The sequence below is a fragment of the Corvus moneduloides genome, chromosome 6 (assembly GCF_009650955.1).
Source record: "Corvus moneduloides isolate bCorMon1 chromosome 6, bCorMon1.pri, whole genome shotgun sequence".
NCBI classification, from domain to species: Eukaryota; Metazoa; Chordata; class Aves; order Passeriformes; family Corvidae; genus Corvus; species Corvus moneduloides.
In genome coordinates, this window is record NC_045481.1 from 13428614 (window position 1) to 13572792 (window position 144179).

General features: G+C 38.4%; 3 long non-coding RNA genes across 3 annotated transcripts; all 3 read right to left on the bottom strand.

Annotated features, from left to right (window-relative positions):
• Nucleotides 1-27890: 27890 nt before the first annotated feature.
• Nucleotides 27891-75701, bottom strand: LOC116446084. Its single transcript, XR_004241038.1, has 3 exons — nt 75413-75701; nt 51228-51422; nt 27891-34355 (listed from the first exon to the last, which is right to left on the bottom strand). It is a non-coding gene; the product is annotated as an uncharacterized LOC116446084 (long non-coding RNA).
• A 21560-nt stretch (nt 75702-97261) lies between these two features.
• LOC116446016 lies at nt 97262-102874 on the bottom strand. Its single transcript, XR_004240988.1, has 2 exons — nt 102688-102874; nt 97262-100751 (listed from the first exon to the last, which is right to left on the bottom strand). It is a non-coding gene; the product is annotated as an uncharacterized LOC116446016 (long non-coding RNA).
• Nucleotides 102875-110625: 7751 nt separating this feature from the next.
• LOC116446015 lies at nt 110626-129326 on the bottom strand. Its single transcript, XR_004240987.1, has 3 exons — nt 129177-129326; nt 120978-121064; nt 110626-110687 (listed from the first exon to the last, which is right to left on the bottom strand). It is a non-coding gene; the product is annotated as an uncharacterized LOC116446015 (long non-coding RNA).
• Between the last annotated feature and the right edge of the window lie 14853 nt (nt 129327-144179).

The following is a 144179-nucleotide window of genomic DNA, read 5'->3' on the forward strand; positions in this document are numbered from 1 at the left end:
CATTCTATTGTTTAAAAATAGAAGACTTTTTTTTCTCCAAGGAGAAAGCAAGCTTATTCCTTCATCTGTGATTTATGATCAGGGATGTGTTGCTGTAATAACACTCTGTTGACACCACAAATGGGCTTGCTGGTAATATGAAGTGTAACTGCAGGTAAGCCAAGTTTAAGTCAATGAGAACTGTGCTGGGAATGTGTAAAGTAGTAAAAAAATTTAAGCCTTCAGAAAAGAATCAGACTCTAGATTTTTCATTGTGAACATTCAAAGACATCTTTTGACTGCACCTCAATCCCCATATGTAAAATGGAGATGATAACAGCGCCTTGGCTCACAAGGTTTCTGTAATGATCAGCTCGTTCAGTTTGTACAGAACAGAGGATCAGAACCGCCAGTGCCCCGAAGCTCCAATCTTTTACATCAGACAGTGACCTGGCCTCGGGCAGAACATCATTCATGCCAAGAATCCTTCTTAATTGGTGGCCATGTAACAGTGACATGTTGAACTAGTTGTGCTGCGATGCAATGTATCGTGAGACATGTACATTCTCAGATAAGAAAATGTGTTGCAATGAAGCAGATTCTTGTTTTTATATCAATAATTACATTTTGATTGTGATTTCATTCTGTGAACATAGTTTTGAATGAGCAATTCCTGTGTTCACAAAGCTCATAAAAAGCATGTACAGTGTTATAGGAAGCCAGAGGAGCTACCTGATTTGAATTCATAAGTTCCTTTTATTCCTTTTTTTCCCATAGTTTTTAATAGGTAAACACTGAGAACGGATGATTTGCAATCATCAGCTGTGCAAGGGTTGCTCTATATGCATGGCATAGTTTTCCCGTGAAAAGCTTTGTCTGGAATGCAAAAATTTATTTCTGAAAAATTATACATATAAAATTTCCAGTATATATCCAAAGAAGGATTGCAAGAGTGCCTCTGCCAGGTTGGCCCCAGAAGTCCCAAATCTGCAATGCTTGTTTGGACGAATTTGTTTTATTTTTGTCAAACTTCTTTCTCCCCTATCCAACTTGTACAAACTCTTTGCATATTTTTTTAATACACATGAATAAAATATATTCCTGCAGACTGAAATAGTACACAAGCTTACCAGATCAAATGTTTTCCTTCTCCAGGTGAAATGTGGAAATGAGAGATAGCGTTGTCATTACACTGTATTATTTGTTTGTTTGAACAAATATGGCCAGAGCAATCATTTTCATCGATTTTCTAAGAATAACAGTTTGCTTTTTTTTTTAACAGAAATCAATAAATGCAAAATTTTCTGTAAAGCCTTCAGTTAAAAATATTCCTCCCTCAACCTCATGTATATTAAAGTGAACAGAATATGCTGACTAGCATAATGCAATAAAAGTGATTACTGGGAGGCAGTGGAGGTGATTAAATATCACACAGTAGTCAGAGTTACCTGGAAAAATTATGCATCCAACACTCAAGAGAGGGAAAAAACCACCACTTCACAACAAACAAGTTCCTTAGAAGTTTGCAATTCCCAGCCAGCCACCCCGCTCTATTCATGGCTCTATGGATGGGGTTCTAATGGATGCATGACAGCAGGCATTGTCTTACACAATGTGAAAAACTTCATCATTAGGAAGGAGGCAGGTGAATGTCCATTGTAACACATACTTTGACTGGGAAGTTTTAGATTCTCCTGAGAAAACAACATAGGCAAAGAATCTGCCTGTTTACAATTGACATGGTTAAATATTGAGGAGCTCGTTCAACTGGTTGCTGAGCAAACTGGAGAATTTACTTTTGGCGCTGGGGAGACTAATTCCTCACTTGATGACTGGCTGACTTAGCCATACGTTTCTAAGTCCGAAATACAGTAATGATTTAAAGCAGGGAAAAACCATCAATTAGTCATTTTTAAACTCCCTCGAGGTATTGAAAGTATGGAAACTATTATTTGCAGTGGGGAGAAGTAACTTAGAGCAGAATATGTTGATGATGGCATGAAACTTTAACAAATACAAGATTCTTTGGTCTTCCAACTAAATTTATTGTCAATATGGGTGAAATCTGAGGAGGGAATATGAGTAATGAACCACAGATCAGAAAAATCCCTATAGATACTCTTCTATTCATTAGAATACACATTCTCTGTTGAAAATGTACATATTGGAGCTGATTCTTTTTACTGGACCTCTTCTTCATATCCTCCGTCTCCCTGTAGTACCAGACTGCAGCTCTTTGTCTCATTGCAGACTCCCAATTTTAATGCAGTACCAGCTTGCCAATCTAGCTTTTTTTCAAAACTCTCTGAATCTTAATTTATTCCAGATCTCCCTTTAAATGAGAAGCATGAGAAGAGTAACTTAAACAATGGGTCTGGTCCCAGGAGTTCTTGAACACCTCCAAATCCATGATAGCGTCAGTGAAAAGTGTAAGGTCTCATCTCGCCTTTTCCGACTTCTGATTATTCCTAAAAATATTATGCTGACTTTGGACCAGCGATCTTAGGTCTTCTCAATTTCTTTGCCATAAATACACTCTATTTTATTGAAGCTTTCTGCGTTTTAACTGTCTCACATCCATATGAATTGACTAATTTGATCAAGATTTGCATAAGTAACACTTCTCTACATAGATTGCTGCTTCCTGGAGCCCTGAACAAAGTTACAGATCAGAGCTGATCCCTTAAAAATGTAGGTTCCTAACTCTTCATGCACAAAAGCATATGCTTAAATTAAGCCACAGTGCCCAACTAGGAAGAGCTCTGCCCTGCTGCTCAGCCCTGCAGACCCGTGTCCACTCAAGCATGGCTGAGTAATCCCTTGCCTCCTCATATTCAGCTTTATTTTAGATCCAGAGACACATATTTAAATTCTCTGGAAGGACAAGCACAGCTATAGACCAGTATTCTAGACATTCCTCTGAGCAAGAAAAGTTGTGCAGTGCTCCAACAACTTTTTGCACATTCTACTGGGTACTTTTTCAATCTGTAGTTCAAAAATTACCCTAAAAGGAGAATTCCCAAGTCAGAGGTTTGCTTGCAGCATCTAGTGGGAACAAATGTTGGAGAAAGATTGAATTAGACCATGTTTTGCTTGAAAGATTAAGACAAATTGCAAAATCATCCAAGATTAGTAAAAGTCAGTCTATTGGTGTCTACTCACTGAATTACATAGATTTGGGGTTACAATGGGTGAAAAGAGTCATATCTGACTTGTCTTAAAAACAATTTAACATGTTAAACAAAAACATGATCCCAAAGCACCTGTGCTCACAAAAGGTTTCCAAGTGCTTTATGTGCTAAAGGTCAAAGAATATTCTGAAACCCCAGTGTATAATGGGAGAAATTTCAGATAGGAGTATCATGTCACAGGTGCTCCTTACATAGTCGAACTCAAAGGTTTTTAGAAAATATTGCATAGTTTCTTGGGGTTTTTAATCTCTGCAACAAAGATATAGTTTCTAAGCCTTGCTATTATTACTATTATTATTAGTTGAGCCTACAGAGGGAACCTAATGACTAGAAGGAAATCTGAGACAACAAAGTTTAGGCCTATATTTTTCTTGTAACTTTTATTAATATTCTCTATAGTATTCTCTTTCATATGAAAAGAAAAATCACCTGAAACTTCTTTATAAATGTAAGTCTGGCCTTCATTTTTAAAACAATGCCATGCTGAGGCCATGTTCAAAGACAGTGAGACAATGGCAGCAGCGAAGCTTTGATTGTGTTTCTCATTTGTCTTAATAGGATGATAACTTTAAAGAGCAGAGCCTACTTCTTTTTACATTTAACTCAATGGTAAATTTTTCAATGGGACATGGCCTAAGCCTAGTGAACTGAAGGTGCCTATTGTGTTCAAATAATTGTTATGAAATGGTAAAATAATTTATATTGTTCCCTTGTCTTTTTCTACTGGATTCAAAGGTTTTGCTTTTATTTGTTGTAGCTGTGATCTATCAGAAACACAGTGTGAGAAGAATGTTTCTCTCTGTAGAGCTGGGCCACTTTGAAGGGAAGGAAGGAAGCTGAGCTGAGAAGGTGAAGTGATGAGCCTGAGGCATTTCACCAGTATGAACAGGCTGCATTACAACCATCTGCTTGATATGATCAAACCAGAGCATGGCCATATTCTGCCTTAGGTGACCACAAGCATAACCAGTTCTTCGGGGCTGCTTTTCAGGCCTGACAGTAGCAGTTCAGTAAGTCTGGGTCATGGGTGACACTAGTGATCCTTGGGTGATCTTAGGGCTTCACTTGAAAATAATAATGTCAGAACCACACTTTTTTAACTTCAAGCCTGGGTGCCAGGTGGAAAAAAAAAACCCACCAGGTACAGACAGAACATTTTTCTGAGGTAAATATGGATAGATGCAGCTAAATAAAAACATCTTTTGATGGTTTTTAAACTTTAGTCATTGTTTTTGGAGTGAGACAGCACAAACAGAAAATGCAAATCACTGCATTATTGGGAGAAATCACACTATAAAGACAGAATTCCAGATGTCTCACTCTAGAAGATGAAGAACATAATGCTGATAATTTCCATATCAGAAGGATACAGCTACACTTTACTTTTACCCTTCTCTTCAAATATTTTTTTTCACTTTCCAAGGCTAAATTGAGATCTGAGGTGTTTACTCTTTTAATAATTACTTCAGAACACTATGTCTTTTCATTATAATACCAGGCAAAGCCCTAAAGTTCATACCCACCTTACTACAAATCACCTCATTGACAACAGAGTTTGTAACTTTTCTCCTCAAAAGTTCTATTCCAAATCCCAATTTGCTTGCATGACACTTCTAGTAGACCAAGAAACAAGACCAGATGTGGAAGCTCTGAACATTTATCTGCATTTATGCACATTCAGAACTGCTGGACATGGACTGTTCTTGACCCAGAAGCCCAATAGCTATGTTAATCCTGCACTGTGCTAACCAAACCTAGGTTCCTGAGATTCAAGATAGGAGTATTAAAATGAGGGGAAGTGAATGGTTACGAAGAGCAGGAGAAAGACAAATATTGTTTGAGCATGTGAGTAAAAGGTCATGTTGGAATGCTGATGTAATGAAGCAGCAAGGCTGCTTATATTGAAAGGTAGAGATAAAAACCACAGCTACAACCCAGCTTTGTTATGAATGTGATAAGAGGGTGAGCAACAAGGTTAAATGGAAACAAAGATCAAAAATTACCCCAAATCCCTCATACTGCCAAAAGCTGTATCTGCTTGGCAAAACATCTATATGTTGTGTGTCCCGGTCAGCTAAAATGTCAAGAGAATAGTCTTAGATTCATGTATGCAGAATTTCTCTCCAAGGTGTGATCTTAGCACTGACCTTTGGAACAGATCTGGAGTCATACCATAATCTAAAGAAAAAAAGATACTGCTGAGTGGATAGAACTGAAATCTGCAATCTAGGCACCTCTCATCGGAAGTTCAGACAGGTCTGGAAAAGTGGCAGAAGGCTGTGAAGTCTATCCAAATGTCTTCTGAATTACCCACAAAATGTATGTACCAAATTTTCCCTGCCAAAAAAAACCCCAAATAAACAAATAAAACAGACAAACAAACAAACAAACAAAAAACCAAACAAAAACAAAACCCCCCCCCAAAAAAAAAAAAAAAAACACAACAAAAAAACCAAAACCCAAAAAACAAAACACCTGGCAGACAAGTAATTTCCTAATTTGGGCTGTTTTGAAGCTTCTGTAATGTCTGGGGGTTTTTTTAAATCATCATTTATTCCTTTTCACATCAATCCTTTGGGTTCTATTCAAGAACGCAGAAGATCAAATGCTTCATATTTGTCTAAATGAGGTAATGGTGTGCCAGATAGCCACAGAAATAGGGCAACTGTTGTCTTTCTGTGCTATGATATGGCTGACCCAGAATGCAAGACGAAAAGTGCTGTTAAATGACCGATCAGAATCTCTTCAAAAAAACTGCTTGGAAGCAGCTTGTCTACTAACACAGGAATAGCAAAAGAAATGTTAAAAATTATCTCATGGATTAAGCGTGATCCGAAATCTTCAAAAGGAAAGATTCCTGTGAGTCTGAATGGATTTTGAGCTTGGTTTAAAATCAATTACTCATTAATATAGGCGAGAATGTCAGAAAGTAAAGCACCTTGTATGAATAGGCACACACTGAAATGAATTAAAACTAGAGCAGGACGTATGATGAAGTATGATTGATACTGAATTCAAAAAATTTACTTTTGATAGAGAGTGGGATTTTGAGAAAAGTTCACACAGTATAATTGTATATGTTCAATGGAGGAAGAGAATGATATCTTATTAGATACAATATAAGTTGTGGGAAAAAAAGCCACACATAATTTTCAAAGAAAATTATTATTAAGAAAACTGTCAAAATGACTTTATGGTAACACCACCTAAGGGGCAGCTGTCACTGCCGGACCAGCAGTAACCCACTTCCTTTGTGTATGCCACTGTAGTAATACAATGGTTTCTACAGAAATGCACTTGCCATGGGAATTAATATCTAGTCATTTACTATAGAATTTCCCTCTTAAGTTAAAGAGCAGTGACATAACATTTTTGTGATACTTATTCCCACATTCCCTGAAAAGTACCTCAGCAAACTTTTGCATACCTGTTTAGACATTGCCTTTCATAAGTTTGTGTGTCAAACTGGGCATCACATGAGGCAATCAACATATCATCAATTATATTTATTAAAGGTTTAGTGGTCTGGGTTTTTTTTTTTTAATCTATACTTCACATAATTGTACGTGTGAGGTTTTGGTATAAAAAGGAAGTCTGAAAGCTTGCAATCTGCTCCAACTTGCATAATAATTCCAGCACAGTGTCTTTAGTCTATGATGTCTTGCCCAGTCTTCACATTTATGGCTTGTTGGACTAGCAAACTCATGCCCCATGCTTGTGTACAGCAAGACTCATTCACCTTGCTAGATGCCAGAGGTGTGCATGATATGTTGTTATTCAAAATGTCACTCACTGTTGTAAACTCCTGTTTGTGTATTTCACAGAGCTGGACAGGTAGAAGTGCTTTTGTTGAAAAATTTTTTTACAATTCTTCCCTTGTATATATGTTTCCTCAATATGATCCTGTTGCTTTCCAAAGAGCCACCTTTTTTTGCAGTAGGGTGAACTCCAAGATACATTTCTATCCATGCTAGCAAGCTACAAAGCCAGGCCTATTGCCTGAACACAAAAAAACTTCCATTCAAATTTCATGCAATCATAAAATACTGAAATTCGGATTAACCCTTGGCATGATGAGTCTTGAGAAGAATTCCAATGACTTGAAGCTTCTCACTGGAGTGTATTTCATGAAAACCCTAAAGGATTCAATGTATCAAAAACCTGTTGGGCAGAGTGATAACAGATAAGGTAAATTACCTCTCTGACTCACTTGAGTCATGAACCACTTTCTCTGTAGTGATTATTTGTAGTAATGATATGCAACATATTGGCTTGCTGTTGTCACATATTAATTTTTATTATTAAAGATGAAAAGAATATGTGTGCTATATAGATGCAGAAACATTACAATTGGTGACTGTTGCATATAGCTTGGAAGGTTTAAGTTGAAATGAAAGGAGGAAAAGCTGGATGAGTTCAGCAAGTCACTGTCAAATCCCACACCTTTAGTTTCAGCAGTATAAATACAAGAAATCACTCTTTACAGAGGAAAGATACTGGGAAAACAACAGTGTTACCTCTCTAAATACCTCATTATGTGGTCAGTAGTAAATAAACATTCATAACCTCCTGGTATGCAGGGCACAAAAATGATATGAAGATTATGATAGTCTCCATTTGAACATGTTTGTTTCTATTTGGATTTACTCAAAAACTTATCGTGAATTATAGGCAAGAGCAGTCCAATGTTTATCAGAAAAAGTTCAATCATTATGTGGCACTTAAAATAAGGACTATTTGTTACAGTGTCAGTCCTACTCATGATACCAGATCAGAATGCAGATTAGCTCTTTTCTGGATGTGGTTACCTTGTATGTTTTTATAATTGCCTTCTTGCTGAATACAGATTGTTGACTATTTGTGTCATCTAGTTTCTACTTTTTAACACCCGACATTAGACTTCTCAATTCCTAGGGATCATTAGTAAGGAAATTCTCCAGCACCTGAATTACTTGAGGCTGATAACTCACAGAAACTGTTGAAATATTTTATGAACACATGAGGAGTGTATATAAGCACGTTAGGGTTTTAGTTTAAACATGGTAGTAACATTTGATTAAACGTCAATATTATGAAACCTTCTGTGGTCTACAAATAGTTTTTCAAAGTAGTTGTATTTTAAACTGAATTTACCTACACATAGACCTCCGCTCCAAGCAAAAGAAATCTAACTGGAGCTGGTAAACTGAATGCTTGTCAAGGCAAAATCTCTGTGCTAAGTAGAAAGAAGAGGAAGGAAAGAAGTTTCTGAAAGATATCCCAAGTTCAGCCTGGGCAGTTTTATGTCACTGGGCATCCCACAGAGAGAAACTGTCACATACATAGGGCAATAAATTTACATGTCTGGTTAGAAATAGCCCTAGGAAGCTGTTTGGGATAGCAGTAGTTAACAAACAAATGCAAATACCACAGATTAGAGGAACCAAGTTGCTAATAGCAGAATGTGAAAGAAAGATTATCCTTAAATACAAAATAAGCTAAAGGTGAAATTCAGATGGCACTACTAATGAAAAAGAGCAAAATGAGAATATGAGAGAATTGTTTTCACTTGGTCATGAAAATCTGGACTTTGGAGTAAAACTCTAAGATTCCCTGTAACTTCACAGACTGTTCATTTAATTTACAGAGAAGTTTTCCCAAAATTATGTTGGGTGAGTACAAGGAAATTCTAAACCCAGCTAATCATGTGAAAGAGAAAAAGAGCTGTAACAGTGACTTTCAACACTCATTTTGAAAAAGGCCAACAAAGTTATACATCTGCAGGACTTTCTGCATAACATGCAAGGCTTTAAGCTTGCCTTGTGGGCAAACACTTTGTGTTGTCTGTGCCACCAATAAGAGCCAAAATATGAGATGAAAAATTTTTCTTAGAAGCCAACACAAATGTCACTCAAAGGATATCCAACACAGCCTTTGCTTTTTGAACCCAAAGTTAATAGATGAAGAAGGAGCACAGGATCAGAACACACTATGATTTTCATTCATACTGCTTGCACTGCAGTTCCTGAAAATATGAATACAGAATCATAGCATATGAATCCCTGACTCAGCTTTTTTGCTACCTTTGGCCAGTGGCATCACAGAGCAGTGCATGGAGTCAGACTGGTATGGGAAAACACAGCAAGGGCATGTGTATGTTATCTCAGCCTCCTCAACAAACTGTGGTTGTTAAGCAGTCCTTCCCCAGTTAAATTAGTCTCTTTTGAAGACTTATGTCTGGTTTTCAAATATAGATGTAATAAAAAAACCCCAGTAGACAGATTTCCAGTTGGCCTGCTAAGGGCCTGAGCTGGGAGAAAAAAATGGGGAAGGCACTGAGACCTGTAGTATGCAGGGAAAGAATGGAATCAGGCCAGAGTATGATGCCATATGTCATTGATTATCACACTGATTAAAAGCAAATTTCTTGTCTCACCCCCCTCAACAAGCCACTAACCACAGCTATTTCATAGGGTCTGTCTTTGCCCTGCTATTTCATCCACACAAAGACAACTGCTGTGGTTCAGACAGTTTACATTTTGTGTGTTTGAAGAGAAAGGGAGAAAATGTCCCACTGTTCCTTATGAGATGCTGCTGGTGCACAGATAGTGCTCCTGATTTTAACTATCAGGATGCAAAAGCTTCGTTGCCTCACTTGGCGAGTGTCTCTGCTCTGTGTTGATGGAATGCTGTAGGATCGAAGGGCTTTCACCACTGGGGTACAATGCAGCGCCTGACGGGTAAGAGTTCCGCACATGCCACAGGCGTGCAGCTAAACACGTCAGCTCTCTGCAAGAAAGATCACAGCCGTGGTGCTCTGTAAGCTTCGGAGGACTTACTGTAGACACAAAGCAAAGCTTGAAGCAAAAAATCCAAAAGCAAGTAGAATAACATAAACAATTGCTCTTAAATCCTGTGGTAGGCATCATTTTGGCATATTTTCAATGTTTATTACACACTTAAAAAATATGTTACTGCCACAGAACTGTGTTATCATGAAGTTACATATCAACAGAAATTGTGAATAATAGCTGTGCATTTGTGGGGGCTTTTGGAATTTGAAACTGACTCTCACTATTTGTTTATATGCCTTCTGAGGCATTTTAATGCCTTTGAAAATCTGGTCCTGGTCTTAAAATCCATTTAGTGTCTAGTCAAGGGCATAGACTCTAAAACTGAAAATTAGTGATCATAATGAGTTTCTGCTTTTGTCACAGACTACAGCTCAGTGATTCAGGCAGAGTGCTGTGGTGTTTGAACGGCAAAGTGTGTAAGCAAGGGACCCAGAGCATTCCCTCCCAGCATTTCAGGAAGTGAAAGTATAGGATTTTCATAACTGCAGCATGCAGCAAATAACAGTGGGGAAGAGAAAGTGGACAGTTCTCAGACACCAAACATTACACCATACCCCCAGCACACAGCAGACCAAGCCAGCTCCTGCTCAGCTTTCTAGAAGATAAAACAACACAGATCCTGAGAGGAGGAAAGCCATGTCTGGTTTCTCATGTACCCCTTATTCAGTATGTCCATGCCTGGTTTGAGGATCAGTAGTATCATACAAGAGGTAACCAATGTCAAGGAATGTTAAATCAGTCTCAGATTATACGTCAAGTGATTGAAACTGAATATTTGTATTCCATGTTACAAGTAAAAAATATTTGCTTCTGGAGCAGTGGGCAAGATATGCCCTAATTAAACATTAAATTCAGTTTGGGCGGTTAACAGTAAAAGAATTGTAAAATTGTAGAAGTCCAGAAAATAGAGTTAGGAATATAGAAGGATTTGCATACAAAGATTGCAAGAGCTAGGATGATTTAATGGTGAAAAAGAAACACTAGAAGGCATTTAATTAAAGCATTTAAGATTACGAAGGGTAGAGTCAAAAACTAGCCAGTCCATCTTTTTAACAGTGTCTCAGAACACCAGAACAACAGCAGGGTCACTTGAAGTTAATGACAGGTAAATGTAAAACAAAAGAGAGAGAATAATACTTCACACAGCATGTAATCAGCCTGTGGGATTTCTGTCATGGAGGGTCACTGAGTCAAACACTTCAGCTGAATTTTAAAAAGGGGAAGGTAATTTTATGACCAAGATGATAATTTTATGAACAATGGTATTTATGTTTGCTGAAATAGGGAACATTAAAATTCACGTGGTCAGGCATAAAATCATTACCAGGAAGGAATTCACTGTGCCTCCCTCACTATCCACTCTTGACTTGTCTCTCATGACACTGCTGTTAAAGGATATTTTCTGATGCAATCACTATTGTTTGAGACTTAAGTTAAATGCCATCCCTAGAGAGGGAGATTATCCACTCTAGTGCAGAGACTCAAAAACTGGACTTCTGAGTGCATTATCAACCAAGTATTTTGCTGTTACAATTCTCTGTAGCTTTGAGGATACCATGGACCAGATGTAGCTCAGGTTCACATCAGTTGAGAAGGTCTACCGGTGAAATCTGTGTGGTGTAAAGAAAATTCCATGTAGAGTCACTGTAGCAGATGGACTACTTTGAAAACTAAATACTTCAATTGAGCTAGAGGTGATTGCACATTGCTCACTTAGAGTGCAAGAAACAGTAATTTCCTCTGGTACAAGAAATAAAGAGTTATGAATCATGTGATGATAGTCTGAATACACCACCATAATGCATACTTCTATGAACAATAATTTGCAATTGATCTTTCTGTCTGTTGTCTTATGATCACATCAAGCTTCTTAAAATGTACTTTTCACTGCTTAGTGCAACAAAACTATTTGAGAGTTGAGATGATTGACAAAGTGGGGATAGTTCGTTTTAGTCACCTAAATTTGATTTATCAAAGCAATTTTAAAAATAAACTTTCTTCACTGTATCTTCCATCCATGAAAGGCCTCATATTTGTGTATTTTTGAGACAGTCCTGTGAATAATTTCAAAACAGCGTTTTCAGTGTGAACTCTTTATTGCCGAAAAGCTATTCCTCAGAAATACAGAAGGGCATCCTAATGGTTTATTTAAAGTTTATAGGTGAACTACTTAGACTGAAGGCTGCTAATGTTTAGATGTAGTTTTGAGGAAACTTGTACAAAATCTAATGACAATTATGTTCAGGAACATAACTGCAAGCTGGTCTGTAATGTTACTTACAGATATGATAGGAAATAATTGGTTCCACAGTACGAACCTTCCAATATGTTTCATTAGCAGCTTTATTATAGAAACAAAATTAATTCCCATAAATAAACGTCCATTAATTTTGAATTAATGTTGCAAATATATAGCAATTATGGAAAGGAAGGTGAAGGGGAAACCTTATTAAAATAGCATGAAACATAAATAATAAAAAAAAATTAATATCTTTAAATTCTCAGCTTCACAACATGGATCTTGATCCCAAGATAATAGCATTATTAATTTAACGTTTAATTGATAATAAATAAAATAATGGTGATTATTAACATGCATCTAAAAATCTGTTTCCCTACACCAAGAGTTTAGATTGTGCCTATAATCCTTGTAATGAAAAAAAAGTTATAAAAATAAAATAGTAATTAATCCAGAACATAAGTCAATAACTGTGGATTGCAGAGCTTTGCTTGTTCTTTCAGTACTTTCAGCCCATAGAATATGTTTATGAACAAGGTTGCAAATTCGGGTTACCACTGAGCAATGTGATTACAAGCCAGGGCTGCTGCAGTCAATGGCTTTTCAGTGTGATTTGAATCACAGAGCAACTTGTCCCCAGCAGAATTTAAAATCCTAATCATAGTACTGACACTGGAAACCTGTGTCTAACAGTTACACCACTCCCCCAATCAGGAAAAAGAAATGTAGTATGTAATTATATTTCCAACAAACAGAGCTCAAAAATGAGCTACAGATTGAGACTTCTTCATAATGTATTGTCAGTAAAGCAATAAGAGCAAACGCATTTGAGAAAATCACAGTTTAATCCCAAACAATTCACAAAAACAAAACTCATTCAGTGAGCAATTTGTTAAGATACATTCAGTTCTGTTTTATGCTTACATGAAGCTTTTAATATACATGATAACCTATCATTTTTACTGTTCCCTTTTTTTTTAAAGAAAGTTAATTTTCTTTATTTCCACTAGAACTGTTGTTACAGCTTCAGCCATATTCTGCATTTTACCATGAACAGATGCTACCTGTGGGGAAAAAAAGTTTCCATTTTAAGGTAAACATCATTGCCCACCCACAGATTGTGATGTTTGCTTAGGAAAGTTCCTTTTTTAAATGGAATGACCTTGCAATGATGACTGAAAATGTATAAAATAAGTTTTTCATCTCTGAGGGCCTGATTCTATTAAAGTAAGTGCAAGTGATTCTATTGACCTCTGTGAACTTTGGAAATTGTCCTAAATTGAGAAGGGTTTAATGTGTGTGAGTGTGAATAGATGAAACATAAGCTGTGATACAATTGGGGTGGAGAAAGTACCTTTTGATGATCAGAGAAGTTCACTGAACAGCAGTAAGAGTTCTAGAATGAGTTAGACAAACATCTCCCAAGAATGACATAGGTGTGACTTACTCTGCTTTGAGAGTGATGTTAATGCCCCAGCATGATCTAGGAACCAAAAGACTTCAAAGGACCATTAAAGTACAAGCCGAAGTATTTCAAAGAATTGCTTTTAAAATACTGAAACTATTATTCAAATAATATAGTGAATTAATTTTAAAGAGTCTAGTGTAAACATTTTATTAACTGGTATACATAGAACACCATTTTATAAATATAAATACATTTTAAAACAAACTAGTGACATTTACAAACTTGGCAGCATTTCTTAACCTGCTAGGAAAGATTATTTGGAGGCAGTGTGTTAGAACTAAATTTTGCCCAGGTCTCAGTTGTTGCATTTAAAGGCAGCACAGATCTCCTCACCCCTGCAGGTAAGAATCTCAAAATGAACACAGGTTCAAAGCAAGGCGAATGTCAATCTGAAGCAAAGCCTTCTTATCGTTATCTAATTATGGCAAGTGGATGCACTTCATTTGTCATCCTGTCTTTGGGCAGATTGGGTCTAACCTTTAGCCTGAGTTTTACATCGTGTGGTTACCTAAACCAGTCTGCTCTTGGTCTGCGGTCAGTTCTAGCTGTGGAGGTGAAAAATTAATTCTTCCTGTAGTCTCTTGTCCATGACCATTTCCTTTAATTCATCTTGTTTTGACATTTCTTTATGGCCTTAGCATAAAAGTTGAAGTTATACATCATCTAAAGAACTACTGAAGATCTACAGCAGTCTCTTCTCACATTCCCTCAATAATTCTCTACATACCTTTCCTGATTTTTAAGGTTAATAGCAGACTTTTCCTGACTTATACACACCTGAAGTAACAGCCTTTTGGTCTGTGACTGGGGTCCCAGAAGGATCCTAAATGATGTCTTGCATCCCATCCAGTTTTATTTCTATGATTGAATAAAGCATATTACAGATAAAATTAATCTGATACATGAAATTAAAATGCAGGAAATTGTGAAATCCAGACTTCTGTTCTACTCATTAGATCTGCCTTCTGGTGAAATTTCTGAAAATCAGAGAGCAGGCACTGAGGTTTGAAGTCGGTAGGAATCAGGCCCCAATCATGTTAGCTGCTGGAAAAATGCCAGGCTGCAGCCTGCTTTTGAATGTGTGTTAGTCTAGTATCATTCAATTTGAAAGATACTGACCATGACAAAGGGATTTAGGACCGAGTCCTGCCAACACTCCTTCTGGTGTTCAGTGGCAGGTGCTCCCACAGACTCAGTGTGATTGTCATTCTGCCATTAGTCCAAGCATAAATGTTTGAAGGCTCAGACCATTAGATAGTAGAGTAAATAGGTGCTGTGGATTCCCTGAACCATTCTGATAAATATGTCCCTGACTTACCTATCTAGCACCAGTAGAGACATCATCAGCTATGAACTTGTGTTTAGCACCATTAAAAAAAATTTATTATTTTCTTGCTGAAAGGCAAATGAAGTAAATATAAATATCACCCAGTTTCTTTCAATACCTTTGTCTTTATCTGAACATTTATCATAAAACTTTAAGATACCTCTGTAGGGACTCATCAACTCTCTCCCTTCATAGTTCATATACTACTAACACTTTACTTATCTGCCTTTAAATAAAAAACTTCTGTCTCAGGTAAGGTGAGGTTGTTTTTGTATTTGTTTTTCTTGACTCTGCATTTCTATAGTGCATTTTTAAATAAAAGTGCTAAGTATCATTCTCTCAAATAGCCTCCTTTCAGAAAGTGTATTGAATGTTAATGTCTCTTAAATTCAAGACAGACTTTGAAATTTTAATTCTTCTATTCTTTATCCCATAAATTATTTTAACTGGTGTTCTATTGAGTACTATTTCTCTCTTGAAGAGATCAACACTTCCTTTACAAGCAATAGTTCTTCCAAAATTGCCAATACCTATCTGGTAAGAAGTTCACCAGAAGCAAGCCAAATAATTTGGATGTGACATGCTAGAGCTGTGTAAGGAGAACCTGTTGCGGCCCACACTTCTGTCTATTGTCCTGTAGCAATGGAGTTCCCTGTCTCTCTTAATCCTTGTTAAGATCTGTCACTTAATCCTTGGTATAATGTAAAATAAAAATTGTTTAAAAAAAATCAGTAAAACATTAATTTACTTCTGTGTTAGATTGTTTTGTGGCATATATATAATACATAAATAAAAAATAAAAAATCATAAATAATCTTAAAAAATCAAGGAGAGTCTTCCCATAAAAAACCCAGGAGCCTAAAATCATAAATAATCTTAAAAAATCAAGGAGAGTCTTCCCATAAAAAACCCAGGAGCCTAAGGAAGAACTGTCAGTTCTGCTGATTATTCAGCACAGCCCCAAAGCAGCTAATCACAGTATCAAGCCACACTGATGCATGATGTTCACTCACTGAGGTGAATATGATGGCTATATAGAATAGTAGGTTCCTCTGTTGGATCTGCATTCCTGTGGGGATATTAACATTTGGAATTGCACTGAAAGTCATTCTGTAGCTCTCAAGGGCATATGTCTGAACGTGTATGGAAGATCTCATCCTTGCATTTTTCCAATGATAAATGAGCACAGTGTAATGAAAATCATAATATTTTTTATTGGGAGCCACTATACTGGCAAAATTTTATTCTGCAAGCTCTTCCCATGAGGTGGCATGCATTCCACCCTCATTTGAATGTGGTCAGATTGTTATGAGAGGTTAAAACTCTCTCTTTTAATGGAAATGTTTTTTACTGTGTTTACTTTAATTAAGAGCCAAAGCTGAATGGCTCCTTGACAATGCCTTGAACTCTCTCTTTTTTTGGTACTGAAGATGATAGTTAAAGTTATCTGCTCTGCACTTTAGATGAATAGATGAAAGAAAAAGATAGTGTGCTAACTGCTGACATCACTTATGACTTCTGCTCCAGGTTTCGTTAACCTTTGTGTGCCAGCAGTCCAGAGAACACACTGGTAGGAAATTGAATCTCAGACAGCTTTTTTTCCATTCCTTTTCTTTTTCTTTTGCTCTAAATAACAAAATTAATAATTCACATTATTATTAATGCAGTCAGTGGAAACGTATTTTGACTTTATGCAAAAAAATTATGGCTGAGAATTGTAGTGGTGTTCATTCATTCCAGTAAGAATATTAAACCTAATGCATGGCTGTATTTTGTCACTTTTTAAAAAATGGCATGTTATAGCTCATTCCCCAAAGAGTTCTACTGAGTCAATGAAGTTACTCATAAATATTACACATCACTAAGTACAGAAAAAATTAGCCAATAAAATAAAGGTATCAATTAAGGTGCAAAAAAGAAAGACAAGAAACAGATCCTTAGGAGGGTATCTGTGAAATATTTGCCTTTTTTCTTCACCAAGATTCTACATAGGAACATGCTGACCTTTGCACCCAACCCCACAAAGGACCAGATTTTCACAAACTTAAAGAATCAGCTGAGTATGAATTCCAAGTACCTTGAATGAGTGATCAAAATGATGGAGAATCAAGACATCAGTAAATAAACAAGAAACACACATTAAGTCAGTACTAAATCCAAGTGCTATATCATTGTCACTATTCATGTACTGCTAAATGCAATGTATTCAACTGTCCTCAGAAAAATATTGGTTACTAGGATGCTCAGAGCTGGAAAGATATTTGACTATTCATCTTGCCTCTTTATCATAAATATTTTCAAGTAGACTTTACAGCAACATCTCTGAAACCAAAATGGTACAAGATGCCAAAGATGCACAGGAGAATCTGTGAATCTTGTAATTAGAATTGGGCAGAGCAGGTAGTATCTACAGACCCATATCTACTTATCTATAACTCTTGTGATAAGTATCATATAAAATATTTTGAGCATTGACTGGAAGTATATGGACATTGAAGAAAGTAACTCTTGTCGGTAAGAAGTAGACTTATTATGCATAGGTTGTGCATTTAAGTACATTAAATAATAATGATATTATTTAATATTACCTGGCTGAACTTCCAATTTTTGATCCCAAGATCAGACCTGAAACAACTTGAGAGCACCTGAGTGCTGCTACAGCAGGCCAGATCATAAGAAATGTTATGGGCCAACATTCATGTCTCAGGAAAGTCATCATAAATAAAGCTGGTTTCTTGTTTGTGTGGTCCTCAGAATAAGCAGCAATGGCAAAGGAAATCTCCTGTTTTTCATAGGAGACCCATAGACCAGAAAGACTGGTAGAACAGGGTAGAGATACCAGCTGAGAGTTTCTTTGGTTTTTAATCAGTGAACAGAGGACACCTATTTCCAAATCAGTGCCTTTCACAGGCGCTAATTACAGTAAAATAATGTGGAGCAATTCTTTCTATTGAAATTGTATCATTCAATATATCAGAGGAATACATTCTCTTTTCAGGATTTTAGTTTATATCCTGGCAGCAGAGCAAATGTGATTTCTTTGACTGATGGCTTGTTGCATTTGTGTGCATATTTAATCAACAATAGACTCAACATATAAACAGTCTATGTCTCTATGGAGTCACTGTCAGCCATACTCTGCTGTCAACTAAGCCAGGGTAATTCAGGAATAAATGCCACTGAAATCAGTGGAGTTTCTCTAGATTTACAGTGGGGTACCAAGGAGCAAAATCTGTTCCCCTTTCTTCAGCTGCTGAAATACAACCACAGTGTACACCAATAATGACCCCAAATTAAAATCCCTGATCTTTAAGTACATTTGAATTTTCTACATCTGCATTTTGACTTTAAATAATTTAAAAAGAGGAAAGAACTAAATTATAATGCAAGTTAAAGCTTCAGAATTATTCTAATAATCTAATTAATTGGAGGGCTGAGGGAGGTTATGATTTGTGTTTTCGTGGCACAGGCCCCAGTGGCTCTATCTTCTCTTTTGGTGGAAACAGATCCTGATGATTCCCTGCTTCCCCTCAAAGACAAAAAAGGTCCAGGAGCTGAAAAGTCCACTCCCTTCATCCTTGCAAGGAAGACTACCAGAGTGAGGATGGCAACTAACAGTCACAGATGGGATGTAGCAGTGACTTCACTTCCCCTCCACCTAGGAGGTACTATTTTTCTCCACAAAAAAGATGAAGGCTGGCCCTGAAATGGAACTTGGGCCCTTTATTTATTTATTTCAAAAGTAAACTTGAGCTGGGTTTTGTAGCATTTTCCTATGAAACTCAAAGTGCACTGAGCATTTCATAGTTCTGCAGCTGTACATGCTTTCTTAGCTCCAGTGAGGGCTGATTCAATAAATGACTTTTATTCATTCCCAAGATTCACACTTCGCTATTCAATAAGGGCTTTAATGAAATGTTTTCATTGTAACAAATAAAAAAAAAATGTAATGGGCACTGAGATATAAAATCCCATTTTCCATAATAAGGTCATTCAAATAAATCTAGCATGAAAGAAAGCAAGTACTCTGTGAAGTCCCAACAGGAACCTAAGTGGAGAGTTTGAATTTACAGAACTGGTCTACATTTCAGACTGAAGTGCAAGGTCTTTCCTCACCCCACCCAAGCAGAGAATGTTAGGAACTGTTTACTGCAGTTACAGATTTGCCAGATCTTTTTTCTGGGTCTGGGTACAGCAAGAGTTTCAGCTATTAATGTATCATCTGGACACAAAAATGTGCTTTAATGTATGAACTGAGCAACTTAAGAAGTTGCAAAATTAACCTTCTACAGGGAAGTCTGAACTTCTTTGAAATACTGGCTCAGCCATGACACAATCTCTCTGGTAACCAGCCCTCCCTGCCCTTTTCTGACCATATAACACCCTCTCCTTGAGAGCAGAAATGTATAGGTTTACACAAATATGTGATAAATCATGTGGCAATGCTTAGTTTTAGGACAGCAGTTCACATATATTCTTAACAAGTCTGTGGTATAGACCTCATTGGTACTGTTTTAAAAAGTTTTTGATATAGACAGACAGTGAGAAGACTGCACCAGAAAGTATTTCTGAGTGTTCTGTATTCTTTATCAGAATATGAACACAAGAAACTGTGCACAGGACTCAGATGTGACACCCTACATTTGGATAAGGATGGAAAAAAGAACCCTGTTCTGACATGAGGGGAGAGGGTCCACAACTAATTTTCCTATGACTACCCCAGCTGTGATTCATTTACATCTTTCTGGATCCAGGTTAGAACTTCATACATGCAAGCTATGGGCCCTTTTGTGAAAAGGTTTCCTACACTCCCCTTATGCCTTATCAGAGTTTAAACAGCATCTGTCACTTAATCTTTGTTAGTGTCTTAAGTATGCCCTTGATTTAAACTTTCTTGAATGGAAAATCTGTTCATGTCATACCTTTCCAAGGACTGGATGAATTTATTGAGTTTCCCTAATACTTTCTTCCTATGTATCTTTAGCTTTCTAAGCTGGCATTCCAAAATACTGCAGTGAATGCTGCAGGGATTGTGAGCTCTACATTCTGACTCCCTTCTGAATCTAGATATTAACTCTTAACACTAGAGCTCTGTGAATAGATGCCTAGAGTATTGCTGTAGGGTACAGAATTATACCATGCTGATATGCCTTTAATGTGCTTATAGTGGGTAACAACCACAAGCTATATGTCAAAAACATCTTTACTAATGAATTCAAAGCAAGTCTGCCGTGTGCTGCTGTCCAGCTACTTCATTTTTCAGAAGTGAAGGAGAGATCAAATATCTCATCATATCCTAACCTTCTAGTCCTTGTCCTGACTGGCTGCACATTTGTACTGGCTACACGAGTAGGAATTGACAACTTAAAGAAAAGTGAAATAGGTAAACCAGAATTCTCAGTCCTACTGTTTTTGTGTTGCACTGGCATTGTAGTGCTCATCTTTTCTGGTGAAGGTATCGGTCCTTGTTCCAGACAGTTGTTCCAACTGATTAAGACACCTTCATCTTTCCCAGATCAGCTCATCATAACCACTGGAAAAGTACAATTCAATTCCTGCTTTGTGAGTAGTCTATGTTGCAGTTATTTCATCATCAGTTATGTATTGAATGCCCATAAACTGCAGGTTATGTTGCTATGATTGTATCCCAAGAGCAGACAAATCTCTGTCGATCATACACAGAGCAGTGTTACTCCACCCACACATGCAGGAGAAGGGGTCACACTAAAGTGCAGGGACCATCCACTTACTGTGCTAAAAATCTTACTGTTTTATTAAATGCTGCTTAGATAGATATTTTCCTACAGCAAATTCCATCTCTTTTTGTCCCCTCCATTTTATTAATTTATTGATTCTTTATTAGAGGATACTAGCCAAAAGATTAGTCAGCACAGTCCATATTTCTCATATCTCCACGGTGATGTTGGCAAGGCAAATGGAGAAAAATTGATAAAAGTTTTGTAAAGATGTCAGCTGGAAAAAGGTGGCATTGCTTAGGAAGATATGTTATGCTCAGCTCACCTCCCTGTTCAGAGAAAGAGAATTTCTCAGAATTTCTCAGAAGTACACCAAGGGCCATTTCTCAGGTAGGTGAAACATTTCTTAATGTTAAGGTCTATTTTCCTTATGTGTAATGAATGCTATTAAATTCTTCTTCCTTCAGTATAACATAATCATCCTTCAATATTCTAGCAGGAAATCTCATTGACAAGTTCCCTGAAATTCTCTAATGCCTTTTTTAACAGATTTTTTATTTGCAGCAAGAGAAACCCAGCACACTGAGCCACTCTGGCTTTCACTCAGATAGGCCTTTGCCAGCATCATTCCTAGTGCACAGTGTGTGCCAGTTCTCTTCTACTCCCTGGCTGATATACTTTCTTGCCTGAATAGGCTTATCACCTGCAAAATATAATACCTCTGCCTTCTCTCCCTTCTTTATTAGCCCTAGTAAATAATAACATCTCTGTACCCCTGGTGACTTAATTTTTAGGGTATATTTCTCTGTATCAGTAAAGTTTGCACTGACATTTCTTCTCCATATGTCCAGGTAGGTTGTTTTAGTTTAGGTTGGGGGGGAGTGGGGGTGTGTGTAGTTTGCCTTTTTTTTTTTGTGACTAAGAAGAACAAAATACACAGATTATGTCAGAATTGGCCATGCTGTCAACAGTGTGGTCTCCTCATCTCCACCAGTTTATCCTCCTTTCACTGCCTTCCAGGAAAAGTTAGTCTGATTACTCCTCCCCTCAAAATGTTTTAATTGATTGCCAAGAACTCTGTGCATGGTTTCATCAAGGCTGGTTATTCCCTGGACTAACCAAAAATATTGCCAGCACTCATACTCTCTGACTCACCTCTGGATCCCAGCCATTGTGATGGTTCTGGATTGTGATTAAGTTTGGCATAGTCCCAAATAATTATATGGGTTCCCTGTAGCTTGCGCTAGTATATGCAAAAATCCCAGAAGATACTACTTCTGTAGCTCTGAAAGGACTTGAAAGCAGAGAAGAAACATAAATCAAAAGGATATGGTCGGAGACTAAGGAGTCCCAACTTCCACTGATCTAGGGGATTAAAAAGAGGAGGGTCTTGGAGTATCTCTGAAAGGAGGCAGATTACTACTGGAAACTGTTGTTCACTGACACCCAAAACCTTTTTATGAGTGCCAACAGTCTGCACAGGACTAGAGGTCCTGTTGCAAAGGCCTAAATTCCATCTAAACACCTGCTGCTCCTTCTACAGCCTCTTGTTTCCTTGTGACTCACTCAAAAGCATTCATCTCTCTTCACTCCCCAGCACAGGGGATGCAATACATGCCATACACATGCAATACAGCCAAATATTTACATGCCATCCTGTTTGCTCTTCAGATTTGAAAATTGTCCATCGTTTCCTCTACCCATGTACCCATTATTCTGAGATCAATGTGTGACCTCAGATTTTAAGGTCAAAAGGAGCTTTTAGATCATCCTGTCTGACCCCGTTTACAATTCAGAAATTATAACTTCATTCTATTGTCCCTGTATGTGAAAGCATAATGCACATTCTTATGTAATTTCTATGCATAACAAGCAGTACTGTGTAATTTAATAAATAGCAATAAAGCATATCAAAATGGCAGCTCTGTATAAAAGAAGGCTGAATTCACCTTGCAATATTATTGGCCAACTGAGAATTTCAGGCATTTGCTGGAAAGTTTAATGCAAGCTTTGAAATTTGGAAAGCATGCTTCTTTGTTAAGAAATTCTCCATTTCTCATCATGAGCTTCTCAGAAACCATTAACATTTTTTATTTAAAGTAATAAGCTCAGAAGAAGGGGATATAGCCATGAGATAATAGCCTTTGTGAAATCACTAGGTGTGCTGAGGTGAATCCATGGGTACTCAACATAATGACAGGATCATCAGCTAATGCCTACTTTTATAGAGTTTTAATATTCTAATCACTTTTCCAAGAAATAATCTTTATATTTAAAGGTATAAGGACAGTCTTAGAGCCAAAAATGTTAAAATAATATTATGTTACCCTGTGAGTCTTGTAGACAATTAGTTTTAATAGAATGTAATACACCAATCTGATTCACTAAGACAGTGAGGTTTTCAGCTAAAAGAATTACAGAGGCTATGCCTGCTCATTATATTTCAGCTCTAAGCCAATTCAGCTTCTCTTCCTCAGAGTCCTCAGGCTCCTCTGCTTGGTGTCTTGATTAAGATGGCAAGGGAGACCAATGGTCCCTTGTGCATGGTGTTATGATTAAGCCCCTCCTGTGGCTGAGTTTCCAGCATGACTGTGGAAGTCAGGACACACATATTTGACTCCAGACTCTCACTTACATTTCATGTAATCCCTATTTCTACTCATTTAAAAAGCAGAGATAAAGCCATACCTGAATGCCAGAAGTCTTAAGGAAGTGATGACTGTGCAAGTTTGAGACCCCTAACAATAAAAATATCTGTACAAAGTGATGTTCTTAGATAGCCTGAAAGGAAAAATTGTTACTATTAAAATACTAATTTCTTCAAGCACTGCTAGCTTCTTGGCTGCTAAGGAGGAGTTAGAAAAATCTCACTGTGGAAAGAAAAAAACAGTTGGGGAATCCCAATATATAATGACATACTTCAGACATTACTGTGTTAGAGCAAATCCCCACATTGTCAACCATTTACTCTTTGCAGGTGTGAGTTCACTGTTTCTTACAAGTAATGATAAATTCATAAGATTACTAGTGAGGTTCCAACCATCTAATAAGTATCTAATAAATATGATTGTTAAAAAGAGCAAGATATTTCAGAATAAGAAAGCAAACCTCTCATCATTTTGCAGATTACAAGTTCATATATATTTTCAAAAAAGAAAGATCTTTGCATCTGGGATAAGACTGTTTATGACAGCACAAGGGAATGTGACCAAATAAGAGAGGTTTATTAACTGTATTCTACAACAAACCTACTGTCATTTTACTCATGTGCTTTCAGATTCGATTAAGTAGCAGCCATGGGGTTATTTTCTGATTATTTCTGACTGAAAATTCAAATATTTTAAGTATAATAATGAGGATTTTACTACTCTGCTTGTGAAGCTACTGAGATCCAAGTCTCCCTGTATTAGAGTAAGCAAGAAACATAACGTTACTCAAGTTACATTTTCCACTTGAATTGGCAATGTGATTGTGCATTCCTAAGCCACAAGAATAAAATCTTTGGAAACCAAAAGCAACCAACAGTACATACTGGGATGTCAATGAGCCATAAAGGCTATATATAGATTTATATAGCAGATAAATATTATGCTGTCGTTAGAGAGCAAGCAAGGGTTTAATATTTGGATCCTCTGTCAGATTTCTGCAGAACATTACTCTCCAACAGAGAGTATAAAAACCTCTTCCGTAGGACAGCAAATCAAGAGATAGCATTCAACAACCAGGCAGCCAAATCAGCCACATGTTTCAATGTTAACCTCAGATGGGATCCAGTGAGAAGTTTATGATGTAAAGGGACCAAAAAAATTATCTTGACCCCTTCTGTCAGTTCCTGGTAAACATAGCAGACAGCAATATCATCAGTTCATGTCACAGCTGGTATGGCAAGTTCACATTAGGTGCTCAGGAAAAGTCATCTCAATAGCTTCAGTATTTCTGCGCTGTGTTCAGCTACAGTTCATGGTGGCTTCCTATTATAGAATTAGTGACTGTCTTAAACAATAAATCCTTCTTTGGGGTTTTTTTATTTTTCCTTTCATGGAAATTTTCTGTGGGATTTCCCATTGTTCCTTATGGTTAAATTAGGCAGATATGAAGAGACTATTTCTGTTTTCCATAACCCAAGAGGGGTTAAGAAAGTTCATCACTGTAAGGGGCCAACCACTTATTCTATCTATTTTCCTTCTATGAAAGTGAGCTCAAATCAGACTTCCTCTTTAAGTTTTTTTTCCTTCCTGTTACCTAAATCAGTCTGTCTGACATGCACAGAAGATCTAAACAAATGTCCTGTTTCATCAGGCCTTTTTCTCCTGCAAATATCAAGAGTTCTTTTGCTACAATATGTTGGCCAAAACTGTATTACTGAGCTTTTTTCATCAAACAATATTTCTGTACAACCTCTGATTCCAGACAGCATATAGGCATCCTAGTAGTCATCCATTTGTATTTAATTTTCTCCCATAGTGATTATGATGGTGTTATCACAGGCTTTAAATTTGCTAGTGGCTAAATTTTGTAGGCAACCTTGTCTCTTCTGTCAAATCTATCTGCCTCCTAATGCTCTCTCTCAAGAAATGTTAAGTTTGTGACTATTGCATAATGCCTTAGTCATGTTTTATTTTGAGCTGAAGTCTCTAAGCTGGTTTTCATTGAATATGGAAGCCTTGCAGAAGGTCTGCCTCTGTCCTAGACATGTGTTCTCATCTTCCAGCAGTGGAGTCATAATCCTTTCTTACTCTTCAGCATCCTCATGAACTTTTACATAACTTCAACAGGGAAGCATGAAGAGACCTTGTACTTAGAGCATTTCTACCAAATAGCCCCTGTCTAAAGATTTTGCAAGAGTTTTGAAGAGTATAGATTGGCGTGGGGATACTCAATAATTTTGTTTTTCATGAAGGTTAAGGTGGATGTAAGGACACATACTGTCACTGAGACAGTAGGAGTGTAAAAGTCTGCAACCTGGCTATGGGCTGTGTTCCAGTAGTGAAGAAAGACAACTATGCTGGTCTGGAGGCCAGGGACTCTATCCTTTTCCAACCCCACTTAACTACTAATGTAAAGAATGAAATGGATCCTATCCAACACATATAGTCTTGGCTAGTCTATCACACAGAAATCTATTGATGAAGTACACAATGCAAAAATTATTCTAGAATTAAATTGAAGGACCTACACATAAGGCTCTTGCCACTATGTGTTGAAATCTTATCTCTTATCGATGTTGCCCACAACTGAAGTTAAGGTAATGGCATTTCCCAAACCAGTAGCAAACCACAGACTAGTAGCTGGACAAAGCATGTTTCATGATTTGGTAAGCAAGACTAGTGGTGTCACCTGGGCCTCTCACATAGTCAAAGCTCAATACCTCATAATCTGAAATTGGTTAAAAATATAGAGGGAGATGAAGAGAAGGAAAGCTTTCCATTTTAGTTTTATAATTTTCTGTTTTCCTCAACCTTTTCACTCTCTTGTGAGTAAGATTCTTCAGCTTTAAGCGCTGAGCTTATTGCTTTAAAGAGTCAAAAACCAAATAAAATGAAAATGTAAATTATTTTCATTTTGTTTTCAGGTTCTTCTGTTTTTTTGTGATACATACATTTCAGGGAGACAAAATCATCATTTGATTTCCATATATTCACACACCAAAATTTTATGTTTTTTAAATCTGCTTTTAACGTTATATCAGAAACTCTATCTGTAATTTAGATGCAGATTCTCTCATTGACTACTCAGCAGTTCTATCAGCCCATACAGTATATCCTCGGTGGATATATCCTTAACAACACCTCAGGAAGAACTTCCTGGAAAATTATTTTCCCAGTATTAGAAAATTTTAGTTTGTCATCACAGAATCAAACTAGGATATGTTCTAATAAAGACCCTTAAAAATATGAGGCTTTATTTTCTTAGTTTAAAAAAAAACAAAAACCTGAATCTTTCAAAAATATGTCTTTAATATTCAGTTCTCCTCCACTAAAAAGTAGTTTGAGAAAACTAGGGAGACTCCACAATATCAAACACCAGACATTTTTCTATAGGAATATAGACATGATCATTTCTAAAATGCACTTCTCATTTCTTAGGGTGACATGGGTTTAAAACTTTGAGTAGGCAGGAGAGGATTAGGGCATTTTTTTCTCCCCTTAATCTTGTTTCTTCCAAAGATCAGGGTTTTGCTCAGGAATGTACTCTTCTCTTGAGGATACATAAACAAAAGGCAAATAGCCCCTGAGTGTGTGACTCTTGCATGGTGAGGTCAGCACTAGTTGAGACCTCTTATTGATCTGTTGAATCAGATTGGAGAATGTGAAATTCTTAAGTGTGATCCAGCACCCATCCATGCCCTCCAAAATCTTTGTCTTCACTGAGCAGGAAAGATAAGCAAATATTTATGTAAATATTTATTAAGGTTCTTTTGCTAGCATACACTGAACAAAGTTTATTTTCAGTTATTGTATTTGTTATCAGAATTTCTTGATTAAGCCATTATTTTTACTACATCCTGTAAAAGCAGTTCAGCACTCACATAGTTTATATAGAACTACTCGCCTCCAAAACAGACAAATTTGATTGCCTATATAAACACCTCCTTTCCATCTCACTATGTTACTGGTTAGAATTGTACAATTGTTATTGTACATTATTATTACAATTATAACAATGGTCATTTTCAAAGAATTATTATTAATTATATATAACCACAGTCATTTTGCTTAGATATTGGTGCAATCTTAAACTTCTGGTTTTGGAACTATTTTAAAAGTTCTGGAATTTTTCAGAGAATTAGGCTGAGAACCTGATGAGGTTAGGCCATGAGAACCTGATGAGGTTCAACAATTCCAAGTGCAAGGTGCAGCGTCTCTACCAGTGCAATCCCAGACAAGAGTACAGAAGAACTCATTGAGGTCAGCCCTGCAGAGAAGGACATGGGAGTGTTGGTAGATAAAAACCTGGACATGACCAGGCAATGTGCATTTGCAGCCTACCGTGTCCTGGGCTGCATTAAAAGAAGAGCAACCAGCAGGGTGAGGGAGGGGATTTTGCCCCTCTACTCTGCTCTGGTGAGATCCCAATTGGAGTGCTGCTTCCAGCTCTGGGGGCCACAACATAAGAAGGACATGGACCTGTTGGAGTCCAGAGGAGGACCACAAAGATGATCAGAGGGATGGAGCACCTCTCCTATGAAGACAGGTTGAGAGAATTGGGGTTGTTCAGCCTGGAGAAGAGAAGCCTCCAAGACCTTATTGTGGCCATTCAGTATGTGTAGGAGTGTATAAAAAACAGGGAGAGAGATTTTACAAGGATATTTAAAGATAGGACAAGGGGGAATGATTTTAAGCTAAAAGAGCAGAGATTTAGGTGCTAGGAAGAAATTCTTTACTCAAACAGTGTTGAGGCAGTGGAACAGGTTGCCCAGAGAAGTTGAGGGTGCCCCATCCCTGAAAGCGTTCAACGAATGGCTGGATAGAGCCCTGGGCAACCTGATCTAGTGGATGGCATCCACCCACGGCAGGAGTGTTGTAACTTCATGATCTTTAAGGTCCCTTTCAATCCAAGCCATTCTCTGATTCTATGAATAAGATATGCCTTCAGGAATCCCAGAGTCCTGAGAACAGTGAGAAAGTTTGGGAAGAGGGAAAGAAGACCTACTCTCAGTGAAAAAGGATCAGGTTAGGAAACATTTAAACAAGTTGGACATACACAAGTCTGTGGGATTTACTAGAATACAGCCACAAGAACAGAGGGTGTTGGCAGATGTCATTGTGAGGCTACTCTCTCATATATCTGAAAGGTCAAGGTGATGAGGAAATGTTCCTGAAAATGGGAAGCAATCAAATGGCATTCCTTGGAATTTTCAAGTTTCCAAGGAAGGATGAGGAGTCTCCATTCTTGGAGATACTCTAAATTTGACTGGACACAGCCCTGGGAAACTTTTTCTGGTTGACCCTGCTCTGAATGGTGATTGGATTAGATAATCTCCAGTAGTTCTTTCTAGCCTCAACTCTGGTGTGATTGTGTGATATCCTGTGGAAGTTTTAGTGCTAGAAAAGTCTGATAGGAATTTTAAATAAAAGCATTGTGAATCTTGTCATATTTCCCACTTCAGATGGAAAAAGGAAAGAAAAATTTAAAAAAAAAAAAAAAAAAGGAAAAGAGAAAAAGACCATACCATCACCACCCTCTTGGGTGCCTCTCAATTAAAAACTGATATTTGTTTGAAGTAATTCTTTCAGAAATCCCAGTGTGCCTGAGACTATTATAAAAGCTTTTGTTTACATGCATTAAATTACAACAGTTTTCCAAGAAATCTGTTTTCATTCAGTTATTTACTCTCAAAAACAGGTTTCTTGAGACCAGGGAGAAGGCTTCTTGCAACCATATGGAATCTTCTGACCAATACAGCTTCTCCTTAGAAGTTCCCATCTATCTATATTTTGCAATCAAATCAAATGCAAATCAGTCTGACTCCATAACACTTTCCAAGGCAATAAAAGTTTATAATGCATTTGGAGGCCATCACACAGGAGAAATGAACACTTTCCCACTACGCTCCCCGTTCTGTCTCATCTCCCAAGGAAATCTGAAAAAATCTTCTAATACTATATATTTGCACTTGAACTAAAATAGTATTGGTGGTTACATGACAGTGGAAAAGAGAGAGTCCTGGAGCTGGAGCTTACTCCAGATATTTAGTGGTTATAAGTATGATACAAGCCTGTAAATTAAGAGTGTATAACTCATAAACCCAGCATCCCCCTCTCTTTTATTTATTTATTTTTTTAATTGAAGCCAAATTCCACTTTCAACCAGCAGAAATTCCTCGCCCCCAGTACTCCATTGTTGGGAATGTCTGGAAAGTCCAGATGTTGGAGGCAGTAATTCAGGGGCTGAAGGAGTGCCTGAAATACCCACTGCCCTCTGGAGGACAAGAGAGAGGCTGAGCTGCTGGAACCTTCCACCAGTGCAAGCTGTAATGCATTGTATGCTTCTGTTGTGGTTTTGCCTAGAATAAATGGGGATTGAAACTGGAAACTACTTAATGGTGCAAAAAATTAACATAGCCCCAAAAGACTTGGAAATTTAAATCTGAGTTTGTACTCACTGATCTTCTGTGGTGTGTCATGTTAATTCATGTCCTATTTTTATGTCTTATTATGAGAAATGTTGCTTATTATAGAAGGGAAAAATCTGTCAGATATGATTAATGCCTTCATGTCTAGGAAAGTAGCCTTGTAGCCACACAGGCTTAGGGTTTAAAAGAAACAAAGTTTTAGGGAGAAGTAATTTTTTTCTTTTAAAAAACCTGATGCAGGTGGAAAAAGAACACACTTTTCAGGCACAGTTTTTCAGTTTTTAAATTCCAAGGTATTGAAATTTGTACAGATGAAGTAGGGCATAATTGATGGATATCTTTAGTCACGTACTTAATAAACTGGAGAGCCAAATTAAAACTTAATCTATTAAAAAAATTCCCATGCTATGAAAAAAGTGGAAAAATAATGAATGATGAGACAAGATCTAAGTGGATGAACAACCATAAAATGTCATAACTCTTGAGATTTACAGAAACATTTTCAGGTAAAACACAGCATTTCTGTTTTATATTTATAACTCCAACATCAGAACAAAAAAATGCTTCCATATTTTACTTTTCAGTGTAGCTACACAAAGTTAAATAAGAGACAAAACCGTCTTATCACCATTGTAAGACAAAAATTCCAGTGGTGGTACACGCAAACTTCAGAGATAAATTTACTGCAAACAGCAGTGAATATGACTGGTCCTTTTTTAATTGTAGATGGAACACAAAGAGCCAGCACAAATGGCAGGAAACAAATAGGATTTTTTTTTTTTTTTAATTGAAGAATTTTAATAATTGCAATGAATTAAGACACAAGTCATTCTTGAAAAAACCTCAAAAGCCCTTGAAAAATGACAGATTAAATAGCCTGACAAACAAGATCTAGTAAGAGGCATAAAGTCCTCTATTCCATCCAACATTTTAAGTCATCCATAATGATCCTAACACAAAATATTAATAAAGTGTAATTTGTTCTGGAAGGGTCTAATATTTAAAACAGAACATTTGTAATAAAACTTTCCAAGATCCATTCTCATCAATAATGCTTTCTTTTCCTCAGAAAAGAACGGAGGGCCATGAAAGCATTAGATTCTGCATCTCCAGGAGGAAGCCTCCCTGAAAGCTTTTTTAACTTATTGTGCAAATAGACGATCCACATCTATTTGATGGAAAAAGATATACAGCTACCACGAACAGCAGTACTTCCTCTCTTTGTCACTCCCTTCCTCCCTCAAGATCTGCATGGCTTCTCTGGCTCCCTCGAAAACACAGAGCTCTACTGAGATCTTATGGACTACTCCAATACACACACACTGCTCTCTATAACATCCTCTGGCCTTTCTGAACCCTCATCCACTTTGTCCTTACTGGCTTCCCTCAGCCCTCAACACCTCCCTGTACACACTTGTTGAATATTTTGTGTCATTATCACAAAATTCAATTTTGCTCTTTGGGGAACTGGAAGTTAATGTTGCCTCCAGAACTGAAAAGCCTTGAGTGGGTCCTGGCACTACATGAGGAATTGTATCATTCAGTGAGGAATGCGATCTGAAGAGCCCTATTCAGCCTACAAATCATTTACTCAAAAGACTACAATAGACACCAGGCAGAAGATAGTATGAATACAGGGAAAAAAAAAAAGGCAGCCTCAATCCTGCAAACACTTATATGTGTACTTAATGTAATGTGGATGAATATTGATTTCAATGAGAGTGCTTATATGCATAAAGCAAGGCATATGCATGCTTATAGGATCAAGGCCAAGATTGTTAAGTACTGCAAGCTGAGCTTTAATGACTGATAAAGCAACTTAGGAATACACCAAAATATGTCAAGGAAATATTCAAGATGCCTGGCTGGTTTCAATACTTATAAAATTGTATCTCTGCTCTGACTCTGAAATAAGAAAAATAATTTGTTAGTAAATTAATGACAATCACATAAAATTAGAATGTAGTATAATGTATGAACGAAAGGAGTACAGATATGTGGCTGAATAATTCTGCCTCCTGCTAGAATGCATCCATTTCTGTGGCAGCTATTGAAAAATGTACAAAAACATAACAGTTTATGTCAAAGAGGTGAATGATCCTCCCATTTGCAACAGCCAGGGAAAATTAAAGTTGAAAGGGAATTGCTCACAACAGAATTCATCCTGCAAATATACAGACTGGGAGTTGCAAAGCCAATGGGTGATCATTTCAGACTCCACTGTACAGCTGGGTTTTAGTCTAGGTGGGCATACTGGCCACAAATTCTCTCATGCTCTCTGTCATAGTACATTCTGAAACACTGACCTAACATTTTATCAAAATTAATTTTTTCTTCAGCCTTCTATGAAAAAGAATGGATGTGAAACACTTTGTGGAAATGCACACTCTGGTTTCTGTTTAAACGCTCTCAGGGAAACTTTAATTGCATAACCAAAATGACAGTTTGGGACAGTGACTGGTAACTTAATGCTGGAGACTTTGAAAACCTACGCCTTAATTCCCCACTCAGTAACAGCATAACTAATTTAGCAGTAATGAACATGGAAAACAGACTCTCAGCTCAGCCTGAATGCCGAACAGATACTGTTTTCAATTATGGCGACCGCTCTGGTCTGCAAGGATCTTGAGTGCGAACACACTGCTTGTGAGCAGTGCAGTCTTGGCAGTGGAGAATACTCCAACTTTCCAGACAATACAAGTCACACACCTAAAACATTTTTAGGATTATACTGCATATTTTAGAAAGACAAGCTGAGGGGAATTCTAGAAGTAGCTCACAGAAAGGAGACAAGAGTCTTCCAGGGAAGGAGGCTTGGCTGAGCACTCAACTAATGTGCAGAGAGCCTTGTGGTGAAGAGGCTGTGATGTCTCTAGCCCTGAAATTAAGTGGTGCAGCCCTGCCAGATTTGTGGTGTCCACACTGGATACAGTTCAGAACTGTCATGAATCTTCTCTGAATGTTAGATGATGGATAAGTGTCTCTTCAGATCTGGTCAGCTCTGCTAATATGACTAGCTCATGACTGTGGTGAAAAATTCACCTTCAGAAATTCCTCAAGAATCTGTATGAGACTAGGATTCCTGCTTTCTGTATGCTTTGTTCTAGGATGATCAAAATAACAATAAAAAAATATAGTGACAAATTTCTAACTCTCCACCTACAGTGCTTCATTGGCTTAGGAAATAACATGTCATCTACTGCACAGCCTGCTTATTCCTGCCTAGCTAGGGGACTATGGTGGCAGAGCACTGGAACATGCTGTCCAGGAAGGTCGTGGAGTCTCCCTCTCTGGAGATATCCAAAACCCACCTGGAAACATTCCTGTGTAACTTGCTCCAGGTGATCCTGCCTTGGCAGAGAGGTTGAACTGGATGATCTCCAGAGGTCCCTTCCAACCCTAACAATGCTGTGATTCTCTGACTGCTGTAGAGGCATAGACTTGCATTATTTTAAACTCAAAGTAAGTTCTACCCTGGTGTGTAAAGACTTTGGGAGTTGTTAACACTCTGACTTACCTTTTTCCCCCTCTCCCTTCCATGTGGCTGCTTCAGGACCATTCTAGTTTTCCTTCTATGGTTTAACTGCAATAGAGTCAGTGACTGCTGTTTATCAGTTTGCAACACACAGAGTATCAGTGTAAGAAAGGCTATAGAGAAAAAAATTAGGGGCAGAAAAGGTAATGATTTTTTTAGTATGTAAAGAGGCTATTTAAAAAAAAAAACCCCTTTGTTTGTACTGGCCAGTGTAGAATTGTGCTACTTTTCTTCTGAAGTTACACTTTAACATAGCATTCCTTGACCAGCCCTACAGTTTTTATTGTGTCTAGATTCTTCAAGAAAAAATAAAACAATATAGGAACAGCTCAGTGAAACTACCCCAGAGAGAACAGAAAAAAACCCAAACAAAACCCAAGCTTGTGAACTTTGAGGATGGAGCTTCAAAATATATACGTGTACTTTAAAACCAGATCTTTAGCTGATGAAAACCATCATGCCTCCACTGAAGCAAATGAAATTACGCCAAAACACACCAGGAGAGTATTTGACACTCAGTTGTGTGCACAAATTCCCTGGTCTGTGGCTGCTTTAAGAACAGTTGAACTGGCAGTTTGTTCAGGCAGGTTTTCGACTTGTCCGTGGAACTGCAAGGATTTTCTCACTTCTCATCGGTGTGGATCTGCAGCCAACATCTTTAAAAATATATCCCGATCTCATTCAGCTCAAAGCTGTGTAATGAAATAAGGCAAGCCCTGAGATGAATTAGAGGCAAAGGGCCCCTTTGCACACTTGAACTCTATGTGCAGCTTTCGTTGACATCAGTGTGAGCTGTGTCTGCAAATCAGTGGCTGCCTTTTGTTATGGAGTAACAAATCTTTAGCACACAGCCTATTTCTGACAGAGTCAAAGTCTTCCTTTTAAAAAGCACATTCTTTCCTTAGATTCATGCAAAGACATCAACCAGCATTGCCAGATGACATACTCAGAAAATCAGGATGCTATCCTGGACCTGCAGTGCGAAGACCAACTGGCAAGGACTGTGCAAATCTGGAAAAAAAAAAAAAAACCCTCTTACTACTTATATGAAATATCAGGAAAAATACTTCCAAAAATTCCAAAATAAGAACATCCTAATTTTAATCATGCTAACTAAAGCCTAAAGCTAACTAACTGACAGCAACACTAATGACAGCAGAAATGTGTCTGAGGTGTAGGAAAAGAGTATGCAGGGTCATAATTCAAATTTCTCAACACATTCAGTTAAGGCCATATTTTGCAGGAACTCATTTAAGCAATGTTAAAAGGATAGGTTTTTTCAAGCACTCTAAGCATCCAAAAAACTTCTGTTCTGACTTAGTGCGTAATCAGATTTTCCAAATGTTTCTATTTCCCAATTCTGAGAATTTTTGCAGGCCTGAGTCTCAGTCTGAACATTTCTGAAATGTTGACCATATCATGTAACTTACTCAGTTGAGAAAGGTACATAGTCCTGCTTTGGCATCCAGTAAATAAACTCCAGTCACAGAGCATACCCTACTCACACATAAAGAGAATCCCTTTTGTTCTCTGAACTTTTAGTCATGAAATGGTTAAAAATATTGAAGGGCCAGAACTATCAGCACTGAGAGAGAGAGAGAGAGTGAGAGAGAATGGAAGGAGGAGTGTGGTACAGCACTTTGCAAGCTCAGTAGTTCTTCAGATGTGGTCTGGCATGTAGTTCATAAAGTCAAGCAAATCTCATTTCAGTCATACAGGCACATATGCATCAGCAGACATAGATACATAGATGCAAAGCCTCTGGAGAGTGAAATAAAGCAGTGCCATGTACATCTTTAGTAAATCAGCAGTAACAAAGATTTGAAGTTATAAAAAATTCATTGCTTTGTACTGTTTCAGCACAAAAAACAAGCTGAAAGTTTCAGGTATGTGACAGCTAGGATAGGTTTTCTCTAAGAGGACACTGATGATGATATCATTTGAACTTTCTACTTCACTTTGAGTTTCTCATGATTATATATATTTTTAAATGGAATTTATAGGAACATGATAACAGAAAATACTTTCATCCAAAAAACATTGCTTCATCAGAGCAAAGTAATTTCATTGAAACAAAGGAATTTTAATTTTTTTTGGCTAGAAGTTTTTTGAGGTCTTTCTTTTTAATTCTGATTAGGAAAAAAAAAAAGAGAAAAGCAGATGGAGGGGTAGAAAACCAGAAGAAAGATGGATGTCTACATTCATGCAGGAAAAAGTTTTTTGGCAGAATTTTGGGCAACTGGATGAGATGAAGAAGTAAATTCCAGAATGTTGAAATACAAGAAGGAAATTGATTTTTTTCTTCCTAGGTCTGCTTCACTTTTTTATTATTAGAGTGCAGAATTTCTGGTTCTTCTGTGTTGTTTCTTTCAAATATTCTGTGGAATGAGGGATTTCATGCACTATGCCAGACTCAGCAATGCCCATGCAACCAGACATAGCACAAATGTTAGATTAGCCATAACAGCTAATTAGAACAACTTACAGCAGGGACAGTATTGTAGAATCATCAAATGGTTTGGGCTGGAAGGCGCCTTAAAGATTATCTATTTCCTACTCCCCTTACATGGGCAGGGACACCCCCCCACTAGACCAGCTTGCTCAAAGCCCCATCCAACTGGCCTTGATTTTTATCAGTGTGTGACAGGAAAAAAGCGTTTTTCAAGATTTGGGATGGGATAATAGGATATGAGGTAATGATTAGGGATTTTTTTTCTAAGCAACATGAAGATATCCCAACTCAACATTGAGGGATTTAGTGAAGATTATGAGGTGAACAGGTAAATCTCTGGAGATTGACAAAACCTTATGACTTACCAATATAGGCCATAGATCTCATTTCCTTTGTTTTTCATCAAACAAATAATGAAAGAGGAATTTTTTTAATGCAATGGAAAGCAAGATGCAGGTAGATCCCTCTCCAAACTGAAGCTGTTACAAAAGATTGTAAACAGAGTGAAAATGTGTGTGACTTTCTCAGTCTGCATGAAGCAGCATCTGATTTTTCACACAATGTCATGCCAACTTAGAGTAATAAGAAACTATTGTTTCTACAGAAAATGGAAAATGGCATCTAAGAATAAGATAAATGCATCTTTGGCTGGAATGTCCACATTCACACAGGCAAGTGTACAGTGTTGCACAGGCCTTCTGTAGTCTGCTTTTTCCACCTCCTTGAAGAAAAGCAGTTATGTTGTGCTACCTAAAGTAAATGTAGAAACCCAAAGCTTGTGCACTTTTAGCATAGATGGGCCCAAGAGAAGCCTATTTAATAAGTTAGATGTGATGAACCATAGCCATTTTTCCTACCTACTCCTCTTTCCATCTATGCTGGTTATCTGTCTTCTCTACATCTCGGTTTCCATGAGTATGTTGTGGATATTGTCCTAGTCTTAAGGTAAGAATATTATTCCTAGCAATGAGAAAGAACACAGAGAACATTCAGCAAAAATGATAGGTTGTGAACACAGCATACTCTTAGCCTGGGGAGGTGATTACCGCAAGGTCACTGTGGCCCAGTGGTTCTGGTTTTTTTGAACGGAATTCAAAAAAAGCTGGGCATTTTTGGAGTATAAAAATACACTGGTAAATATTATTGCATGTGTGTGTCCATATGTATTTTAAATACATACATGCATAGATACATATGCTTATATATACATAAAAGAAATATGTGAAAAGCGAGGCATGATTCAGAATTGAAACCAATCTCTATTGAGAGTAAGGAAGGCATGTCATTGTGATTGATTATTCCTCAGCTGCCCTGTTCCATTTTCTCCCCTAAGGCAGCCTGCACTGATGGTTGAAAGAGATCATTTCCCTTGTGTTCAAGTTCCTGAAGGCTGTCAGCAAAAGGTAACTTCTCAGACTTCAATGCAAGAACCTACCATGCTACAGACCTTCTGCTTTAGCTGTCATTCCTTGTGAAGGGGAAGAACATACAGACCTGCAGCTTATGATAGCCAAAACCCTAGAGACTTCTGGACCAGGCCAGATCATGGAAAGAATCATAGATGGATAGAGTGGCTTGGTTTGGAAGGGACCTTAAAGATCATCTAGTCCCACCATGGGCAGGCATGTTACCATCAAATATCACGTCTGGTTTGTCAGAGCCTGGATTCCTTCATGATGTTGCAATACACACCAGTGATGACGGTTGATGATATCACAGCCTTAGAAATCAGTTTAGGAATCTTGCTAAGCCATGCCATTCTTTGTAGCTCATGATTCACACTTCCACTGCACGCTTCACAGGGCTGAGTTTCTGTAGCACAGATGAACTTCAGGCTCTCTGTATGCCATCTTCCCGTGCAGCCTGTGACTCTGACACAGCTGAATCTCAGACACTACAAATTTCTTTCTGGCTAATTCAGTATCTTGATGTCAATGCCTGGGCAGGTGGGTAGAGATAGGCAGACAGTGCAGGGAGAGGAGAAGGCATGGCTGGACCAATGAAAGGTGCTAACAAGAACCTTGCATTCCTAGAGATGACCCATCTCCTGGACTTCAGTCTAAGCTTGTGTCCAAGCAATGTTGAGATAACATTTGAAATACGCATAGTTTTCATGCTAAAATCTTTACTTATTGTAGCTAATAAGAATTTTAAATTTAGTGTCATGTCTAATTTTTCTATTTGATGAATTACCCTCTTTATTACCAAATTGAAGTCCCCCATAAACTAGCTGCAAATTATCTATTGATACTTTCTTTTTCTTCTGTTTCTTTTCCTCCACAATACAATTCTCTGCTGTATAACAATTGTATTTGCCTGAGACTATGGGAAGAGTTAGGTAAATCAATTTTAAACAAACCATATATTGTATGCTTATATAGTTTCATTTCCAATAAATAACCTGGATTAGCTAGTCAACTTTACACGCAATCTTAATTTCAGTCTCATATGCATAACGGAAGCAAGGAAAATGGGACAGACTTGAGAAGGGAAGAAAGATTATATGGCTACAAGCACAGTGCGATGTAAATTCATTTACAAGGGCATCTGCATCTGTATGTCCAGTCAAGTGGCACAGTGAATTGCGAGGGGATTATTGATTTCAAAATGACTTAACTGCAGTCATGCAGTACTGAGAATACCTTATTGCTTCCCTTAGCTTCATGTACCAATTTGATCATATTTTGTGTATGTCTCAGCAGTCACACATGTAAGTCTGAAAATAAAACAGCAACAAACTCACAAAAATAAAAAAATTAAAAAAAAAAATAGCAAAAACAGGGTCTCACCACATAAGAGATCAGGTTTGCTCTTTATTTTCAAACACCCCAAATCCTATACTTATCTATTTGAATACCCGTCTTGAAACAATTAAAATGCAACTTACAGCAATGCTGAGCAGAAGCCCTCTGAAAATCAGGTCCCATCAAACTGGAGTCATCCAAAGAAATTTATGTCACTTTTAAGGTTTGAATTTATAACTTCCAAAGTCAACATGGATAAAACTTTCTGAATATGTGCACAACATGGAGCTAAGAGAACTTTGATACGGCACATTGCAAGCTTTTAAAACTTCCACGTGCATGCAGGCCTGATAACTTTTAAAAACTGTTTTTCAAGGAAAGGAGCAAGAAATAAGAATCATCTCCCCTAACATATGGATTAAAACTTTTACACTGTCAGTAATTAAAATACCATGACAAATTAAGAGCTGATAAAAGGCCACAGCTAAAGATTTATGTTCTTTTATTTTAAAGCTTCTTTAAGCTTTACCAAATGTACTGTGCTCCATGTACTTCATCTCTAACATCTGAATCCAGTTAGCAGTGATTTTCAACTAACAGGGTGTTCCTTTGCATCAAAATGTGTAGCAGGATCTCTGTGTTACGCATGTCATCTTATGACAGTCAGTTAGCTCTCTTGCTGAAGTGCATTAGGAAACTGTTTTAAAGAGCTTGCACCTTTTGTCAGAGTGGTTAAAAAAAAAAAAACAACATTGTTTAACAGCCCTGTATGTCTTACCGTTATACTCTCCACCTTTTGCAAAGGTCAGGGAAGTGTCATTTTGTGACTGTACTAATTTATTCAGAAGCACAGCTTAACTCTTCCTGTGACTTGTTAAAATCATGACAACACCATATCGGGTGGGGGGGAGGCAGGATTCAAAGTGTAGACAACACAAGTTTAGTGAGTAGCTTTTTACTTGTGTCTTACATCAATCACTCCTGACATTTCCAAGGAGAAATCCTATCTGGACCCTAAAAATCTATTTCCTTTTCTCATGACAGCTGTGATTAAGGCAGGGCAGCTTGTACCATGCAGCTCTTTAATGATGAAGGCAGTCCTTCATGTCAACTTTCTTCTTAAAGTTGCACTTACCAAAAATATTCCAGGGCAAAGTATTTCCCCTTCTATTTGTTCTGTGCACACTTCCAATAAAAAATGAGGTTTGTTTGGGTGGTTTACAAAACTATCCCTAGAGGTCCACTGCAGCCAGTAAGAAAACAAGCTTCAGGTTTTCAAAATGTAAAGCTGGTTGCTTCTCAGCACAGCACCTGGTGTTTCTAAGGAACAGAAGAGGAATCATAGTGCCAACTTGTCATTTGGAGTCACCCTCGCATTGCTTTGTATAAAGTGAATGGGACGTTAGAGTGGTTCAGTGCCTTGTGTTATATTAATGTTCTGCTCAGGGCAGTGTAGACTCAGATCTCATTAAATATGGTTGTTTGAAATGACTTAGACACTGAATGGCATTGGGTCTGTATTATCAGCACTTACAGTAGGTCCAGAGGCTCATTGTCTGAGTTGTATCAATGCACAGTTTCACTACCTTTCTTCGCTTATCTGAGAAATACCCACACTAGTTAAAATTAGAAATGCTCTGACAGTGAATTACCTGCTGCTCACTCCTACCCATAGATGATGGCAAAAATAAAAAAGGTCTGCTTTTTATTGAGTTAATAATTACCAAACTTTTGGGGAAAGAAAATGATCTGTCTTTATATTTCTGATATGCTGCAACACAGTCCTCCTTGTCACACGATTAAGCATTCAATAACTAGAGTTCAGGAGGCAAGAACAAGTATTGTGCTACACTAGAAGTCAGAAAAACTCCCTCCTTTTTCTCTCCACTCTCACTAGGTTACTAAAGTTTATATCAGAGCCATCCACTGGTTACTGAACATTTTCCAGCACTTCTGCTTCGGAAGTTTTTTGTACTCTTTATGAAGGGCAGTGTAATTCTGTTGGGCCTCAGATGGGTTTTCAATGTCAACCTGAGGTCAAGTGTGTGAATCTCAAGACAAGATCAGGACACATCTGGAGGACTGTGCATTACTGTCCTACCCTATTAAAAAGCAGCAGCAACAACAACTGCTTAGGAGTTCCTGGGGCTGAGCCTGACAGCGAAAACAGATGGATCACACTTCGGATTTAATTTTCAGATGTGATTCCCCCATGCAGATGAACGGTTGGCAGAATTTATGATCTTTAAACAGGTTAATTTTGAAAAGTCAAATTCTGTTCTATGATGTACGAGACATCATAAGAAGCTGTGATAGCCTCTTGTGTGTGACATGTTATACAATGGAACTGTGTGGTGCAGTATCTCCACTGGAAAAAACTCATGGAGCCTCATTGTCTGTGTCAGTTTGGGTAGCTGCTGACCTGGCTGCTCACCTTTCACCCATGGTTTGCCTTCTTCTACCCACTACAGCAAGCAGTAAACCAAAACTCATCAACATTATAGCACCTTCATAGGTAACTGCTAACTCTGACCCATTTTAGGCAAAGACAATTGAAAATAGGAAGTAGGAAAATAACTACACAGAGATGATCAGGTTCTAAGTGTGTAGTTTACATACTTGCCTCCTTAGATGTGGCTCAGAAAAGTTATGTGTTGCTCATGGAAGAAAGCCAGTGCCTTTTAAACATTATTCATGACAAAATTCAGCCTGCCAGTCAACCACATGCCGCAGATGAATATAAGCCTAGGGCTTGCAAAGGTTTTTGTTGGGGTTTTTTGTTTAGATTGGTGGGGTTTTTTCTTTTTCTTTTTTTGTGCTAGAACTTTATGCATGCTCTCAATATAAATATGTAATAGAGAGGCTGCTTGCTTAAATACCCTCACGCCCCACACTCACACACAAACTGCTCCATGCATCATTATCATGCCATAGGGGTACACAGAAAAAGAGAATGAATCTCTATCTATTTGCCTGAAGAAAATGGGTTTATTTCATAAAAGCCATCAGTATATCCTGATGACTTTTCTGCACTGTATTTCAAATTAGGTACCAGAATGTTTTCTGAAGTTTCTTATGGTTCTTGATAAGAATCTTTTAAAATCATGCTTTATTCACTTAAACAGCCTTTCCTGAAAGCTGTGCAAATAGCAAGTATCAGACCAAATTCCAGGTTGAATGGTACACCTTTGGATTTTACAGTGATCCATAAGCTCCCTTTTTTTTGTGTAATCCTGACAAGGTCCCAGAAGCTAATGTGTGTGCTTTCCACTTTGGCAATATAGATTCATCTGTCATGCACACCTGTGCAATGACTGTTGGAGAGATGAAAGCACAGATGAGATGTAAGCAGAGTCTGGATCTACAAAGTCTTTCCTCTTCTGCTTCAGCTTTGCAATAATTCAGCTCTCCATGACTCCATCCTGTTTTTACAGTGGCCCATGTGGAAACAGTAACTATTGAAACACTCAGGTCCAATTCTGCAGTTGTCTACCTTTCAAGTAAGTCAAGGGAAGCCAAAATGCAAAAATAAACAAAAAGTATCCAAGAAACAAGTTTTTGCATCATACTAAAGAAAAGGATTATAATTTTGTTAACAACAAGGTCTATCAGTTGTCACTTAAAAAAAATAACATTTGTCAAAGAATTACCATCTGGGATAGAGAGTTTTTAACAGTAATCAGTGTGTGAGGAGTCTGTAAGATCTTAACTCCCTTAAGTTTATCTAAGCACTATCACACTTTTCTTGGATTTAAAGCTAAACAAGTCTATTCTAAGTAAGTATTACCCATTATTCTTCATTTCCTGTTGTACCTGGTATTTCTTCAATTAGCCACATATGTCAAAGCCTGACTTAATGATAGCTAATCTTCAAGCACTATCTGTTAATTTTCTTTGTCTGTTTCTGGATCAAGACAGAGAGCAGGGAACTACCCATTAGCTAATATATCCTTCAAGCTCAAAAGCAGAAGAACAAAATAGAATGGAGAAGTAGACTCAAATGATGTTTCCTCACTTCTGCAGGAAATAGAAATCTCTTCTAATAACTTAGTGTCATGTAGTCATCTGCTCCAGCCTGCATGAATTAGAAAGAAACAAGCATAATTATAAAGCAGGAAAACAATAGTTGTTTATTCCACTAAAGTCAGAAAGTTGAAACTTTCAGAGTACTTTTTCTTTTTTCATTTTCCCATAGCTTTTCTATAGGACAAAGAGAATTCACATTTTGGAGAAAAAAAATTGAGGGTAAGAACATGGGACTTTTTGTTATGAAAAGGAAAGGACCTCGTCCATATTTTTCAAGACTCCTGGCATGAAGTTCACATGAACAAATATAAACAAGAGAACCAAGGTAGTCACATAACTCCTCAAACTACCACAGGGATTTTTCCCCAACTAAGTATTACAAGAAACGAGTAAAATTTAACAGAGCACAATCATTCCCACACATCTCTTGCCAGCCATTGATATCAACCCTGAACAGCTAAAGTCAAAGGCCCAAAGGCTTACATAACCAAATTAATCCATCTCTTGTCATCATAGGAATCTGTTCTCTGATATCTGAAAGTACAGTGAAATACAAACATATATTGTGGATTAAACATATATATTTCACATAAACTGCAATATTTATGAAAACACTTATTTGTCTGAATACTTGCAGTAGTTGTTGCAGTTTGGAGAAAAAGGAAATTAAGGGTCCACAATATAGTCATTAAAATTTAAAATGTTAAAAACATCCTCTAATTTTTTCTTTCCTTCTGATAACATTTATTCTTATCAACAATATCTCACCAAGAATGCACTTGGCATATGGCAACAAGACAGGATAAACATGCTCTGCCCCTACCACCAATACAGTTTTACATTCATAAGTGTCCTAGCTCCCACCAGAACAAAATTAATATTTTTACAGTGGCCAGGCTGAGCCCATCGGGTCTCTTGAGCTTGGGATTTCTGGTCTGCCATGTGCCGCGCTGAGTGGGCATGGCCAAGACCCAAATGTTGTTCGATACCATCTTAGGTCATTGCCAGGGATTGGGAGAAAGGGATTCTTTTTTTCTGGCTTCTGTGAAGAAAGGCGTTCCTATTCCTGAGGGGAAAATGTGGCTGCAGTCAGGTTAGGCTTTGAAATGAACATTTTTGTACACTTTCGTTATTAATATAGTTGCTATTAGTGTTTGTTTTCTTATCTCATTGCTGTTTCCAGTAAACTGTTCTTAATTCAACCTGCAATTTTAATCTTTTTGTGCCTTCAGTTCTCAAGTCCATCCCCAGAGTGGGAAGGGGAAGGTGGGGGGTGGTCAGGGGAAGCGAGTGGTGTCTGGTTTAAGAGAGTCTTGGGGGTGAAGGGAGGGGGGGCACTAAATTTGAGGAATGCCATTCCTAAAACCACAACAATAATCCACACATAGACAAGATTTTCTGAAAATAACTAGCAGTTCCAGGTACCCAGCCTGTGACACTTAAAAATAATATGATTTTCAAAGTGCAGATGCTTAAAGTCTTAAGTTGCCTCCTTCCTTGAACCCTGGCCACCTCAGAACTGAACTGCTCCTAACTTATTATCTACATTTAAAATGGTGTTCAAAATCAGTTTCATCCAAATGAATAAAGAAAGCACACTATTTGCAAGGCAATTTGTATATCATGGCTAGAACATTTAACGGTTAGTTTTAAAATGACAGGCACGAGATATTTCTGACCTACAAGAAATGGTCTTAGAACCCCCAATACCAGAAATATGACGGAGAGTTAGAAATCCACACAACTGCATTTAATATAGGTTTACAAATATTGCTGAAAAAATATACCCGCACAGTATTTCCAATATGTTTAATTCTCTTGAAGGGCTGAAGCCAGTAAGTATCTTCAGCTAAATTTCTCAGCCAGTAAATGATAACTCAAAGTGAGAATTAATAAATACACTTCAAATCAGTCTTTTTTTCTATGAGCCCACTCAACAATATTTCTTCCAACTAATTCCCATAAATAACATCATGACTTGCACTAATTAGTTAAATTTTCTCTTCCCCCCGCCGCCAATCCTGCTTTGTGTTGAAGTAGTTGCTATATTGTAAAGTAATTGCTTCAGGGGTTAATCCCTGGCTTCCTTTCTGTCTCAGAGGCAAGAATATACAAATATGTCCACTCTTTAGAATGTTATCACAGTGCCCTCTCTTGTCAAAAGTAAATCAAGAGGGACTAACAAGAGATAAAGGGTGTGGGATTTGGTTTTTTGGTGAGGGACGAGAGGGGAGGGAGATGTTTTGTTTCAGTTGGCTGTTTTCTGAGTGTTTTTTACACACCAGATTCAAATGTAACTTTCTCTCTGAAGACTCACTAAGCAGAGACACTTTAATGAATTGCTCAAATGTGTTGCTAAGCTGCATACGAAGAACAGACATTCAGGAAACTGACACCAGTATCACATATGTTTCATAGCATCACATTTTATCCTTAACCCTGAAATTCAATTATTTACTTTAAACTGGAACAATAATTGCAAGATTAATCCAAGCCTATGATACAAATTAACTTAATTTGTCTACAGTTGTTTAGGAAATTATAAACTTTTGAGTGTATAAACAGTTGCAAATGCCGGGAATAATTCAAAGGCTTGTGAAGGGGAAATTTCCATTACAGTTATGTCAGACAAATTTAACAGGAAATAAATATAACTAAAAACGCCCATTTTCTTTTAGCACATAAAACCAGCAGAGTTTTCAACAAAAAAAGAAAACTGTTTTTTATTTATGAATTCTGCAAGTTAAACTTGCCACAATGGTGATGTGTAAAATGAGAAGGAAGATAGATAACATGGAGTGACACACCTGAAGGAAACAGCTCCCTTTATGGAGAAATGAGGATTTAAGGTATAGTCTTTTCCCCAGGTTTCTGTTGGAATACAGAGAGGTGGACATGATTGAAATTTGCATTTAAATGGAAATGGTTAAAGGTAAAGGCACAATGTTTAGAAAAATGAGAGTATCCATTTTTCTAAGAGGGAGGCATACTGTTATTGTATACCATTAAGGTGTCACAGAGCCTAAAAATGTTTAGAAATATTAGACACTGCTGCAGAACAAAGAACAGCAAAATGCCATTTGGAAATGACTATACACTGTGAATGAATCTGACCGAATACTACATCATATACAATTGTCTTTAATGTTTTCTGCTGCCATTACCTAATGTGAGTCCTGTTCACTAAACAGTAGAAGATGTATTAGATAGCTTTCTGATACTTTTCAACTGCAATATAATCCAGAATCCATTCATCATTCTATCCTGGTGATTTCTGCAGGTCTTTCTCCATAGGATACCACCAGACCCTAAAATGTTTGCCTGGCACACTTTCTGAGAACACACTGTGAATTTTAACTGTGTCACATGAAAACCCTGATGTGTTTCTGTAATACCAAAGATGAGACACACATTTTGCTGAAGATAATGAAATATAGAATGCAACAAGTCATGGAACTGTTGAGTGGAAATTGCCTTAGTGAATATTTGTGTGTGAATTTGAGACAGACACAAGAAAATATTTTCAAGAGGAAAAGTAGAAGACAGAAAATTCTTCTCAGTCTTCCTTTCCCAAATGAGAAGGCAGAAAATAATGGTGCATATGTGTGGACTCTTATTGATACACACAGGCACAAATATACAAGTATTCTTGAGAGGATAAATGTGTGTGAATGCATGTAGACAATAAGAGACTCACTAAATCATTCTATTTTAAAAGGTTTGGATCTTTTCACATGTAACTTTTTTAAGCAAGTGAAAATGATGAGATTTGAGAAAATTTTGGTGTTTGACATTTTTTCACGATTATAATTTTTCTCCAGCCTTTTTCTCTCACCTCCTCTCACCTTCTCTAGCCTCTTTCTCTCACTAGTTTTCAGTGATGTTAACCCTCTACTTTAAAATAGCGTTGTTGCAGCTAAAATCAGAAGGTACTGAAATCTCAGTCAGCAGGATCATTTTCAGAGCATTTCTTATCTGGGAGAAAACAGAAAAGACCAGAGTTGTCTGCAGTAAAGCTCCAAGTAGAAACTAGTTTTAGCAATTGCAGCCCAGCTCAGATCCACATTTACCCCAAATCTACTATCGGATTTTTAGAGTCTTTCTTAGCCTTTCTGAAACCATAAAGGTGAGCTCCAACTCACCTATCTTCTTTCTGTACTGACATGAAGAGCTTTCCTGTTTTCCTGACTTACGTCATCCTGATGTAAGGATACATACAGCTCGACAGAGGAGGTAGAAGCCTTCTCTGGTCTTTTCCCACAGATCCAGGTGTCCAAGAGCTAAAAGGTATTTATCTCAAGACTTTGTCATCCAGTTCTCAGAAAACTGGATACAAATATACACCATGGACACCAAACAAAGTTAGACCAGCACCTTTGTGATTAAGTTTTGGTCCTTGCACAACTGGTTTAGTTAAGGCTGACCCCTAGAATGAATCTAAACTAAACCAGTTGTGCAAGGACCAAAACTGTTAATCACAAAGGTGCTGGTCTGACTTTGTTTGGTGTCCATGAGTCATTCTAGGGGTCTATGGACCTGCAGACTCCTAAACTAGGTCATTATTGCTAAGGAAAAAAAAAGGTAGAATAAAGGACATCTTCAAATGAGCTCAAACAGATAGGCCCCCCAAAAGAGTCCACATTTTTATTTAAATGTCATGTATACCCTGCATGAAAAGCCACATAGTTCAAATATATACATCTCCACTATTAAAGATTCTTTTTTTCTTACACCTGTGAATGTTTCCACTTCCCAAGACTTCAACTGTCTGCACTGTCAGGGACCAAAAATAAAATTGTAATTGAAATACAGATAAGATAGAAACCTTTAATTTACCTTCTCCCTGAGCAACAGGACCTTTCCAGCTGCATCTGATATACTTTTCTTTTTAATGCCTGGGCTGGTGCAAAATTATCTTTAGATAAAATATTTTAGGGATTTAGGGATTTTGTGTGCCTCAGGACAAAGGACAGTGTTTGTGAGAAGATCACTGCCCTCTTTTTAAGGCAAAATTCCACCCTTATTGAAATTTCAGTGTAACAGAAAAGTATGCCACTTCATTACCATACTATCTGTCGTAGACTGTAGTCACTTTTACTACAGGAGTGCTTGAACATCAACAGCTGAGTGTCAAAAAGGACTGGTAGTAGAAAATGACATGTGTATTTTCCCAATAAATCCATTGGGCATTTTTTTTTAACTTTTTGATTTTCTCATATAAGTGGATGTTTCTAGCACACTACAGAACTATATGCAAAACTTATTCCAGGAAAATAGGATTATGCTATAACTTGTCTGTCTGATAACATTGGGTCCTTCAGTACACGTTTGTGAATCGATAAAGAGCAAAACCAGAAAGTGATGGGGAGAGAGAACAATGGTATGACCCCCATTCAGGACTGAAAATAAAACATTTCTACTAAAGCATTGAGTAGGTTTGACATAAACTCCTGGAAGCATATATTTTTAATGAAAATATATGTCTGCAAAGCTTTTCAGCTAAACAAAAATACAGACCACAGTAAAATACTGTAAATATGATAAAACCAACCTTGAGGGAATTTATGCTGATTTATGGCACCTGATGATGCCAATAATTGAAATCTGCATAATTTAATCTATTTCCCAGGTAACATTTTCAGGAATTACTCTTAAGAAGTAGTTCTGTGCTCTTACTTTATTACTTGTTTTATAAAATACACCTCTGCTGCAGGTAGGCCAGATCTTTCCTACATGTTCTACTTTCTGGTTAATAACATCAGGGACAATTCAAAGTACGTTGCTATGACAAACACCAGTTCGCAGTCTTGAAGGGCAGAGGCCGAGTGATTTAGTAACTGTCTCAGTTCACTTCCCACATGTGTGCAATGCTGTATCTGATCAAAACCCCCCTGCAAAGTAGTGGGAAGAACAATACTGAAACATCTAAGCTGAACTTACTCGATCTTTTCAGGTCTCAAAGCCTATATCTGATTTATTGCATCTTCCCATTAGATATCAGAGGAGCATCCCTTCTTCCCACCCCCACCCCAATTCCTCTTTATTTCAGATAATAGAAATAAGAATGTTTTCATTATAAAATCTTTCAGGAAAGGACAATTATTGGTTCCTTTAACTGTGTAGCACCTATCATTGTAAAGGTTCCTTCTCTGGTCAGGCAATGCACCAAATCCATGAAAATCAAGACATGTAACAAGTGCATGACTTCACTACTCAGGAAAGAAAGACAGGAAATTTCACCCAGCATCTCAGCTGGATGGCTGATGCTCCAGACTGCCTAACACCACAACTGCAATCCATAGAAGAAACGAGAACACTCAGAATAGTATAATTTCCCTGTTTATAGCTACACTCTTATTCCTGAAAATGCGGTCTCATACTTTCACTTCCTCATGATGTTTGGCACTGAGTACTGCAATGTTAGTACCTGGATAACAAACATCCCAGCTGTTTTAACTGCCTAAAGTCCTTCCACAGAAAATCAGATTTCCTCCATTATTCACTATAGCAACTGTGACAAGGCACTCAAAAGTAAGCAAAAGGTTTTTGTCGTAGTCTTCAGCAGATATCCCAGACACTATTTCAGACAGACTGAATAAGCACTTCTGCTCACCCTTCATTCATCCATTCCTCTTTTGGCCATAAAACTGAGGATTAGGATGGAAAGATATGACTGGAGAAGTCATGCCAAAGCTGTGAAGGAAGGAAATTTCCCTTTTCTTCTGAGAAAACCACACAATAAATTATTGCCTTCTTCAAACACATGTAAACTACACAGTTGCATGCCTTACTATTTAACCTGGATGTGTTGATTTTACAAATATTTATGCATCAACCCCCCCCCCCCCTTATTTTTCTTTAAATATCAAATGTTAATCATGAATGATATTCTGCACTGGATCTATACTGCTTTGAAATTGGGGTGTTTTGACTCCAGGCCTCCACACTTTAAAGTATCATTTTACTTTTTCCCTGAACCAGTCTTTGTTTCCTATTTATGTGCTAATGTGTTCCCTGAACAGTCAAAAATGAGTCCTTGCTGATTATTTGCACTCACTGAAAACTTAGCCTGTTAATAGCTGTAAAAAGAAGGAAAAGATAAAAAGGGAGAGAAAGAGCAAGCAACAATAATAGATAAATAGATAAAGTTGGGGGAAAAGTTTATGCAGAGAAAAGAAAGAAAAAAAGAAAAAACCCAAATGACAGATTATTCTTCCTCCTGCTGTTTCAGTGATAGCTATTAATGTGTTTTAAAGTCTTCCAGATTGGCCTTAAGAAATCAGTTATCCTGGTCCTTGTTTCAGTAGAAAGACTCATGGGAGCTATTAGCAGTAATCTAAGTTAATAAACTGTAAACTAACTTTTTTTTTTCAACAGGAGGAAAAAAACCCTACAACCTTTGACAAAATAATTGCACCAGTTATAAAGCAGCCAAATGCTGGTTAACAGTCACATCAAGCCACTGGGGTGGAAAGAAGATATCCATAACCAGGCTTCTCCCAATGAAACTGTTTGTTTTCTCTTATTTAAAGTGTTCTTTAAAAAAAAAAAATAAAATACTTTCTTTGCAAGCCGTAAAATGTTTGAATAATGTCTGATGGTGCTTATCCACTGGCTAAAGTCTCCAGTTAAAATAAAGAGAGGATTTAGGGCTTGATTCACAAAACACTTATCTGCAACTTATAGAACCCTTTCAGTTAGAGAAACAGGGCATTAGCATGCAAAAAGTAACAAGCACTCTGAATCACACTATTTCCTATCCACAGAATAAAACTCATCATGTGCAACTCTTTTGATATCAGCTACGGTCTCTTGCCTACATATGAGAGGGAAACAATATATCTCCAAACGACACAGCTCCCCATTGTCAAATATAACATTTTCTTTCCTTCCAGACAGCAGAAATATTGACACAAACATCAGAGATTGCAATGGTAACAACTAGATTTGAAGGTACTGCTGGGTCTTCTGATGATCCAAAGAACAAGAAATGGGAAAATTGCACCTTGCAAGCGAACTTGGCCTCTGTGTCTGAGAGGATCATGGAATTAAATTTGTCTTACCTAGATAATTCCAGCAAGATTAATTTTGGGAATTTTTTTGGTCATATAAAAGAAAATATTTGAGAGTAAAATCAAATTTTGGCAAAACTTTTGGCTTCAGTAAACCATTTTTTGGTTTTCTGAGTGGTATACCTGGGTACTCCTAATCTTTTGAACTTCAAAAGAGAGCTGAGATAGAGGTGTCTTCAGAAAAGGCTCAGCTCCTCTCCCTCCATGCCAGCTTTAAAAGAGGAAACACTCTCATTTTGTGGTTTTGGGAAACTCTGGATGGAGTTTGCTCATTTGGATATCTTGCATAGAGACAGGAGGAGAGAAATCATATAGACATGAATGGAGTTCAATCTTCCAGCACACGTAACACCACTTAATGCTGGTCCAGCAGCACATAAAAACCAAAAAGCTTTCAAATATCTCATCTGGAAATTCCCCTGGCACTAATGCTAGGAGGGAATGAAAGTGAAAAGGTGTTACAAGGAAAAAGTGTCTTTTCATCACCAGGGATATATTATTCCTGGCATGACCTAAAAGATTAATTTAGCCTAAAGCAGTTCAAGGAATCCTAAAGACCAAAACCTTTTTTGCTTTCCCAGTTACTTACCTTTTTTTGTACATCCATATGTAGGCTGTACAGCCAGACTGATCTTGCCTTGCATGCTGCATATTTAACCTCTGTTTGCTGGACAGTGGCTGGTCAGTGTTCGGCCAGTGCTCAACCAAGGGGTTTAAGCAGTTTTCTCAGAAAGAGATGAAGATGGGAAATATTTTTAGCTGGGCTGCACCCATTCTGGTATTCCTGCAATATACAAGAGCAATGAGGTTACAAACTGTTGTGCATTGTTCAATTGATTTACTCTGTATTTCTGGGATCTACTTACAACCTGGATTTCAGAGCACTGCTGCCCTAAAAGAGTTATAAAAGTAACACATAAAAATAAGTGCAGGCCCTGTGGTTCATTAAAAACTATGGAAGACTAATGTACTTCTTTTCCCTAAAAAACCCATGCTTGACCACAGTACACGGAAATAAATGTATTAGAAGGATGGAGGAAATGTTATTCCTTCTTTGTTCAAACACTATCTGTACTGAGCCATGTTTAACAAATTCTTTTGCAGCCTTGGTGAAACACTGCTTAAGGGCATGATATGGCAAAGGAAAATGGTCCTTATTCACTTAATTTTGGCCTTTGACCAACTATTTTTTTATTAGACAGCTACAATAACAAATGCTTTGCACCAAGGTTCTGAGCATAGAAAGTATGTATTTATGGCCTAAATCAGGTAACAGGGCTATAGACACTTAATAGTCAAACACTTCTGCTTACCGGCCCACTGAGACAATCCAAGCAGAACACCCTTGTCAGGGAAATTTAATATCCAGAGCAAATAAAATAAACTGGCCTACTCATACCAGGGGTAAAATTTTAAATCCACCCCTAGTCGTCGGTAAGACTCTTAATGACTGTGATGGAGTCATTATTTCACTCCAGACACACATGATATGAAGGACCTGTGGTGACTTCCATGAGTTTAGAGGAAACCGGATGCATCTGCTAAACCAGGGCCCTCCAATTCCCCGAAGGTGCCTTGCATTCAGCTTGGCTCAATAGAAAACACATCAAAAGCAATGGGGTCTTTCAATTGGCTGCTTCTGTCATTGGATTAGGACTACAATGAGAAGGCAGATTGTCATTCTTCCTTACTAAAGTATTGAAAACCTGTCCTTTAATAAGACTAGTTTAATACACTCTGACTACTGGTAAAACTCTGGTTATACATATTTCCATCTGGCACATACCTTGTGGAAGCACAGCTCAGATTATGTATCACTCTTCCTGGGGGCTTAATGCTTTGCACTTCTTGTTGACTCGGGCCATTAATGTTAAATTATCTACAAGGGCCCGTTTGTTTTTAAAACTCCCCAGTCTGCAAGCGAGCATGAGGATTTTAAAGTCCGGTTTGAGAAGTCCGAAGTTTTCTATGGGGATTATTGAATTTTTACATCACAGCCAATCCGAGGGGTTCTAAAGGCTTCAAACAACTGACACCATATGTCTGGGTACAATGGAATCTACAGAATTATCAGCAACAGCAAAAATGTCTCATTACACACCGAGAGCGACAAACACATAACAAGTATATTGAGTAGCACGTATAGTTGCAGAGAAATTAATCGACTCAGATGCATACAAAGGGATTTCTAAAGTGCTAAAAGCATATTTCAGTGAAGAAATGCACTATGCCAGGCTGTGATTTGCAATATAATAAATAATCCTCCTAAAATTCACTTAACTTTCACTCTGCCTAACGTGAGGCTTCACAGATTGTAGAGAATATGCTTTGTGTGACACAATGTGAGAAAAAAAATAAAATAGTTTTTCAGGTCAGTAAAATATCTTCCCAGAATCCTGGTAAATACTGCAGAATGTATTGTATTTGTATTTATTCTGTTTACGTATTTGTTTGTTTGTCACATGCCAGCAGAATTCTACCAAACATTCACCTCAGATACTTAGCAATGTCTACAAAATTATAGCTGTGTTTTCGGGTGGGGAATGCAAAGTGACGATTCACATTTAGAAATCTGGTTTCATGAGAAAAAAAAAAGAAAACAGGATAGGAAAGCACTGGCATTATTTATTCACTTATTATCATACAATCTGGACTAAGTCATAGGAAGAGAAATTTTTATGAGCAACTTAAAAATAGTGAGATATGAATGAAAATAATAATAAATGGTAATTAGCAGTGTTTTTCACTGTAATATCACCTTTTATCCACAATTATGCAGCATCTTAAAGAAACAGGTTATGAATTCTGAACCCTTGAATATTTTATTCACACAAGTGAATGAACAGTTCATCCATAAAAAATGTGGGCGTTCTTTGAGTAAGTGCTCCCTAACATGAAATATAGGGTTCTCATTTGGCATAAGAGATGAGCCCTCCAGTATTTCTGTGTGGGGTACATACTGCTAAACCTTACAGAGAAGATGAGCAATAAAAAGGATAAACACCTTGCAGATCTGGTTACATATTTTTTTAAAATGCGAAGGGTATAAATTTGAACTGATAGTGAAATGATATCAGATGTTTCTTGAAAGCATGTTAATTTTTACAAATGGTTCAGCTTTTCTGAAAGTTCATCATATTTATTTGTATTTGATTTTCATCATATTTCATTTCACCAGAGGTAAACTTCTTTTAACAATCTAATACTACTTTCCAGAAAGTTCGGAGCTAGTAGTGGCTGAGGCAAGAATATCACTTGCCTATTGAATAACAATGAACAGTAAGCTGTTCATTGTCTTTAATGTATCTTGTGGATTTTAATCATGGCACAAGTCAAAGTTTCTGCTTCCAGACAGAGCATTTCTTCCTGTAACACCAGGCAAACCTCTGTGTTTCTCACTATCACCTTCTATGAGGTGTTATATGAGAAGAGTAATAGAGGTGAGCCTTGCAAAAGTCATCTGTAAATTACCATACAGTTTGTTTTAAAAATTTTTATACTGAATAATTATTAAAATGTATTAGCTAGAATTAGAATTAATTAAATTAAATTTTCATTGTATCACAAGTGGTAACATTAGTGCTACCACTGATAGGAAATATCAGTTGGGGTCTAAACTGGTCTTACTCATTCACAAAGGGGAAGAAGATAAAAGAAAAGTATTCGTTTTTCTTTTTGCTGCTTTGTCTATCAAAGTCTTAATTTAAGACTTAAAGGCAAGAAGAATAAAAGTGAAGAATACATAAAAGTTGAACCAAGACCCAGAATTTAAAGACCTCATGCCTTTCAGAAATAAAGTTATATTTCCAACTTTACTGACTTTTCATGGCACAGAGTATGAAGAACACTGTACAAAAATGGCTGTTCCCAAAAGATTCTCAAACACAGCTTGCAGCATGGTGAATTTGGGGGAGGTGGAATACCAAGGCTACAGGCTTTTACTCCTAACTGAACCAACAAATCTTTTAAAGTGAATTTCCTAAAGATTTCAGCATTATTTTCTTTCCCATTACCCATTACCCCTCCTCTACTGAGAGTGTAAATTTCATTCTTGAAGGAAAATTTTCTTATGCCTAATTGCAGTTTGCAAACCTACTACAAAATAACCTTGAACAAAACATCAGTTCACTCTCAACGAAAAACCGCAGTAGAGAGAAAGTGTCACTAGCACCTTATTTTGCTCTATCAGTGGGAGATGACTTGGGCTGTGCACAGCAATAAAAGTATTCCTCTGAACTTTTGTGAGACCAAAGGGTTAGTAGCCATGTAACTCACATGGCAAGTTATAGGTGACAACAAAAGGTTCAGTTTTGGCCCTTGACAGTGAAGTAAATGAGTACTCTTGTATCAGAAGAGATGAGTTTCTCTTTGGGCTGGGGACATTTTCTATTCGAATTACCTTTAGGATGTGGCTGGGTTGGCTGCTAAGGGAACCCATTGTGCCAGCAGGCAGTAGAAGGAAGCTCTGAATGGGCTCCAGGCTCAACACACAACATTTCAGACTCAACGCAAAAGATTTCTTTTGTAATGCCAATGGAACAGCTTTAGATGACAGGGTCTCTGAGTCTCAGGCTGGATGCTTTGCCTACAGAGCAGAAAGTCCAGATCACTTATCCTCTGCAAGGTGCACATCAAAGGCTCCAGCTTTTGACTATGCTGCCACACAGGTCAGAGAGACTCTTATGCTTCCTTGTGGTACTGTGAGTGCAGCCTGGCATGCCAGGGATGGATGTTTATGTCTTTATGGGCCCAGCCATCCTCCTCTTCTGTTATTGCCCCTCTGCAGATGCTGGCTTTTCCCTCAGCTCACTACTGGAGCAGAGAGAAGGAGTTTAAGCATCTTCCCACTACAGAATGAAGAAAGAAATCCACCAAAAAACATGTAAAAAGCACAAATCTAAAATGAAATCATATTGGAGAAGAAAACTAAACACTATGAGTAGAATTTTAACATCTTGAAAGAGGATGATGATTTTTCATGCAAAACAGGAATGTACAAGATTTTCTGTTCTCTCGTTAGACCTTGATTCTACAAGAGAGGGTCAGAAGGTGAGACACACACTCACAGAGAGGGGAATTTCCCTTACAGTGGCCACAATGAATGTGTTTGCTGAAGGAAATATAAACAGAGAACAAACACCTGCATTTTTTATATTTAAAGGAAAGCAAAGCATAAAAACAATTCCTTGGGTTCTAACATTTTGGAAACAAAAATTGTTCGGTTCTAATTCAGTTTCTTCAAAAAAGGACTTTTGTTACCAAGGTTACTTTTTGGACCAAAATTAGATATCTGATTTACAGAAACATTTTTAACTATACTGAAAGTGCTGGCGACTTTATACATTTATTTTGAATTTTAAACTATGCTGTCTAAACAGCAGTGTCCGAAAAGTAGATTGCCCTTTTTGCCCAGGCATTTGTGTTTGTCATGGCTGCTAGGATGATTGGTTGTGCTACTGTAATTTAGAAAGCTATCCAAAGAAACGGGAGAGCCATCAACTTTGGTTTATCAAGCTTACTAGAGTAAACTTACTTAGAATGTTGGGGGCTATTCTGAGAAACTGTACATGTAATTCAGACTCTTTCCAACTATGTAGATGCCTCATTGCTATAAAGATATCATATTAAAGGATCACAGACTTTTAATACACTCTTGCCAAATTATTATTTGACTTCTTTTTCATGGCTCTCTGTGGGTACTTAGTATTCAAGTCAAAGTAGTCAATTAGCATGATCATGCTAATTCTATGATACCTGAAGAGTTTCCTAAGTTCTAAAAAAACTTTCAGTGGTGGTGAGTTTTTTAATAATAGATTTTTGAATTATAAATAATCTATTATTTCAACTAAGATTTGCATGAAGACAGAATAAACTTAACTTTCTGGATTTTTCTCTGGAGTTTTCAGAGACCAAGTAAACTCTTGGAAGGACACAGTCTTCCATAAAAAAAGATTTGTAAACCACATGGTAAACTTCTCAAGGTTTGATTTGTCTCCTTTTTCATGCTGCATAATGGAATTGTTTCTGATATGACATGTTGCAGGTGGAAAATGGTTTCATGCCTGCTCTTCCCACTAGTAATTGATTCCAATGGATTTCTGAATATGGAACTGAATAAAGACTGCAAATTACCCATTAGATTGCCATTGTGAGACATTTCTTTGCATATGGCACTTCATTTGACTTAGTTTACATTTTCCTTATAACTGTTTCCATTTTCAGTTTATTGTGGAGTACTGTAGTTTTCGCTGTAATCCTAAAGTCCATTTTTTATCTAACTTTTCTTCTTGTACATTTTCATTTTTCCTAGAAGTCTTAAAGAACCACCTGCCCTATTTTAAAAACTAATATTCAATGTTCACAGTACTTGAGTATCGCTCTTTAACACTTGGCTCAGCATTCTTCCCCCTTGTGCCACAAGTGAGATGGATCAAAAAACAGCCCATGGTGGATCTGAACGAACGGGATCAGAGATAGTACCCAATTTGATTATCTCACTTACACATTACCATCCCCAGATCTGTGTTTGCTAATTTTTTACTTCCCCTCTGGGAGGTTGGACAGAAATGATGGTGGTCATCCCCTGGCATTTTGTTTAGGCACTGGGTCTTCTTTCTGGAACCATTTTCAGTCTCTACATAGTCTATACGCAGAAGCCAAACAGATGAGCAGCCATGAACTTGCTAGTTGTGTTTAACTCCTCTTTGTTAACCGGAGGATTCAAGATGTACTGCTTTTTTCAGTCCAGGTGTTACCAAAATTTACAGCCAGCCCATAAAGACTGCAGCCAGCAAGTAGTAGGTTTCTGCTTGAGAGTTCAGAAGTTCAGTTTCAGACATTCACCCATACACCCCCACACACCCAATCATCTGTTGCTTGTTTGCATTCAAATTTTAAATTATTTTTTTCACCTACATGCCATTTTCTGACTTGTGTTAGCTGACGTGCTTTTGCTGACTTTCTCTGCATGCAATAGTTAAGAAAAGTGGGACCTAAAGCCATGTGTCTTAGTCTGACCTTGTGTGGTCCAGAGCATTCTCCCCACCTGCTTTTGTCCGATAAAATGGAGGATTATATAATAAAGACCTTAGGAAAGGAACATCCCCCATTCAGGCACCACATAGCTCAAGGTGGGGCTGCCCCAGCCACTTCAGACCTGCCTCTGGTCCTCAGCCTTGTTAGCTCCCCCTAACAAGGGAAGAATTGAGCCACCATGTTTCAACACCTGATGAGTAAAACAAATAAAATTTATTCTGTGGTAAAATATGCTTGAAGGACCTGTGCTAAACAGGGCCTAAACTACACTTCAGTGACTATCACTTGAGGATGTATTTACAAACACTAATATTGCATTTACTAACTGAAGAATCAAGTAAAGAGATAAGACAAAAAAGGGGGAAAAAACCCTACACATGTTTACTTTCCTGATCATAGTTAAGGAGTGACACCCGGGGTACAAAACAAAACCCCAGAGAGCCACCTTTATCTGCAGAGATAACTTTATGTAGGTCTGTGGTCAAAGCCCACGGGGGCTTTACTCTAAAGCTCACTAAGAAAACACATTCATGTTTTTGATGTCTAACATTCTTACCACATAATATTTCTGGGGGTTTATTTTTTTTCCTGTAATAATGTTCACAGTCTTCACTGATATTTCATTGGTCAAAAATGAAAAGAAGGGAGCAAAAATGAAATAAAACACCATGGAGAGAGGGAAACTTAAATGGAATGGGACTTAAAAATTCAGGACAGCTATGTTTGATGTTATCATTAAAAAAAAAAATAAAAAGAGGGAGGAGGGAGAGATGGATGACAAAGTGAAAAGAAAAAAATGCAGCAACTCTTTTATGTGAAGATTACATTTAAAAATAACCAACTAACAGTCTGCACTTTTCAAAAGACTGACGTCCTGAAACGCATTTAGATTGATGCAGCCTGAGCCTGAAGTTCTCTTGCTGAGTAAACAGTCAAGTGTTCTTAATAGGAATTGCAGTTTCTCGACATCTGTTGGGGAAAAGGGAATGGTGAAACAACAATTTAGACCGAGATTGGTTTTGTTAAATGCATTTAAATTCCAAGATTAGTGGTGTTCTTTCTTTTTCAATTAGCATTTACTTGCAGAAAGGTTACAGATGAAGGGGCTGAGAAAGAGTTCTTTGGGGGAGGGGGGTTAGCTCCCAGGGCAGTACAGAACACACTAAAACGTGTAACACAGACTAGCACAGGACTTTAACATAAACTTACAACTTATGCAAATGCAAGTGCCTTTGAAAAGCTCTGTGAAGGAGTAAAAAAATTAAAAGAACAATAACCGTGACTTCACTTTGCTGAGCCCCTAAGCTGGAATTCATATATGAAAAAATATTATTATTGCCTTTCAAAGGAATTTTCCAGCCCATTCATTTTGCAATTCCCCATGCTGATTAGACTGTGAGGGGAATGTGACTTCCTAGGGGTCACAGAAAGGTAAAAAGAAAAGAGGGTATAAGAAATGCCCTACCTTCTTTCTGCTTTTCAAAAATCAAGCTTACTTTATGACTTTTGTCAAGAAAAGGAAGATTCTTTTAACCCAGTGAAACAGTTGTTGCCATTTTAGGGAAACGGCAATAATAAAAAAACCTGGAATGTTCTGAATTATCTTGCCCTGTTTTGCTCTGGAGCCTATGTCATGTCTTGAGTCATCATTCCAGAGTGAGACTGCTGTAACTGCTTTGATTTCAGTGTAAAGATGAAGTGACGAAGAAAACTCCAAAATATGTATCACGCACAGGATTTTTACCCCCAGTATTATATAACCTTTTACAGGATATGGATTTCAATTAATTCTGTCCATTAGATAGAATTCTGTCCTGTAGAACTTGTGACTGTGCTATGCTGCTTTGGCTTTCTAAGATGCTTGTCACTGTTCTTTTAAACATTTGGGATCATGTTGCGTTTGTTTTCTTCATTTGGAGCATTTGGGTTATTCTTCTTTTTCCTTTCAAATCCTTACACTTTATTCCTTTGCCACTGACAAAGCACTCAGAGCTGAACAAGAATTGTTCAGTCCCTGCTTGAATACCTGAGAAATGTACAGATATGCAAAGCAAGGTAAAACTCAACCCATTTGGAAAACTAAAGAAAAGGAAGGACTGTATAGATGCATCTTCTTTTTCTATCTCTGCAAATTCAAACAATGTTTTAAATACTTCTTCAAAAACATCCATAAATCAACAGCAAGTCCTCTTGTCTTTGCTGTTTAAATGCAAGAAGGATCGTAAGGGGCAATGCTCATGTTGGCACCAATGCAATGTGTTTGGTGTTCTCTCTGCTGGTAATGCAGTGTCATCCTACAGGAGTTCTGCTTCAGTCTGTCTCTGGACACTTAAAACCAGCTGAGATTGATTGCAATATTTATTGATCTCATTTATATTGTCTTGGAGATTTCAACCTAATGCTAATCTGATGAAGTGCAGATGAAGTAGTCTGTGGTGGTTAGCACTGTGTACTTCACTGCACAGAGCCGTTAGAGGACTGGTGTGAACAGAAAGTACGAACAAACAAGTGCACAGTTGGTCCTGTGGAATGTTTCATTCTCCAACCACAAGTAGATGTGATCACAAAAGACTTTACAGGAAACTGGGCTTTGGACTCGTGCTCTTTCAAAGGCAGAGTCTCCCACCCCTTCCTTTCTCCTTCTCAGAAACCTTCACTTTTTTCTGTGTGTATCTCACAGAGAGTAGCAGTCATGTCCTCTGCACTCTGCTTAACACCATGATTTCCAGCAGACCTCCCCATCATATGTAAATGCCACTCAGCCTGCCACCTCATTTCGCTGCCACCTCATTTCAGTATTACAGCTATGCCCACGGTGTGATAGCCTGGTCACCTACTGCAAAGCCAGGACTGTTCAGTGGGCGACAGGAAATGTTTCAGTGTTGGCAGGTCATGCTGGTGCCATGGCAGGTTACACCATCTGAGGACCAGGCACACAGAGCTGTGGCTTGTTTTGGAAGAAACAAGTAGCTTTAACTACAGCTTTTCTTCTGCAGCAATCTTGATCCACACGTCAGGACTCTTTATCTGTTTTCTTATAACTCTTATCACATCAAAGGTTTAGTTAGGCAAGTTTTACTCCTGCAGCTAGTTTCACTATTGCTAGGTAAAATAAAAGCTGCAAGTTCATCCCTTCAATTATTTTGTTCAATGCAAATAGTCAAAATAATTTGCCAAAAAAAAAAATTTCACAAAAAAAAATGGAAGCAGTCAAGTCCTCTGTGTTTGTTTTAAGTAGAACTAGTCTGTCTCCTCTTAAAAAAAAAAAAAAATCTTTAAGTAAGGCTGGGGTAAGCTTTCAATTTCCACCTAAAAAGAAGTGCTGAAGGAACTGTACCACATCAGCTGTATCTCCTGGAGGTGCTGTGTTGCAGCTATATTGCTCACACACATGTTTTTTTAAACTTCTATCCTGTCCTGGGTGCAGTAGGATTTATACAAGGAGAAAATCATAGTGTACAACATTTCTGTCCAGACATTGTAAGGAAAAGGCTATCCCTGGTTTTACCCATTTTCCTACCATGGAACAGACAATGTAGGTATTCAACCATTACAAAAAGGATAGCTACCGTTTCAGATCAGGTAAGTTCACTCACTGCTTTAAAGTGGACTTTTAGTAAGGTCTCTGGGTTGAGTGAGCATGTCCAAGATGCAGTGCAGTCTATGGAAACATTCCATTTTATATCATACCAAAACACTCTGTGAATAATCTAAAGATCTAGATGCACACTGATAGATAAATATTGCTTTGCAGGCAGCAAGTTAGGGGTTAGCAGCACTTGGACAAGAACAGTGAGCAGCTTTGGGTTTCTTCCTGCCTGGGAACTAGCTGAGCCCCAGAGATGTTCCTGCAGCTGGGGAAGGACATGCTGCTGGACATGAAGTATTCTTACCAGTAGCTATGGGGATCAAGTCCTGATCAGGTCAGCTTTACTCATTTTAGACATACTGGGAGTCCTCCCAAATAAAAATTACCCATGTGCAAACATACTTAACTTTTTCCCAAGCCAGTGGCTCAAAAGGATGAAATGTAAAGAGCTGAAAGAGGAAAAACAGTTTTCCACATAAAGAAGGAGTTCCAGCACAATGAATTACAGTTTTTTACACAGATTCCTCTCAAATTAATTGAAAAGAAACACAGACAGAGATGCCTGAAGAGAAGAGGCTGAGGAGGCAGAAAACTGAACCTGAATGGATCTGAGCCTGGAATTTGTACATGTTGTCCCTTTTAGTTTGCTTGGGGCTGAATTTATTGCATATTAAAGGCTTTAATCAAATGCTCTGGGTCATACGAATGTATTTTTAATGCTTTTATGGTGTGGCATGTTCTAAGGAAAAAGTGTCATCCCACATATATCACATTTGTCTAAATTTGCATTCTCCCAGATGGCCACATTTATTGACTTTGTGAAGTTAACTGTCTCTCCCTGCTTCCAGCCAATCAGAGTTTGCTGGGGGATCAAAGAAAGTGAATCCTTTATTGTTCCATCTACTGCTGAGAATGACCCAAAACCAAAATCTTTGACACCAACACCCCCAAATGTCAGTACCAGATTAGCACAGAAAGTTCGTGGCCCAAATTCCATTTTCATTTTTTGCAGTTTCCATGAGACTGAAAAATATTTTACCTGCGAACATGAGCCCTTCTCTTGCTATCATATTATTTTCAGCCTCCAATATTAGAGGTAAAAAAAGCCTATTTCACACCTGATGAACAAACTAACATTCCAGCTATTATTCCAAATATACTAATTTATAATTACATGAACAAGAACCCAAGCAAATTATGTAATTCCCTGCACTCCTAGAAACTGAACTTTAAACAAATTGCAGGAGAAATTTTGTTCCGGTCCTTCTAAGATAGCTCTTTGCAGCTATCAGTCTTTATTAATCAAAAATTCACAAAACTCAATCAAATAAATTTCCTTTAAATGAAGCTAAAGGAAAGTGAACAACAAAACGCCCACTATCTAGGTAGCTGCCAATTCCTTTTCTAGTAAGTGTTTAATCACTGATTTTTTTTAAGTCCAAGCGTAATAGTATGGAAATTTAATCATCATTTTTATTAGTACAACTGCTTGAGAGGGTCTCGAAGATATTTCCTTTCACTTTAGTTTGCCCTGTGGATAAGTAGAGCACTTTGGTTCTGTATTGATTTGTCTTTTACTGCACTGATCACCTTTCATTTTCAAGCATTCACCTTCCATTCATGAGCATTAAATCCCTATTTAAAAGAAATAATAGAACTGGAATGGTGGCTCAATAGGGCAATGATCAGTGGAAGAACCTAGATGACTTTATCTGGGTCAGAACTTTATTTCATTAGGTTGAATAGTGATTTCTTGCTTTCCCCTGCTCTGTCTCTCGGGTGGTGACAGGCCTTCCCTCTCCCTAAGGATGTGAAGACCAGCTGCCTTTGGATAAGAGAAAAGGAAGGGAAAGAAAGTGCATTTGTAAAGGACACTGGTCTACACGTGCAGTTTGCAGCATATAAAAGCCCCCTGTGTGTGAATATGGGCTAACACATCAGCACATGTCTGTTTTGAAATGAAGAGCAGCAGGTACATTTTGACACAAATTCAAATCAAACGTGTGCCTTTGATACCATACTGGCAAAACTCGATCATATGCTTTGCTAATCGAGTGTGCCGAGTCTCCTATGCTTATGTTTTTTGGAATTAAATTGCATGACTGTGCTTTGCTCTGTAAAATGTGTAAATGTGTAAATTATGTCAGGACAGATTGCAAATGCCAGTTGAAGAAATAAAAAATATGCTGCACTCATTGTAAAGAGTGCAGGGGTGTGGCCTGGGAGATGGTGAGAAGGGGTTAATGCCTCCTAGCAAAATTCCTGGAAGAGACAGATTGATTTATTAACTGTTATTTGTATTACCACTATTAACAGCTCAGCTAAGAAACACCAGAAAATCCAAAAAACCCCATTCAGGACTTAAAGCTGGCAAAACTGTACTCTATCAATAAATGTAGAGCCATGGTTTCAACCTGGAAAACTTTGTTGTACTGGAGTCAAGATGGAATAGGTGACTGTAGTGAGCAAAGGCAGAGTGTCTGAGTGAAAATGGCACTGAGTTGTATGTTGGCCCTGTTTCAAGAGAACACTTAAATAAGAACTTAAGACCATTCCCTCTAAGAAACAGCACTTAAGCAGAAGCTTATGCACATTAATGAACAGGAATGTGCACTTGAAACAGGGCCAATATATACAGCTTGCTTGATACTTTATATTTACATATATGGAATTATTTTATCATCTTTTAATGTATTTCAATTATATTTTAAATATCCAATTAAGTTACAATTCCCTCTGCTCCCTCATTGTTTATCTCTTTTCCTCATTCTTTCTCCCTTGAAAAAATTACTTGGGATTACTGTCCACATACTCCCCTAGTCTAATGCCAGTTCTTATTTAAAAGGGATCCTGAAAACCAAGGATTTTATTTGAAATCAAGGAGCATGCAGATCTCAATAGATTGCTTTCTCTTTCAAAGTTTGATCTTTCTCGTTTTAGGGAGACAACAAATTTCTATTCCCATTTAAATCAGGATCAGCAAGAATTTGTCCCTGAGTTCAGCTGTATTAGCATACATCCCACTGTGCCATGGAATTGTCACCCAGGAGTGATCTTGCACCCCTTAGATGAGATTCATTTAAATAGGTATCAGATGACTATGCTGAAGCAGATATGAGTTGATTGTGAGATCAATTTAAACATATGTCATTCAGAGCACTGGGAATAAATACACTGATTTTACAGACTGTCTTTTTCAGTTCCAGCTATTTGTTTAAGTGGGTCGCATTTAGCCCAAAGAGTTATATAATCATTTCTGTGCCTTTATTACTGAATGTTTAATGTTTTATCATCAAACATATTTCGTAGTGATGTTTGAACTTTTCACTTTGATGGTCTGAACTTCAGAACAATACCTTTTCAAGAAAGGGAAAAATCCTTTAAAAACAGTGGGGAAAAAAAGTATTCCAAGGAAAGGCCATTTGCTATAAATAACTCTGACTAGATGCAACCTAGTATTACCAAATTTCTAGAAGCTACAGATTAAAGTTTCTCAAAGTTGCTTTTTCAAACAAGGATGTGTATGTCTCTATGTGATGATTTCCATTCCCCCAGGAGCAGAACAGACTTGCTGCTTCACAATGAGCTTCCAAATTGGTGCAAAACTCCTTCACACAGCCAAATGTCCATTTGAGCACCTAGACATATGACTTGATTCTGCATTTGAGAACTTGGATCCACACAAAATTTATATTTATTTGTATAGTACTAAGATAGAATACTTAATTGTAAGCTGTGGAGGTTGAGGGTAGCATATGCAGCTTACAATTATAAAGTGTAAAAAATGCCCAAGAACTGTCGCTCTGCACTATTAAAAGCCTGGGTATTGTCCATGGCTTTCCACAGACCTGATATTGGAGTCATTTCCATACATTTCATGCAAGAAAATAAAGAAAGGAAGAAAATATGAACAATCATTGTAAAAAAATCTAAATATGTTGAATGTGTTAGAACGTCCTAGATGGGAGTGCTGCAGGTCTTGGAGATAGACTGGAACTACTGAATATATGTCACTTCATTTCCAGTAACTGATGAAGAAGCCCACAACTTCAGGTACAAAAGAGGCTTTGTCCTCTTCCTGCATGCAGTGTGCCATCAATCCAATGGTCTGACTGCTTAAAGACCAGGTGCTCCTTCCCATCCAGTTAACACGGGGAAATTCCCATACCATTAGATTCAATTAAGGTAAGGTGGCCCTGTTGTAATTTACCACACCACTATATATATTTCATCTTTTATCTTCAATTTAGGTAATGTAACAATCAAGCTGGCTGACTTTCTGAAATACATGATTATGTGAAGAATATTTCATCACACATTTCATAATGTCAGGTGTTTTCCTTTAACCTCTGGAGTCTGATTCATATTATGGCTTTGGTGATTACATATTGCCTATGCCAAATCCTGTCCTGTCATTATGAAAGTCTTTTTTTTTTGACTTTATGTCTTAAACCTACTCTGTGGTGCTCCTCTCTTGTTTCACTGGGGTTCATCAGCTACCTTTGGAGTTAGCTTCAGTTTAAAAAAGGAGTCGGATGAAGGTGATGGGAATACATGAGAAAATGTTATGTCACAGAGATTATCTGAGCTACTATAGTAATAAAAATGTATTTGCCAAGGATGTCTACTTAGGAAACATATTCTGGAACAGAACATTTGAATAAGTTCAAAAGGCTCTGCATCTTTTTAGTCAACCAAAAATGGTTTAAGTAGAGAATTTCAAATATGAAAAGAATGGAATTTCTTTCTTGGGAAAGATTCTGAAAATCTGGATATCATTCAAACTGCAAAATCTTGCAGACTTCAAGAACTCTGAGAAGGACAAATTATGTCAGCTTGGTCAAATCATTTAATTTTTATATTTTTATATTGTAATTATGTGGTGGATTGTGACAGAGAAAATAAAAAATATTTTCTGAAATGCCACTTTGAAATTAAAGAGCAGAAATGCTTTGGTTTGAGAGCACTGTGATTTATTGGGATTTCCACGCTTTTATTTTCATGCAACTCCACATGCTTGTATATTCATCTTCTTTCACAAAGCTTTATATTTCAACTGAACCACATATTTCAAAAGAAAATAATATTGTTTCTTATACCCATGCTACTGTGAATCACATTTCCTGTATTTTCTACAAAATCAAGCATAATATTTGCCTTTGAAAACCTGACTTTTTATTTTGATGGTTAACTGATCCCATTAGAATATTTGGCCCTTCGGTCACAGGTCTGGCAACATCTCTCTCTTCTCAAAATGCCATTTCAAATTGCTTTGACTAACTTAATTTATTGGTGTATTATTATTAACTAGGAATATCTACCATGTTTTGTCCCTTGATCAAAATCATTAATTTCTCTTGACAGCCTTCAGGTGGCACTGAAGATGAGAAGGAAAAAAAAGGGATATTTTTCCCCCTTGTAATTACAAACCTATAGTTGTGCTTTAAAGAAAATTTGGTTCTGTTTGTATGATTTTACTGAAAGGAACTATATGGAGTTCTGTGGCTTCACATATGCATTCCCATACATTCCCCTACAGGAGATGAAACATGACACTTCCTTTGTAAAGGATCCAAGAATCCTGCCCCTAATCCATAGATTTCATATGTATGTAATCAACTTTTATTGGTTTTGTGAGGATGAAGCTTCCCCTTCCAATGTGAGCACAATACAAACTTTGACAGTGTCATTAATAAAGAACTGTTTGGCTCAGACAAGCAGGGGAAGTTTATATAAAGCTTTTCTCCCTGTGCTTTCCATGATATTTGTGTAGTGTACTCTTGCTATGGCACACTTGCTGTGTCAGACCCCAAAATGCAAACTGCTTGGAAAAAGAGAAAGCTGATGCTGTAAAAAAACCACAGCACAGCTGAAAAAAGTTGAGGATTTCCTAAATATCTTTTTCTCCTGCTGATGGTAAAAACCTTTCTGATCACGATAACGAGCCTAATGAAGACAATGACAAAGAGCCAAATGATTACAGTGGCACTAAATCAAGCCATTTGATAGGCAAATTCTTAGGATTGGTGTTTTGAAGCCTTGATGGATTTTCTTCAGAAACTCAGGTCATTATCTGAAGACCAGAGGCACCCAGTTTGGACATTTAAGTGAATTTCGGGGCTCTTTTTACCATAAAAAATGCAATCCATCCTTTCAAATTCAGAGGCAGTCAGAACCATAATGACAAAAATGACCCCAAGATTTTTTGGAAGCAAATATTCTATTTGGGTACTAATTTTTCCTGATCTCCAAATAAAAAATACCAGGCACTGGATACTGTTCTCAGCAAATGGTTGTTTGAATCATAAGCCAATAAAAAACATAGCAAAGAATCACTTCTGCTTTCCAACAGAACACACTATTTTCCTTTCACAATCACTAGGATTCTAAAGCTATTTTACTAAATACTAACCATATTTAGGTGAAAAAAATAACTTTAATAATACTCTCATCTCCATTGAAAAGTAATATTAATCATTATTAATTTTTCATAAGCTATCATGTAGAAGTCAATCAAGTAAAAGATTGTATTTTTGAAGAGGTCTTTCTAAGTTATATTTTCTTGCTTTTATAAATAACTTTCTGTGTTCTAAAGATCATAGATTTCATGGGTAATGTCTTCACCAGTGCACTTACTGCACTTACAATGTATAGCTTCACCAGTGCACAAAGTTGGATGTTAATTCACAAGCTTCTTTCTGAATATTTTTTTAAAAAATTGTCTTCATCTTGAAAATATTTGTGGAAATATAAATTTATTTAATAAGTGGAAAGCTGTATAGATGGCCTCTCTTAGATACAGTCCGTGTTTAACTGCTTTTCTTGTGAAAACTTTTCTTTATATTCAGTTGAGTTTTCCCTTACTCTTAAGTCTCTCATCCTTCTGCTGTAAGTCTCTGAGAAAAAATTCACTTTGTTTTCTCTGTCTTCCCTTTCGCTGCATCTGAGCTGCATGTGTGCTCTAGCTGGATTCCCTCTTTAGCCTTTTCTTCTAAAAGTTTAACAAAAAAAGCTCAATTAGCACTTCTTCATTCATTATCAGCTCCATCCCCTTAATTAGCTGAGTGACCCCTCCACAGGTTTAGTGTTTCCCTTCTGAAATTTTACCTTGACTGAATATACAAGTGCAACTACCATACATCTTCACCACCTGTTTCAAAATTATTAATATACTTCAGTTTCTCTGGCTACCCTTTTATGATCATTTTCTTCAAGTCATTTCACCTAACCCTCATTTTGATAGTTCATAATTATTTTTTCTCTCAAGAAAATAGTCTCCTTCCTGAACCTTCTTCACATTACTCACTATTCAAAAGTTGCTACTCTCTTTTTGATCAGATTGTAAGTTCTCATCCTCTGATTCACAGATGTAGCAAAACAGTGAAGCTCCCTTATCTCAAATGTAACATCCATAATGAGAGGACAGCAAGACCCCACTTAGCATTACAATAACTGACTAAGGATACTGAGTGCCCCATTTCGGTTTGAAGATTTTGCAAATATTGTCCATTGTGGTATCTTACAGTCTGCACAGAAATGTGGAGGAACCTTCTGTAATTAGTTACTGTTGAGAAAATAAAGTTTATAGGATTTAAATTATTTTGACTGATTTCCACTACTGAGACCTAGGGCTTCCTTCCCCTAATCTCACTCTCTAGCTTGAAATGGGACTAAACTGAGGCAGTGCAAATGGCAGCTACAAGCTGCAACAGTTTGAAACATTTAAAATTAAATGAACAGATGAACAGAATAAACAGAAATGTAAAAGGGCTATTCAACAGCCATACCTTTGTGGATAAATATTTTTGTGAGTGCACTCCTTCAGTTATATGTTCACACAGCCAAACAAATGGAAAATTATTCTACTTTGTAATAGCATAAGGAGAGACAGAATATGCAACATATATATTGCAATCTTCTACTAGGGTAAGTTTTCTAAATATAACAAGAAATACTGCCCACATAAAAGGCAAAGGATTTTAAAATTTTAATTTTCCCCCTTTTTTTGTTTACTTTTTGCAGTTTCTTCAACTCTGACATTAAGATCACAATGGTCACCTTCATGTTAGACATGTTTCTGAGATTTTCACTACTTATATAGGGCTGTTTTTCAGTGTAAAAAAAAGAACTGGATAATTCATTTGAAAAAACAAATACTTCAACTTTTTATTTTTAAAAAATAAATTAGAAGTTCTTTGTCTTTATACATTTAATCCATGTTGGTTTACACTTTAAAAATATTTTTAATTCCTGCTCTAATATGGGGAACAATACCTTGATTGATACAAAAAAGACAGTGCACAATTGCAGAAGCCATTTCACTAATATTAATTAATGGACAACCATAGAAGGGCACAAGAAAATATCCCTTCCCTGAGATGAGGGGTAGAAAGAACAACTGGTACCAATTCTTTTGGGACTGAAAGTTTCCATCTGAGCATCTTATAATCTCTTTCTAAGGAGTAAAATCCTTTTTACATAAGCTTAACATCATAGTTCATGAATCGCCTCAGAAGTCTTTTTAAACTGGATGTTTTTTACATCGTCCAGACCTAAACTGCAGGGTTCACATTATCTGAAAATCTCCATGACTCAGTATTATTAATTGTAAATTTCTCACATTATTGAAAAAAACAACAAATGACACACCTTGCTTCAACAATTTTTCATTGCCATCAGATACCAAACAGACTTAGCACTGCCAACTTGATCAGCATAGATTATTAATTATGATACTGCTGGTACAGTTCAATTTAATCAGAAAAGAACATCAAGGAGTCCAAGAAGTAGGGTATATAATGCAATTTATCTTTGCCTTGTACTGATAGGGATAACAATGATTTGCAAATTGGTTCAGCTACAAATACACAATTAAAAAGAGATAAATATCAAAAGATATGCCACATTTTCAACTCAAAGCCAAAAGTGCAGGTCTTAATCTTAGTAGTCAGTTTTAAAATCATGAGTTAATTCTTTCTTTGATGTGCATGCTTAACTCCCATTAAAATTAATGGGGGTTACATATGCTCATTGAGGAAGAAATAGACCCCATAGTGTGTATATTCTTCAAATAATAAAGATTTGGTAATTACTATATTATTTGTTCATTAATTTTCAATTTATCTTGTAAATGTGCACTCTTTGTGATCTTAGGTCCAATTATATAGAGTAATTTGTGGCAAAAGGTCTAGTGGAGCATTATCCTCTTAAAGGACATGCAGTTTTATAGCGCGTATTGACAGTGCTCTAATTCTCAAAATTTATCCCTTGCAAAATGCACCAAAACAAGAGAATTTGACTCCTAGCAGCCAAATTCTTCTTCTCTGTGTCATCCATGTTCCCTTTAAATCACTTTTGCCTTCCACCATGTTCGGAAAGGCCATTTTCCTTTAATTAGTCAGCAGCCAAAAGCAAGATTTTTAAAGCATATGATGATAAAATCCTTGCAAGTTACTGCAACACAATCTGTAGACAAGAGACAACAATTTATCAGATTCATAGTGGAGGTCTGACCTCTACAGCCTCAAACCCCTTCCTAGATAAGGGTTTAAAGTTAAAGCATTTTACTTGGTATTAATGTCGTCTGAACAACTTTTAAAGCAGTCTCTAATTCCATACAGTCTGATTTCCCATTGTCATGTTTTCTAATGCTTGAGGATGGTCATACAAGTTAATAAATGTGTTCTCTTTGGGTCTTTTTCAAGATACAATATTCCCTTCCTGATTTGACTCTCTCTTTGAAAAATCCTTCCCTAGTTCTCTTACCCAGTTTTTCTTCCTTAACTACTTCCCAAAAAAACCCCTGTTAGTACTTACATTCTCCTCCCACTCATCTATTTTCTGGAACTGTGTCCTTCCCACTCCCTTTTTAACATAAAACAAATTTTCAGTCCCTGATTTTAGGCTTATTCAGTACAAACCAAGTACATGGAGTTATCCAATGATGGAGCATTTTCTTTATGCTCACCAAAGTAAATTTAGGTTCCGTGGGTCACCTGGATGTGTTTGTGCCATTCCTATATGATGCATTAACAATGTGGATGTGCAACAAGTGAGTTGGTTTGCCACTGGTTGACGTAGCACAGATCCTATGATCTGTGTTAGTTACTCATTTCAGGTAACTAACAGGAAGGAATTGTGTAAAGGTCATAGGAGTGTGAAGCAGTTATGGTCTCCAGCCAGTGTGACCCAAGGACATCTCATGAAAGGTATCATGTTCCAGCAAAAGTTTCCTATCTGTCTTCAAGAAAGAGGCTGATGATTAGGTTCAATGAAAGCCAAATTCATGAGATTAAAATCTGTCTTGTGACTAGACATCAGGAAGACAGGAGAATTCAGGATACCTTGAACAGCTATGTAGGAGCAAGGAGGAGAAACTTCTACCCAATGTAGAAAGAGACGTATCGATGCCATTTTACTTAAATATTTACTATACAAGTAGCACAAAAAATAAAGATATTATGAATCTGGGGAGGGGTCGAGGGTTAATGAAAGACCTTGGAAATTGTCCAAGCCTATGAAAATGGAAGGACAGGGGCACAACACTGAAGCAACAGAATTTGTTCTAAGAATAAGCTACAAGATACTTTCAGAGCAATTCATTTTTTCACTCCAGAGGCTCACAGTTGTGCAGATTTGGTATCAAGTACAGCTCATTGGAAATGGTAATGTTTTGTGATACAGAGTCATTTCACAACTATACTTTATGTGACATACATTTCCCCTAAATATTTCATGTTTAAACAATTTTCTATAAAGGCTGAATTATTAACTTTTGGAGTAGGAATATATTTTGTAATTACTTTTTTCATCCACCATTCTAATTTTTTGAAAATAAATTTAAAAAACCAAACCAAAACGAAAACCAACCAAAAAACCTTAATCAAATCAAACTCAAAACCAAACAAGCATAAACAAACAAAAAAACCCCAAACAAACCCACAACATTGAAAACAGAGACTATAGGACAATACATTCCATCTCAGTGAACACTTTTTATTAATAGAAATTTTATGTGGCTGTCTTGTTTTTTTAGTAGTTTTAGTATATAATAATTGAAAACACCACCACTGTCCAAATTATTGAATTTGTCTAGCAGTAAAAGACAATCTTACAGAAAAAAATCTATTTATGCAGTGTTTTCACTACAAACAGAAACAAAAGCTATGGTCTACAGCTACCTGATTGTACAACAGGGAGAGAGACACCAAGTGGGTCTATAGGTACCTTGTGTTTTACATGCTTCCTAGTTTCTAAAGGGTCCTTCCTCTCTTTGCATTTTTCCTTGGTCACCTTCATTTCTTAAACACCCTGCTAGGCACCGCATAAGAGAGCTGGACCATGCCCCTGTGTTACCCTTTCCAGGCAGAATGGTGACCAAAAGGTCAGCATGGCAGTGGCCAGTGTTAACCCCTGAAGTTCCCTCACTCTACAGCTCCCCATACACCCACAGACACATTTGTGAATCCAGGCCCATTACAGTGGGTGTGTGAGAAATGAGTTGGCAGGTCTCAGGCTAAGTCAGAATAGGCAGATGTGCATGTCATAAAACTCAGCACCCTGATAGGCGATGTTTAGCACCCCCACGGCCTTTTTTAAAGAGGGGACCAAATGTTCTGCAAAGCAATTAGGGTATATGTTGAACAAGATTAATCTAGCTTTGTTTGGATTGCAGTTCTTCTAACACAGATGCTAACCTTATTTTGCTACTTTTATATACTGCAATGTATCTAGATAGCTCTTTGAATATAGGTATTTTCTTTCTGAGGCAACAGAGACCTTCATTTGTCTGCTCTATAGATACAGACATTCATTATCCCCAGGAACAGCCTACCTGGCTTTTAAAGACAGCAGTCCAAGGAACAGTTTACAGGTTGATTAAAGTTACAAAGTCAGTGCAAATGCATGGCAATGATCTAGGATTTCAGGCCCAAAAAGGGACATTTAGACAATTCTGACACCAGCATTTCCCTTTGATCTGTATCTACAGTGTATCTCTGCAGAAAAGTTCTGCAGGTACAGTGTATGCTGGGGAAGCTGAATGTAGGTCAATGAGATGCACTCTGCTTTTTTAAATAAAATCTTTCTGCAGAAAATGCATGATTTCCTGTTATGACTGTAGACTTCACAGAGTATCATACATTCGTTTTTAAAAAATGCTTTTCTATTTGTGCAAAAAACATTCACTTTACTCAAGGTGCACACACATATACACACAAGATTCTTTACATAATATACTCATTAATGGATAATTTCTTTCCATGCATTTCCCATCATTAATTTGTGGCTGACAAGGCAGACCACAGAATTTCAGAGTGCCTATTCTTGAGCCAAAAAGGTTAGACAAAGGGCTCAATCCAAAGAAGACTTGCATACCTAAATCCTAACGCTCAGCTTTTGATCTTCAAATCCCTAGCTCAGTACCACCTAAGTTTAGCAAGACCAAAGCCCTTGAGTGCCTACTTTAAGCCACAAGAGATATATGGGTCCCTCATTTAATGACCTAATGCTAATCTGTTAGCTGAGAATCCTGCCAGGGCTTCTCATGAGCACAGTGGGCACAGGCAAAGAGCATAGCAGGTCTCCAACACTCTCACCAGGCTCTGGAAGTGCCTGTCCCTCACACTGACCATTCAGAGATCCCACTGTAAGAGAAAACCCAGGAGGCCATTGTGCTGGTAGTGGGGAGGAACTGCCTACCCAGCTCCTTCAAGATAGTGTTGCCCTGGAATAACCCTTGAACTGCTCTCCTCAGAGCAACCAAAACCCTTTAGATCTTCCTAAATGAACTTACTGCATCCAGCCCCCAACAGAAAACAACTGAAACAAAGTCAGGAGGATCAGGGAGAGCAAGTGGGCCACAAGAGACAGTGCCTGTGCAGGTTCCACAGTCAAATGACAGTTAAGGCATTTGCCTGATTTGGAACATGGAAGAATGTGAGACTCATAGGAGAGCACTAAAAAGTGAAGATTTCTCTAACTCAAGCTTCATGTTATTAGCCGTGATTGGGACAAAGGATTTGGGATTTCTGATGAAGAGGGTTTTCAAAATGAGAATGAGCCACTGGAAAATGCATGTGGGAAAATGCAGTCTGTGCCAGATCTTCTCCCAGATTTTACAATGTGAGAAAGGCAGTAAGTTGGGACAGATCAAAACAGATGAACAATAAAATAAAGACTGAATATCTTAATAAAATTTATATAGAATCCTATGCCGTCATTATCCTGATTCTATTTCAGCCATAAAGGAGGAGAGGGATGCTCTACAGCTGGAGACACTTCTTCTCTGAGTTGGTAAAAGCATGTGTTGGGTGATGGCACATAGAATTATTTCTATTATGTTGCCCTGCACTTTGAAGAATTGTGTTTCAGAGGTCATGGGCTGGGTGTGTGCTGGCACTGTGTTAGGCCTCTGTGCTCCGTGAAAAGGACCTGGCAAACACAGGCTCAAGCTGAAGTTAATGGAGTTTTGCCATTGCTTAAGTTGAAGCCAGGTTTCCAGCCCTGGTGTCAAAAAGGTTCTTTTCCCCCCTCCTCCAGTTCTGCTACAGGCACCGGCTGCGTGCTCAGTTTATCCCATGCCTATCACAAATATAGCAGCGCAGACCTCGTTACCAGCAAGCTCAATTATTGTAGTACCCTCTTAGAGGAGCTTAGAGCCAGGCTGCTCAGCACTGCTTGCTCCGAGCACAGCAGCACGTGTGCTCAGCCCTGTGAGCCAGCAGGAACACATTACACCACAATGCATTTTCCACGCTGCCAGCCTCTGAAGTGGCAGGTTGATTTTAAGTTGGCCCTTTCAGATTTTAAAGCCTTAAGTAATAAAGGCTCTGGCTATGACGGATCCCCTTTTCTTTGAGCCCTGCCCTAATGGGGAGCTGTGTTCCCACACCACCTGCTTTTCCTGGAACCCTACTGTCACATCGCAGATCTGCAACAGATTTTGACTTTTCTGTGCTGAACTACACGATGTATCTCACCCCCGGAACCTTCCTTTCCCGTCAACCCTTTCCATTTATATACCACACTCATCCCAATGTTAGCAGAACCTCACAGAATTATCGCTGCCATCTCACACACTAGCCAGGTTTTTAACGGAGTTGGTGTTAGAGCAAGTTAGCCAGTGTGGTTTCAGGGTATCAGGTACTCACTTTTTCCCTCCTGCAGCCGGAGAAGAGGCTTAGTCTTTTCATTAGACCTGAGGTAAGACGGGTTTCATTTTCTGCAGGCCAAAAGCAGACAAATAGGAAGCTAGAGCAGAGCATCTGACTCCGTTAATATATCCTCGAATTTAACTTGCTGTAACTTGTTTGTGCAGCCGTACCCTTGGGTGATGCTGGCCACTGTACTTTATTACTCTATGCCTCTTCCTCCTTCCTCTGCTTAATGGGGCTAATGATGCTTCCTTTGTAAGGCACTTGTGAATCTAGAGATAAGAAATGGAAGTTTCAGAAAGGTATTATTAATTAACATTTATTAGCCTGTCTGTGCTCTAATCATCCCACTCATCTTTCACTGTACACACTCCTTGTGACTTTATTGTAGCTGTATTCTCTTCTGACAATTAATATAGTTATTGGCCCCATGGTTATTATTTTTTCCACCTCATCCTTTTTTCACTTTAAAACATGCATTTGTTTACTTTGAATTCCAACATGGCATGTGCACTTCTATACAACTTTGTTGTTAGTATACTTAATTTACTTTAACTACAGTTCATATTGGTATATATGTTGACATTGAAATTAGTAAATCTATTAATAATATTATTAATAATAACAATACACTAGTTTTCTTTTAATTTAAAAACATGATCAAAAAGTTACAAAGCATGGATGCCTAAGATTAGATAATTAACCCAAAACCAAGTTCTGGAGCAGTGAAATCCAAGCTGCTTTATATGAATTCCATCTAGGGATTTAAGGCTTAAACTCTAGGAATCCATGTTTGAAAATCTTGGCTTTGATATATGAGTGTAGGTTTTCTAATACTGGTGTGAATGAGAGACATGGGATGGTTGCCCTTTCTTCATCTCTCTTCAGGCCTTTAACATGAAGGGCTAATAGGCACCCCAGCATGGGGTGAGCAGCCTATTTCCTGAGCAGGAGCATTCCCATCACCCCATACCAGAGGGCAGGAATGAGGGCTTAATACTTTAAGGCCTGATGTAACCTATCTCCCTTCAGGTGCTCAAATTACCATCTCTTTATACACCCCCAGTTAACAGTCAGTGGAGAGAAAAAGGCACCTGTGGGGATGACTCAGCCCACCTAAAATCTGAGTCACCCTGTGGAGGCACCTCTCTCCCTCTCCTCTTCAATTAGAGTGGGCGCCACCACTCAGCAGTCAGGTGTCTCCCTTCAACACCCATGCTGAAGCGTGGGGGAAGTTGGCCCCAATGCATTTAGTTTCTTACGTCTCATCTTGAGCCTTAGAAAGACGAGACCAACGTTTACACAAAGAAATAAAAACCAGTAATGTCAGAGGTGGTTAATCTTTGTGCTATTTATCCAGCTACCTATGTATTTGCAATACTTATGGGTACTGTCTGCCTTTGATGTGCAGGGATTTACAGATGCAGTTCCATTAACATTAGTGGGAATTGGGTGCATAGATCCAGTACATCAAGATGAGAATATTTGGTAATAAATCTTTTAATATGCATGTAGCATTGACTGAATAATTTGAAACATTTTTAAAATCCAAATAAAAATTGAGTTTTCTCATACAAGAGAAGCTACCCCTAGAGACAGATAAGTGGAATCTATCTCCACATAGTCAGACACTGTGTGATTTCATATTATACATAGAATGATCTTTTTTTATCTTTATTGATTACTAGAAGAGTAATACAATTAAAGGTAGCAAAATGCTTTAAGGTTTTTGTTCTCTGGCAAAGAATCAAGAGTTCAAAGTGGGGCTTCTTTCTTATTATTAGAGAACACCCTAAGAGACAATAATTTCCAGCAATTCTCTCTTTCTCCTCCTCCCCTTTTCATTTCCCATTTTGTGATTTTGGGGATACAGAAAAAAACCTCTGTGTGTTAGTACTAGATAGTGATGTGCAGACACAAGAATAAAACCTCTCCTTTCTTTTTACAACCACAGGTGTAAAAGAAGTACCTATCATTATTTCATTAATTATCTGCAGCAGTATTTTCTTGCCTCCTTGGTCACATGTGTTCATGTACATGTGAGCATACACACACACACACACGTTGTCTCATTCTTGAGTTTTCTGATGTGGAACACCCCTTGATAAGAACTGCTTATGCTAGGATTATGAATATAAGAAAATAGAAAAGACATTTAGAAACCACAGGAAAACAATTCTTTTGGTGTTTGAACTGCAGTGTTATTCAGATGTATATAACTACTGCTGGGTGGGGGAACTGCAGGAAATATGCCAAGGAAGAGAGACAAGGGAGGGCCATCAACAAGACAGAGAGAAAAAGACAGAAAACGCTTTTGTTTGCAGACTTGGCTGTTTGACTTGACTTGAAAATAATAATAGGCCCTCATTCTCTCTCACCAGCCCCCTCCCCCGATTCATCGGATATAACATAATTGATTCTCACTGGAGACAGATTTGGAATATGTGTCTTGCTTGTTGCTATTGTTTATGTTTACACAGTACATTTACTGCTAGAGGAGTTTTGTTCCTCGTTTACTCACTGCCCTGTTGCAAACCCCTGCTGCTTTTCCAGCTGGCACCAGTTCTTTTCTTCTCACTTCACAAAGGGAGTTGAAGAAAGGGGGAACTGCACTGTCTTGGGGACCATGAGAAGTTGGGGATTTTGCAGGTTATGATATTCTGCATGATGCAGGAAACTGACTCTTCACATTTGTCTGCAAATTCCTTTCAGAGAGTGTGGCTTGTGTTCCTTTCTTGTCATGTTTCTGCCTCCACGATGTGCTAAAACTCAAAGGCATTAGGGCAACAAATTTTCACACCTGGCACAGGACTTCCAATACAAGGTCATAAATTTTGCTGACTACCCATTTAAATGTGGCGCCTTTGGACAAAGAGGTGATTACTGGCCAGGACAAATCATTTTTTCAAGCCCGAGCACTACAAGGGAGGACACTGCACCACACATCACCCAGCAGGGCTGATCATGGATTGCCAGACCCTGGGTGCTAAGAAAGACTCATGGGGGACATCTGGCAGGCATCAGGAAGCAGCTTTAAGAAGAGCAACAGCTTATCTGTTTCTTTCACAATCACACACAGTCATGAGTTAGGAAGAGATAGCTATGGGAAAAGAAGGAACAGGAAAGAGAAGAAAAAGGTGTATAGAAAGAACAGAGGGAGGAGGAGTCTATCTGGGGTCTAAGGAAGAAAGATCAACAAAGACTAAAGTAAAGTGCGTGGCTAAGATGATATGTTTTAGCAGAGGAGGCATTATTTTTAAAGTAGTCCTGAAGTTTTTATGGCTCGAGGCCCCTATTTCATCTTAATTCATCCTTGGGGATAAAGACTCAGCTGGATGGATCTCAATCACTCCCTTCCCTTTCTCACCCCTTGTCATCATGTTCTCTTCCTTCAGTACATTTTCACCATGGTTAGAAATTCCGACTCTCACTCCCTTTCCCAAGCGACTACCGTGGCGCCCTTTGGAAGGTGCGCAGTGCCCTGACTCCCACGGAGTCGAGTTCCATTGGAACTGCTGGTAGTGCATTCATCAGCCATCTGTCATTGCAGCTGCTTGTTGAAGAAATCAACTTCTTTTTTTTTTTTTTTTTTAATACTTTGACTAGGAGGGGGAAAAAAACCCTCAACCACCAAAAATTTAACAACAACAATAATGGCCCGACTGTTTCCTTGACAATCCAAACACAATCTGCTGCCCACAGTCTCAGAAAGTGTCATTGAGGCAAAACAAAATTCTCCTGGCGTGGTGGATTTGAGTATGTCTACAGGCTTTGTTTTGTTCTCCTTTTCTGTAGTAGGTGTACTACCCTCTTCCGATGAGAGAATAACTCCTGTGGAGTCTCTGTGACTCAAAAAGACTGAGCTATGACATGTCAAACTTTATCAGCCAGTTGTCTATGCAACTTTTAGCTGAAAGTCTCAAAAAAACAGGAGTGCTTTTTAAGATCCTAACATATGTTTTTTAATTCATTGTATTTTCCATGATTGAACAGAAACGTTGCAGAGAGGTGATAAAAACTGTGCAAACATAGGGTAATATTTAATAGTGTCAGGAATCTAGGCTACAGGCCTCCCAGCTCTCCAGTCTCTCTGCAATATAATTTGATTTCTTTTCTGTAACTGTCTTATAATAAAGATGAATCTATCTTCACTTTATTTTTGTCCTGAGATCTTTATACATTCACCTTTCTAGGTCCCAGGTCATCCTGCCAAGCCTCGTTCATGGCCACTTCAGTGGTGACACCCAAAGAACCAGAGACCACTGCACTTTTCAAACCAGAGCCAAGCAGCCTGAGCAAAACTCCTGTGTACAAGTTTGAACAACACTTGAAACAGAGTCACTTGAAACAGAGTCCACAGGTCCTGGCAAAGCAGAGCAGTGTCCACAGCCACACCATGGCATGTAAATTTTTTTTGCTTTTCTTTTATGTTGCACTTAGACAGAGAGAAAAGGAAAGGTTATCTCTCCATGTCTCCCCTGTAGGCAGCTGGGAGAGAAGCAGGATATAATGAGAAGGCTAAGTGACTGGTAAAATTAAAATACACAAACCATTAAAAAAGTTTAAAGGGTAGGAAAAAGAGTGCTCACAGCATCTGTTTTAGGTCAGCACCTAAGGAGTTTCTTCCAGGCGATATGGGAACTTTTAAGAAACATGAATGTTGTTACACACAATACCATCTTTATCAAAAGCTAAAAGCTCACAGAGGGAGGCCACGGCACTTACAGTCTGGGAACATGAGTCTATCAAATGAGAAATCTGTGAGAGCAGAGGAAAGCCCTGACATGGCCTCTTGGGCTGGTGGCACTGACTGATACGTCTGGGCTCCTGGACAGTGCATCTGGCACTCCTGGCAATAAAACCCGAACTGACAGGTTTATGTCTCCATCTATACAATACCACTGCACCACTGCACACCAATATGTAACATCACACATATTTTATATTTGTGTGTACTTCTATGTGATTGTCTCTGGAGCCACAGATGTACAGAGAGCTTTTCTTTCTTTTTTAAAGTTTTTTGTTAATAAAAGAGAACGGTTGTCTTCCAGTCTTTCTGATCAACTCCAGGCAAAGATGGGGAGAGAGAAAGACTTCAAATCCAGCACAATAGCTGACTTTTTACATTTTATCAATTCCTTTTTCAGTTTCCCATATCGAAATTCTCAGCCTTTTGATTCAACACATGTAGTAGAGGGGGCTCAGAATGAAATGGAAAGTAAACAGTCCTCATCAATCTCAAAAGGCTTCAGATCTTTATATAAAGCTATCTTATTAAGATAGGTAGGTATTTCCAGGTGGGAATTCTTTATTGTCTCTTTTTTTATTGGGTGACTGTTCTTCAAAATCACCTGCCAATAATTGAGAGTCAAGCTTAAACACCTGCTGGAATCTCATGTATGTGAAAGAACATAAAGCTTCCTCCAGGAAGAAATTGGCTTTCAAGAAGGAAGAAACATTTCACATTGTGACTTTTCTGACTGTTGTTTTGGAATAACCAAATGTGCATGCTTTGGAGGCCTCTGTCATGCAAAAATCTGTAAGCTCCATTCAGGCTGACAAATAGTCATTTATCCTGGTTATGACACAAGATTTATATCATTCTATCTCTACAAAGCAAAACCAATCTTCCCACCTGTGCTTATGGAGATCCTGCTGAGAAACAGAAGGGACATATTTGTTGAATGCAAGTGATGAACTTAAGCACAAGTTTTTAACTTTAGTACAGGAAAGATTCTTTTAACTCAAAACCTTTGCAAACTTGCATGTTTGTCACTTTTCCCTGTAAAGCATTTCTATTTGCCCATGGAAGCCAAAACCTTTGCTTTCAAACTTTGAAATTATGAATTTTTATATTAAATTTATTTTTTAACTTTAGATTTGAGGTTGGGGGGTGGGGTTTGCCAAATTTTATTTTAAGGTTGTCTAAATTAATAGTACAACCTACACCTCACCTTCCAATCCTTTTGCTCAAGGACAGTCCACATGCTAGGCAAAGTTTTGGACAATGTTTATCTTTCTGAATTTATGGGTAAATGGATCTTAAATCACTATTTATTCAATCCTATCCTGTTATTCGTCACCTAAAGGCTTATACAATTTGCAATTTCTTCTATACAGAATTTATCACCATCTATATGAGTCAGGATATGTGTTCTTATATTGATATATGGAGTAAAAGACAGAAGAGTAGCTCAGAACTGAACTACCCCAGAGAGCACTACCGCCAAACCAAAACAAATAAAGAACCCACTCCAAGCTGGAAATGGCCCCTCCTTGCTGGTGGGTAAATTGCCAAGTGGTTATAATTCCAGGTACTGGATGTGAGTGATTTCCACAGGAAAATAAAGATTCTTTTTTTTTTATACTTTTCATACATTCCTGTTTAGGGATAAGAGATAGTTCGTACTCAAGAGAAACTTTACCTCTGGGAAGACATAATCCTAAGTGCTACCTGTCTAAAGAGGAACTATTAAGTGCAGGAATGACAGTCTAGGACCTGAAAATTTCTTTTAGCAGAGAAGGGAATGTAACTTAAAGACAGTCTAACCTCAGAAAAAAATGAACTCTAATAAAAGTAAAGGTATGCAGGATTTCAGCCAAGATGCTTGTCCGTCTCCTTCCATGATCAACCTTAGTTTCCACATTGCTAATATTCCCCAGCTTGCCAGTCAAAGTCAGTTGGGAACTAAACATATGACTCAGCCAAAGCCATTAGTGCAGATTATCAGCCTTTTGTCAAAGAAATGAGCAAAGTCACTACGTGCTGATGAAGAGCTTTATAACTGCAGCCTAAAAGCCACATGGAGGAAAAGATGTTTAATTCCTGAAACAGGTCCAGATTTTAGAAGAGTTAAAGTAAAGAAGAATCCCAGCCCAAGCTGTGATTATTACTCATGTTTTATTTGAATAATCTAAACAAATAAGACAAACGATTCTGTGTCCACAGTTTCACAGTTACAGTGCTATTAAAATTAAAGGACCAGAAAAATAGTCTCTTCTAGTACTTACACCATAATTCTTTGTCTTGCAATATGAAGTATTGGAGTCTGCACTTAATGCACAGGTATAACATCAATGAATGCTGGGGAAGCAAAGTATCTGGTTTTTTATTTTTACATTAAAGAATCATATGCATAAAGTAATGACTTGGCCTTTTGGTCTCCCACAATAATTTAAACAAGTCTATTCTGTTGATTTTACATAGCATCAATTTCTGGAGCACTGCTCAGCATATATGCACAATCAGGAATGGCTTACAAAGGTAGTGCTTAACAATGTTAAGCAAGGCACATTGTGGCAGCCTTAGAGTCATCCTTACTACCAGGAATTTGTTAGTGAGAGTAGAAACTGTTACATAAAGCCTTCTCATCAAGCCAATGCACTTAGCAGGGAGGATCAAGTGGGACTGGTGTTATGAGGGATGTCGAGTGGTGGCACTGCTGGTGCCCCATGCCTGGCTAACTGCCTTGTCTGTTGAGGATAAGCTCTTCTTTAACCCCTTCTTTATTACAAACATGTTGCTACAGGAGGTTAGTGCTGGTGTAAAATCACCTGAATGACCACATTTTGTTTGACTTAACGTGAATGAGCTATACTGTTTTGGCCTGAGAGGCTGTTGTGGTATTGGCATTAGGGTTTCATGCCATCATAAAGTTCCACTCAGAGTACACTCAAATGCAGATTTTCAATTAAATTTCCTACATTCATGCCAATATAAGCTGGTAAAATTTTCAATTTTTTTTTCTACTGCACCGATATAAAAACTTCATAGCACTGAAATTAGGAGCTAAAGACCTTTTCCAAGTGTTCACAATTATTTTACTCATATTTTTAATATTCATAAAAGTGGCAAGAACAAAGTGAGTCAAATTTGCATTTCATATCGCACTAAAGCTACTCCACATATACACGATAACACATCCTGAGAACAATGAGATATCCTGTCACATGTATGCATTTTCTAAAACTGCACAAAAGGAGGATTTCAGGGATGCATAAATTAACTTCCTACCTTTAAATTATTAACCCAGGCTGTTCCCTGAATATGAACCAAAATCAAAGGACAGCTTTCCCCCACTGTTTTACTCCCCTCATGAAGAGCACACATATTGTCAGTCTTTCCTCACTTGAAGTTGATGACTTAAGAAATTGAGTTACTTGAATAATAAAAAATTGTTTTAAGAATTTTTTTTTTTACAGTTCTTCTATTCATGGCATATTGTGGCTATTAGTAAGAAGCCACTTCAGCTACCCTAACATGTTTCTTGTTGAAAGTGAGGAAATGAGCTCTCCATGCCTTGATATATGGGGAGAAACAAAATTTAAATCATGGAGTTCTTGAAGATATGAATGAGCTTTTATCCAGGATCCTGTCAGTGTTCAGGATGTTCCAAAAGCACTTCCTCATAGGCTCTGCAGAAATAGATGGACCTATAAACTTATTTCCCTGAACTACCCTTGTTAAACCTGGCCCTCAAGGGAGCTGACATAGCCAGTTGTTATGGATGAGTACATTTGGTACATGTATTGAAATTTGCTTTCCAAATATCAGAAATAGGCAAAATAATCTGCTAAACCATTTCCTCTGGTACAGCTTTTCACAAAAACCTTCAGTCTGACTGCAGACTTTTTGAGAAGGAGACAAAAAAAGGTCAAATTTGAAGAGAAATTTTTATGAAGTATTAACTCACTTCTAGTAACAAGTGATATTAAAAATACTATCTTAATCAATTCCTTTAGGGTCACATCTATAAATTGGAACTATATATGCAAAACTTTCTGTGGGAGAAAAAATTGGATTGATTAAAGTAGCAACCAAAGAAGAAACACTCACAATTGCAGCCACACTGGACAGTCAGTCTGAATGAACACATTTTTTTGGCCAGCTAGGAACTTTACAGCTACTTTCACTCTTACTTTATAAGCCTTGTTTGCAGGTTGCCCTAAAGTGATCTACAATTGGTTTTTCAGTTGTAAAATTAGTGCTATGAACAAGTCAGTAGTACTGTTTTCGCATAATCTTGTGAAAAAATCTAGCAAGCCAGTAGCTATCATAAAGTACAAATGTGTGTTTTCCATAATTACACAGAAATCATGATTTAATAGCCCTAACTTCCTACTTTAACAACTTGAAACCTCACACTTAACACAATCTAGCAAGATTCTGTGTAACAATGCAAGAATTGCTATTTTTCCCCATCTAATTCAAAGATCAGCAACAAACACATTCCAGACATTGTTCAGGGTTTCATACTTATCATCATACAAAAAAGTAATTGCCTTTTATTGACCTGAACTGACATGCATTTAAATCAAGGGAATTCTGCCCATGATATGGGACCAGGTCTTAAATCCCTTATGTTAAATTTGCACTGCAGTCACCAGTTCTTTAGTCTATATTCGAAGTGATTTCTAAGAAAATATTTTTTGCTGTGTTCAATACTGCTTAACTGTCATTTTCATTCGTTTTTTCACATTGTATAGGCTCCCATTCAGAAATAGAAGTTTTGCACTCTGCTCATATGAAACTGTTATAAATAATCTTGTGATGTCACCATCTCTCTTTGCTGGTTTGTAGGCCCAAGGATTGGAATAATGCATAAAAGAACCCAAACGCAAGGATGATTATGTGAAATAAAATTAATCCTGATAAATTCAACTATAATTATCCACAATACTCAGATAATTTGGGGCAGCATAACTAAATGAAGAAATAAAAAAAAGGAAAATATTTATTTTTGTAGCATAGCTGTAAGGTATCAACATGTGAACTGTGCATTTTGGGTGTGCTGATTACCCAAAGATATTTTCATGGTAGCCTGAGACTCAACACATAACAAAATGCAAAACCACATCTGTTTTCTCAGTTTAAATTGCTGCATGATGTTCACTCAGCTTCTCTACTCTGGCATGTGCCAAACCCATGGCTGAATAAAAAGAATGCCTGCCAAATATATCCACTTTCTAAAACTATGCAAATGGAGGACTTCGGGGATGCATAACTCAACCTTCCTTCTCAAAGTTTCATTAACAATATTCCTCTTTGTCACTGGAGCAATGTAAACAACTGCAGTTAAAAAAAAGAGGCAAATCCCTGCTTACGTCATGATGCTTTCTCACAGAATTTTGGTAAATTAGTTGTAGTCATAAAAAAGGGGGCCTTTCTAAATTGCTTTGTGCGTCTACATTACAGCGGAACGTGATATGGAGAACTTGGCTCAGCCAAACAGGCTGAGCTGGTCAGAGTAAAGGCTGTGCTGTGATTAAGAAACTGAACTAGGACTAAAGACCTCAGTTCAAACATTCAACCCTTCCACAGACTTTCTGTGTGATCTTGGGCTGCCCACTATCAGTAGCCTTCAGATTCTGAGCTATAAAAAGGTAGTTGTTTTACTTCTTTTCTCCTATCTGATGTGCGTAGACTGTCTTTTTCTTTGTACAGAACCATACATAACATCATCCTGAGCTCACAAAACAGTCCTAAAATTTCAGTATGAATAAATAAAGTTATCTATTTGTCTCAGGGTGACTTTATGATGTGTATTCCCTATCGCTGCTCTATGCCCAGAAATTAATTTTGTGACTTTCTGTGCCTTTAAACTGAGCCTGAGAGGAGGGAGAGAAAAAAAATGAGTGAACTTTTCAAAACAGAGCTATTGTAATTGTTCTTTATGTTTTACCAGAAGACTCCTCATACAGAGACAACATAGGATTTCTCTAAATGTTTGTGTAACCTCTGAAGTCAGAACTAATTATGCACAAGATTCCTGGGGTTTCACAAACATCAGACCACTAAATAAACAACATAGAAAATGTAGAAAGGTCATGAGACGAAGATTTTCAGTGTCTTTGCATGTAAGATCCTCAACACTCAAGAGCTGCATTCCCCTTCCCAGCTTGCAGATCTCCACCATTTGCCATGAGTCTGATCTGAGAAAAGACGGTGCTCTCCCAAAGCCAGGATGGAGCTTTGATCAGCCTGGTCTAGTGGAAGGTGTCCCTGCCCATGGCAGGAGGGTTGGACCTCGATGACCTTTGAGGTTCATTCCAAACCAAAGTATTCTAGTAATTCTATGATTCTATGATTTAATCTCTGCTATTATGCCACAGTAACTTGATTAACATTCAGAACTAGTTTAACATGTCCTTATATGAACTGATTTGCAGGAGGATTCTGACACAACGTGGTAAGGAATAGACATCTGGATAACTGGGTTTTCAAACCCAGTCTCATATCAGCACAAAGATGACTATGCCACATACATTAGCACACAGCAGTCCATAATCCTCCTGCCAGGTACATCAGGATGCTGTACCTATGGCAGGGTTAGGATACTTAATAGGAAAGCTACAGCGTAGTGTTCAGGAGAGGTGAGGAAAATCCTTGAAACAGAAGGTAGTAAAAATCATTCTCAACCTCAAAGTGGGCAATAGCTTAACTAAGCCTCTGTACAGTCCCTAATTTTCGTGTTGGACTTTCCCAAGCAGTCATCCTTTATCATCTACATCTGAATTTGAAAATGGATCAGTAACTGACTTGACTACCACTGATTGTACAGGAGACACTTGGTAGAGTTAGCAAGATAGATAGCACAGGTCTTCTTAAAGTGTATTGAAATAATTCCATCATTAATTCCTCTTTTAATGACACCTGAATGGAAAAAGATCTGGCATTTTAAAAGCACTTATTGGTCTTACTAGAAAAAACAACTCTTTAGAAAAATCTGAAGAATAAAGAGAAAGTGAACTGCCTAGCACTGAGGCTGTCCATGAGTTTTCCAGAAAAAAATTCTCTAGCCTTTCCAGTGGCAAAGTGCTGAGTAATTCCCTTGAGCTGCTAAACTCTTTCAACTGAAAGCAGAGAGATCTCAGTGTCATTCACAGCTCCTCTCAAGATGCTCAACATGCTGTAGGATGGATCCATCAGGAAGCAACCGTCAAGAGCAGGTTCACAGAACCAGACCTATTCTATTGCCCTAAGGCAAGCATTTCTCCAGTAGTTAATTTATACCAAATTCAAACTTCAGTTAGGATAGAGATCAAACACAATTCTTTCTGGAAACAAACAAGTTAATTACAGAAAAGGAACTGCGTTCATGAAACACTGTGATTGGAGCAAATGCCCCAAATGGTTAGGGCTGCAAATGTGAAGGATCCAAGAACAACAACAGCACAGTCATGATGCATGCAAAGAATATTGCTCACTCCTACTTTCCCTATCCAAAAAAATCTAATCTAAGAGAAATAATGATCATATAGAGGCAATTTTGCCCCAGAAAACAAGACAGTCACAGTACAGTCAGCATCACTGCAGGAGCTCTTGGGCTCACATTGCCAGGCATGTTTCTGTGTGAGACCTGACATACAGGAGGTAGCAGGGAGCTGGTTATTTTTTAACGTTCATTTTGAATGAAGCTGCTCTAACTTTACACCCAATTCTCAAATAAGCACATGCTCATAGCAGACAAATCTTTACTAACTGCAGAGTAATTAGGCAGCAAAACAAGTGCTTTTGCATGTATGCTCAAATGCACAAAGCCTCTGTGTATGTGGTGTGTGTGTCCACATGCATATGTGCAAGCACTGCTCTGCATATATATTTTTATTTTTTCCCCTCAGAGGGCCATGGTGGGTACATAATAACACCCTCCTTCCCCACCCCCCATGGTCACAGACATATGCACACCCAATCACATCCAAGGGACCTTGCAGGAGTCAAGGCCGGGGCTTTAATGCCTTGCTACCATTTTTGACAAGACAGCCTCCTTCTCTGAAAAGGACAAGCTGGAGCCATCTTTCAGGAGTTTTCTTTCCCTGACAGAAATCAGCAGGGTTAGAATAAACTGCATAAGTTATCAGCTCCTCAGGAAAGAACATGAAAAAAGCCCTTCTATCACTTAATGAAAAATAGCTTCTTTTTTGGACAGAACTTCATAGGCTTGCAATCAAGCCGTGGCTCCCCCCTCCCTTCCTTCCTTGACGTGCCATAGAGGCAAATCAAGTCGGCATCTATTAATAATATTTTCCCCTGCTCCTTTCATTTCTCTGCATGTCCTACCACTGTCAGGCCCCGTGATGGAGCAGCGCCTTTATCTCGTCCGAGTCTGGTCTGTCAGGGTGATAAACAATTCTAACAAGAATCAGAATAAAGATCTTCCCAGTAGACTCGGCGGAGAGATAGAGGCTTTTCTCATTTTCTCGATGGAAAAAAAAAAAATTTAATCTAGCAGCTCCGGCTTTTTTCAAGCGTCACATTCAAAGAGATGCAAATTTGTCAGAGCTGAGACCCCGGCTGACTCTCAGCACTGCGTGAATGTCAAAGGGGGGACTCGAAGCCTTTGACATCCCTGCCTTTTTTGGGGGCTATCTGCTGAAATAAAAAAAAAAGGAGAGGAAAAAAAAGCAAATGCTTTGTAGTGTGTGTTTCAACAATTTTCATAAGTTTTCTTCTGAAATAAAATAGTGCCGTTGGGAAGGTAAAGTGAGAGAGAGAGAGGGAGAGGCAGAGTGAGGGAGTGAGAAAGAGGAAGAAAGGGGGAGAAGGGAACATAAACTTGTCCATTTGGATTTAAACATGTCGTGTTAATAGCAAGATTTTTACTATTTGGAAAGAGTTAATTTATAGTTGTGGGTATTTGTTGTACCGCACACACACACACATGCACATGATCAATTTGCATAACCCTGAGATGGGTGCTATGAAGAGAGCATTACATGTGCATGTGTCTATCCTCATTTGTTTACATGTGTGATTTTAAATGTGTGAGCAACCATGTATGCCTTCAGAGTTGTAGTGATTTGAGTGTGTATCTGCACCCATCGCTAATCTGTGTATTATTATGTGTTCTTTTTGCTGTACAATGACCACGTACCCTTAGCTGAATGAATCAGAAATTAAGCCAGTACTCCAAAGAACATGCCATCTGAAGGACAAATGCAGCAAATATATAACATGGTTAAGAGCTCAAGCACGAAGAGCATCTGGAGGGATTTTTGTTGTTGTTGTTGTTTAATTGGATTACAAATTTATTATTTTATTAATTATTTACTTACGGGTTTTTATTATTCTTTTTGACCTGTGCTGTAGGGATTATAGAAGAAATTAATCTTTTAAAGAGTCTTGGATAAGGAGAGACAGCTGTATAACTGTCAGAGGGTGGATGAAATGTGTCCTAAATGTGTGTGTCCCTTTAGAATATATTCTTGCAGGAAAAAGGAGAATTTCCTGTATGTTGAAGTCCTGGAATCAAGTGAATTTTCGATTGTCTCTGGTTTCATTAAAATAAAGAAAGATGCCTAGAGCTGTAAGTATGAAAATATTCCAAGTAAATCCATAAGCTTTAGAATTTAGCAGATCCCCTCAAAGCAAAGTGCATTGCAGATCTGTTTCCAAGCCAGACTTCTCCACCCTGGACATCTGTATATGTGCCACTCTACTAGTTTAGCACCAAGCCTGACCATTTCTGACCAGAGCTCTGTGCTAGGATTGACACAAAAGTGGCCTTTCCTAGACACATCTGTGTAGTTCCTCCAGACTCTGGCTATCAGAGATATTTCTTTACCCTCTTTGTATGAGTTATGACCACTCACAGAAATTCCTAGGAGTCTTTTGAGACATTTGCCTTCCTCTGTAAAATGTTCTACTGGTGATAAGCAGCATAAAAGTGTTGAAAACTACTTTGTCGACCCAGATCAAAAGGTTAAGTTTAATCCACATGCATTTAAAAATACTTGTGATGTGTGGACATTGGCAATCAGTTAAGGGAATGTCCTGCTTTTCATTGCCCTTGTCTTCAGGCTTATTCTGAATTCTATTAACACCTCCTCAGTCATACCTATTTGGGCTCATTGCACTCTCTCCTCAAGACTGTTGTTGAAAACTCTGTTCATTAATTGCTTGACTCTTACTTACAATCAATGGAGTGCCAATACTGTCCAGTCTCCACTCAGCCTGAACTGGTTAAATAATAAACTGACTTCTACTGCTTTGGTGATGCATTTGTAAGTGAGAAACTCCTATCCATTGCATAAGGGTGTACTCAAATGAGGTCTTGAAGTGCTTTTCCCAGAGACTTCCAGATCACTCACTTTTTTCTTTCTCTGGAAAAAGGCATCTAAGTCATTATCCTAGCTGGGAAGTGGACTTGCAGGGAGCTAGGGACCTAATTCAGAACAAAAATATCTAGGCTGTGCTCAATCTGCTAGGCTATATTGAGTCACCACCCCACAATAGCTGGACTGGGGCTTGGGCAAGGGGTTTGCTGCAACCCAAACCATACCTGCTCTGTGGAGCTGCATACCTGAGTGGGACTGATGCACCTTTCTTCCTTCAGCAAGGATGCATTTGGCAGGTCCCACTGCTACTCGTACGCTACAATCCTGGAGGTGATTGCAGTCTCCAACCAGGAGCAAAATGTCACATATAAGGGCAGTCTTTGAAAGCAGGGAATGGCATGAATGAATAGGCAGGTTCAATGTGCAGAGCAACAGAGTGAGCAAGGGCAGGCGCTGGTTTGAGACTGCTGGGAGAACAGGTGGATTTGAGAGGGGAAGACACAACTAGCAAAAGTAATAGACACTGAAAGGTGTGAGAACATTTGGGTGCGTAAGCGAATGTTATATAAAAGCTTCAAACCACTTAGTTACTGGAAATGATTGCCTTCTCTAAAGAGAGAATATGTCTGTATCTGAACTAAAATACCACAGTAGTGACATCTGAAGAAAACAGACCTGAATGAGACCCTGCAATGTTAGTAAGATTCTTGACATTAAGATCCCCAGGATCAATTTGCAGTAACTGGACTTTCAAGTCCAGTTTTAGTCCTTTAAAAAATGCTCTGTATATCTCACTGTTCCCATCAATATCAACAGAAGCTTTGTTGGGTTCCTAAATATTTTCCTTTTTTTTTTCCAGAAAGTTGGATTTTTTTCTTCAGATGCTTAGATACCTTTAATAACTGAATTGTTTAGTAGTGGCAGTCTTCAATGCTGTTATTCCTCAGCTAAGTATATCATCAATCTGTTCTCCTGAGTTATTTCAAGAGACACATGTTGGGCTAAACTGGAACCCAAGTGACTGAGTTAAAGCTGCAGGATGCATTGCTAAGTCCTAACTACAGACCACATTTCATTCTAATGTAAGGTGATCTGCCAGAAAATTAGAAGAACTCAGCAAGGAAATAAAAATAAAAAGGGAAAACTAGCTATATGTGATTTTTCATAGCTTTTGCTGTGCACAGAACTTGCAAACAATTTTTGTGTAGAGGAAAAAAAAAACCCTTCACACACAATATCTCCTACTGGCTCTGAGTAGGATACTATTATATACACATTTCACATACACTGAGGAAACAAAGACAAAGTAAAGTACAGCATTGAGGGAGTCATCTCTTGGCTCACAAAAAAAAATGTTTATTCTGCTTTAGAAATTCCAAAAATAATGAGTATCCTGTAGTAGCAAATGTAGATATAAGGGAGAGGTATTAAATTTTGTTGTAAAATCTAGTATGATTTCAAGCACTAGACTTATTTAATAATGCAAGGATAACAGCAGTGTACTTGGGATTTCATCAATGAACATTAAAACAATGTTTACATTCAACATCTGTGAAAAGTTTTTTCCTGACATCGTTATAAATTCAGGAGTTGCCATAAATAATTAGCAAATAAATAGAGTCCATATTATAAGCTTCTATAAACTTTGAAACATTTGCCTTACAAACATCTTTTTATTTGTCATTAGCTGAAACAATTCTACACCTAAATGAGTGCCAAACTAGCCCTCACCCCCCCCGTGGCGGGTCCACAGGAGTCTGTGGTGTAATTTTTAACTTAATGCAGGATAAGTCAGACTGAAGCACAGCAGCAGCTCATTAGATAATTCATACTTTAGTGAATTTTATTCAATGGGCAATCAGTTTATTATTTTTATAGCTTCACTATAACCATTATTCTGCCTGTTGTCCTCTACAGTAAGGTTTCAGCTACATAGCAGGGCCCGCTCCTGCAAACCTGAAGCCCTTCTGCATACAAATGGCATAGGGAGGGTTTGCAGGATTTAGCCCGTGGTTTACAAACTGTGTAAATTATTTTAGAAGTCATGTCAGATATAGTTTATTCCAAGATTTGCTTGCAAATTTTAATCAGAAAACACAGAATGGGTATGCAGTTTAGATTGAAATATTCTTTCACCTTGTGCTCTGCCCAGCTTGACTTACTGTGGGCTGATATAACTGGCAGAAGTTACAGCATGCATGATAGAGGAAGGCTGGACACAAACTAGAGAAAACACATAAAGAAACATTTATTTAAAAAAAGTAAATCAACCATAAAGATCCTCCCAGTAGACCTGGGAGATGGAAGCCTTTCTCATTTTCTCCATGGCAAAATTTAATCTAGCGGCTTGGCTTTTCAAGCGTCATATTCAAAGAGATGCAAATTTGTCAGAGCAGAGACCCCAGCTGACTTTTAGCACTTCGTGAATGTCAAAGGGGCTTAAGGGTTGAAGTGTCTTTACCTCCCTCCATCCTTAGTAATTCAAAATCAGACTGAAAATACAAAGCACCCACCTCTACCTGTTTGTTCAGGCCTCTATTTCAAGTGTACCTGCCGGCTATAAACGTGTTTGTTTCAGCTGTTGTTATCTGTTTTAACTAAAAGTACATATAGAAATGAGCATGCAAGTGAAAAATGTTCCACAAGAGAATCCATCAACAGAAGAAAAACCCTCCCCTTTGGAAAGCTACCCTGTCCCCCACCACATATATCCACATTTTAGAGGTTCTTGCAACATAGCCTGTTCCCAGTTGACTGATTTCAGAACTGCTATTAACTGAGTAGTAATCTCACCCAGTGACATGGTTCACTTCATACAGTCTCAGGAGGTAATATATCTAATAAAAAGAAAAGTAATAAAAATAAAAACAGCCCTAATGAATACTCCATACCATGTAAGGTATATACTATACCACATAGCAGGGGCCACCTGAAAGTAATGCCAATGGATTTTTTTTTTTAACCTGCCTCCTGTATGATGTAAATATCAATCTACTAATGGAGTTCCCATCGATGAAGGATAAGGAAAAGGAAAAAAAAAAAAAAAAAAGAAAAATGGCATTGAACAGATTGAGACAGACTAATCTTGTTTGTCTAAAAATGGAAAAAAAAAAGTATAAGTAAGCAAAAGCAAGAGGATTTAAACTCAGTTCCATGTGTAAGATGTTTATTAAATTAAATTACATTAACATATACATGATCAGTGTGAAGGGAAGCCCCCAACAGCCTTTACTGAATGACAGATTCAGTGAGTGAACCCGAGCTCTGAGGCTGGACCTAGAGTAACAGTTTCAGAGATGTGTTTCTTCTCATTTAACAATTTATCTGTCCTCTTGATGATGAATTTACCAGAAAAGGATGACTGTCTCTTTAAAAAAGTAGTTTGGGCAGTGCTTCTTGGTTTTAAAGTCTGGAGACAGTGGCATTAGATTGATTAGGTGTGTACATGCTGGCTGAGAAAGCTGTAGAAAGGGGAATGGAAGTGTTTGACAAGATGAAAGACTATTCAACATGTTAGACAGCTGGTTGAGTGAAAAGATCTATAACAGCACAGTAAAATATACTCAACAGTAAATGATACCTTCACTGCAAAAGCTACTACAAGTTAGGTCACACAATTTTAGCCTAGGATGACAAGTTCAACCAAACAAAGTTTTAAAACACACAATTAATGTGTGTGTGCCTTGTAACAGACAGATAGCACTTGGGAAATTGAGACAGACAGGGGTTCCCTTTTCCAAGTTTAATAGTGAATATGCAAAGTTCCTGAGCCAGACTCTGATCTCTACTGCTTATTCAGAGCAACTGCACTGATCTCAGAGGAGCTGTTCCTAATATACACCAAGGTTAGGGAGTTGAGGATCTGCTTCTCCTTCAGTCCATTACCTTGCTCTAGGAAATGAATGCTTTTGAGAAATAATGTTGTAAAGGGAATTGTGAGCATTCTTCCTGAGATCCTGCAGTTACTGATGACTGTGGTAAATGTCTATGTGTAACTGTGTGCATCATGTTTTCTGATTTGCACATGAAGGCTTTGTAATCACCATGTGATTTTTATAATTAACGAAGCACAAAACACACCAGGATGACAGGGATAGTGAACTGTCATGCATGCTTCAGACAGTCAGCAGATAAACAAGAATGAATAAAGAACATTTAATATTTTAAGAAAAAAAAAAAAAAGGAGGAATTTGGGTGGTTTTCTGGTGATAGACTATCAGGGATTATGGTAGTGGACTATAAATTAGTCTAAAACCAAAGGATGCTTTTTCTGTAGACAATAAGAAGACAAGAGTTGGCTACTCTCATTTGATTATTCATGATGCAGTGATCATTCCAGTTAGCAGAGGTTGCACCAAAAGGTCTTTCAGTCAGATGGAAATACAGTGTATGAAACTAAAAACACTATCAGAAGAACTCTGATTTTTAAAACTTTACTTTTCCTATTAAGCTAAATTAATAGCAAATATAGAAGGCAACATTGAAGAAATACATTTTTATCAGACTCTAAATCTCCTTAGACCATCACAGAAGAGTATATTAACATACATCCGCACTTTCAGGTTATTTTATGTTATCAGAAAAGTGCAAAGAGGCCATGGTGCAGATGCCAATTAGGCCTGAGGTGATTTGGACTTTAAAAATAAATTTAAAATTATAATTTTTAAAGCTTGGCTTGTTGAGTGATGCTCAATATATGCTTTAAGCTCTTTTTAACATTGCTTTTAGAAGAGTTAAAAAAAAAAAATCTTTTTATGTGAAATCAGCCCTTTTATTCCACATCCCATATGAGGTATTTCCCTCACTAGTTTTCAGGGACAGTAAGGCAAGCCTCTGTTAACTTGATTCCACTGAATATTTGACAAAAAAGTATTTTAATACCAATGTTAACACATATTTCCTTAATTATAAAGCCCTAAAGGTATGTCAAACTAAGTAAACCATTAGATTGTCAAAACATTAATAATCTATTAGTGTACATAGATTTGCTCATGCCGTGCAGTGGGCCAGAGGGGTTGGTTTCAGGATTCTTAGTCAACACACTAGAGTATCCGTTGCTAGCTCCACCAGGAACATACAGAGTGACCTTGGAAGGGCTGCCTAGTAGTTATCTGCTTCAGCTTGCCCAATCTTAAAAATCTGGAGATGCTTTGAGGTCTTTGGATGAAAGGCGCTATTAAATGTATGAAGTATTTATTAATTAATATTATGCCGAGAAAAAGATATTTCTGCTTCTAAAATGTAAATAATGTATTAACCCACTCCCTCCCCTACATAATACCAGAAGTGTTTCTTCATAAGCAGATATTTATAAATTAGATGGCATACTGTGAAATTATTTAAGTAATCCAAATGATTAAATAAAAAATGTGGTTTCTGTGGGAGTGCCCCAAGCATACAAAACATTTTACCTACTCAGCTGTATCCACTGATTTTTTTTTTAATTTTTCAGGGATAGGAGGATGCAGGTTGCCAGTATGTCTTTATAGGAATGTTAGTAACTGAACTGAGTTTTATTCTGGGGATTTAGAAGCAAAATTTCAGTGTTAACATTCTAATATAGTTATCAATATAATCAACTCCTCCTCCAGTCATTATTTTCAGGAAATTCCTTTTGCACACACAGTTATGGCTTTAATTGCTTTGAAGCTTTGCCTTGGCTGAAATTCTAGGATATCTCAAGTCATTCTTTCCTCTGGCAGTTCAGCAATTATATGTATAGATACTGTATAGCTGAAATGGAAGGTACAATGCAAAACACAGGAACTTCAAAGACAGAAACTGTTGAGCAGAGAGAGAACACTTATATTTCTACGGAAAACCAGTCTAGGCTATAAGTGCTCTGAAAAAAAAAGAAGGGCTGAAGTTAACCTTTCAGTTCATTACTACAATAATAAAGGTTAGCTCTACGACATGTCCCAAGTGTGAATGGGGTAACTTCAGGCTGGCAATGGGTCACCAGTGGGGTTCCGCAGAGCTCCATTTTAGGGCCAATTCTCTTCAACTTCTTCATAAACAACTTGGACACAGGACTCAAAGGTACATAAATGAGTTAGTTAATTATGCAAAACTGCAAGGAGCTGTTGACTCCCTTGAAGGCAGAGAGGCCTTGACAAATTAGAGGACTGGGCAGTCACCAACTTTTAACAAAGACAAGTGACAGATTCTGCACCTGGGATGGAGTAACCCTGGATATACAGACAGACTGAGGTTCGTTCACCACTTCCCATGGGCAGGAAGGTGTTCAGCCGTCACTGGGAAACCTGAGCTCCATTACACATAGCTGTGGCTTGGGAAGACAAACGCAGTCGGTCCAATGACCCCCCTCCTTCCTTCTTCTTTCCCCAGCTTTATGTGCTGAGCATCATGTCATGTGGCACCTTTGTGGTAAGGTGGGGTTATCTGTCCCATCTGTGTCCCATTCCAGCTCCTTGCGCATGGCGTCCCACTCACTGGTGGGGTGGGATCTGGAGCAGAAAAGGCACTGATGTTGTAAAAAGGCATTGATGATGTGTAGGTAGTGCTCAGCAATAACACAGACATTTTGGTACTATAATCCCTGTTTTCAGTACAAGTCTAAAATATAGCCCCATGCTAGCTGCTGTGAAGAAAATTAACTCTGTCCCAGCAAACACAGCACACTAGGCCTGCAGAATGCCAAGGATCACTACGGGGAATGTTTGAGTAGCAGAAATAAAAATCAGTACTAACAGAAGATTGGTTAAAAATAGACTTTGAATTTATAGTTTGTATATAGAAGTTATATAGATATTACCTACATAGTTTAGAGAGAGACACACAAGGGGCTTCAGTATTTATTGGCTGTTCACATTCAAATAAACATTTGTGGATTTTTTACTAAATAGTACATTTAATTATATTTTATGATATTTTACTTTATGAGATGAAGTATCAGATTTCAATTTGATTTTGTTAACCTTATTGTACGTCTCAAAGTCTACCAATTTGTCACTTTATGGGGGTAAAATCATCCATCATAAAGTTTCCTGGTTGCAGATCACTAATTAATTAGTAGCTGGGATAGAATTTAATTGTTGTTAAAGACCCAGAATTTCTCATATCACTGTTGCAGAACTGCATAGTCAATTAAGCAACAAGAACCTGCCTATGTTACTTGGTTTATTATACTAATGCCTTGGAATGTTTGCATGAAATACATAAATTCTCTCGTATCATAGTTAATGAAATCCAAAACTATGGTCTGTAAAAGTCACCTGTCTGACCTCTGGAGAATGAGTGCGAATCAACGCCAAAGACCACACCAAAGCAGCAACTACTTAAACTAACAAAGTGATTTATGTCTTTCAAAGAGCAGAAACAGAGAGAAAGCAATATTTTTTAGTTCCTTTAAGTTTTATTATGACTTTATGATACCATTCTTGATGGCAGAGAAAAGGTTGGTGTCAGGGGACTGGTGCTGCTTCTAAGTGTAACTGCCTCAACCCAGTCAGACAAGAATGACAAAAAATACTTCTTTTTGTCATTCTTTGAGCAAATGAAAGAAACTTGTCATTCCAACTTCACAAAACAGCACTAGAGATGAAATGCTCAACTCCACTGGGACAACCATTTTTTTGCTGTTATTACAGAAGAAAATTATAACCATAAAAATGTCCAATTTAGAAAAAAGGTGCCACTTTAGCATCATTTGCATAAAAGCTGTTACATACAAATTGTTATAAAGACAAATGTGTAGTACTCTTGTTGAAAATTGCTTATATCTTAGGTGCTTTCCCTGAAACGACATAAAGGCCTCTTCAAACTGAAATTCATTCTCAGGTAAATAAAGCTGAAAAAGAATTTTCACCTATTTGTATGTACGTGAGCAGTTTTTCATATTGTCTTAAACAGATTTTTAACATACATTTCTACCAAACTTTCAAATTCCTTCCCTCCTTAGCCTGTTGGTGGCTTCCATTATAATAACTTGGCTTTGCAGATGAAGGCAGATGAAAAGCTTATCCTCAGTGAAAGCTAATGGTCACCTTGAAAAGAAAACTTTCTGCAAATGTGGGCACCTTTACTTTCTTCTGTTCTTTACTTTCTCCTCTGCAGTGAGACGATCACTGTCTGGATGCCACTGATGTCTCTGTCACCATCACTGTTACCCATCAACTCAGAAATTTATTTATTCCCTCTCAGAAAATCAACCAGATGTGCTGTGCCTACTGAAGGTGGGCTATTTTGCAGCAATCAAATAATAAACTTTGGTACATAAAAATTGTTCTACAAAACAGTCCGATTAACTTTATTTTTTGTTTCTGGCAAAAAAAAAAATCAGTGGCATTTATTTATATTTGGTGTTAAACACTGATACAATGTGGATTAACAAGAAATCCAAATTAAGTTTTGCAGTAAAGTGAATCATCAGACGTATATTACTCTAATTGAGAACAGTATGCTAATATAAATGGGAATGCTAGTAGGGGATTTTCAAGTGGTCTGGTAATCTTTTTATGTAATTGCAGAATCATTACATTAATGTAACTTGTTTGTAAGCAGGAGAAACAGCTATCTGTAGAATGCCAAGTTAAGATGGTTGTAAACAGTTCACCGTGTCTGAGATTAAACATTAAAGCAAATAATATTATGGTCTAGAATCCACAAATTTGTTACTCCTGACTATGAGACTATGAGACCTATAAGGATATGGGCTGAGACATTGTACACTGCAGCACAAGCAACACTCTATGTTATATGGAAACATATTCAGTAAAATTAAAAATAAAGTGTTCTCTAGAACTTTAGACAGAATAGGGCCAATAACAACAATATACTGCACACTTTATCTGCTTTTCCAACAGGTCAATTGCTTTCTCAAGCAAAATAAAGTAATAAAATCAAGAGTATATGCTTTCGGGTATGAAATCTAGTGTTTTAATTGTTTAAATATACTGGAAGCACTAAACTGAAAAAGGTCTGTTTTTCCATGTCAAAAAGCACCCACATTTCCAGGTGAGTAGAGAAGCATTCTTCCTGCATTCATCCACAGTTGGTGTTGATGATGTGGACCACCTCAGAAGCTTATGGTTCAGATTACTTGCTTTTTTTTTTTTTTTTTTAATTTTCAATGACTATGGGGAAAAGTAGGGTAAGATTTATCTGTGTGCCTTACTGTTTTGTCCTGAGTCTTTGTCCTTGTACTGGAATCACAATGAGTTCTGTGAGCAGCATATGCAGAAAGCTGCTGGAAAACATCTGTTTCCAGCTACTTCATTTTGTGTTCTCTTTCTCTTCCAAATTTCTAGCCTGCTCCTAAATATCGACTGCCAACAAGATCTATCTGTAGGCAACCCATAGTTAGCTTTTCCTCAACCATCCTCTCAATTTCATATATATATATATATATATTTTGCACTATTTCTGCAATCTTTAAGTCATTGCATTAGCAAATACACAACAGCATTATGAGCAGAAGTCCTTCCAGTTATGGATGTTCTTGCCCAGTTGGTGGAATTCAGATAAGAAAGGAGAAAGTTACACTTACACTCAGCTATTTTCTGTTTCTCCAAACAAAATACAGAAAGAAAGGGAGAACAAAAAGATGCCGACATTAATGAAGACTTCTTGAAAATCTAGGATGACAATGAACTGAAAGGGGGAACATACAAATGGAACTGTAAATTTGAACTGAAAGCTGGATGAAAATATTTGAAGCCAACCAATAAAACTTTTCTACTAATTCTATTATGAAGCTCATTGCAATAACTCTTTGGGCTGAAACCACTTCATGGTTAAAATGAAACAAAAAAATTGTACTGCTCTTTGTTGGGGTCTTTCCCCAAAGTGTGGACATCAGAAATATCAGGCAATTTTCCTCAAATCTGATAAAAATATTTAAATTGGAAATTAACTTTTTTTCCCTCAAGATCCTTAGTGGAATTGTAAAATATTAGCTATCATTCTCACTTTAGTAGAATTCACCCTTTTCACAATATCTGTAGGCAAGGGATGATGTTTGGTGGTGTTCTTGATTGTTTAAGTATAGGTAAGTCTTGTATTTTTGTCACTGTAGCTCTTGCCCTGTCCCCAAAATCCTACCTGTTTGCTTCCTTTATTTGGTGTGTCACGTGCAATATTTTCTGACAAAGGATAACAGAATAGAGTATAACCTGTAGCAGCCTGAACACAAAATGAATGCAAGCGATAGGAAATTTTGGACAATAGCACACTAAAGACTTTTTTTTTTTTTTTTTTTTTTTTTTTTTCAAATACTTCAGAAGCAGGAATCCTGCCAGGGAGTCAACCAGGCCTGCAGCTGTAAGAAGAACAGTCCATGTTAGAAATGCTAAATGAATTCTTTGCATCCATGCTTGTTGCAGAGAAGCTTTGAGAGGTTTCAACGCTGGAACTACTCTTTATGGAGGGACAAATCTAAGGTACACTCTTAAATTGATGTGTCAGTAGAAGAGGTTTAAGAACAAATCTATACAATGAATAGTGACAAATCATCAGGACCAGATCATGCAAGTGCTCTAAAGGAACTCAAATATGAAATTGCCAAACTACTCACTGTGGTGTGTAACCTAGTGCTTAAATTGACCTCAGTACCGAAAGAGTGGAGGTGAGAAACACAATAGAAATTATTTCAAGCATTTTGTAGTGAGGAGGGAGACCCAGGAAACCATAGAGCAATACTCTTAAATTTCTCTACCGGGTAAATTTGTTGGAAATATCAAAAAAAGAAACCCAGATTTAGGAAGCTTATAGAGAAATGAATTAATGGAGATGCTATAAAACACTGCGTGAAACAAGAGTGTTTCCAGCCAATGATTGATTCTGTTTCTCTTAGATGCCTGTCTGAGGGTAGAACTAGCTCAGTCCAGGTATTTGGTACTCAGAGTGCTAAGTTTAGATGAGAAGAACACAATGTCGAGTAGCTGAGTGATGAAAGGGCAAGTGACATAAAATGCAAATCTATACAAAGGAAAAGCCCTGAAGTAAAGATAACTAATCAAAGGTCTTATCCTAGATATTATAATTATATTTTAAAAAAAGACAATAATGTAATTTGGATTACCTGTCCAAAGTGAAATATCAAATACCCCATTTAAAACAAACTAAGGGAAGTATCTTTAGATATAACAGTAGAAGTCCTTGCAGAATATGTTTTGGATGCTACTAGTACAAATAGTTTCAGACAACAGTTGGAAACCATGAAAGAAAAACCTCTTGAGACATCAGATGTCCCATTCATCTCAGAATCCCTTTGCACATCCTATTACCAGAAACTGGAATACTGTACTAGGGGAGAGTCTGTATTTGATTTCTTCTGAAATTCTTTCTTTAAGCATCCATTGCAAGCTATTTCTACAAGATAATTACTACACTTGATGGACCTATGATTTTCCCTGTTAATCAACTCCTATATTAGATTTTATGTAATTTGTTGTGATATGATCAAGGAAAACTTTCAAATAAAATCCACATTGTACAATGTTTCCCTTGATCAAATGTTTGATCAAGTTTGATCAAGGTTTGAACCTGTGCTGTGGTAAGCACTTCTGTTAAAGCAGAGAGTTTTACCTTAAACTGAGGTACTTATTAGCAATCTTGCTTAATGTAGTTGGAACAGCCAGTGAGTGTTTTAGCCCTTCTCAAATAGATTCAAGCCACCCTTGCTGCTCACCCTGTCACAGTGGGCTTTCACCAGTTTTTTAGCCATGTTCATCACCTACAACATCATCTCTGTCTGCTTTGAAATAATGAAAAGGAAGGAGCCTTTCTCAGGACTACCAATAATTCATCATCCCCAGGGAGAATCTGTAAAGTATGAAACCATGAATTGTATTTTCTCCTTGAAGATAATTCTTTAATGATTATCAATTTCTCTAATGAGTGACTGTAAATAGTGTTGAAATAAAGATGTCTTCCTTTTAGGATCATTTAGCCCTGAGTATCCCACAGGTCCAGTTATCCATGTCTTTCTAGGTAGCTTACTGATTTCTTGAGCTACCCAGGAAGCTAGATGGCTTAACACATATCCATCTGTCCTCTCTAAAACTATAACTACTCACTCCATTTGGCAGGGTGGATGAATACTTTGTTCAATTACATTAAAGGTTTTATTTTAATTGTTTAATATTCCCATTAATAATATCTCCTTAAGTCATCTGTCGAGATTTTGTAATTTTATATTTTCTTTGAAATTTAGAACAAATGCAAATTAAAAAAAAATTCTAGCTACCTCTCACCTGGATTATGATGAAATGTTTCTATATGTTAATGGTTTGGTTATTAAAATGTATAAGAAGAGGAAAAAAGCCTGGAACAGACAGCATCAGTGATTGCCTTGAGAGTATCCTTCCATAGAGGAGCACGACTTTGCACCTCTGTGACAGCAGTGACAGATATTTGTGGCTCAGATGGTCCAGGTCACTGTAGGCCCAGAAGAGAACAAAGACAATACTCTGTACCTGTAAAGAAAGTAAAGGGCAATGAAATATGTACCCAAAGCAAAACTGAGGTGACAAATTGGCCACTGTGAAGCTGACACAGTACACAAGCACAAGGGATCAGGTGTTGAAGACAGAAGGTGGTTTATTCCAGATGCACTTCCCTAAGTTTTCCCAGACAAATGTAAAACTTAACCAAAATTAGTTCCACAAAACAGTGAAGGAGCAAAGGAGAAACAAGTTGTGGTTCCTTCCTCTGAAAATAAGAAGCTGACAAATGAGGAGTCCAAGCAACCTTCTCCAACTTATGTAGGAGCGGGAAACTGAATCTAAGGTTCCTGTTTGCCCAGGTTGCTAAATACATCCACAAAGTGAGAAGTTTGCTTATGTTTGCATCATTAAAAAGAAGACTCTTTTTTGTTTGTCTGTGTTTTTAGTGATGTCATCAAATTTCATCACCACCATTGCTAAAAACATAAATGGGAAAAATCTGATGGGTGCTACAACTGTGAAAAACCATGTATGTCAAGGTTTCAGATTTTGAGAACTCTCATTGCTGCTCTTGGCAGATGAGGCCCAGACAAATACATATTACAGCATAAACTGTTGCTGTTTCTTTAGGTTTCGGTAGCATATCTTTTAAGGCCAGACATTTTTTGTTTTAGGCACCTATAGAAAGATGCAGAGGTATCCGGGGAAATGAGGAAAAAGCAGACCAAAAATTCAGAAAGGTTTGAGGAGGATTTTGAGAAACTGAAAAATATAGAGCAAAGTCAGATGGAATAGGAAGGAGAGGAGACAAACAGAAGAAAGTTAACAACTCATTACCTGTGAATAAAGAGAAGTTTACATACATAAATGTAGTTATGCCTATGGGTGTGCCAGTGTGTGTGTGTGTATATGTATCTATTTATATATGTATAAAAAAGATGTATCAAACCCACTTATATTAGTAAATAATTCATAACTTATATTAAAGGCTTTTTCTTGGAGATATGCACCAATGATATAGACAGATTTGACACTATCCAAAGGGAATTCCTGATTTGGAGGCTCAGAGTCTGAGGCCACACCGAAGCACCTCTCACAGCACAAGATCCTGTGAGAGCCAGAGGATTAGACCCTTGCTGTGCCCACAGAACTGACTTTCTAAATTTTTATATTTTGGAAATTAAACCAGCTGAGGAATATTCATCCCAATGAAGTGAAATATCTTGCCCAAATGTAAAAACCGACCAAACAAACCAAGAGGAAGAGAGTGCCCTGGAGGCTGACTGTTTTGGTTTTGGGGTTCTTTTTTTGACAAGTATTCACTCCTTATGCTCAGAATATCTGTGAGCTGAAAGCCTAGAATATTGCTGTGCTGCCTCTTTGAACACAATACCCTTTCCCCTTTTTTCATTTAGTTATCTCCTTCTCTGCTCTGTGGCTCAATCTGCATATGTTATTGGCCTCGATTCCCAGGGCTGCCACCTTAATCTGTAGTAGCTAATAGTACAACCCCACACATGGCCTGGGACCAGGCTCAGGTTAACAAGAAATCCAAAAGCAAATGGCTGGGGGAGGTTGCTATAAAATAACCACTTGAAAATTCAGGCTGTGATTTTTTTTCACATTTGCATGGAGGAAGCAAAGCTTTTAGTCTCAGAGGTTCAGTCAAATGCATTAAAAAGATGAACATTTTAGTTAATGTTCTAAGAAGATTTCTAAAAGCAGTTTTGATTGTGTACTATTAGCATTAATTAATTTTTATACTGAGACCAGCCGTTATATTAGTAGAATGCATATTTTAATCAATTTCCACTTGCTGTTTTGTGCAAGTTAAAGGTAGCTTTGTGGTTTGTGCCTAGTTTATACAGTGCATTTAACTGGATGTGCCTTAGGTAATGCTCATCTGAGGTTCAATGTATACTCTAATCAGAGCATGATACAAGAATTATGAATGAAACCCCGACAAGTAATGGGGTTGTTTTAATTTTGGACCATAGTGGAATATACCTTCTCTAAACAGGTGCTTGAATACATTATAAAATAACACAATACTCAACTGCACTATCATCAAACGCAGGCATAAACAGTTAGGATTTTATCTCTTTTCAATAGGAGCTTACCTGCATCTGAAAGCAGCTGTTTTATATACATTTGCAATCATTCTGTCACTGGTAAATTTAAAAGGATCCTGTCAAATGATTTTTTAAAACAGTTTTGATTTGATTATTTTAGAAATATTTTATCATTTGTTTGAGCAATTAAAAGACAGTCAAAGTTAATTAATTTCCCGGGTTGTTTGGTTTTGTTCTCACACTTTTTTGACAAACAATAAGACTTTCTGCTCAGGATTGCTAAAAAGAGTTTGAAATTGGGACTATATTGAAGTTGATTTCTTTAGTCATAAACACTACTGATTATACAGGTAGATACTTAGGCTGGGAAGTGCTCAGAGGAGCAACTACCCTGCACTATCCAGCTCCAAAAATCCTTATTTGCTCTCATCCCTTGGCACTTCTCTCCCAGTCTTTCTTCCTAACCCAAAAGAAAACTGAAGTTGTGTCTCAGCCCCAGAAAAAAGAGACAAGCAGGACATCAGACTTGGTCAGATCAGGAGACAAAACCCAGTCCTATAAAAAGGTTTTTTTGCTTTCAACAAAAATTTCCTCAGGCCTCTCTGATCCTAAACAGAGCAGCCTTTCCAAACTATTGATTCAAGAGATAGGAAGTGTTGGGGTCCCTCCCCCGCCGTGTAGCCCTGGGAGAGGGGCCCTGAGGGCACAGACACAGGGCTTCCCTGCCCCTGCTCAGCCTCGTTCCCATTGGTTGGTTTGTGTTCCCTGCGCGGGCAGAAGGACCCTTGGTCCCGTGACTGGAACAGTTCCTCAGCAGAGCCCCGGCCATGCGGCTGGAGAAATAAACATCTCTGAAACAGCTATCAAGAATCTGTCTGTCCATATATATTTCCTTTCCACGGGACTCCTGGTTTGATATATGCGTGTTGCAGGATCCCCACTGCAACAAATGGTGGAGAATTGAGAGCAGAACGATCCCCGATCCCTAAGCGACTGATTTGTGTGAGTAAACCCTGGAAACTTTGGATTCCTCTTCTTGGTTTTGCTTTGCTATTCCGTATCTAAACTATGGAGGAACCGTGGGAAGACTCTTGGCTCTCAGAGCCGCATATGGACATTTATCTTAAACTTAAAACGATTCTTGAACAACGATTTGTAAATTTTAGCTTGATTCAAGCTCAGAAAGAACTGAAACACTTCCTGGCATGGTTGTTTAAGAACTTTTTCTATGTTTCTTGGGATTTAATTCTTACCAAGGGCTTTTGGAAGACCGTTTGGACACAGTTAATATTTGAGTCGAAATATATGCCGATGGAAGAATATTTTCGTGAATATTATTTAGTTACCGAGACTGCTGAGCAATGTCAGCTGTGTCCTGGCGAAGGGAAGCCTGGCGCAGGGACCGTGCGGCCCAGGCCACGTGCACCGAGCGCTCTCCGAGCAGCAGCGAGGCAGTTCCCGCGTGCGGGCGGAGCCACGCGAGCCGCAGTGTCGGTGGTGGAGCGAGGCGTGGCGGGACCCGGCGGTGCCCGCCCGGTCCTGTGCAGCGCGTGGTGGAGCGAGCCCCGGGAACGCCCGACCGAGAGGGGAGGCGCGCGGGCGGCGGCTGGCGGCAGCGGCGGTGGAACGGAGCCGCGCCCAGCCGAGACGCGCGCTGGAGCAGGGCACGGGGGAGTCATCGCTCGGGGGCCCGGCCGAGATGTGGATGCAGCGCCCGGCAGCGGCAGCGAAGCTGCGACCAGAGGAGGCGACGCGCGGAGAACTGAGCGGCGCGGCCCGGCCCGGCCCGCGCAGCCCCGAACGCGACCCCGGGAAGAGCGCGCAGGCACCAGCAGCCCCGACAATTCCAACACGGGAGCGACCGAAGGAGAGAGCAAAGATGCAGCGAGACAGAAAACAGCAGCCACTCGGAAAAAGAAAAAGATCATAGAAACTAAGATCTTAGGGATAGTAAAATGGTATAATGTTAAGCAAAATTATGGTTTTATAACAAGGTGTGACAACCAGCAAGACATATTCGTGCATAGAACTGCTATTAAAAAGAATAACCCTGAAAAATGCATCCCAAGCTTGGGAGATGGAGAGGTGGTGGAATTTAATATTGTACTAGGGAGAAAAGGGTTACAAGCATCGCAGGTCACTGGGCCTGATGGTGTTTCTGTGAAAGGCAGTATATATGCAAAAAATCGTAGTCATGTTAGACAATATCTCCATTGTAAGCCCCCCCTACAGTTTCCCTTTCCTAATCCCACCTTTCCCTTTTACCCTATGTCCTATTACCCCCAGTGTATTCCCAATCCGTTTTTTCATCCATGGTTTCCCTCACAAAACCATGCTTTTGCCAATTGTTTCCCCAAAAATCCCTTTCCAATGCCGAGTGGGGGATGAAAAGGGGGAGGGAAGAAGTTAAACCCTCTCCTGCCTCAGTTTCCCCACAAAGCATGCTCAGAGAATTCTGTCTCCCTTCTGTCAGCCCTAAGATGTTCCAGAGAATCTGTTTGGACATTTAAAGACTCAGGAGGGTGGCTTGTTTTGTTTTGAAACTGTTCTTGTTATGTTTATCCAGTTGTTTTCATTCTCCTTTTATTAAAATAAAACGGGTGAGGTGTTGGGGTCCCTCCCCTGCCATGTAGCCCTGGGAGAGGGGCCCTGAGGGCACAGACACGGGGCTTCCCTGCCCCTGCTCAGCCTCGTTCCCATTGGTTGGTTTGTGTTCCCTGCGCGGGCAGAAGGACCCTTGGTCCCGTGACTGGAACAGTTCCTCAGCAGAGCCCCGGCCATGCGGCTGGAGAAATAAACATCTCTGAAACAGCTAGCAAGAATCTGTCTGTCCATATATATTTCCTTTCCACGGGACTCCTGGTTTGATATATGCGTGTTGCAGGATCCCCACTGCAACAAGGAAGTCCTTAAAAGGAAAATAGAGGGTGAGTAAAGACAACAGAAAAGACATAACAGGAGAAGGTGTAGTGGGGGCTAAGAAGTATTTGGAGAAACTTTGATGCAGTTAAATATCCGACAACCAGTTTCTCAAAACAGCTCTACTTTCCCTGTATATATTCTGCCTTCTCATCACTGCCCTCCACGCATTCCCACAGTGCCCAGGGCCTGCCATCCCATGCCACTGACCAAGAGCTTGGTCCATCCCAGTTAAGTACAGCTACCCCAGAAGACATTGTCCCCATCCTGCTCCTCTCAATGGACTTGCCATTGGAGGTCATTCTTCTCACTCACACAGGAAGGTGCTGTGCCTCCCATGGTGCCCCCCTCCACACACTGCCCTCAAGGTTTTTCTCCTCTTATTGCCATGTCAGGACTTTTTGTTGTTCAGCAATTCTTTGAGGTCCAAAGGGAGCGCCAGTTCACTGTGCCAGAAGCTGTGTGAATATGCTGTAAGAACCAATGTTTGTCCCAAGCTGTTTCCAAGATAAACAGACTGGAAAAATGAATGCTGGAAGGGAAAAAGGAGGCACAACTTCACAAACTGACACCTCTACTACAGGATGATGTGTTGCCTTCCAGATCAGAAGTGCTTAGCCAGAGTAAACACTGTACCAAATACCTGCCCAGAACGAACCCTCCCACTGCCCCCACCCCATTAATGTCAGAGTGCAGGGGCTTGTCTTCTGGAAGTATAGACCTGAACAAGTGGGTGAAGGAAAGGAGAGCTGCAAGGGTATGCAACAGGTGGACTGGAAAAGAGTTTCAGATCAAACGAGTGTATAAGCAGTATTAGCACAGTTCCCTGTAAGGTCACATTCAAGCCCATCTGACCCACAAATAATAGGCTTATATTGCCATATTCTCTCCAGCAGCACTGTCCTGGCAGGAGCAGAGTCAGTGCTGCTGCAGTTCAGAGCAGCACTTCAGAGCAGCACAGTCATGTCGGGCTTCAAAGTACTAGCATATGTAAAAGATTCTGATAAGAAGTGATGACTTCAGTTTCCACCGCTGCATAGAACAGGGCTGTCAGTCCTTGCCATTCTGTTGTTCAGTAGATCTCAAATAAGCATCGCTAATTAAGCTTTTCCTGTATTAATAACTCATAATACTGACTACTGATAAAATAAGCATACATATGCTGGAAGTATTTGGCATAAACAAGCACCAATGGACTGCACCTTGGCAAGCCTACAGTGATGTTAAGTATTCAGAAGATATGAGGGGAAAAAAATCACTGTAAGTGATGCCAGAAAAAGTTTCCACTTTAAAGGACTCTGAGATTAAAAACTCAGGAAAAATTCATTGACTAGATGAGAAACTCACCCATTACCATTCCAGAAAAGCCAGACTCCACAGATATTGCATGCCTGTCCTCACTAACATGCCCATTCACTCCTGGAGTCCCAGCTGAGGGTAAGACCTGGCTTTGATAGCACAGCCACTGCTGCACATGGGCTGACAGGAATGACTTTCTAGCCTTTCCTAGATGCAATTGCAATCAATCACCTAAAAATGAAGATTTCACTAGTTCATTACTAGTTCCCTGAGCCATCCAGCCTTCCCAAATGCTTCACAAAACTTCCAGTTTTCTAATATTTAAATTAAGTATTTCAATTACCTTATACTTAGCAATGTTGCTGATGTTTTTCTTGATTTTACTTTGCTTACACGGACCTGGCTGGAAAAACTTCAATATCAAATGTATATCTTAATTAAATATAATACATATTTCCTGTTTTAAGTGCAGAAAAATTAAAATTTCAAAGCTATCATTTTTCTCTCTGTTTCAAAGATGCTAATACCAGAAAGAGAGCAGTTAGACTTTAAAAGAAAAATTTATGAGTATTTCCCTCTTGGTACTCCTTCCAGTGCTTCCTAATTAAGGACAAGCCAATACAGTATCATGTACCAATCTGGTATTTATTAACAAAGCTAGTCATGATTTTTAACTGATTATTGCTCAGAGGATCCTCCCCTCATTAATATAAATGAATTAGGAGGAATAGTGCCAAATGTTTCAAATGGGAATTAACATGAGACTGCAAGGTATAATTAGTTGAAGATGCTAAATACATCAAAGTATTAATTTCTGTATGCGTATATATATATATGGCTATATGTATCACATTTATATATTATCTAAAAATATTATGTATATGTACACACAGTGCACATATCAGCTTAAGTGCAACTTACAGATGTATGCATACCACTTTTATTATATTATACCCTGCAGCTACAGAAAACAAGGTATCCAACTGAAAGAGGATTACAAAATCCAGGGAACAAAAATAGAGAGATATCCATACAGGATAACATTGATGATAAACATCATTTAAGGCAAAGAGTCTCTGAATCAGACACCACTCTAGGTAAAATATCACAACCCCATTTTTTTGTTTTCTGTTACACTCAGAATTATGTAATTTTCCTTCCTTTCCCCCTGCCATTTCTGTGCCTGTATGTGTGTCTGTGTGTGTCCCTGTGCACTTGCTAGTGTATTTTCACTTGAAGTGCAAATACAGCAAAGCTGAATCACCACAGCCCAGACAAAAATTATGCCCTGGATTTGGGTTATTGAGATGTACATTATACTTTTTTTTTTCCCCACAGTGATGACACCTTCTGCAGCTGTTTAGGGGACTCTCAAGCTGTTTTGGAAACAGAACAGTGGGGTCAGAATATCAAACAGTGCAGAGGCAAATCGGGACACATAACAGAAATATACTCACCATTCTTTCTCTGCTGTACTCTGCGCTCAGCTGGAAAAACAGCCCTTCCTTTCATCACCTTCTGAAACCAAAGCACAAGCTGGTTGATAACATACAATAAATACAGTCCAAAAAAGCTGAGAGATGATCTACTACCAATCTTGGATCTGTTGGACCCGTTAATTCTACACAAAGGGGTAAGACTGGTCTAATACAGACTGTGGCCAAATGTTGCTGCAAGGAAATGCTTTGTCCGGCTCCCTGGATTCACTGTCATGTTTCAGAAGGAAGCCACATTTACTCTGAACCAGAGAAGGCAGGTGGGGATATAGAAAATATTTAAATGGGGAAGGGAGGATGGATGGCACAGATCCATGACTATGTCCTCATGTCATGTGGCAGGACTGTTCGCTGCGCCTCATAGCTGCAGTGAAAGGTTAGCACTTCTATTCTCAGACCACTCCTCAGCTTTGGACTAGAGTCTCTAAAATGCATCCAGAGTGCACAAAAGGGCCAAACCTTATTGCCACTATTTACACAGGCTATCGGCCACAACAATACTTGAGATCAGCATCTTGCATTTATCTTTTGTTTAAGAGCTACTAAACTGGACCAGACAAAAGGCCTGTGTATCCTGCCTTTGACTATTGATGGTATCAGATGTTTAGGGATGAAATGTAACAGAATGGTTGCTCCCTAAATTTCTCTCCCTGCTTCCATTTGGCAATTTACAGATTCCTTTTAGGCTGTTACATCAGGTCAACTTGTCTGATAATCCTAAAAAGAGGATACAGTAACTTCATCTCGACCTACATGACTTTGTCTAATCTTTTTTGAAGCTATTTTTCCTATTGGTGCCCACAATATTCTCTAGCACTCAGTCAAAATTTTGTGAGAAAGTATAAGCAGCTGTCCTCTCTTTGTTTTTAAATTGCTCCCCATTCCTTTCATTTATTGACCCCTAGCTCCTCTTTGAATGTTTCTTCCATCTTTATCTTTGCCAAGCCATTTATGACACAGTAGGCTTCCTCACCTTGGACATGTTCTTTTGCTCAGCAACGAAGCCTAGTGAACTTTGAAGTTTGCACTATATGGAAACCTCCAGGAAAACAAACAATTTTAAATAAAACTTTTCAGATCATGCCCACATTCATTCTCTGCAACATCTTTGACAGTATTTATCTGCTTCCTTAAAATGTGTCTTGCAACATGTTTTTAAACTGAAAGGTTAAGAGATTGCAAGCAATTTAAGGTAGAGATTGTATTTTTGTGTGTGCAGTAACAAGTATGATGGTGGGGCCTTTAAATATGACTGCAGGATAATAAATGAAAAAAATGGAATAGTAGCACACATAAAAAGCATTTAACAGTCTAACCTGTTCTACTATGAAAGAAACATGGGGTTCATAATTTTTGCTTTCACCAGTGAAGAAAACCCTTTATGAGCTTACTTATGTAAAACACACTTGTGGTCATAACTACTTTACTGGTATTTTAATCTTCAGGATTTTCAGTCCTCTAAATATCTAATTAGTACTTTTTTTAATGGTTTTATAAAAGCATCTTGGCATGTATGCATGGAGTGGCCTAGTGCCAAAGTACCATAACGTGCAGGAACAGTAACAACTCTGTCTCTGCACTGACTCTGCAGTAGAATATGATCGGGAAAAAATCAAATGCAAAACTGACAGGACAGCTCGCATTTCTGTTAGATCTCATAAATCCTACTCAAAGTGAGAACTCCGGATCTTTGACTGGCCTTTGGGGTTTTTTTCTTCCTTTTTTGCCTTTTACCTCTTCATGTTATCTTTGACCTACATATATTGGTCATACATATTGGTCAAATTCTCATATATATTGGTCAAATCCTGCCACCCCTGTGAGAAAGCTGAAGGGGAAGAAGACTAGGGCATAAAGGAGCTTGTCAAAAGGACACTGTAGATACTCAGAAGAGATTTTCTACCACTGATCATCTGAGAAGTATGATTTTGCTCTGGAGCTGCAGCCTAATGGATTGCATGGGATGTTCTGGAGATGGACTACCTGTTCCACTGGTAGTAGCAGAAGTTGAAGCACTAATATATATTCAGAGAGAGAGTCTTTTCCATTCAATTCTTTCTGCAAGGAGTCCTTAGTTTCTAAGCATCTGAACATTTAAAGACTTAAGTTAATGCAGAAATCCCAATAAAGGGCTTAGGTTTTCACCTAATGTTTCCTCCCACCTGTCAAAACTAGTCCTTAGCCCTTTCTCAAAACCCAAGTGTGATGTTCTCCACTTCTGCTCCCTAGCAGATAAAATGTAGACTTTGGCAAGTATATGCGACACACCAGTATGGCCCAGCCAACATAATGGCTCTATGGTGCCACTATCAGTCCACATAATTTACAGTCACCCTCAGATTGCTCTAACTCATGGCAAGGACAAAAGCTGGCTAATGATCAGTCAGTGCAAGGTGGCATCTTTGCTCACACCTCCCTCCCAATTAGCACTCCTTGCTCCTTGCCTGCAGCACAAAATCTGGGCCTTTATATTATTTTCCCACAACAGCAGCCTCCATCATTAATTAGTGTATGGAAGCTCTGGAGATCCATTGGGAGCAGGAAAAAAAACATCCTCCTGTGACAGTGCTACTCATTCTAACAGCTCCAATTCGCCTCAAGCTGTTAGTGACACACCCGTGAGCTTGTGGCAACCCTGCACAAGACCTTCCTTTGGACTCAGGAAAGGAAACAATGTGATATACAACTCATGAAGCCTATGGCTTCCTGACTCATGACTGTATTATCTATATCTAATGGAGTTCCACCTAGTCTGAAGCCTTTACTGTAGCTGGGACATTGGTAATGTCTCAATCCATGTGTACTCTCAGTTGACTAATAATGTACTTTAGCCTACAGAAATGCATCTTTCTCAGCAGGGAACTGATGTGGCTAACCCCTCTCTACTTTTCCACTTATTTTCCTAAAACTTGTGGAAATGCAATCTCAAAATCACCATCAGCTGGCTTACAATAAGAAGCTAGAAAGACAAATCTCACCTTGGATGAAAAAAGACAAAAGCAAAGCAAACCAAACCAAACCTAAAAGCAACCCCAAACAAACAAAAAAAAAATCATACTAAAGAGAATCTGACAGAGGTCTGTACTTGTGTGTTGATTCCAGTTAAAGTCTGGCTAGACTAAAGATTTCTCAACAAAACTGGAAATTATTATCACCTTTTAAATATTTTGAAATAACTTTGGATAGGAAGGAAATTTCAGACTTCTATGATTCATTAGTCACTAATATTATTGCATTTACTTTCTGTGTGACACCAGGTACAAGGAGAGAGTATTCACATGGCATATGTTCCATATCAATCAAAACCACTATTAAAAATACATTAAGAAACAAATAAGTAGTTTCCCACAATCCGCTTTCCAAATGTACATAGCTTCGGCACAATTTTAGATATTAGTCTAGATTTGCAAACACCTTTGCTCAGCAAAGAACAGTTCAAGAATATATGATTTATTTTCTCTGTAGTCTTATTGCAGAAGGTGAACTCAATGTCTGCCCAGTTCAGATCATGGCTGTACTACCAGACTATGCACCCTGTTCTGATTAGTCTCCCAAAGTCCTAGTTTGACATCCAGTTGGTTCAGTTTAAATCTGAAAATGGTCCGAGGTCAGGCCTTTGGCTGTTGTAAGGTGCTGATCAGCAATCTGAAGGGGATATCCCCAGGATATTAAATCTATTGACCTATTGACACAAAATCTCTAATGGTTGAAAAGAGCTGTCAGTCATGACTAGTGGAGTCTCTGCTAAGCAGGATATGAAGTAAAACAAGCACGTTTTTGGATTATTCCCTAACAGTATCCCTTTTCAGATTTTTTCCTTGACCTTGAGCATGAGTCGACTCCTATGATAAGGGTCTGTGAGTAAAAGGCAGAGTCATCAGTTCAGATCACAAGGGAAAATTAACTTTAAACATTAACTTCATTCTTCAAAAGTTAAATAATGCTTCTGGCATCAACAAGTTCCAAGCAAGATTCTGCTTTTTCTATTCACATTCTTTCCCATCCTTGTCCCATTAATGAAGAGCACCTACCTAATGTGCCTGGTCTGGTGTTATCACACAGAATATGTCACCTTCAATCCCCCTTTGTCTGTCGTCTAAGCATATATGCCACTGGGCAGAACAACCCCACCCCTTCTACATCTGTACAGGATTAAAGAGAAAGTTCTGTATATTACATAAACACCCATTTAGAGGGATGCAGGCAAGAGAATGGAGAGGGGACAAGGACCAGGTCAAAAGAAAATGTAGAGAAGGCAAAATATTTCATCTGCATTCTAAAATACAGAAAGTTAATTCAGATAAAATTGATTCCAGAACAGTATGCATTCTATTCCAGCAATATCTATTGCCATATGGGACTTTTAAACACTGGGTTTGGAAAGGAAAGAAAAGAACACAAGGTAGCCTAGTTAAAAACGCACCAGAAGTATGAAGACAGCAGCCCAGTCTGTTACTTGATATTCAAACCTTTTCAAAACTTTTCTGGGATTTCTTTCCTTTTCTTCTTGGGGATTCTATACTGCTATGATCAAACACTTGACAGCCATTTTCAAGTAATTTTGCATGATTTCCATACTGAAGAAATATTAAACATAAGATTCCAAGAAACTAGTCAGACTCTCTGCATTTTGCTATTTTCTCCAGCATAAGTACCCTAACCAGTGCCCCTAAGCATAGTACAATATCATACTGTTTTTCTATATTTTCTTTTCCTCATTGAAAATTCAAAGCTTTCATATGTTTTCATGTTTGTTATACATTTTGATCAAATATCTCTTGAATATGTAGAAGGGAACAATGAAGAACAATATTTTGGACTGTAGTTGGCAGAGTGTTCAGATACATCTACCTATCCTGTGATGCATTTAAATTCTCTTCTTGAACAGCTTAGAATAATTAAGATTTTTAACACTATGTCTGAAGTTAAAAAATATACAAATAAAGTAAATGTATGTTAAAAAGTAGAGTACAACTGTGAAACAACAAAATACATTTTAAAAGGAGGAAGCAATATAGTCTAACTGCAAATGATTCATCTTAATGGCATAACAAGAAGAAAAACATACACCAATTTGGCATTACCATCAGCGTTACAACTGTTCTGGTAAGGAAGGGGAGAGAGAAAGAGACTGACTTTAGATGGCTAAGTGCTGCCTATTAGCAGGGAAACAAGTACTCTACTTTGTAAAAGTTACCTTTTTATAACGTTTTGGGGCTTTTCAGCTGATAAATGTAAATATTAATCATTGTCTTGAAAACTACTACACTAAATTTCTATTTCACTTACATCTCTGAGTGAGGCACTTATACAGAAACAATTGCTCTCTGTTCATTAATTTTGAAGCCATTCTGCAGTGATTAACATGTGAAGTCTGCCAAAGCATTTTCAAGGTTGTTTTTGCACTTTTGTGTGTCTGCAGCTCAGATCACTGGAACGTGCTGTAGCTCCAAAAATACATAAACATCTTTATCATTCTTTAAACCCACTGCAAAAGTATTTTTAAAGCATAAGCATGTCTCATATAAACAACAGAAAATCTATGTGTCTTTTCATTTCAGGGGATGCATTACTACCTCAGGAACTTCTTTAAAGGTGACCCACAAATAATTTACCAGGAGTTAGTTTTATAAAGCATATACTTCATGATGAATGAAGAAAGAAGGCCAAAATGTTTATTTTATTCTTGTTACTTGAGTGAGGTTTGAGGGATTTTTTTTTTTTTTTTTTTTGAGATATTTTTAAATTTCAGTTTGGTTTTCCTGTATTTAATCACTGAACTGATTAGTGATTTAAAAATACATAGCATGGCTGAAGAGGATGGGGAAAGAAGAAAGATTTTAAACTTACCCTCTCCAAAAGCTTATGATACTATACTGCAGTACATCTCAGTAGTGTTAACAAAAGAAAAATACAAAATGTAACATGAATTACCACTAAAACTCCTTTGCTTTCCTTGATTCATTCCTCCCTTTATCTTTTTGACTGTTATGATATCATAATTTCACCAGTGATTCAGGCATAGATCATAGTAAATGGAGTAAGATATATAACAGGAAAGAGAAGGAACAAAAAGGGGGGGGGGAACCCAACCCACAATTATCAAACCTTCTTACATTTAATAAAATATCAAAAATATTATCTATACTCACATTCACTTTTTCTTTATGTTTAAATCACCCTTTAAACCCCCCTCCACCCCAAACCCTCCTAATATGGAGATATGATCTCAAGAAGTTCAGTTTTAAAGACTTTTTTAACCAATAGCCCTTCTTTCTAATTATAAATGGACTGAAGAATCATGGCACTGATTTCCAACAGCAAAAGATGTGACAATTCATATTCAATTCTGTTTAACCGAGCATGTTATGCGTGATGTGCAAGAGAGTCACCTTGCTCCTGTACATCAACACCTGGAATAGGTATGGAGGCAGCATGCTTAGACACTGGCAAGGAAGGAGAATCTTGTCTTATTTGATAAGACCCCCATCTGCCCATCTTGGAAGCAACAGCACAGAATGTTTGGCATGGACTCCAGTTCAAGGACTGCAACAAGGATGTCCTATTCAGCCAACCAAGAGTGTTTTTTTGTCTGCCTTCCCCATGTCTGGCCTGAATACCTAATAGCCACTTGCTTCATAGCCACTTCTTAAGATGATGCACTTATGGAGTGAAAGACAATAACGATGAGATAGGGAGGCAAGGTAAATAACCAGAGATATCATGAGCCTTAGAGAAATGCACTCGGAGACTAGTGTCATCCTTGTTGCTTGTTTTCACTGTTGCAGAAAATCTTTTTGCAATATATATATAAAACCAAGTTAATCATGTTTTTAAGGCTTTGCAGATAAAGGTCCACAGTTCTAAAAAATACTACACCTCTGGATGAAGATGCATGGGCAAGGCTGTGTTTTGCATAAACTCACACCCATAATAGTCTAGCTCCGAGCTGGTGCTACCTGATGTATAAATGCTGCAGATCCCTTCTACTTACCTCCCTTAGTGCTTTGAACAAGTCAGAATGCAAGCATACGTTTCTTGACTGTTTTAGTTTTATGCTATTGCTTTATCCCCAAGTACCACCTAAAAATTTCTTTCACTGAAGTCTGTCAGCATCAATAGACTAGAAAGAACTGCCTCCTCCATGCTACTAATCTCTTTTGAGACAGAAGAGGTTGATATTAATTTCTTGGGTTATTTTCATCATCTTTAATATTAAAAGAGGGAAAAAGAGAGAGGGGGAGAGAAGAAAAGCAGCTCAGTCATCTGACTACTTCCCAAGTACCTTGGTTCATAAGGATGTGTCACAGTCTCCACTGGAAAGCCTGTAGACTTACACCACTGTAAAAGGGAACTGAGTTCCTCCAGTCATGAAGATAGATATTTTTTAAGGTCAGCCTTTCTGGGTTTTAGGACCTTATGCTTGTGTTAAGAAAAACCTTTCCACAAAGGGTAAGGGTGAGAAGGACAGCACTGCATTACCCACATTTCTGCCAGCTGCTAACCTTCACCTCAGACACATCCTCCTGAAGAGGGACACAACCACAGTGCTGGTTCATTTGCTCTGAGCTTTACTCTGCTCTTTCTCCACCCTACCAGGCTGTTTGGGGTTGCTCACTGGAGCCATCTTGAGTGTATTTGCCACCAGCTGCTTCCCACAACCTCGTTGCTCCCCTACCCACCTCCAGAGTGTTGCACCACACTGCAGGAGCCTGCAGTGCCATTTGCCAACACCATCTGCCAGACCTCCTGAGCCAAGATTACCTCCTCCCAAACCCACACCATTTCTATCAGGGTTTCAAAGCCTGCAAACAAGGGGTCACAATCTGAAAAGAAGGGCTCAAAAAATCTGAAGCTGCTGTTCTTATTCCCAGAATCTTTTCTTTCTCCTTCCAGCCCACAAACATCATCCTTATATTGCAGTAATTGTTCTGGGAGAAAAAGAAAACTCCAGTACAACTTTTGACTGCTGTTTCAAGCACATGAGCAGCTGCATCAAAGCTGTGAGGAGATAGTCCTAATAATGTCTTCTCTATCTCCAGACTGTCCCAGTCTAAAGAACTGAAACTAAAGAGCCAGATGGTGTTCACGTATACTTATCCTTGAATTCTAGTTTCAATCTCCCCCTCAGGAAGTCTTTTAATAATAGAATTTAGAAGTTGCCATATATCATTCTTGTGAGGTACTTACCGCACCCTATACATCTTTAACTTCCAGAAATTTCTTGTTTACATATTTTTCCCTTTCCTTTCTAAAGTGTCTGCATCAGACTGACCCATCCCAGCAGGACTGAAGAATGTTAAGTCTTCCTCTATTGCTACTCCCTTTTTGATGAAATGCCTCTGCTTGCAGCCTCAAGCTTCACCACTTCTTTGTTCCTCTGGGCGCCCCCCCCCCCCCCATACACTTGGCAAGGACTGTGGTCCTTCTACAGCTGCACTGGGTACAAGGGCATATTGCTGATTCCATTTATGAGGAGAAAGCCTATGAAAACTAGGCTCTACTAAGAAAAAAAAGTCAGGTTATTACACTGAAACCACAGAGTATTTCTTTCATATTCAGTTCAAACAGGGCTAAATATGCAAAGAGTAATTTTTCCTTTGTAAACCATACTTTTCCAGGGGTTTTGGTCTGCTTCTGGAGAAAAAGGAGAGGAGAGCAGAATCCCCAAGTTCTACTTCTGCTTTTGACTCTCAGCTAGCTTTATGATTTTCTCAGATTCCTCAGTCAAGGCATTCCTCAGTTTACCAATTTGCAAAGTGGATACAACAGTGATATATCCACAGGAATTCAGAGAATAAAAGCAGCTGTTTGCAAAAGACTTCAACACCGACAAAAAAAAAAAAAAAGCAAGTAACTTATTCTTTCAAATTAAAAATGGGATAGATTATTCACATATCTATACATCAACTCAAGCCATGAATCTGCTTGTAAGTGAACCACTCCTACATGAACCCTGCACTCTGTTTATAAGGCACATTGTTTCCTTTATAAAGCCTACAGAAGTCAGACTTTGATTTGAATATAATAAAATTGCAGAAACAGCAGAAGCTGGCCATGTAACTCCTTTTTTAATGAATACCTAAAGTAACAGTCCTCTAAGCCATTGTGTCATCTTTCAACTCCTGTCCCTCCCTCCCCCTTTCTGCACCAAACTCGAGGAAAAGAAAAACTGATTGGCAGGTACTGTAGCTAGCGTGAATAACCACGACTATATATCTTGTCAAAAATCAGCATGTACTTTAAAAAAGAAGAAAGTAAAATATGAAGATAAGAGGAATAATCTGAGGCTCTCCCATATTCTCATTCAAATTTTTCTATTTAGATTTCACTATATTTCCTTTTTTAACCTTCTCCTGCAGGTCTTTATATATAGGACAAAAAAATCCACTTCTGTCATTTAAAGCATGATGAAAGTACCAAAGAAAAATCTATTTTCAGCTGTTTCTCGTTAGAGCACTTTTTTGCCACTGTGATGAAAGTCGATGCAAAGAAAGAAAGACGAGTCACTGATGAAGATGAAGAAGCATTTCTGATCAGCCATCTGTTCAACCAATTAAAACCCTCGCAAATAAAGTTGTGTATACTTATATAGCTAACCCATAAAGATATACATATCTGTGTGTACACTGGCATGCGAATACATACATATAAATACCATGTAAAGTCTACTTTGCATACACTGAACTCTGCTTACATGCTGAGCATAGCTAATTAAATACACACATAGAGAAACACTGAAAATGTGAAATAGACTTTGGCCCTGCTGGGGAACAAAGCCTTCTCTATTAACATCCTTTTCTCTTAATGGTCCTTATGCAGTAAAAATAAAGTCCAAACACTATAATTTCACTCCCAGAAAAGTTACAAATACTGTAGGTATCTTTAGAAACAGCTGCAAAAGTGGATTCACTTCTGACAAGATTGGTGTTAATTACCAGTAAGGACTTCAGTATAATACTATTTAAATCATTTTAAATTATCCCTCTCAAAAATTAATTTTTCATCAAAGATTACACAAAAAAATCATGATATCATCTCTGCAGCTGCGATTTAGTAATAATTTCATCTATTATTACCAATGTCAGTTAGATAAAAGAAAAATGGCATCCTACTGTGCTGATTCCAGCATAGGCCATATATAGAAATTTTTAACTATCACTTATAATCGCCTTGATGAGCTTAAACCTCCTCTCAATTAACACCCTAAATGACACTGAGACATCTTAATGGAGGATGTAAGTAAAGGAAAAAGACTTTAATCAAAGAATAAAAAGAGAAGTGCCAAGCAAAAGGAGGAAGTCTGGTGCACCTCTCAGTGTCCAATCTCACAGGGGTCCTTTATCTTGTCTTGAACTTCTTGTCATCTTTATATTGCGACTGTAACTTCACAGCAGCCCTAAGAAGGTTAAAAAAAAAAAAAAAAGGTGTGCATATTCTTATCTGCAATTCTCATCCTCCTCTTAGAAAGACAGTGGGGGTTTACACCAAACAGGCAAACATAGTTTAAATGAAACTGAAGAGACTGTGCAAAATAAAACAATTTCAGCTTACAATGAGGCTTACTCCATTTTGGTTATTACTTCAATAGTGGTTCAGGGCAAATCTTAAAGAATGGAATACAGTGATTCACATACTATTCAATAAACCTTGAATGAGCGTGTTCTGATTCTAACATCCCAACCTCAATAAAAGTTATGCTTTCACAGCCAGCAGGTAATTATACTTCTAAAGATCTCATCTGCCAGACAACCACGTAAATATTTGCTTAAATGGCACCTACAGTCGATATTATTACGGGCATTTTTTTGTCTCCTTTAGTATATCTCTAAGACTCATAATGCAAGCATTTAAACGCATACACATACTGGGTGGTTGCGATAGCACTCTTCAAATTTCAGGAAAGCTGAGAAATAGGTCTCTACCCAGTGTTTCCCAAACTTGTGAACTCAACTTTCTAGCCTTCAGAGTAACCATCCAGATGTAGTAAGTTGATAATCTTCAGCTACTCTCTGCAGACTTCTTGCTACACACTTGTGCAAAACTCCTGCGGGTTGACTATAGCCTGGGAACTGCTGTTTTGGGATGCACACAGCTGTAGGTACAGGCAGAGGGTGGTTTTGCCCTGGTTTATGAATCAGTGACAATCTGCCAGCTCTGATAGGGAAAAAGGGCTTTGGGAAGTGTGATCATAAATTATCTGAGGAACTTTGGGAGGTGCTCTAAGTGCCTGGGTACCATAAAACTCTGCTGCACCAGCTAGTGGGGCCATTAGGTTTGGAAGTATCTAAACAACAAATAGAAGTTCATATATATATATACATACACATACATATTTTTTACATACATATATATATACACACACATATATATATTTATGTCTGTATATATATAGTTTCACTGCCTAATATTTTTTAAGTTAATTCACTCATAATGAGAACCAAATTAATATTTCTGGATGCATTAATAGTAAAAAAAAAAAAAAAAAAAGCCAATTAAAATCAGCCATGGTATTTCATTCCTTTCAAGTGTTTTTTGCCCATTACAGCTTTACAAACTGTTAGCTACAAATTACACCAGTTAAGGATTCAGGTTATTTTGATTAACAAATAATTTGAAAATGGATTTTGCTTTTATTTTTCATAGGTGTTTGTTGAATAGTTCATCCAACCATTTCAGCTTGTGGGTTGTTTGCTTCAGCTTTTCACTAGTCACGCCTATTCTCTAAGCACATGGTATTTATGACTGTTAAAAGAGCCCCTCAGGTAAAGATAAGAAATATCCCAACCTCTGCTCCATAACAGGCACAATATCCACTAAATTTAGTCACTGCTGTTACAGAGAAATTGATCAAACTCTCCTGTGCTGGATGATTTTAGATGCATGAATATTACATAGCAACTAATAATGAGCAATGGACTGTATTGTTAGGGAGAAATTTGCTGATGTGCAGTGAATCATGGAATCATAGAATCATAGAACACCCTGAGTTTGAAAACACCCACAAGGATCATCGATTCCAGCTCCTGGCCCTGCACAGCACCATCCCCAAGAGTCACCCTGTGTGCCTGAGTATTGTCCAAACACTTCTTGAGCTCTGTCAGGCTTGGTGCTGTGACCACTGCCCTGGGAGCCTGTTCCAGTGCCCAACCACCCCCTGGGTGAAGAACCTTTTCCTGAAATCCACCCTAAACCTCCCCTGACACAACTTCAGGCCATTCCCTCAGGTCCTGTCACTGGTCACTACAGAGAAGAGATCAGTGCCTGCCCCTCTTCTTCACCTTATGACAAAGCTGTAGAATGCTGAGGTCTCCCCTCAGTCTCCATTTTGTCCAGGCTGAACAGACCAAGTGACCTCAGCATCTCCTCACATGGCTTTTATGTGCAATTTTCAACATTCACAAATATTACCCTCCCATGAGGCAGCTCTCTGAATATTTCCTACTAAAGACCTTTTTGTGACTCACAAAAGAAATAACCTTCCAGCATTTACTCTCCAAAGTGTTTTTTGTTCAGGTTTCTTTCACCCCCATTTGGACTTCTAGCCAAACACATTTTTTTCATAAATTAAAATTTAGGGTGGTTTGATTTTGCATATATAACATACAAGGTGGCAGTGAAGTAATGCATGCAATTAAAAAAAATCCCAACGTATCCACTGATCTGAAGATTGGTCTATCAGTTTACAAAAAAAAAAAAAATGCTAATAGCTTTTCAAAAACAAAATAACTTGCATCAGTTGCTGCAAGTAACCAGTCTGCTGCTAAATGCTAAGCACCCCATCTCAAAGACAACTCCCTGTCTGATCAAGGAAATGGTTATTTTCTTATCGAGCAGAACTCCAAGTACACTGCTTTTAACTTGGTCTCCATTTCACTGTTTCACCAGTATGATAAGCATTTCTGTTGATTACAAGCCCAAAAAAAATGCCTTTTCTGATCAAAATGGCAGTGGCAACAAGGAGCCTAAGGCAGACTCGGTAATGCTGATATCAAAAGGAAGGCCTTTTCCTGGAATTGGGTTTGAGCTGCCTCAGCAAGTGACTCTCATAAACTGCATCTCTTCAGAGGAATGGGAGAGTGCCAGTCAAGCCACACTGAGAAATACTTTCAAGTGCAGACAAGCCTTTGAGCTCTGATATTCAGAATCAGCTAAACAAATGCATACTTCTGTGTGGATGGACATTCTTGAACTGGTTAATCATTTTGTGACCTTGCCAGCATTAAGGAGTTTGGCAAGACAGTTAAATCAGTCTAACATTGAGAAAAAAAAAAAAAAAAAAGAATTTTCCCAATATTTTCTTCTGCTCTCAGCTATACACTGCTGCTTCTTGCTCTGCAAAGACACTTGAGTGTTCACCTGATCTCTAAGCTAACCAATTTATTTCACTAAACTGGCAGAAAATGCTGCATTGGTATTTGCTGCATTCATTTGCTGTCTGTATAGTAAGCTGAAGCAGCTTGCTGGGGCATCAAACAAGTTCCAGAGCCAGCATGAGAAGAAGGGAGGGAGGAAGGTTTTTCTTCTCCATATCAGTAGGATTTTAGGATTGTCCTCTGGGGAAATCAAGCCTTTAAACACTGTTATGTCACTGTACTTGGAGTTATCACTTTGGCCATGCCAAAGCTATTGCTCTGACCAAAATACAGGGATGTCTGGTAAGAATAAATGACAAGACTTGCACAAAAACAGCTGGGTTTTTTTCAGGGTGGAATAAATTACACAGAGACATACACCAGCCTGGCAGTTGATTAAGATTGTGAAGAAGACAAAGAGCAAGCAAACCACACTTCCCTCTCCTAACCAGTACTGCTATGGCTGCAACTCCCCTGACGTATATGCCATTTTACCTACAAAGGAGTACTTCTGCTCTATACTTATCTTGTTCAGAAAGTTGTATCAGTTTATCAGCTTTTTGTACCAGTGTAAACTTAGCTTCCAATGGAAGTGCCTGACAGTCCAGCTATATCACAAGCCCATTCTAGCTAGGATATGGTCATAACAGAAACCTTTCGGCTTTTGATTACGAAGAAAGCCTATATTTCAGTGGATGTCCTGCCATGAAGCTGCACAGCTGCTATTTTTGCTTCTTCAGTCACCACCTTTCCAAACAAAAAAGTTCTCTGTGTGCTGTGAATAACAATAAAAAAATCTATTCAAAATTACTCTGCTGCATTTGTGTCCTTTTATTTCTTTGCCAACAATATATGAGTTCACTCTAAAATTCGCAACATTCTGCAGTTGCTTGAGAGCCAGGACAGCTCTCAAGCCAGGTCTAAATTATAAAGTGTTGTTGACAAAGCTGTTTCAGTCACAAGCATGAAAAAAATCACACCCTTAATTGATATAGATATGCGAGCAACACCCTCTGTATAGATGTAAGAATCCCTTTGCTGGCATGGCTTATGCCACTCAAAAAGGTAGTTGAAGAAAAAAGACACCTTTTGCCAATGTGTATTTTTCCTCTGGTACAACTCAGCCAACAAAGCCTGTGTATCGTGGACCAGTGATTCCCAAATTTTCTGTAGCAATCCTTGCTTGAGAAAACCAGCCATGTGTAACACCACGCAGCAACCAGGTCCCTTCCCCCAAACTGAGCTTTAGTTCCACTTTGTGTCCCTCTTCCTATCTTTCTGGCACTTTTTCTCTTCCCCCTCCCACCTCATATGTCCCCTCCTCTTTATGGGACCATTTCTGACTAGATTCACTCAGATATGATCATCTCTTTTCTCCCAGCACTTCTGATTGAGTCTGACTGGGAAACCTTGGTGCAAACTGTAACAGACCCTGTCAAAATGAAAACAAAATGAAAGCTAGGAAAGGCTTTCCATTTTATCCCTTAGTTCCATCATTCTCACCACTGATGGTCACCAAATCTCAGGAGAGTTGAGTCTGATAAGGACCTCTGGAGATCAACCAGTCCAACCCCATGGTCCAAGCAGAGCCAACTGGAGCAGGTTGCTTAGGACCTTTTCCAGTCAGGTCTGGAGTATTTTCAAAGATGGAGACAATGAGGAAATCCATGTTGGAACCCGTATCATTTAAACTATCCTCCTATGGAAGACATCTCAAAGTCTGCACAGACTCCATCAGGTTTTTCTCATTTAGTTCCAATACCCTGTAACTGGAGAGAGACAGTTAAAGATAGAGCAGGCATTTAAAAATGAGGCATCATTTGGGGAGTTAATGTTGATTAATTTCCTGTAGTTTCTCTATCTTTCTACCTATTTTTGAGAAATTGGAAGACAGTGTCCTCTGTTTATTTGTATTGAAGTTGCTACCTGACCCCTAATAATTCTGAGTCTACTGATACTTCAGGGAACATGAATGTGTCTAGCAGGAAGGACTGACTCTTGTTTTGCATTTGAGATATAGACTCATGTACTTCTACGGCATAGACAGAGGTTATTCCTATTTTATATATTAAGTTAAAAATATACCTATGACTTAGAAATAACAAGGAAATCAGTATGAAATACACAGAGTTGTGTCTAGGTTGTAGACATGCTCATCCCCTCCTCACTCTCTTCTCTTCAGCTTATTCTCAATGAAGTATCTTGCCATACACTCCCTAAGCCACTTTAGGTTCATTTAACTGAAGATTTAATCTTGCAGAATGGAATCCTCCTACACTATATCGTATGCTTGGATGGATCTATGGCTAACTGGACAGGTGCAAGGATGAATTATAATACAGCATTATGTTAGCAAATGCTGCCTCCACATACAACTTTCAGAAGGAAACTCTGACCTATAAAGTTGCTTCATTTAAGGTACAGTACTAAAAGAAAAAAAAAAAAAAAAAAAAAGCCAAATTAAAAGAAGATCGAGTCCTGCAAAGCTAATCATACAGGGAAAATACTGTGGTTTGTTTTCTGAATTTATGTCTTCAATCTTAGAAGAAGAAGTATAGGAAATATAATTTAACAGTTATATTATCTTAATATTTATATGAAGAATTGACTGAGCAACTATAACTCATTTGATTTCTTCTTCGAGATTAATTGAACTATGTGAAATCATTGTTCTGTCTCTCTCTTATTAATGCCACTATGTTGTAGTAAACAAGTGAGAGCGTATCTTTAATAGATATGAGATTTTTTTTCAAAAGAGCACAAAGGTCTGTGTAGATGATGAAATTTCTATTCTTGAAAATCAGCTCCAGCAGAGTTGAAACAGAGCAAGCACTTAACACATAAAAAAAGGATGGCTCTAAGTGAAGAAAAAGATTGCATCCAATTGAAATTTCAGGGAATGTAAGTAAGGAGAATGCAATCTCCCAGTCAGAAATTGATTAAGACACCACTCTTTAAGCTGGGAGATCTTTCGGTTTTGTAAGTGGACAAGACCAAGTTAGTATTTCATTCAAGAAGTGCTACACTGACAACAGCACAGTCTTCCCAGCAAGGAGGGATAGCCAGGCAGAGGAAGTATGCAGCTGAAATCCTGATACCACAGAAGTTCAAGTTCTGTATTCTCAATCTATCTTTCCTCTAGAGCTCTTTCTTTCCTTGAAACATTAAATTTAGAAAAAAAGTCTTGTAAGATAAGAACAGAAAATACCTAGTACAGAACAAATCTATGTCTACAAAATTCCTGAAAAGAAAGCATGAGTTTCCTACTCAGACTGCATTAGTAATTATTAAATGGTAACAGCATTTTTATGTTTACAATATTTTTCTCTGTCTGTCAATTATTCATACTCTGATAGCCTATTTTTTCATTGAAATTCTCAGTAGCAGTTGAAAACTGCAAAATTCAGCTGAATAAAATGGCAAAATAGGTTCAAAATTACTTGGGACATATTCTGGAGTGTAAATCTCAAGTCTAGTTTGTCATTAGGATCATGAGCAATCTCAAAAAGTCCTTAATTCATACCACAAGCTTTGGCCTCTAAGGCTATATATACATAGTGTTGACCCCCTTCATTTAAAACTGGCAAGACAATATAACATGGTTTTAGCTATAGTGTCTCCAGAACATTCTTGCTAATGCATCACCAAACTACTCCCTGCAAGGATAAAGACACTGCAAAACCAGCCTTAGGGCAGCTGTTTCCCCAGGAGCACCACGGGACTGCCACAGAGGTCACAGTCCAGGGCATGTTCATGCATCCTTTGTGCCCTCTTAACACCTTGTGTGAAAGATGGGCACTCATTTAGCAAAAAAACATGCCAGCAGCAGATCAATGTAAACTGTGCCACCTTCCAACCATTTTAATGCTCAATTGTGATAGAATAAGACATTTGGTGGACTGCAATGTATAAGCACTGCCCCACAGTTAAGCTTTAATTAGTTAAGGCAGCATAGAGCCTCCCTGGAACAATATGCTTGTATTTCTTAGAAATGCAGACATGCTTTTATAGAAATATGAACTAAGAATAACTACTTTTTATATGCAAGGTAAAGGTGGGAGGAATTAGGGCATGAAATCCTCAACAGACAGCTCATGAGCTTTCTCTTCTGGGTGGTGTTTGAAATATAACTACTTCCTGAAGAACAGCAACAACTGACAGTCTAGATACAGTAGTAACAGTGCCAGGAAGGGGTGTACCCTATATGACACAAGTGGAGTGTGTGCAACAGGAAGGAAGAAAAGGATTAAAATTGCTCATGTTTTACTATTTCCTGCCTCTGCCACTGATGATGCTCTGTGAGATCCTTACTGATGCATTTCACTCCCTACCCAAACTGAAAATATGTGTGCCATAAAGGTGGTGTTTTAACTATCTGCAAAAACATTTTGATCTTTGGATTAAAAAGCCATAAAACAAACTGAATCTCAAGGCTGAATGCAGAAGAAAGCCTGGGATGAAAAAATCCAAAATGTAAAGATTGTCTTGCCTAATTATGGGTTAGTCTCCTGCAGCCAACTGGCTGTGGTGACACGGCCCTGCTTCAGACAAGGAGCAGTGCATAAAAAATGTTGACTAATAATGTTATGGCATTAAGTGGTAACAATCTTACAGCAAAATATTGTATTAAGTTTCTATATTGGAATTTGAAGTCTATGGATACGCAGAATACAACAATTTCAAATGAACAGCAGAGTTTGTCCTAAGTATAGTCACTTCAGTTAAAAAATGAATGGGTTTGAAGACATGTGGTGGAGAATAGTTAAAAATTACTGGAGTACTCTTCAGATTATTGAAGCAATCTAGGAAATCTAAATTGGTCTGCAGTGCCCGTTCCCAGAGCACCCTATTCACTTCCAAAATGAAGTGCTCTTATTAAAAAAAAAAAGAGGAAAAAAAAAAGTGAAGCATTGCATTTGGAAAGAATGAAGCACTTCCATTTTTTGGGGTTTTTTTTTAGCAAATATTTCTTTTTGGAAGCAAATCAAAAAGCATTTTATCACTGTAGGCAAACTCACAAATGATTTAAAAATTAAGCCCTATTTAAAACAAAAGGAGAATAATTAAAATAACACTAACAGCCTCCTGCCTTGAAACACAGGAAAAGTGAAAGCGAAATAGAGAAAAAAGTAGGTGAGAGAAGAAAAAATCCATACCTTCAAGGGAGGAAAAAGAATTGTAGGGACATCTCTGACCTGGTCTGTGTGCTTTGCAGAGATCCACAAATCAATACACTGCTGGAGCACTAGGGTGGTCTTGGGAATAGACCATGGTGACCCTATCTCCTCACCTTTGGCTGCATGAACTTCCTTCACATCACAGAAGATGCCTCTCCTCCTTCCTGGTTGTATCTTAGTGACTGCTCCCTTAACAGCTGCACTTGCTCAGGACTCCTTAACAACTCTTTCTGTATGGATTTTTCTTTCTTTGGTGAGAGACATCTTGCATGGGCTGATTCTAAAGATGTTGTTGTGATTTAGTCAGGGTTAAAGCTCCAGATCGTCAGTGTGTAGGACTAGGGAGAATTTCAGCTTTCATTTAACATGAGAGTGTTTTCTAGCCCCTATAGTTGGTTATAAAAACTTGGAAATGTGTCCCCAGAAAACTATATAGACTCCAAATCCCAGCAGGCAAATAGAAAGATCTCCCCTTTCTCACCACTCCACATGCAAGCCAAATTATTTTTAAAGTTCAGTATTTAGAAACCATCTTTGCAACTGTGGAACATTTGGGTCTGGCAATCTCCCTGTGCTCTGCCTCCCTCCTGGGATGGAACCTTTCCTCACCAGCTAAGATTAAACCAAGAACCAGGACAGGGGCTCTTGGTAGACCGAAGCCAGATTGGAGAGAGTGAGATAAGCCTGGAGCAGGGAGTTCAGGCTCCCTGAGCATCGAGACAGAGGCGTTGCCCCTCCTGGAGCAAGTGCTGAGGGTGAAGTTGCAGGCTGGCAGCCTGCCGCCACCGTGGGAGAAATCCAGTGAGGGTTTATGTCTGTGGGACCAAGGAATGCAGCGGGCCCCGCTCCGAGGAAAGAAGGAGAGTCAGCTTTGCTGCCAACAGAATTAGGGCTCTCTTCCAGCATTCAGAAACATACATACTTTTATATATCTGCCACATGGCTTTGCTGCGCAGCAGCACATGTGTTGTGGCTGCGCAGCACTGAGTGAAAAGAGCACCCAAATCAAGGAGTGTTGTGGGTGGGGAGGTGGCTCTGGGTGGGTACTGGGCAGATGGATGGTGGTACCTGAGGTTGGGGAAGAAAGCTAAAAACACTCATCTTCTTCCAGCCAAAGAAAAGGTTTGCACCTGATTGACTTCATGCAAGAGGAGGAGACCCATTACCAGCACTGATCAAAGATGCAAGGGAAGATCCAGCCTTTATTTTCTTTCCCTGATTTTGTTATTGTCAAGGTGTGCCCTGGTGGTGCTGTCTGTAGTAAAAAAGTCTTCATGGAGACCAGACCCCATTGAACCAGGCAACAAAACCATAAGAAATGATCATAAAGAGCTTACATTGAAAGCTGACATGAGGGGTGAAGAGTAGGTAGAATGAAACATTCCAATTCCAGTCTCAGGTTACTGAAGTCTTGCTCCAGTGGCTTAACTACAAAAGACATCCCTCCTCCTAGCTTAAGTTAACAGGGGGGCAACCATTGAAAAATCAGGCCCTGTTTTCCCACTGCTCTTCTGAAAACAGGCCACATCATAATTTTCAGCATACATTTGTGCTTAAGATAGAAAATTCTGTAAAAGTGGACATTCTTGACAAACACGCCTATGGTTCATGAATAGACTTGGAAAACAAGGACACAATTTAGGGAGTCAGTTCCGAATGCAAAAGAAGGTTTTCCTTGCCATGGCCACAGCCAGTATTTGCTCATCAGCGAAGCAGGTGACACAAGACAATCTGCATGCAGCCGAAGGCTGATGGAAAGCTTGTTTGTGCTCAGCACGCTAGAGAAGTTGTTCAGGAACAGTTACGTAAAGATTAGCCCTGTAACGCTGCCAAATACTTTGTGTTATTATGTGCTGTGTTTGTGCCAGGCAGCCCCACATGTCAGAGCTGCCTCACAGGGCAGTTTTAACATGCACACCCACATTTTCAGAGTGCTCGGAAGAATAAAAAAGCCACGGAGGAACCAACTCTGACCTCATTCGCATGGCTGCCACCGCCGATTCCCGTCAGCTTGCCTGAGTGCAACCAGTGTAGAGCCAGAAAGGCACATCTACCGCATTTTGGAGACGGCTGTCCTCGCCTCCCCTCCTCCTCCTGACCCATCATGTTTCCTCAGAGAATCCCAGCTGCATGGATAAAAAAAAAGTAGCAACTCAACCATGTGGGAGCATACAAATTTAATGTTGGCTAAAGATGAAGGCTGTCTAAATAACACAATGGTTGGAGTTATGCAGGTCACAAGTCTAGGGAGTAAGGAGCTCACGGTGTTTCTTTTCTCTTCTCCCTTGCTCAGTTTTCTTCACAAAAGTTCATTAAACAATGATTCTTTCCCCTTTAAAAATTTATGAATGAATGATGTGTTCATGAAAATGAGAGAGCAAAAAGGCCTGGCCATAGGCAGGCTCAGCACAGTCTAGCACTCTGCAACCTTCCCCACGTTCCTTCCTCTCTCAACGTACTTCCAGCCTGACCCAAAACACTACTCCCCATGATATCTACAACTCACAGAGGGAGAGACTTATCAGTGATGCATACAGGTGTTATATGTGTGAGATATACCTGTCCAGGCAGGGAGGGGACGTGGAGCCAAAGACCTAGAGGAAAACGTTCTTTCATTAGTCCAGCAAACTTCTTTGACCTGCATTATGCAGGTTGCAGTTACAAGGATGCCACAGCCATAAAGGAAAATCAGAATCTGTCTGAAAATAAAGAGGCCTGTTATTTCAACTAGTATCTAAAGTGGCACCATCCTCTTCCAAGTCCTGAATATAGCTACATCAGTGTAGTCTGCATCATAAGAAAGGAGCAATAAATAACCAACAATAATGACAAATTTTTATACAGCCATTTTCTTGGGCAGGTTTCCAGTACTTTACAAAATAGAAAAGTAATCTTAATTCCCCACTCACATTCTGTATCTCCATAGAATTGCTTTCTCTTTTTAATTTTTTTCTTTTAATTTTAAATATATTTTCTACATTTATTTTTTTACTGGGCCTTTTTTTTATTTTTTTTACTTTTTCTTTTCCCTCCTCTTTATTCTCCCCTAGCTTCAGTTTTGGAATTTTTGTAGTTTAAGTAGCTCTCCAGTTTTTCTTATATTCTACCTCTTTTCATTACTTTGCATTCCCATGTCCCCTCCTTTCTATTCTTTCTATTCTTTGCCCTTTCTTCTTTATCTCTTCCTCTTTATCCATTGTTTTCTCTCTTCATCCCCTGTGATGGTGATTCTTTTTCCTTCCCAGCTCAGTTCTCAGTCTTCTTCTGACACCCCATTCCTTACTGCAGTCATTTCACATGCCCTATTCCCCTTGTCTTCCTCTGTTGTTTTTATTCTTATTTATATAATTTACTGCAATAGCTCTCAGAGATCTAATCTTGGCTGTGTTTTCACCACCATCACCATCAGCTTTCTCAGTGTTCTGTTTAAACAGCCAGGGGCATTCCCTGTCTCCAACATCTCTTTCCTAGCTCTTATTTTCACATCTGTGGATATGGCCTGGATGGTAATGGAAATGTTAGGATTAGCTTGTCCTTTCAGAATGTTGGGAGAATAGGTTCTGTCTCCAAGGCAGCCTGTCCTGGAGTCTGCAAGGAAGGGGCCACACCATGACACGGTCTCCAGGAAGAAAGCAAACTCATTTATTGCAAAGTACCTGCCAGAAGTTCCAAGGGACACAAACCCCTTCCACAGCTCCAACTCTTCCACGGTCAGGTTGTCAGTTAATTGCAGATAGAAAACAAGCAGACTCTAGTCTGTCTTCACAGGCTGGGTGGCTGCCATCAGCAGGTCTCTTCTCTAGGATTGTCCTCGAGATAAAGACCATAAGTGCAGACATCTGGCACAGCAGACTCCACCTCAATAAGGATAATCCAACTAGAACAGGAGACAGAATGACACAGAGCACCTCACAGATGGAAAGTGAGACATTTTCCTGGTACTTTCGAAGGGGTAATCTGATAATAATTAGGTTTAAAAAAAGAAAAACAACAACAACAAAAACCAACCAACCAACAAAACCACCCAAACACAACACTGTGGAGCTTTCTGGGCTGCAGAGGGAGTACTTCAAGCTGCTTCTACCCTGTGGTAAGGTACAGTTTCATGGAAGCCCACAACTCACTGAATAGTGGTTTTAGAAGGTGACGTTTTTTGTGGATTTCAGAAACTGAGCCTCAGAGTTTTGCTGGATGGGTAAGGTATCCAGGACTTTGACAGAAGAGACAGCACCTGCTTTTTTCTGGAAGTATAAAAAGTAGATGATGACTAGTTGTCACTTTCCACATATATGGGAGGGTAAATGAGAGGCTTCAGCCAAAGCTACCCTCTCTGGCCAGTAGCAAAGAAAAATTTTTGATATCATAATTCTTTTTCCTGTTCTGTGTAGTATGTGTGACTTTTACCCAGGAATTTTGAAGGTCACTAAACATCCTGGGGAGCAGATCCATAGTCATTCTATAGATCAGAACAATGGGAAGACTGGCTTGTTTGTCTGGGGGTTCTTTTGGGGGAAAAAAGTTTTATACTAATACAACAATGCTTGATGCCGCTAGCAGGGAAATGTATTCATGCTGCACATTCTTAGATGTATGAAAAATAGATAAAGTGGGTTTTTTTTATTGTTTTGGAAGGAGAAAGAAAGAAAAAGAATGAAACTTATTATATTTGAAATGTTTGTACATTTTTAAACAGAAAACCCCAACAAGCCCATACTCCTATCAACCTGTAGCTCAAATTATTAAGTTAGCATAGAGCATTAAAAGAAGCACAGTTATTACTGTGCTAATGATGGATGGGGAAAGGGGAGGGAAATTAAAGGAGAAAAACAATTATTTACATGTACTCTAGTTTTGACATAAAAATGGGGATTTTTTTTCTGTTAAATGTTGATATGTACAAAATCACAGCCAAGTCTAAACACCTTAGTCATGGCAGGGGGTTAAAAAAGAGAATATTTGAGAATAATGTGAATTAAAAAGGCAAGTTAGTTTAAATTTCTGTTTGGTAGGGCCTGAGGCCTACAACTCCAATGGGAATACACTGTAGCCGGAGGGCTGATGAATGCCCCTAATGAAGTTGGACAACCTGGAATACATGCATAAAATGATTTTAAATATTGATATGATGTCATTGTATGACTGAAGATATTGAAATGTTAATTTTCAGAGCTAGACAGGTTGCGTCTAATTTATTACAGGGAGGGGGAATGATTATTTACATTTCTTAATGTACCAATAAAACAGTTATGGGATTTAAGGACAGAGAAAATATTCATGTTTCTCGGAGACCAAAAACGCATGTTGCGATGGAAATGACTTAGAGGAGCTTATACCAGCAGATGTTAAGAAATATGCTTTCCCTTTTTTTCCTTCCTGATAATTGAGGTAATACATTCATAAACTATGTAAAGTAAAAGGACCCTTTGACCAACGTTAATTATATTTAACCTGCTCTATGTATAGCAGAAAGAACAGCTTAAATATATCACTGGGGACAACTAACTCACCCATATATTCTGGATGTGTCTATTATAACATTTCTATGACATTGCCTGGTTTTCAGAAAAATTCTTACCGTGAAGAAGAGGAGACGTGGTGTTATAATGGTACGCTCAGTTCCATTGTGATATGAAAGTTTTTACGGAGAATGCCTCAGGGCATCTGTCTGCCTCGTGCGTTCAGTATTACGGCTGTATAACACACAGAGGTGGAAGTGTATTAAAGGCAGAGCCATTGCAGTCTGCTGGAGGTGGCTGGTGCTAAGGTCCAATCCTGATGATCCCTAGACCAACCCAAAGACAAAAATTCTTTGCAAAAATTGCCTAGGCTATTTCCTTTACTTGTTCCTTTGTTCCCAGCTGACATTTCTACTTGCAAAGAAAAAGGACTTAGATTTCATTTAAACTCTAGTGCAAACTGAAGCAGCTCCCTTATACATAAAGGCATTCGGGGAGTGATTTTCTGTTTCTCTAAAGTGTAAGTTTGGCATGATCTGCACTTATGATATGTGCTAGCAAGCAGGAATGATAACTTTCTCGTCTCTCTGATCCCATGCCTGCCTTTTACATCAGCGGTTTACAACAATTTAGCATAGTTAAGCACACGCCTAACTCAAAGCATCTCACTGAGGCTGTATCTCTGCCCAAAGATGGGTAACCTCATGCTGAATCATGACCCACATGATTGCAGACAGTGTAGCATCAAATAGGTCCTTTGAAGGAGATACACACTGTGCTCTCATGTTCCACTAACCAATCACAGACACTAGAAAAACAGCCCATGACATGGGCAGGTTTTTTTCTGTGTCCAGCCTTGAGGTAAGCTTCAAAAAGGGCAAAATGCTTTTGGGAATGCAATGGCAAGATTGCCAGAGAAGCCCTCTTCCCCTGAACGTCCCTTCTATTCCTGCAGTGTATATACCAACAATGACTGGATGGGCAAATGACGCAGAGGGAGGAAAACCTTGAAGCCTGAACTCAGTCATCAAATATATAAACAGCTAGAAAATATAGAAGGAATGGAGGTATGTCTGAGAACAAAGGATATGTGAGAAATTTACATTTTTTAGTGAAGAAGATAGGTGATTGAGTGTAGCGGGTTGGGTTTGTAACCAGGCAGAAACACCAATTTAGTGTAGTGGTTTGGTCCAAAATACTCATTACTGTTTTATCTTCTGCGAGATAAGAATTAGGAGAAACGCACAGCAGGCACCAAACTTGAAAGAATATAAAGAAGTTTATTAACAGACCTAAAAGAAGAAAAAAAATTATACCACACCTTCAGAACTCTTCTCCTCCCCCCACCTTTCTCCCTTCTCCCATTGACAATGTAAAAAGACAACCTTTAAGATGTTCAGTCTGTTACCACTTCCATAATAACCTTGTTCAGTCCATTTAGGAAGAGGAGTCTCTCTTGCCCATGCTATGAACACATTATCACAACGAGATAGCGGCCCACTTCCAAATAACTTTGTTCAGTCCATTTAGGACTGTGAGTCCCTTCCCCCGACTTGCAGCTTTTCCCACAACTGCTTTCAAGGGTCCACTCTTGAAGTCTTTTGGGGTACAATTTTAAGGTTGAGCTGTTCAGAAACAAAAGTTCTCTACACTCATCTCTGGGAGCATTTCATCTCTAAGAATAGAGGCCCTTATCCTTCCATGGGAGCAAAGGGTCTTCCTCATCTTCATCTTTAGGACTATCTCTGGGAGCATCTCTAGGAACTGAGGCTTTCTCCTTTCCCATTTGGAGCAAAGTCCTCATCACTTCCATCTCTCCCTGTCCAAACTTCTCATGAAATTACAGCTGCGTCAGCATCTGCCTATCTCAGCGCAGGTGCTTTTGCTCACGAGTTGAACACTCCGCCCCCCATATCTTCATGAAATTACAACGGGATACTCTGATATATCACAGCTTCACAACAGAATTTCAGCTTTAAGCATCTCCTCTTTCTCTTCCTTCAGGTTTTCAGCTCTTCACAGCACTAAAAGGGTTAATCTCACCTTGGCCTTGCAGCTGGAATGTGGCTTATTGAAGTGGGGGGGGGGGGGGGAAGCTGAGCCACTCCGGCTGCCCACAGCAGGGCTATGGGGGGGGGCGGGTCCACAGGTGGAACAGGGCCCATCAGCTCCAGGATGGCCATGGCCTGCCCCGGCCTGGCCCAAGCAGGGCCTGGGCCAGGCCCGCTGGCCCCAGCACGGGGCCCGCAGCCGCCTGTCCCAGCGCTGGAAACGAGAGAGAGCTTGGGGGGGGAAGTTTGTCTATTCTTAAATGTGGATCACAGAGGTGATCACAACTTTAAGTGGCTTAAAGAATTGTCCATATTCAAACTGGCCAGCTGATAGGTTCTGTCAGGTCATGGGGAAAACTGTAAGCACTCCTTTGCGAGAACATCACTTCCGAGTCTAGGCTAGCTAACCCATGACATTGAGGAAGTCTTGACAGAGATGTGTAAGGTCACAGACTGCCCAGCACTGAGTATTCCTCTTCCCACATTATCCAGAAGGAAACAGCACCCAATGAAGTGAGCAAGAACCACATTTACAACAGACATTTAAAACATTTTTCCCCACAGCACATAATTGTATAAATTTTCAGCTGCAACATGATTATAAGAGACCAAAAAACTAATAGATTTGAAAAGATTAGAGAATTTGTAGAGCATAGCTTCCTAAGTCTGGATATAACCTCTGATTCAGGAAATTGCTAAACCATTGATTGTCAGTAAAAAAAAATCACTTTATATGTCTCCTGTTTCCTCTTGTTGTCCCCTAACCATCTACTCCTGTTAATGCCAGACAGTAAACAGTGCTAGAGAGGCTGCCCAGCCTCTTACAAAGCTGTACAAGGCACATATAACATTCAGACATGTATCAATATATCTCTACTACCTGGTCACTAAAAAGTGAGCTGATTCTTGGCATTCACAACACATTTCATCCAAATGGGAGCAACTGTCAATGGAAAGTGAGTGTCAATAGAGAGACTAAGAGCTTGTACAGGAGACACAGGGAAGTGTCTCTACACGCTCACTCCTGGTGCACAGGAATGTGAAGCTCATAAGCACATTCACAGCTTACCTTAGTCCCCAGTCCTTGTTCCTGCATCCCCAGCTTCCCTGAATAGCCATATTTCACAAGCACATTTAAGCAACTATTTACTTATTGGTAACCGATACAGTTATTTAAAATTAATTTCAATTAAGGAATGGATCAGATCTCATGATAATTCCAGCTACCCTCTTTTCTGAAGTGATTGCCCTGAAAAGCAATGGTTGGATCTCAATTTGGTAATGAAATAGCCAAACTGTGTGATTAGACTATATCAAATTAGCTGCCATTCACCATCTGACACCCTCAACTAATGTGTCCTGCCACTAATTGACTTTATTTCCACTTCCTTTAATGTGGCTACCTGTTTTCAAGCTGTTAACTGGATTTACATGCCTTTCATCTTGGTCTTTCTGATAAATATCCTGCATCCCTCCTGCTCTTCACCTATCCCTACCAGCATCAGTCCTCTCTTCTTCCAGCCCTCTTTTCTCTTACTGTGATTCCATTCTTAAGCTTCATCTCTCAAATAAACATACAGCATTGTTTTGGCCATAATACAGTTAAATACTAAGTGAAAATTTAGTATGAAAAGGTAGGTGAGTCCTACCTTTGAGTAGAAAAGTATTCCAAACACAAAAAAAATAGCATGGGCTGACTGAGTGAATGGTCAGAACTCACCCTCTGACTGCAGGGAGCTTCCGAAACTACACCCACTCAGGCTTGAGGAGTGGAGCCTGGCCCACAACAGGGAATCAGGCCTGAGTCCTGCACATCCTAAATTCAGCCCTGTTTAACGTGGCTACTCAGAAATACCACCTCTCCTGTGCCTGCCCCTTGCACTCACTGCCCAGAGGCATGGAGCAGAGGTAAGAAAAGCCAGAGAAAATCTCAGCTGGGACAGAGCACTTCCACCCACAGGGTGCCAGGGCCCTTTTCTCTCTGGGCATGTCTAATGTGCTGCAGCTTTGCCTAGGAACCATAGAACACACTCCAGGTTTTCTAGCACAAACCAGAGCAACCCCCAGGCAGCTGGAAATGGTGCAAGCAGAACTGAGAATGCTCCACTCCTCTCCAAGTTTTGCTGAGTAACAAAACAGCCTTGCCCTCTCTGCTTCTGAGTGACGGATTGGCTACACACACCGTCTGCATCGGGCTGTCCCCTGAATATGGCTTGAGACTTTTTAGGTCAATGAGTATCACTCACCATTCACAGAAAGTTCGACTAGGAAATACACATTGCCATGAAAAACAACTGTACATTAGCATTTTTCACTGCTAGTATGGGATACAAAGAAATTTCAAGAGCACTGCAGCAATGACAACTTTTCCTGGGAAGAACTTAAACATGGAGAGGGAGAAACTTTTTTTTTTTTTTTTTAAATAGAGCTTTGAAATCATTCTAAGTATCAACATTATTTTAAAATGTTGTAGCATTTCTAAAAGAGAAATGTGATCTTAGCTGTCTAAAATTGCATTCATGAAACAGAAAAGTAGCATTGTGTTCGTGCTCTTAAAACTGAAGGAATAAACTTTAATTCATTTTTTCAGATTAAAAAAATTCTGAATACAATTGTAATTCAGCATAAGCGGAAATATGTTTTTCAATTCACATGTAACTCTTTAAAACTTTCGTACTGTAACATATACAATTCCAAAATTATGTAATGTATTTTGATGTATTTTGATTCCCTTTTTACAGAACAAGAGAAAAACTTTCTACAGTATGGGTCAAAGCAAGATTCTCATTCCTAAGCTTCCTAAAGAATTGTGTTCACTCACTCTTTTATGTGTATAAAAGTCACTTCTTTATTTTTTTCTGCTAACCAGTAATCATCATTAGGAATGATGGACAATAGGATTTGACTGAAGAGCTGCAAAATTTTTAGAATATATTTGCAAGGCTGATTTAAAAATCACATAGTGTAATATATATTACAGCATATTGTCTAGGCCGCCGTAGAAGAAATCATTGATACAACTGAGTAAAACAGCACTGGCCTTGATGGAATAGCATTGGCACAAAAGAAATAATGCAGTAATGCACTCCCAAGAATTGAGAGCTAATAGAGAGCAACATAACGGATATTACCCAGGATGTAATATCCTTATTCTCATATGCATCACTTCATTTCATGTCAGGATGCACACAAGCTCAGAAGAGAACTTGTGGGAGGAAAGGGGGAGGATGAGGGCCAAGGGTTTGTCCGTGAACAGATGAATCTGATTCACCAACAAAACCTCTCAGGCCTAAGTGCAAGGCGCAGATTCAGTAACACTAGTTAAGAATTTTAAGGAACTCTCTAAAGCTGACCAGAGCACTCCAGGTCTGCTCTTGGGTTTTCTTCCTTCTCTACAGTTCCTTTCTCATCTTGAGCAGGAAAGGCCCGTGATGGTAAATGTCTGAGGGCAGTAACTCTAGAGACAGATCTGAACTGGTTCAAACAACTGTTGCTCACTCCTGAGAAAATTGTCTGCATCTGGAAAATTTAGCAAAAGAACATCTGAGGGGACTTCTAGTCACATTCATTATACTTACTTGTGTTGCTGTTGTGCAGCAGTCCCACTATGCTGTAACTTCACAGGAGACCAACAGCCCCTATTCCAGAGCTTTCACCAAGTGCTCATGGTCAAGAAATGCAAAATTACACTGAAAGAGGGAAGGGTAGGTTTCCTGGTCTCTGTAAGTGCTTAGTGCTTGCTTCCCAACACCTGTCCTGTAAAAAGCTCAGATTTCTAAATCAGAGACTTCAGAAATTTAGTTTAAAATTGTCACTCATTTACCACCCTTTCACTGAACTTGTTTCTGTGCATATGTACATGCGAGTGCCCATATTCCCCTGTACTTGCCATGATCTGAATTTTTTTCATGTTGTAGGACTCATGTCTGTATCTGTTGTCCTGCATCTTCAGGCAGGCATTTGTCTCACCAGGATGCAGATGCTAAACAGCACTATTGCTATCAGGCACTGTCTCACGCCCATGCTGAACTCACCTAAATGACTGCATAAGATGCACAGCAAAGGACAATCAGCCCCCAGGTTTCTGGGAAAAGTGCATACCTCTCGATTCTCCCATTGATTTGTCAGGAGATGCATACTCAAGTAGATGGCTCAGAAGAGGATCCTTTAGGAAGAGTGTGGTCAGATTGACCTCACTTTCACTGAGCTGACAGCCTCGTGAAGAAAGTTAAACTGAATATCAAAATCATCAGCAAAAACCTCCTCTTTCTTTGATTGTACAGTTTAAGAGGAGCCATTCGAGCTCAATTTATTCTCTACACAGGAACTTCATTGATTATCTCAGACATTCATGCAGGAAGGAAGATGAGATAAGAAAGTTGTTTTTTTTTTTTTTTTTAAGTGATTGCAAGATGGAGAAAACTGCTTTGTGAGTGTAATATATACCATAAAGTTCCCTTTGTATAATCTGCTGCTGAAAAGTGAGAAGAGTTTACCTTTTCTGAACAAAAGAAACATTAGGGATGGGCTGATGATTACCAAGGGCAGAGATATGAATACTACGATTAGGGTATATATTCAGATATAAGATTAGCATACAAAAAAAAAGTTTTCCTGGGAAAAATATTGTGGAAGTTCTGCCATTGTCTTGCACTGTCAATCACTAACAGTGGGAAGAAGACTGATCACTATTCTTTTTTTTTTTCCAAAGGATATTCTGGTTTTATCTTAGGCTATCAACCATAATAGGGATTTCCACTGACTTTGAAAGGGAATCAGTCCTGATTCTAGAGTGATGCCATGAATGGAGATAGGTATTCAGGTATGTTCTACCAAAGTCAAATGATCATTCCACCAGTCCCACTCCAGTACGAACTGTGGGACTGCAAACTCGAACTCTAGGAGCACACAGAGGCACTGCAGCTCTTCTTCCCTCACTGGCAGGTTACTGGAAAAGATAAGGAAGCAGCCTGTGTTTTTTATCTGAACTTTGGTGGTTGCAGTGTGAATTGAAAGGATTAAGCATGAACATACCCTGGGAGGGTCTGTGCTCTCAAGTCAGGTATTCCTTTAGCAGAAATCACCACACTCCCCCAGGAGTCAAAGCATGCACTTTCACATCAGGACAGTTCCTGTGCATTGATTGATCCAGAAATTTTCAGTTTATGGATTTCTTGGGTCCATTTATAGAGTAACAAAAACATCTTCAAAGGCAGCCTCTTATGCAGGCAAGCTTTTATGGTCACACACTTTAAAAATACTGTTTCAGCTGAGGATACCTAAATATTGTGTGGAGAGAAACGGGAGTGGACAACAAGGCTCAGTCAAAACATCTTAGTGCATTTTTGATCTCAGGATTGCTGTGTGTCAGTCTAGTCCTCTGGTACAAGCCAAGGTGACATGTACCAGTCATGAGTGGCAATAAAATGATGCTACAATTTGTGCTTTTATTCGTAACACCTCTGCTGACAGCAGCTGAAGCCTGGCATGGGGGCCCCTGGAATAGCTGCACCATAAAAATAGCAACACCTCAGCCCTCCGTCACTAACTTTAAGTATCCTTTAGAAAATACCTGAAAAGAGATTAATCTCACCCATATCTTAAAACGAAGACTAGTATCTCTAATGTCTCTGCTAGACAAACGTGAAATAAACCAGCAGAAACATTCTTACTTCACAGGACATTTCAACAGGGTCTCAACAGAGCTGGATGTGGCTACTTCAGGAATTAAGAGCTGCAAAAGCAAGTGGAAGTATGTCTCAGAGGGTAGCTAAGCAGATCAGCATGGGTACACCTCCTCTATACCTGTTTATGCTGGTGTTAGATTTTGATGTAAGTATAGAAGCAAGGGACTTCTGATTTCTAATATCCTCTCTTACATGAACCCTTTTGGCGTTGGGCAAATTTCCTAACTTTTTTGACTCCTATTGTTTATCTTTACAAATGCAAATAAAACCTGTGTCATATTAGTGCTGAGTGTTTGTATACTGCTACTGATTTTAACCACAGATTTATGCAGAAGCAGTATTTCCCAGAAAGAGCTTGCTGCATCATGACACACCTTTTGAAAGCTCAGTACAAGGTAGAATATTCACATTTTGCATTCCTCTGGCACATGTATGCAGGGTGGGATGCTTTCTAATATTTATTTTCTCCCAAATGCTCTGAAGCTGACAAATCAGGCATTATTAAATAGACACTTTAAAAAAATTACTCAGCTGCTAAACCAATCACTGTAGGTTGCAGCTCAAAATGAAGTTGGAAATCTGCACCTTTTAATAAAACAATCTGCTTGAGAGCTGATGATATTTGGTTATGGAATTTTTCTGTAAATATAATTAAAAATTCAACGAGAGAGTGCTCTGAACTGAGGGGTAAATATTCAGCACGATGCAGAGTGCTCAAGCTACATGATTCCCATTATCGTTAATGGGAGTCCTACAGCTAAATCCCTAAGCATCATGCTAAAAATTTACCCCCTAGTGTTTGCAGATGGAACAAAAGGATTATTGTACATACCAGCAGAAAATAAAGTTACCACTGACATTTTGACCAGAAAGCTTCCATTGGGATTGATCAGTGAAAGACTTAGCCTACTAATTCTCTCACAGACTGTTTCTTTGGGGTTTCTCCCATCTGAAAAGGCATTCTTGATTTTTATTTAATTCACTTCTATTTACTGATTTTCATGTCATTATATCTCTCAAATTCTTCTCTTTCTGGCTTCCTACCAGAACACTTCTCTCTGCTTCACACCAGGTTTCCTGGCTTCAGCATGCACAAATTCAGGTCCCTAAACCTTAAATATAATGGACATAAGGACAGAAGAAAAGTACCTATGCCAATGACCTTTCAGCTGAGTTAGCTGAATGTGCAAATTTACCCAGCAATAAAATGCTACAGGGGTGATTAAAAAGTTGAGGAGGGAGGGGAATTTGCTCAGGCGACTTTATTTATGGTTTGCACCTTCTGCTCTTGGGTTGGGGCTGTCTACAGGACTCCCGCCCATGAGATGTCCCTACCCTGCTGAAATCAGTGTCAGTTCAGGAGTCTGAGCCTGATCCTGCCAGCAGATTTATCAAGCACCAATTGATTAGGTATGGGCTGGAACAAAACAATGTGATCCCTTCACTTTCCTAGATTTTTTTGGTAACATTTTCTTAAATAATGGAAAACATGCTTCTGTCCTATCTTTTAAATGTATACATATATATATACACATACATATACATACTTAAATGAGAGGAAACCTCCCATTCTTTGAATTTTCAGTCTTGATTTCACATATTCTAATGCAAAAATAGGTAAAAGGATTTGTTTATCATTTGTAGACCATGCTGCAATCCTGAGTGAATTTTTATGGGTGAGTTTTAAAGCTCTCAACTATAGGGGCTTATAATGGAAACACTGATAGACTGTTATTATAGTGCTGGTCATAAATACAATGCAATTTCATTTTATATAACATTCTTCAT